Source organism: Triticum urartu, chromosome 1A, assembly GCF_056163025.1.
Source record: "Triticum urartu cultivar PI428250 chromosome 1A, HENAU_Tu73, whole genome shotgun sequence".
Taxonomy (NCBI): Eukaryota; Viridiplantae; Streptophyta; class Magnoliopsida; order Poales; family Poaceae; genus Triticum; species Triticum urartu.
Genome location: NC_141873.1, coordinates 445,817,853 through 445,962,031, shown reverse-complemented (window position 1 = coordinate 445,962,031; position 144,179 = coordinate 445,817,853). Strand labels below are relative to the sequence as shown.

The 144,179-nt window shown below is 46.2% G+C and overlaps 1 pseudogene; it reads right to left on the bottom strand.

The window, feature by feature from the left end:
• Positions 1-51,862: 51,862 nt before the first annotated feature.
• On the bottom strand, positions 51,863-113,854 carry LOC147991634 (flotillin-like protein 2; annotated as a pseudogene).
• Between the last annotated feature and the right edge of the window lie 30,325 nt (positions 113,855-144,179).

Here is a 144,179-nt window from a genome sequence, read left to right as displayed (position 1 = left end):
TAATTACTACCATGGTGTGCAAGATGGAGGAGACCACCATCCAGTGCGAATTCCTTGAGAAGGATAACAAGGCCAAAGTAGCCGATCTCGACAAGGCCTTACAGGAGGCGAAAGAAGCATGGTCTGAGTCTAGAGCGGCTCGGGAAGAGATCCGGCAAGCTGGGAAGATAGCGGCTGGTAAGCCTTTCTTATTACAGACGAAATTCGGCAATCCGAAGTATTCCCCGCTTAACCAAATGTGGAGTTCACCGGACACCTTTTTGGACCTGCCGAAGAGTGCCTCCAATGCGTCGCAATTTTACTAAGTGCAGGAAGGGTGTGCCACAGAGAAGCTTTTTTGTCACAGTTCAGCGCGCCAAAGCGCCAGTTGTTACTAAATGAACAGATGGCCCAGTGGGCCGAGCTCCACAGGATATCTGGTTTCGCCATGAAGGACGTCATAGTCCGACGGTGGCCTATTGAGCCCATTCGGAATAGTTACTTCGGTTTGGTGCAGTAGCTTATTGATGCGGTGTCGCGTGTCGACGCCGTTAAGCGTTTAACGTGCATTGAAGGTGCATGGATGGCCTTTGCCCGTGTCAAAACATACTGGGCCAGGATGAAGGCCACTGACGTTGTAGCGAGGAGTCCCCTCAAGGGTAAGGACCATCACGCACCCGAACATTATTTCGAGGACGTCTTAGAGGGTGCCCACTTGATAGAGGGTCAGTGCTCGAAAGATATGATATTTGAATGAAATGTATTAAATTTTAAGAGCCAATATGGTGATAATATTATGATTTTTGCTTAAAAGCTTTTGGTTCCTCTTGTGCGGCCGTTTTCGCATAATCTGAAAGTTTTCCATTCGTCAGCTTCAGCCCCCACGTGGGAAATACGGGGGTGTTTGGAAAAGCACATGATCACTCTTAACCCAACGTCTTGGTCCATGAAGGAGGTGTTAATGCGGTGAACGAGGCAATCGGACTATAGGGCGTTAACACTTTCACTTAGCCATAGGAGTTTTATGGTGGGTCTATGATATAAACCCTGGTATGTATGATGTTAAACCAATGTGGTGCGTTTACATGTATGACCTAAAGAAAGGTCCTTTGTGTAATACGGAGGGAATCACGAAAGATTCCGATAAGTCGTCGAGTGGTTGACCAGCTCTCGCCCCATCATGACAGCCATTTTTCGGCTTTCTCTACTGAGGTGCTCGCCTGGGTAAACCAGGGCACAATCACAGTAGTTCTCCCTTTACTACCTTAGCCGATAGAGCGGAACATAAGGTAGCAAGCACAGGAGCCGGGCAAGCCAACTATTGACCCAAGACATGATTCGGAGCTGATGCATATAAGGCCAAACTCGTGACGCCGAAGTATGCTATAAAGCTATTCGAACTTATTGGCAATTTAATTTGTTCCCATATCGAGCCCCTCGCGGGGCGTGTGAAATAACACAAGGAGCAAAATACATTTTTTTAGAGAAAAGTGAATACGGGGTATAGATTATATTCACTAGAACTTGAGTGACATGCCAATCATTATTTTGTATATAATAATGCCATGACCCTGGCTATTTGACATGCCAAGGGTCGACGGCCGAGGTAGAAGGCACTTTACAGGCTCGCAAAATAGAGAGTATGGTCTAAAAAAGTTGTTTTGGACCTCCTGCTGCACGTCAGCGCCGCCTTTCCTCGATGAAGGGGCTCCTTAAAGGGAGTAACTTTTGGATGAATGTACAAACCGGAACTCCGATGGAGTCGGTGCAATGACCAACCTACGCGTCACCTATGATAAAGGATAATGAAAAAAGAAGAAGTGGTCAGAAAAGAATTGGAAAGAGGAGGGTTATAGAAGTACTTGCAGGTCCGTCTGTATTATACCTCCGCCGATGCCCGTGGTATTTTAAGTGCATAGTTATGTATGCGCGGTATAGATTTCGCAGGTGTATGAGGTGGACGGCGGAGGCCGAACTGCTAGTCCAGCTCCATAATAGGTCGGTCCTGCGGAATGGAGACTGGCGGCTTAATGCCTGTCGGTGTCAAAACCGGTAGATCTCGGGTAGGGGGTCCCGAACTGTGCGTCTAAGGCGGATGGTAACAGGAGGCATGGGACACGATGTTTACCCAAGTTCGGCCCTCTTGATGGAGGTAATACCCTACGTCCTGCTTGATTGTTCTTGATGATATGAGTATTGCAAGAGTTGATCTACCACGAGATCGTAGAGGCTAAACCCTAGAAGCTAGCCTATGGTATGATTGTATGTTGTCCTACGGACTAAACCCTCCGGTTTATATAGACATCGGAGGGGGCTAGGGTTACACAAGGTCGGTTACAAGGGAGGAGATCTACATATCCGTATTGCCTAGCTTGCCTTCCACGCCAAGGAGAGTCCCATCCGGACACGGGACGAAGTCTTCAATCTTGTATCTTCATAGTCCAACAATCCGACCAAAGGATATAGTCCGGCTGTCCGGAGACCCCTAATCCAGGACTCCCTTAGTAGCCCCCGAACCAGGCTTCAATGACGATGAGTCTGGTGCACAGATTGTTTTCGGCATTGCAAGGTGGGTTCTCCTCCAAATTCTGAATATCTGCTGAGTAGTGTCCAACTCCCCATAAATGCTGCACTTCTTGGCTTCTGCGCCCAATAAGGGCTATCTTCCACGTGTCGAGCGAAGGCGAGGAGCCAGGGCATTTTTACATTCGCCACCCTAGCCATGTAAATTAACGGTGTATTAAAGGGACGGGGATTCTTTAGATCCAAACCACACCATCCTCCCAAGGCGAGTTTCCATCGGAACGCGCTCGGAAAAATCCATTCCAACATGGCCAGCCATGGCAACTCCTCCTCCCGCTCCCGTAGCCCTAAGCCCGGTGATTGGGAGAAGTGTTCCATCCCGCACAGCCAATTAGTAGAGTTGCAGACCCAGGGATTTCTCCCTCCAGCGTATATGGTCCCCGTTCGAGCCGGGCTCGCCACCTATAATGGTGGGGAGCAAGCGGAGAGCTTCCCCAATCCCTCCAAGGGGGAGCGAGTATGCCTTGTCCCTTACTTACTAAGGGGACTTGGATTTCCAATCCATCCATTCCTCCACGGGCTCCTGGAGTTTTACGGCCTCCAGTTGCATAATTTCACCCCTGCTTCCATATTACACATCGCCGGTTATGTTGCCCTTTGTGAGCTATTTCTAGGCTGCGAGGCTCATTTCGAGATGTGGAAGAGGCTATTCTGCCTTGTGCCCCGTACACAGGAGGGGTCACTTTATCAAGTGGGCGGAGCCGAAATATGGCGCATCGCCGAGACCGGATACCTATCCGGTACCCCGAAGAAGATGTCCGAAGACTGGCCTTCAGAGTGGTTTTACATGGAGGATGTCCCCCTTCCAGACCCTGTTCGGAGGGGTCTTGCCAAGTTCAACAACGCTCCTCTGAAGAACGCCGAAGTTGGCGCCCACGGAGCCCCCAGGAGGAAGACAACGGAGAAGTCCTTTACCTGATGGACCGGATTAAAGTGCTGGCTCAATCAGGATTGACAATAAATCAAGGTTATATCAATATGCATAATGCGGGGGGTGCAGCCGCTTCAATATCGAGGGCACCCCCTGTGTTGTTTTAACGGGGAAGATGATGCCACCCGCTGCGAGCGTAAGGGACCGGACTCCGCTGCTGCTCTAGCAAAAATTCTGTCCGAGTTGTTCAAGGGAGAGGAAGAGGAGTTCATCCGTATTAAGCCACGGGATGGATTCTCCAGGTACAACCCTCCAAGCTGGTTGAGCTGTCACTCTTTACTCCCAACCTTCCTGCATTCTTCGTCGTAAATACTCACCTTGCCATTTCACGGCAGGAACTGCGAAAAGCTGTAAGGGAGGTCAACAGCCCACCTCCACAATCGGAGGACCTTGACTGGGCCCTCGATCCCGGACTCGAAGAGGATCCAGACATATTTGTGGAGCTGATAGACAGGAAATTCTATCAATTGAGTTGCGATGACGCCATGGTGGCCATAACGGCCGACTATCCTGGACTACTCCCTGCATCGCATGTAAGAAAAAACCGGAGTCCCAACTTCCAATAAGGATCCCCTTTTATGCACTTCACCTACCGTACACATATGTTGTTTTACAGGGAAGGCCTTCGGGACATCGTACCGAACCCACAGCGACTCGCCAACAAGGGTCACCGAAGCCGAGTAGGCCAAAAAGGAAGGCGGTCAGGACGGAGACGCCGGCGCAGAGGTATGACACAAAACCTCGCTCCATGGTTGTCTCTTTCTTAAAATATAATGACGTCCATGTTTCCTAGTAGAAAATATGCTCACCGGACTATATCCGGAGAGGCTGCCGATCACGCCTCCACCAGTCGGGCTCCAGGGCTGGACATAGAGGCGGAAGCTAACACGGGGCGGACGTCGGATGCTTCTCCTACAGAGGACGCGGACAGACTATCCTCTACTAATTCTGAAGTGGAGAGCGCCATGAATCACAGGCGTCGCTGGGCCGTACTCCGTGACGCTTGTTTCTCCCAAGAGGCATTCAATGCATTCAACTCAGGAGACGTGTACATCCGTGCTGCTCAAAATGGTCTTGCCAGAGCCACGGACCGGTATGTAAAGGATATACGGGTAGGAAAATCTGATGATTATATATATCAGTAGCCCCTGAGACTTGAAACAGTTGACACAACTGATTTAAGGATCATTATTTGTGCAGGTTCTTACAGAGAAGAATACCCAATTGTCTCAAGAGCTGGGAGAGTGCAAAGCCCAGCTACAGGCCGCGGTGGCCGCGTTGAAGGAGTCCAAGAAGGCCCCCTATGGTAACACCTGCTTCTATTGCAAAGAATTACACGTACCATATAGTATGCGGCATGCATGCAAATATAACAGTAGATGTTGCAGATGACCGTGGAGTGAATCCGGAGGCCGTGCCGGAGGATGCTCAATGTGCTAATCGACAGCTAAATGCTGGAGAGCGCGTGCTTACATGGGTCAGGCAGGAGAAAAATAATCTCCAGGACGCCAATATCCGGCTGGACGTGGAACTGAAAGACGTCCGAGCCCAGCTTGCGGACTCCGTGAAGGAGAATAAGCGGCTTCGACATGGCATTTTTAGTAAGTGCTCGAACGAAGTTTTGAAGGAGTTCGGCGAAGAAGCCGGCTAACAGAGTTATGTCTGCAGGTATGCTGACGGGTCGTCTCGTGGAGGAGATGCCCGGGTCTGCGGGTGATCTTCTACCAGAGCTCTCACAACTGCACGAGCAAGTTTGGCAGGTGATGCAGGGTATTGCCCAAGCCTTGTGGCCATCCACGTCCCCGCTAGGAGGCATGGGGGAGCTTATAGGGAAGCTCAAGGGAGCGCGGCGGCGCTTTCGATTATGGAAGATATCAGCCTGCCGACAAGGTGCAAGGGAAGCCTGGGCTATGGTGAAGACACGATATACCAAAGCTGACCCAAATCACATGGCCGAGGTAGGACCTGTGGGGCCCGATGGGAAAGAGATCCCCGTCAGTTTAGTGTATGACCAAGTAGAATTAGCCGCAAAATATTCCCAACAGGATTGTAGGCTAGACAACCTGTTGGATGGTATAGAAGAAGAATTTAATCAGTCTTAGTGACTGTGTACTTCAAGTGACATATATAATGTCCCTAGCCGGATTGTAAATCATTTGTCATGGCAGACCTTTTCACTTCGACCTCTGGACCCGATAGTCCGGAGTGTATCCGAATACCCGCTCGGTTATGTAAAAGTCGGGCTATGCATGGAAACCAGGCGTAGGGGTCATAAGTGCTTGAACAGACAAGTACCCAACTAGCTATGTTATATTACATGGGTAGTAAGAAACATCTTCCAGGGAGAATAGTTCCGTTAAGGGTTCCTTTCCCTGGGTACGCATGCCCTAATGTGCATGTCCGAACTACGAAAAGAGACGCAGGCTATAAACATCTGGGGGCATGTGTCAAATTAAATAAAAATCATCTTTTATTCACCGACCGAATATTCCCTTAAGAATGCTAGCTTTCGGCTTCACCCAGTCTGAGGTACACATCTGGCTGACCCGGCAGTAACAATCGCAGAGGTGCTCCCCTTATGCCCTAGCCGAATTAACGGGAATGTAGGGCATAAATACAAGAGCCAGGCTACCCAGCTTGGCCAAAACTTAAGTCACATCGATGCATATAATGGCGAAAAAGGTACATGCGGAAGAATAACACATGTGTGGGACATAAAGCCCAGAAAAATAGTTAGATTAAGCTTCTGTATAAGAAGCCCCCAGGTATAATGAGCACGGTTAGCGTGTCAAGATTGTGTAACCAAGACACAAGTTTAGCCTTTTAGGGCCTTGAGGAGAAAAAAAGAGAGAGAAAAGACAGATATGCAAAAAATTGACGGAGGTAAGGAGATGAACATAGAGTCCGGCACTAGGCGTAGAATGTTCGGAGTCTGGCTGCATTCCATGGGTTTGGCTCGAGTCAATTGTCCGATGCATCCCACAGACGGTACGCTCCACCGGTCAGAACCTGGTCAATAATGAAGGGACCTTCCCATTTGGGCTTGAGCTTGTTCTTTATCTTCTCTGGCAGGCATAGAACTAGTTCACCAGCGTTATAGGTTTTGGCCCGTACTTCTCTGCTTTGATACCTTCGAGCCTGTTGCTGATAGAATGCGGAACGGGCTTTTGCCACGTCGCGCTCCTCCTCTAGGGCATCCAAACTGTACTTGCTCGGCCTCTTTTTCTTCGTACATGCGCACTCGAGGTGAGTCATGAATTATGTCACAAGGCAAAACCGCCTCTGTGCCATACACCATAAAAAACGGTGTGTATCCGGTAGTGCGATTCGGCGTGGTTCGCAGCCCCCATAGTACAGAGTCGAGCTCCTCTACCCAGTGTGTGTTTGATTCCTTGAAGGACCACGCTAATCTAGGTTTAATGCCGCTCATGATAAGACCATTTGCTCGCTCGATTTGACTATTAGTTTGCGGGTGATAGACAGAAGCATAATTGAGCTTGATGCCCATGTTGCTACACCAAAGTTTCACCTCGTCGGCTGTAAAGTTCGTGCTGTTGTCAGTGATGATGTTGTGGGGGATTCCATAATGGTGTACAACCCCGGATATGAAGTCTATCACCAGTCCGGATTCAGCCGTTTTCACAGGTTTGGCTTCTATCCATTTGGTGAATTTATCCACCATGACCAGTAAGTATTTTTTCTTATGGGTTCCCCCTTTAAGGGGTCCGACCATATCCAGCCCCCAGACCACAAAGGGCCAAGTAATGGGGATTATTTGGAGAGCGGTAGGCGGCATATGGCTTTTGTTTGCAAAAGGCTGGCAACCAACGCAATGTTGGAGAAGATGCTGTGCATCTGCTTGGGCCGTCGGCCAATAGAAACCTGTACGGAAGGCCTTGCTTACAATGGCCTGGGCTGCGGCGTGATGGCAGCCGTCCAGCATGGATTTCTGCCAAAAGCTTTCGCCCTTCCTCTTTGGAGATGCACCATTGAAGGACTCCGGTAGTGCTTTTCTTATAAAGCTCTCCCTCGTGGACCTTGTAGGCTTTAGATCGCCGCACTATGCAGCGTGCCTCATTTTGGTCCTCGGGTAGTTCCTACCTGGTTAGGTAGGCCAGGAATGGTTCTGTCCACGGGGCGATGACGGCCATTATCACGTGGGCTGAAGGTGTTATTTCGATGGCAGAGCCTCCGATTGTGCCAGAGTGTTCGCTATCTGAAGTTGTGGCCGGGTCCGGATTATTGTTACCGGTGTCCCCCTCCCATACCACAGATGGCTTAAATAGTTTTTCCAGGAAGATGTTGGGTGGGATAGGGTCGCGTTTAGCGCCAATACGGGCGAGGATATCCGCCGCCTGATTGTTTTCCCGAGCCACATGGTGGAATTCAAGCCCCTCGAACCGAGCTGACATTTTGAGGATAGCATTGCGATATGCCGCCATTTTCGGATCCTTGGCATCGAAGTCTCTATTTATTTGAGATATTGCGAGGTTTGAGTCCCCACGCACTTCCAGGCGTTGAATGCCCATGGAAACTGTCATCCGGAGACCGTGCAATAGGGCCTCGTATTCGGCTGCGTTATTGGAGTCTGTGTATAGTATTTGGAGTATGTATTGCACTGTATCTCTGGTGGGGGACGTCAGGACGACGCCAGCCCCCAGACCAGCCAGCATTTTAGAGCCGTCGAAGTGCATGATCCAATTGGAGTACGCGCCGTACTCTTTAGGGAGTTCGGCTTCTGTCCATTCGACGATGAAATCAGCCAGTACTTGCGACTTAATGACTCACCATGGTCTATATGTTATGTCGAACAGGAGGAGCTCGATAGCCCATTTGGCAATCCGGCCCGTGGCATCGCGGTTGTTTATTATGTCGTTGAGTGGTACTTCGGAGGCCATCGTAATTGAACACTCTTGAAAGTAGTGTCGTAATTTCCGGGATGCCATGAATACCGTGTATGCTATCTTTTGATAATGTGGGTACCGTGATTTGCATGGAGTGAGGATAGTGGATACATAATATACCGGCTTTTGAAGTGGGAATTTATGTCCGTCCGTCTCTCGTTCGACGACGAGCGCTGCGCTTACAACTTGGTGAGTTACCGCTATATATAACAACATTGGTTTGCTGACATTTGGCGCGGCCAAGATTGTGTTGGTGGTCAGGATGGCTTTTATTTCTTCCAATCCGTCCGTGGCTGCGTTCGTCCACTCGAAGTGTTCGGTGCACCGAAGAAGGCGATAAAGGGGGGGTGCCTTTTCTCCTAATTGGGAGATAAAGTGGCTTAAGGCCGCCACACATCCAGTTAACTTCTGGATTTGCTTGAGGTCTATTGGGATAGCCAACTGCAACAGAGCCCGGATCTTAGCCGGATTTGCTTCAATTCCTCTGCTGGAGACGATAAAGCCCAGGAGCTTCCCGGCGGGTACCCCAAAAAAGCATTTTTCCGGATTGAGCTTAATGCCATATGTTCGGAGATTGTCGAACATGAACCTCAAGTCATCTATTAAGGAGTCGATGTGTCTGGTTTTAACGACCACATCGTCGACATATGCCTCCACTGTTTTGTCGATCTGCTTTTCCAGACATGTCTGAATCATGCGCTGATATGTTGCGCCGATGTTTTTGAGCCCGAAGGGCATTGTGTTAAAATAGAAGGGGCCGTATGGAGTGATAAATGCCGTTGCGGCTTGATCGGACTCCGCCATCTTAATTTGCTGGTAACCGGAGTATGCGTCGAGGAAGCACAATGAGTCGTGTCCTGCGGTAGCGTGGATAATTTGATCGATGCAAGGGAGGGGGAAGGTATCCTTTGGGCAAGCCTTATTAAGGTCCTTGAAGTCGACGCATAGGCGCCAGGATTTGTCCTTCTTTGGCACCATCACCAGGTTTGCTAGCCAGTCCGGAAGCTTTATTTCTCTAATGAATACGGCCTCCAGTAACTTGGCTAGCTCCTCTCCCATGGCTTGTCGCTTAGGTTCGGAGAAACGCCGAAGAGTCTGCTTGACCGGCTTGAATCCTTTTAGAATGTTAAGGCTATGCTCGGCTAGCCTGCGTGGGATTCCTGGCATGTCTAAAGGATGCCAGGCGAATATGTACCAATTCTCGCGCAGGAACTCCCGTAGTGCGGCGTCTACGGCGGGGTTTAACTGTGCCCCGATGGATGTTGTTTTTGTGTGGTTCGTTGGATGGACTCGGAATTTGACTATTTCATCCGCTGGTTTAAAAGAGGTGGACTTGTATCTTTTGTCTAGTATCACGTCGTCCCTGTCCACTGTGGAACGCAGCGTGGTTAACTCTTCCGCCACAAGGGCTTCGGATAATGCCTCGAGGGCCAGTGCGACTGTTTTGTTCTCGGTGCGGAGTGCTATGTCCGGATCACTAGCTAGAGTGATGATTCCATTGGGCCCGGGCATTTTGAGCTTCATGTACCCGTAATGGGGTATGGCTTGAAAAATCATGAATGCCTCCCACCCTAGAAGGGCGTGATACGTCTCTGTCGTATCTATAATTTTTTTTGTTCCATGCCAATATTCTACAACTTTCATATACTTTTGGCAACTTTTTATACTATTTTTCGGACTAACATATTGATCCAGTGCCAGTTCCTGTCTATTGCATGTTTTATGTTTCACAGAATATCCATATCAAACAGAATCCAAACGGGATAAAAATGGACGGAGCTTATTTTTGGAATATTTGGAAAATTCCGGAAGAAAAATCCACGCGAGACGGTGCCCGAGGTGGCCACGAGGAAGGGGGCGCGCCTGATCCCCTGGGCGCGCCCCTGACCCTCGTGGGCCACCAGTAAGGCGGTTGATGCCCTTCTTCGGCCGCAAGAAAGCTAATTTTCGGGAAAAAAATCACGGTGAAGGTTTCGATCCAATCCGAGTTACGGATCTGCATATATACCCGAAACGGTGAAAGGGCAGCAGGACAGAACGCGGAAACAGAGAGAGACAGAGAGATAGATCCAATCTTGGAGGGGGTCTCGCCCCTCCCATGCCATGGAGGCCAAGGACCAGAGGGGAAACCCTTCTCCCATCTAGGGAGGAGGTCAAGGAAGAAGAAGACGAAGGGGCCCCCTCTCCCCTTCTCTTCCGGTGGTGCTCGAACGCTGTCGTGGCCATCATCATCATCACCGCGATCTACACCAACACCTCCGCCATCTTCACCAACATCTCCATCACCTTCACCCCTCTATCTACAGCGGTCCACTCTCCCGCAACCCGATGTACCCTCTACTTGAACATGGTGCTTTATGCTTCATATTATTATCCAATGATGTGTTGCCATCCTATGATGTCTGAGTACATTTACGTTGTCCTATCGGTGGTTGATGAATTGCTATGATTGATTTAATTTTCTTGTGGTTATGTTGTTGTCCTTTGGTGCCCATCATATGATTGCGCGCGTGGATCACACCCTAGTGTTAGTTGTATGTTGATAGGACTATGTATTGGAGGGCAAGAGTGACAGAAGCTTCAACCTAGCATAGAAATTGATGCATACGGAATTGAAGGGGGACCAATATACCTTAATGCTATGGTTGGGTTTTACCTTAATGAACATTAGTAGTTGCGGCGCTTGCTAATAGTTCCAATCATAAGTGCATAGAATTCCAAGTCAGGGATGACATGCTAGCAGTGGCCTCTCCCACATAATACTTGCTATCGGTCTAGTAAAGTAGTCAATTGCTTAAGGACAATTTTGCAACTCCTATCGCCACTTTTCCACACTCGCTATATTTACTTTATTGTGTCTTTAATTAAACAGCCCCTACTTTTTATTTACGTAATATTATTATGTTGCAAACCTATCCCACAACACCTACAAAGTACTTCTAGCTTCATACTTGTTCTAGGTAAAGCAAACGTCAAGCGTGCGTAGAGTTGTATCGGTGGTCGATAGAACTTGAGGGAATATTTGTTCTACCTTTAGCTCCTCGTTGGGTTCGACACTCTTACTTATCGAAAACTGTTGCGATCCCTTATACTTGTCGGTTATCAAGACCTTTTTCTGGCGCCGTTGCCGGGGAGCAATAGCATGGGGTGAATATTCTCATGTGTGCTTGTTTGCTTTATCACTATGTAATTTTTATTTGCTGTTCTTAGTTGTTTTCTATCTTTAGTTATGGGTAGGAAACGCAAAATACAAAAAAATTAGTTGTACCTACTAAACCAATGGTTGAAGAACCACTCAAAATCTATCACACTGTTGAAGCTTATTACTTGGATCATCTTCGATCCCTATGTGCTCGTGCTGAAACCCCAACTAGCTTAGTTGAGGGCAAATCTTTGGATGAGCATGCTTGTTATGTGCGACACCGAATATCTGCAAAAGGGAAAATTTTACTGGGTCAAATTCATCGTTTGCAATGCTATGCTTGGAATTTATGCAAAATGTATGATATCACTTGTTGTTTTGAAAACCCTAAGAAACACCTTCCCTATCATTGTGAGTTTAGTGATAATGGAATCGTATCTTCGTATGCTAAGGGTGTTTATAGTTACTATGATGTTCAACAAATTGAAGAATTTGTTGCTTTTAAGGGTTCTTATGAAATTGCTTCTTTGATTGAAACGTATGATGCTACTCTTTACAAATCTGAAAATTTTGACATACTTAAATATTGCTATGATAATTATGCTTCTAATGCCTATGTTGAACCATATATTGAGGACTACCCCGCTGTCCAAGAAGAGACTAATATTTTGCAGGAGTCCATGGAAGAAGAAATTGATGAAACTGTGAGCTCATTGGATGAAAAAGATGAGGAGGAGAGCGAAGAACAAAAGGAGGAAGAGCAGATTAGCTACCCGTGCCCACCTTCTAATGAGAGTAACTCTTCAACTCATACATTGTTTAATTTCCCTTCGTGCTTACTGAAGGATGATTGCTATGATGATTGTTATGATCCCGTTGATTCTTTTGAAATACCCCTTTTTGATGATGCTTGCTATGCTTGTGGCCAAGATGCCAATATGAATTATTCTTATGGAGATGAACTTGCTATAGTTCCTTATGTTAAATATGAAATTGTTGCTATTGCACCCCCATATGATAGTCCTATTATCTTTTTGAATTCTCCCGACTACACTATATCAGAGAAGTTTTCCCTTATTAAGGATTATATTGATGGGTTGCCTTTTACCGTTGCACATGATGATTTTGATGAATATAATATGCATGTGCTTGCTGCTCCTACTTGCAATTATTATGAGAGAGGAAATATATCTCCACATCTCTATGTTTCCAATATGATAAAATTGCAAGAAACTGTTTTTACTATGCATTGGCCTTTACTTTGTGTGCATGAATTGTTCTTTTATGACATGCCGATGCATAGGAAGAGAGTTAGACTTTGTCATTACATGATATCTGTTACCTTGTGCTCACCACTAAATTACAAATCATTGTTAATTAAAATTGGCTTTGATATACCTTGGGATCCGGGTGGATCCATTACTTGAGCACTATATGCCCAGCTTAATGGCTTTAAAGAAAGCGCTGCCAGGGAGACAACCCGGAAGTTTTAGAGAGTCATCTATTTCTGTTGAGTTCTTTTATATAGTTTAAAAACAACAAAAATAAAGAGGGGAACCCAAAACTTTTTCAAAAAGGAAAGCGAAAGTGAGAAAGACAAGCATTGTTGAAGTGGGAGCTAGCCTTAAACTTTGTTCATGCTCATGGAAACTTTGTGAATCTTGATTACAGAAACTTTTCAATAAAAATAATTATCCCCTGGTACAATTCCATTGTATTATAAAAATAATGTGCCAAGGTTTGCCTTTAGGATGTTTACATTTGCTTGATGGTTTGTATGGTGCAGAACAGAAACTTTGGCTGTAGTGCGCGATTTTACATTTTTAGCTGGAACGTCAAATGGTTCTGATTCTTTTTGAACTGTCTTTATATACAAATTTTTTATTTTTCCTAAATTTTTTTAGAATTTTTCAAGTTTCAGAAGTATGGTGAATGTTCATATTATTACAGACTGTTCTGTTTTAGACAGATTCTGTTTTTGATGCATAGTTTACTTGTTTTGATGAAACTATCGATTTGTATTAGTGGATTAAGCCATGTAAAAGCTATATTACAGTAGAAACAATGCAAAAACAAAATATGAATTCGTTTGCAACAGTACTAAGAGTAGTGATTTTCTTTATTATACTAACGGATCTTACCGAGTTTTCTGTTGAAGTTTTGTGTGGATGAAGTGTTCGATGATCGAGAAGGTCTCGATGTGAGAAGAAGGAAGAGAGGCAAGAGATAAAGCTTGGGGATGCCCGAGGCACCCCAAGTAAATATTCAAGGAGACTCAAGCGTCTAAGCTTGGGGATGCCCCGGAAGGCATCCCTCTTTCTTCAACAAGTATCGGTATGTTTTCAGATTCCTTTCGTTCATGCGATATGTGCAATCTTGGAGCGTCTTTTGGATTTAGTTTTCATTTTTCTTTTATGCACCATGCTGGTATGAGATAGTCCTTGGTTGATTTATAGAATGCTCTATGCACTTCACTTATATCTTTTGAGTATGGCTTTATAGAATGCTTCATGTGCTTCACTTATATCATTTGAAGTTTGGATTGCATGTTTCTCTTCACTTAGACAACCGCCATTTGAAGAATGCTCTTTTGCGTCACTTATATTTGTTAGAGAGTGGGCATATCTTTTGTAGAAAGAATTAAACTCTCTTGCTTCACTTATATCTATTTAGAGAGATGACAGGAATTGGTCATTCACATGGTTAGTCAAAATCCTACATAAAACTTGTATATCACTGAATATGATATGTTTGATTCCTTGCAATAGTTTTGTGATATAAAGATGGTGCATTAGAGTCATGCTAGTGGGTAGTTGTGGATTAGTATAAATACTTTTGTTGAGGTTTGTGATTCCCGTAGCATGCACGTATGGTGAACCGTTATGTGATGAAGTCGGAGCATGATTTATTTATTGATTGTCTTCCTTATGAGTGGCGGTCGGGGACGAGCGATGGTCTTTTCCTACCAATCTATCCCCCTAGGGGCATGCGTAGTAGTACTTTTCTTCGAGGGCTAATAAACTTTTGCAATAATTATGTGAGTTCTTTATGACTAATAATGTTGAGTCCATGGATTATACGGACTCTCACCCTTCCATCATTGCTAGCCTCTCTCTAGTACCGTGCAACTTTCGCCGGTACCATAAACCCACCATATACCTTCCTCAAAATAGCCACCATAACTACCTATCATGGCATTTCCATAGCCATTTCGAGATATATTGCCATGCAACTTCCATCATCATCATATACATGACTTGAGCATTCATTGTCGTATTGCTTTGCATGATCGTAAGATAGCTAGCATGATGTTTTCATGGCTTGTCCGTTTTTTGATGTCATTGCTACGCTAGATCATTGCACATCCCGGTACAACGCCGGAGGCATCCATATTGAGTCATACTTTGTTCAAGACATTGAGTTTTAATATTGAGTTGTAAGTAAATAAAAGTGTGATGATCATCATTATTAGAGCATTGCCCCAGTGAGGAAAGGATGATGGAGACTATGATTCCCCCACAAGTCGGGATGAGACTCCAGACTTTAAAAATAAATAAAAGAGGCCAAAGAAGCCCAAATAAAAAAACAGGCCAAAGAAGCCCACCAAAAAATAAAAAGTGAGAGAAAAAGAGAGAAGGGGCAATGTTACTATCCTTTTTCCACACTTGTGCTTCAAAGTAGCACCATGTTCTTCATATAGAGAGTCTCTTGAGCTATCACTTTCATATACTAGTGGGGATTTTCATTATAAAACTTGGCTTGTATATTCCAACGATGGGCTTCCTCAAATGCCCTAGGTCTTCATGAGCAAGCAAGTTGGATGCACACCCACTTAGTTTCAGTTTGACCTTTCATATACTTATAGCTCTAGTGCATCCGTTGCATGGAAATCCCTACTCACTCACATTGATATCTATTGATGGGCATCTCCATAGCCCGTTTATACGCCTAGTTGATGTGAGACTATCTTCTCCTTTTTTGTCTTCTCCACAAACCACCATTCTATTCCACCAATAGTGCTATATCCATGGCTCACGCTCATGTATTGCGTGAGGGTTGAAAATGCTGAAGCGCGTTAAAAAGTATGAACCAATTGCTCGGCTTGTCATCGGGGTTGAGCATGATGTGAGTATTTTGTGGGTGAAGATGGAGCATAGCCAGACTATATGATTTTGTAGGGATAACTTTCTTTGGCCTTGTTATTTTGAAAAGACATGATTGCTTTATTAGTGGGCTTGAAGTATTATTGTTTTTATGTCAAATGATAGACTATTGCTTTGAATCACTCGTATCTTAATATTCATGCCATGATTAGATATGTGATCAAGATTATGCTAGGTAGCATTCCACATCAAAAATTATCTTTTTTTATCATTTACCTACTCGAGGACGATCAGGAATTAAGCTTGGGGATGCTGATACGGCTCCATCGTATCTATAACTTTTGATTGTTCCATGCCAATATTCTACAACTTTCATATACTTTTGGCAAATTTTTATACTATTTTTGGGACTAACATATTGATCCAGTGCCCAGTGCCAGTTCCTGTCTGTTGCATGTTTTATGTTTCACAGAATATCCATATTAAATGGAATCCAAATGGGATAAAAACGGATGGAGCTTATTTTTGGAATATTTGGAAAATTCCGGAAGAAAAATCCACGCGAGACGGTGCCCGAGGTGGCCACGAGGCAGGGGGCCGCGCCCCTGACCCTCGTGGGTCACCCGTAAGGCAGTTGATGCCCTTCTTCGGCCGCAAGAAAGCTAATTTTCGGAAGAAAAATACACGGCGAAGGTTTCGACCCAATCAGAGTTACAGATCTCCATATATACCCGAAATGGCGAAAGGGCAGCAGGACAAAACGCAGAAACAGAGAGAGACAGAGAGACAGATCCAATCTCGAAGGGGCTCTCGCCCCTCCCATGCCATGGAGGCCAATGACCAGAGGGTAAACCCTTCTCCCATCTAGGGAAGAGGTCAAGGAAGAAGAAGACGAAGGGGCCCCCTCTCGCCTTCTCTTCCGGTGGTGCCCGAATGCTGCCGTGGCCATCATCATCATCACCGCGATATACACCAACACCTCCGCCATCTTCACCAACATCTCCATCACCTTCCCCCCTCTATATGCAGCGGTCCACTCTCCCGCAACCCATTGTACCCTCTACTTGAACATGGTGCTTTATGCTTCATATTATTATCCAATGATGTGTTGCCATCCTATGATGTCTGAGTAGATTTTCGTTGTCCTATCGGTGGTTGATGAATTGGTATGATTGATTTAATTTGCTTGTGGTTATGTTTCTGTCCTTTGGTGCCCATCATATGATTGCGCGCGTGGATTACACCCTAGGGTTAGTTGTATGTTGATAGGACTATGTATTGGAGGGCAAGAGTGACAGAAGCTTCAACCTAGCATAGAAATTGATGCATACGGGATTGAAGGGGGACCAATATACCTTAATGCTATGGTTGGGTTTTACCTTAATAAACATTAGTAGCTGCAGACGCTTGCTAATAGTTCCAATCATAAGTGCATAGAATTCCAAGTTAGGGATGACATGCTAGCAGTGGCCTCTCCCACATAATACTTGCTATTGGTCTAGTAAAGTAGTCAATTGCTTAAGGACAATTTCGCAACTCCTACCACCACTTTTCCACACTCACTATATTTACTTTATTGTGTCTTTACTTAAACAGGCCCTACTTTTTATTTACATAATCTTTATTATCTTGCAAACCTATCCCACAACACCTACAAAGTACTTCTAGCTTCATACTTGTTCTAGGTAAAGCGAACGTCAAGCGTGCGTAGAGTTGTATGGGTGGTCTATAGAACTTGAGGGAATATTTGTTCTAGCTTTAGGTCCTCATTGGGTTCGACACTCTTACTTATCGAAAACAGTTGCGATCCCCTATACTTGTGGGTTATCAGGGCGTGGTATCCGCTACTGAACGGGGCCACTTGGAATGTGATTTCTTTGAACCTGTAATTCTCCAGAGTGCCGAAGACCACATCTAGTGTGATTTTCCTAGTGCAACGTGCCTCCCGACAAGGGATGATTCCTCGGAAGGTCGTGTTGCTTTGCTTAATACAGTTTCTGTCTATTTCCATTTTTGAAGAGTCTCCTCATAAATGAGGTTCAATCCGCTGCCGCCGTCCATGAGCACATTAGTGAGCCGAAAGCCGTCCACAATTGGACTGATGACCAAGCCGGCTGGTGCCCAGGCTGTTCGGAATTTAGTTTTGTCACTGGCATTGAAGGTGATGGTCGTGTCGCTCCATGGATTTATTGTTGCCATGTGGCATACTTTGGCAAGACTGCGGAGTGCTCGCTTATGCCTATTATTTGTGGCGAAGGTCTCGAAGACTGTCAATACTGTATTGTTGTCCATAGGATGGTGCTCTGAGGTGTTTTGGGTGAGGAGATCCTCGCCGCTCTTGGCCACCTGCCGGAGTACCCAACATGCTCTAAGGTTGTGTGTTGGTATGGTATCCGATGTACTATGAATTTTGCAGGGCCCGTTAAGCCATCCCTCCAATACGGTTCCATCCCCTGTAGTGGGCTTTTGCTTCTTTGTAATTGAGTCAGGCGACTTATGAGAGTGCGGCCTTTTAGTTTGGACTGGGGGTTTTGTCAGAGCCGGATTATCCCAAAATTTTGTTTGGGTTTTCTAGGCGCTTTCCATCGCACAGTACTTCCGTACTATGGCCGCCAAGTCAGCGAAGGGTACTATGTCACGGCGACTTATGGCGTTGAGGATTCCCTTGTCCGTGCAATTTTTGCAAAAGAATGAAATTGCGTCTTTCTTGCGACAGTCCTTGACCTCGTTCATTACAAGGAGGAATCTGGCCCAATAGTGATGTACTGTCTCTTGGGGCTATTGCCTAATGTGGGAAAGATCGTTTGTATCTGGGTGGGTGGGTGGATTTAAGTCCAGACCTTGACCCAATCTGAGACCCCCGGGGCGAGGGAGTTGCCGATTTTGGAAGTTAGGGCTCCGGGATGTTGCCCCGCAGGTTTGGCATGCATCCTGATTCTAGGTTCAGGGTTAGGGCGATGTCCTCCCGTGGGCGGGTATCCGGCTCGGAGAGCTTGGGAATCCGGACATAGTTCATCCTCAGGATAGAGGGAGAACCGGCGCATTGCTCCTCCACCACCGCTATCTGATGGGTGACCGGCGGAGAGTTAATCTCCCTTTGGTCGGGTTTAAGCCCGATCCGATCGTAGTCCGTAGCGACTCCCAGAGCGGCGATGCGATCCAAGAGCTTGTTCAAAGAGGAGCAGTCCATTGGATCCAACTGCTCGGTGAATTTCGAGCCGATGTGGAGGCTATTTTCGAATACCCGAGAAGTCATCGTCGGCGCAGCGGCCGAGCGGGCGGTCATGACGAAGCCGCCTAGTCGGAGAGTTTGGCCTACAGCCAGGGCTCCACCAGAGGTGATGTTGTCCTTGACAACGAGACGAGCCATCCCTCCTTATGATGAAGACACTGTGGAACTCTCAATGAGAGCACCAATGTCGGTGTCAAAACCGGCAGATCTCGGGTAGGGGGTCCCGAACTGTGCGTCTAAGGCAGATGGTAACAGGAGGCAGGGGACACGATGTTTACCCAGGTTCGGGCCCTCTTGATGGAGGTAATACCCTACGTCCTGCTTGATTGTTCTTGATGAAATGAGTATGACAAGAGTTGATCTACCACGAGATCGTAGAGGCTAAACCCTAGAAGCTAGCCTATGGTATGATTGTATGTTGTCCTACGGACTAAACCCTCCAGTTTATATAGACACCGGAGGGGGCTAGGGTTACACAAGGTCGGTTACAAGGGAGGAGATCTACATATCCGTATTGCCTTGCTTGCCTTCCACGCCAAGGAGAGTCCCATCCGGACACGGGACGAAGTCTTCAATCTTGTATCTTCATAGTCCAACAATCCGGCCAAAGGATATAGTCTGGCTGTCCGGAGACCCCCTAATCCAGGACTCCCTCAATGGCCGACAAGGTATGCCATTTAATAAGGCTGACTTGTACTCCAGCTAGAGGGAATGTATTATGATCCTCAGTCCGGAGGGAGTACGTCTCATGCTCCTCTGTCGGGGCGTGTGTCATGTATACCATGTTCACCATTTTTACCTCGAGGGGAAATTGCTTCTAACCCTCGGTATTTGGTTGGTGAATCTCTTCGTCATCGCTATCACTGGGTGGTCTTTTCCCCTTATGTTCGATGTTGAGCTTACCGGCCTGTTTGAAGACCCAACAGCTTCTGTTGGTGTGATTGGCTGGCTTATCAGGGTTTCCATGAATCTGGCAGGGTCGATCCAATATCTTGTCTAAGGTGGATGGCTCATCTTTGTTTGCCTTGAATGGCTTTTTCCGTTGACCGAGTTTGGGGCCGCTGAATCCGGCGTTGACCGTTGTGTCGCGCGTTCTTTCGTTATCATTGCGACGTTTGTGTTTGCTGCGTTGAGGTTTTCCATTGCCATTTCGGACTTCGAAAGTGCCCAGATCATTGGCACTGTTGCTTCTACGAGCGAGCCAGATGTCTTCTCCCGCGCGAAAGCAGGTCATCAGAGCAGTAAGGGCTGGCATGGATTTTGGTTTTTCTGACCGATGTGGCAGGCAAGCCACTTGTCCCATACGCTGTGTTTGAAGGCTGCTAGGGCTTCCACGTCCGAACAGTCGATGATTTGGTTCTTATTAACTAAGAACCTAGTCCAGAGCTTCCTGGATGATTCTCCAGGCTGTTGAACTATATGGCTTAAGTCATCAGCGTCTGGCGGCCGGACATATGTGCCTTGGAAGTTGTCGCGGAAGGCGTCTTCCAAATCCTCCCAGCTGCCAATAGAATTTTCGGGCAGACTGTTTAACCAGTGCCGAGCTGGACCTTTGAGTTTTAATGGGAGGTATTTGATGGCATGAACGTCATCGCCGTGGGCCATATGGATATGGAGAAGGAAATCTTCAATCCATACCACGGGATCAGTTGTCCCATCATATGATTCTATATTTATGGGTTTAAACCCTTCTGGGAATTCGTGCTCCATTACTTCGTCTGTGAAGCAAAGGGGGTGTGCGGCGCCTCTATGTTGGGCCACATTGCGACGTAACTCCGATGGAGTTAGTCTGCGGTTTTCGGCCCGGGAGTGACTAGGCTTGTTACGTCCGACTAGATAGCCGTCGACGCGTGTCGAGGCACGTCCTTGTGATCCGTAGATCGATCTGGTATGTCCTGTTCTGTTGTCCAGGTCTTGTCGAAGGTCATATGGATTACCTCGAGCTGTTTTGCCTCTGCCTTTATGATGAGGCGGGGCTGGCTGGTGTTCGGCTTGAGTTGCCGCTTTATCCTAACCACATGGTGGTCGGTCAGCCGCATTGCGTGATGATGGTATGTGCTCCTGCGCCTCGTCGTCGAACTGAGGCAGTAGTGTGCGCTTCGGGTAGCTTTTGGCTGGGCGATTGAGGCCATGTTCTTCGGCTGCCAGGACATCAGTCCATCTGTCGTTGAGCAGATCTTGGTCAACTTGAAGCTGATGCTGCTTCTTTTTCAGGCTCCTTGCCGTGGCTATTAGCCGGCGTTTAAAGCGCTCCTGCTCCTGAGGTTCCTCAGGCACGATGAAATCCTCGCTACCGAGGCTCACCTCATCCTCGTAAAGCGGAAGATAATTAATGTCCTCTGAGTCTTCGTGCGCGGCCTATCCATCAGGGCTAACTTGCCCATCTTCCCATTCGTTTTGTACAGCAGCTGCATCGACGGGGTCTTTGTTGTCTTCGGCACCTTCCGAAGTGTTATTTTCCCCATGTGCTCGTATCACCGTCGATTCCATGACGCGACTTAGAGCGGCGCCACTGACGCCAGCATTTTTGTTGTATCATAGGAGGTTTGTCCTCAACTGGATCTTCTTTCTCGTCGTCGTTAGTTCTCTTAGGTGTATCCACCATGTATACATCATAGGAAGAGGTGGTTGTCTAGCGTTCGGTAAACGACGGGTCATGGCCCGGTTCCTCATCGACATCGTCATCCATACCGTCGATGTCTTCGGAGCCGTAGTCGAGCGTGTCGGTTAAGTCTTCGACAGTTTGTATGAAGTGGGCGGTGGGTGGGAAGCAAAATTCTTTGTTATCATTCTCCAGTTCAAACCGGATATAGTTCGGCTATGAGCCCCCCGCTAAGGATAGTGCTCTTAATGAGTTTAGCACATCGCCCAGAGGCGAATGCCGGAAGATGTCCACGACACTAAATTCGGCGATCGATGACCGATCGTGCTCGATATGCGTGGACGCGCATAGTTCAGAACCTGTAGCCTGAGACGGGCCCATAGTTCCGGTGACATAGATGTCACTTGAAGTTAAGTCTATGTGCGGCTCCAACGCCACTGAGTCCGCGGCTTCCGTGGCGGGGTTGAGCTTCCCGTCTTCGGATGGCGCGATCTGCTCTGGATCTATGGCTAGAGCAGCTAAAGGTACTATCTCCTACGTACAGACTGATGACAGATTTAGGTAATGTTCATCGTGGTGGCAGGGAGTGGCTGCCGTGGTCTCGAATCCATCGAAGATCAAGTCTCCATGGATATCTGCGACGTAGTTCAAGCTTCCGAATCTGACCTCGTGGCCAGGGCGTAGCTTTCGATATGCTCCAGATGGCCAAGCGAGTTGGCCCGCAGTGCGAAACTACAGAACACGAAGATCTGTCCGGAGAGGAAGACTTCCCCTTGGACAACATCGTTGTAAATGAATGAAGGAGCCATCGAACCTTTTGGGGACGGCACAGTGGAACTCTCAATGAAAGCACAAATGTCGGTGTCAAAACCGACGGATCTCGGGTAGGGGGTCCGAACTGTGCGTATAGGATCGATGGTAACAAGAGACAGGGGACACAATGTGTACCCAGGTTCGGGCCCTCTCTATGGAGGCAATACCCTACTTCCTGCTTGATTGATTTGATGAATACGAGTATTGATACGTCTCCAACGTATCTATAATTTTTTATTGTTCCATGCTATTATATTATCTATTTTGGATGTTTATGGGCTTTATTATACACTTTTATATTATTTTTGGGACTAAACTATTAACCGGAGGCCCAGCCCAAAATGTTGTTTTATTGCCTATTTCAGTGTTTCGAAGAAAAGGAATATCAAACGGAGTCCAAACGGAATGAAACCTTCGGTAGAGTTATTTTTGGAACGAAAGCAATCCAGGAGACTTGGACTAGACGTCAGGGAAGCTTCGAGGTGGCCACGAGGCAGGGAGGCGCACCTACCCCCTGGGCGCGCCCCCACCCTCTTGGGCCCCTCGTGGCTCCCCTGACCGACTTCTTTCGCCTATATATGTCCATATACCCTAAAAACATCGGAGAGCACAATAGATCGAGAGTTCCGCTGCCAGAAGCCTCCGTGGCCACCGAAAACCAATCTAGACCCGTTCCGGCACCCTGCCGGAGGGGGAAACCCCTCTCCGGTGGCCATCTTCATCATCCCGGTGCTCGCCATGACGAGGAGGGAGTAGTTCTTCCTCGGGGCTGAGGGTATGTACCAGTAGCTATGTGTTTGATCTCTCTCTCTCTCTCTCTCGTGTTCTTGAGGTGGCACGATCTTGATGTATCGCGAGCTTTGCTATTATAGTTGGATCTTATGATGTTTCTCCCCCTCTACTCTCTTGAGATGAATTGAGTTTTCCCTTTGAAGTTATCTTATCCGATTGAGTCTTTAAGGATTTGAGAACACTTGATGTATGTCTTGCACGCGCTTATCTGTGGTGACAATGGGATATCATGTGATCCACTTGATGTATGTTTTGGTGATCAACTTGCGAGTTCCGTGAACTTATGCATAGGGGTTGGCACACGTTTTCGTCTTGACTCTCCCATAGAAACTTTGGGGCATGAGGGAGTCTTGGATTAGGGGTCTCTGGACAGCCGGACTGTTGGACTATGAAGATACGAGATTGAAGACCTCGTCCCGTGTCTGGATGGGACTCTCCTTGGCGTGGAAGGCAAGCTAGGCAATACGGATGTGTATATCTCATCCCTTGTAACCGACCTTGTGTAACCCTAGCCCCCTCCAGTGTCTATATATACCGAAGGGTTTAGTCCGTAGGATAACAGACAATCATACCATAGGCTAGCTTCTAGGGTTTAGCCTCTATGATCTCGTGGTAGATCAACTCCTGTAATACTCATATCATCAAGAACAATCAAGCAGGACGTAGGGTATTACCTCCATTAAGAGGGCCCGAACCTGGGTAAACATCGTGTCCCCTAGCTCCTGTTACCATCCCCCTTAGATGCACAGTTCGGGACCCCCTACCCGAGATCCGCCGGTTTTGACACCGACATTGGTGCTTTCATTGAGAGTTCCACTGTGTCATCACCATAAGGCTTGATGGCTCCTTCGATCATCGGTAGCGATGCGGTCCAGGGTGAGGTTTTCCTCCCCGGACAGATCTTTGTATTCGGCCGCTTCGCACCGCAGGCCAATTCGCTTGGCCATCTGGAGCAGATCGAGAGCTACTCCCCTGGTCATCAGGTCAGATTCGGAAACTTGAACTACACAGCCGACATCTGCGGAGACTTGATCTTCGACAGATTTTGAGCCCATGTCAGGTGTGCCGCATAGTCGCGACGAGAATGACGTAACTCTGCCATCGGACAATGTTCGGGAGATCGCATCTGCAACTACTCCGGCTATCAATCCGAAGCAAATCCCGCCATCCGAGAGAGGAGGGATAGACCCCGCCATGGAGGTCGCAGTCTCAGTGGCGATAGAGCCGGATACTGACTTCACCCCTTACGAGAGCCGTGTTGCCGAACCACTGGATTGTTCTCCGGCCACGGACTCCGAGCCGCCTGCATCCGCACCCATCGAATCCGATTGGGCGCCAATCTTGGAGTTCACCTCCGCGGATATCTTTCAGCACTCACCTTTTGGCGATGTGCTAAATTCATTAAGGTCTCTCTCCCTGTCAGGAGAACCTTGGCCGAACTATGTCCAGCTAGAATGGGATGCGGACGACGAAGAAATTCGCTGCCCATCCACCACCCACTTAGTAGCCACTGTCGACGATTTAACCGACATGCTCGACTTTGACTCCAAAGACTTCGACGGTATGGACGACGATGCAGGAGATGAACAGGAACCACCGCCCACAGGGCGCTGGACCGCCACCTCAGCATATGATATATACATGGTGGACACCCCCAAAGAAGGCAATGGCGATGAGACAGCGGAGGATGACCCCTCCAAGAAGCAACCCAAGCGCCAACGTCAGCGGTGCCGCTCTAAGTCCCGCCACAGCAAAAGTAGTGATACCGACACAGGAGATAATAACACTCCGGATAGTGCCGAAGACAACAACAATCCCCTCCAGCACGATGTAGAGCCGGAGGACAAACAAGCTAGCCCTCCAGAGCGGGCAGCAGATGGAGAACCGGAGGAGGACAATTACATGCCTCTCTCCGAAGACGAGGCGAGCCTCGGCGACGAAGAATTTATCGTGCCTGAGGACCCCGTCGAGCAAGAGCGCTTCAAGCGCCGGCTTGGCCACGGCAAATAGCCTGAAGAAAAAGCAGCAACAGCTTCAAGCTGATCAATACTTGCTAGCAGACAGATGGACCAAAGTCCTTGCGGCCGAGGAATACGAACTCGAGCGCCCCTCCAAGAGTTACCCAAAACGCAGGTTGCTACCTCACCTCGAGGAGGAAGCATTGAAACCTCATTCACCAGTGTACGATGTGGCTGACCGGCCACTACGTAGTCGAGCCAGAGAGGTGTTTCAGCCTGAAGTTCAGCCTGCACCCCGCCGCCACTCAATCAAAAATACTAAGGCCGGGCCAACACAGGGGACTTGCGAGACGTATTGGACAGTAAGGCAAAAATCGCAAGGTCAATATACGGGTCATGGGCACGCGCGCCAACACGAGACGATGATCGTCGTGTCGGATACACCAAGAGTAAATCCGGCCGGGCCGAATATAGCACACAAGACTCATACGAACTGCGTCGGGATATAGCCCGGCAGAGAGGCGCTACACACCCCCTATGCTTCACTGATGAAGTTATGAATCATGAATTCCCGGAGGGTTTCAAACTCGTAAATATCGAATCATACGATGGCACAACATATCCCGCTATATGGATTGAGGATTTCCTCCTTCACATCCACATGGCTCACGGTGATGATCTACATGACATCAAGTACCTCCCACTAAAACTCAAAGGACCAGCTCGGCATTGGCTGAACAGCTTGCCAGCAGACTCTGTAGGCAGTTGGGAGGATCTGGAAGACGCATTCCTAGACAACTTCCAGGGCACTTACGTGCGGCCACCAGATGCTGACGACTTGAGCCATATAACCCAGCAGCCAGGGGAATCGGCCAGACAATTCTGGACACGGTTCCTGACTAAGAAAAACCAAACCGTCGACTGTCCGGATGCAGAGGCCCTAGCGGCATTCAAGCATAACATCTGTGACGAATGGCTGGCTCGCCACCTTGGCCAGGAGAAGCCGAAATCTACGGCATCCCTCACAACACTCATGACACGCTTTTGCGCGGGTGAGGATAGCTGGCTGGCTCGCAGCAACAACACATCGACGAATCCGGGCACTTCGGATACCAAAGATGCCAACGGTAGGCAACGTCGTAACAGACCAAAGCGCCGCAATAACGGCGATAAAACAGAAGATATGACAGTCAATGCCGGATTCAGAGGCTCTAGATCCGGTCAGCAGAAAAAGCCATTTAAAAGGAGTACTCGGGCTCCGTCCAGTTTGGATCGCATACTGGATCGCTCGTGTCAAATCCACGGCACCCCCGACAAGCCAGCCAATCACACCAACAGAGAATGCTGGGTGTTCAAGCAGGCCGGCAAGTTAAGAAGGACAAGGGGCTGCATAGTGATGACGAGGAGGAGCCCTGTCGGTGTCAAAACCGGTGGATCTCGGGTAGGGGGTCCCGAACTGTGCGTCTAGGATCGATGGTAACAGGAGGCAGGAGACATTAAGTTTTACCCAGGTTCGGGCCCTCTTGAGGGAGGTAAAACCCTACGTCCTGCTTGATTAATATTGATGATATGGGTAGTACAAGAGTTAATCTACCACAAGATCGTAGAGGCTAAATCCTAGAAGCTAGCCTATGGTATGATTGTATGTATATATTGTATATATCTATCGACTAGCCTGGCCTCGGTTTATATAATGCACCAGAGGCCTAGGATAACAAGAGTCCTAGCCGAATACACCGGTGGGGAGAAGTCCTTGTCTTGATCGCCAATTCTTGTGGAATCTTCCTTGTATGCGGCAGCTGTCCGAACTGGCCCATGAGTATACGGCCACGGGGGTCCTCGGCCCAATCTATTAGATTGGGAGATGACGTGTTGAGTACCCCCTAGTCCAGGACACCGTCAGTAGCCCCCTGAACCGGTCTTCAAGTTAGGGACGCTCCTCGATTCTTTCGAACTGTTCTTCATCTTCGGTTAACGGTCTTGAAAACTGGTTCAACAAATCTTCTCATCTTCGATCTTGAGGATCGCCGAAATGCATTCGGCGAGTTTACACGTTGGGTATCCGAGGAGCCCCTTTAAGTTTCCATCCTTTATTAATGCCTTGTTGTTTTTATGCCACACCTCGGGTTTGAAGTTGTTCCCGGGAGGCAGTGTCCTCTTGCATCCGAGCTCTAACGCCGGACTGCATTCGAGGTATCTTTTGCGGCCGAGCACCAATGTCGGACCGCTTCCGAGCTCCAACGCCGGAATGTATCCGAGCTTCAACGCCGAACTATGTCCAAGCTCCAGCGCCGGACTGTATCCGAGCTCCAACGCCGGACTATATTCGAGGTGTCATATCACCTTGGTTCAAAAAAGTTGAAGGAGTTTAGCCGAGCTTAATGCCGGAAATGCCCTCTATGGAGCCAGCCACTAGCGCCCGAACTTTATGCCGGACTGCTTCCGAGGTGATGCACCACCCCGACTGTGGGCCAATTTTTCGTCAATATTTTTTATTGGTGCAATTTATTCTCTACCGAGATATATCCAGTAGCCCTCAAGGTGTGTATCGGTCTAAAACCCGAGATGCACCTGAAGGATGACGTAAGACCGCTAATCCCAGTAGCCGCTGAGACTCAGGTTGATTTGCAAAATCGGCCTGAGGATCAAGTCCTAGCTCGGGAGAATACTTCGGGACATGAAAAGCGGCGTGCTCAATCCTCGATACTCAGGTTGGGTGCGGCCGACCAACCTGAGGATCAAAATCTCCTCAGAAACTGTATTGCACTTAAAATTTTCTGCATTGAACAGGCAATGCAGTAGCCCCCGAGACACTGGTCGGGTGGCAACACCAGATCAGGGGATCGATGTACCCCTTTAATATTTGTAAATAATAAGGCCAAAGCCCAGTAGCCCCCGAGCCTTAATGTGGGCACGGGTGGCCGAATTAAGGATCGATATCCATAGTAAAATCGCAAATTATGTGTAATGACTCTATGTATGCAAGTACTTTATGTCATTAATGCTTGGATCCGCATTGTACAAAACTTTGTTGACCGACCATCGGCTTCCACCTCCTCGGCTAGTAGCCGAGGAGTGTTTGTCCTACTTTATAAAGCCTTTATGAGGGCCAAGATTTACGACAAACAAGGCAATCTGGCCATACGGTTTTATGAACAAAGGTACGCAGAGAGATATGTTATATTACTGTTTAACAGAAGAAATGTCTTCCAAAGAAAATAGTCCCGCTATCGGTTCCTTTCTTTGGGTTGTCATGCTAAGCATGACCATGAAACCTCGGCTCGAATGTAAGAGAAAAATATCGAGGATTTAGGTTGGGAGGCCAGCTAATAGCCCCCGGTAGTGTTCGGCGACAGTCGAGGTCAAGCCATAAACACTTCGGCCAATGTTATGAACGGCCCATCATTTAACATAGTTATCGGATCGCTGACCAGTTTACGCTTATTGTGACAGTCAGTTTTCGGCTTTCTCCACTGAGGTGCTTGACCATGCGAGCTGGAAGCACAATCGCAGTGGTTCTCCCTTTGCACACCTAGCCGAACAAAGCGGAACGTAGGAGGAAAGCACAAGAGCCGGGCAACCCAACTATTGACCGAAGACACAATTCGAAACCGATGCATATATAGCAATATCCGAGAATGTTTTTGCCGAATCCCTAAAGGTGTCCGGCGTTGCACTTCGAGACTAATGCTGGAAAAGCACAAATAGTTTAAAAGTGCCAAAAAGCTTGGAAAACCAAGAAACGTCAGTAAAAACATGATGTCCGAACAAGATCAAGTGTTCGGTGCCAATCCAAAAGTTGGTCTTAGAAAAAAGAAGTGCTTCTGTCGTGCTTTAATATGACACATCCTATCTCAAGACTTCAAGCGGGTCAGCCTACGGCTTCAACCTCCTATCCCGAAGGCGGAGTACTTCTCATTAGGCCAGTTTAGCAAACTAAAATCTAGCGGCCTTGAGAGAGAAATTAGGCTCCCCGGCTAGTGACCGCACACTCGCGTCGAAAAAAGGAGTGATAAATAATAATAAAACTTTGCAACGACTAAGAAGAAGAACACTTATTATAAAATGGCTCAAATAAACTTAAGAGCCCCCAAGTAACTTGGGTAGAAGAATGATTGCATGTACCGAAGTACTTATATCATATCTATGTTCAACCGAACTTTAAACGCATCTTAACCGACCGTCAGCTTCTCCCTCTTCGGTCAAGGACCAAAAAGTGTTATGTACTCCATCGGTCGAGAATATCGACGGTGTTTCCAATAACCAGGCAATCAGGCCATAAGGCTGTAACAGACAAAGCGCGCTCAGGGAACTTATGCTATATTACCGTGAAGTGTAAGAAGCATCTTCGAAGAAAATAGTACCCCCACCGATACCTTTCTTCGGTGCTCATTGTTAATATGAGACTTGTGCAATAGATTTTTTGTACTCATGAGTTCGGTTGTGTGCCGACCATCATTGAATAACTATAAGAGCGCTAGCTTTCGGCTTCACCCAGTCTGAGGTCCGGCTCGGGTGACCCGATCGTGACAATCGCAGAGGTGCTCCCTTTACTCCCTAGCCGAACAATCGGGAACATAGGGGTAAACACAGGAGCGAGGCAACCCAGCTTGCAAATCGCTTAAGTCAATATGGTGCATATTGTGGCGTAATACACGAACAAGGAACGAAGCCGTACAAGTATAATCATATGCAAGTGGAAAAGCTTCATAAAGGAAGCCCCCAAGTGAATTGGGTCCTTGAATTTGTGTGTCACAAACAAAGTTTGGACAAGGAAAAATTTTTACAAGCAACTTTTTTTCCAAAAAGTATAATGCTTGGTCGAACCGAACACAAGTTAGAAATTAAAGCTTTGGGCATGAAAGCGACTTAGCTGGTTAATGTGTTCGATATTGATGACGCGGTCCGAGCTTGATGCGGGGCAATGTTCCATCCCCCAAGCGGGTCCCGAGGTGGCGGAGCAGAGAGCTCGACACGACGAAGTGGTGACATAGCACGGTCAATGCAGGCCGACAGAGTGATGCCGAAGTCCCCGGCATGGGGTAATGAAGTGTTGACGAAGCCCCCCGTCCAGCCGAGGTGACGCCAAAGGGTATAGTCTGGCTGGATCATTTTCCTGTGCCACATAAAATAGTGCAAACCGGAGATAATAGTAATAATAATAAAAAAATCGTTGCATAATCAATAATTTATGCAAAGTGAGTAGTAAAAGAAATATGGCCTGGCGCCGAAGTCAATATCGATGTAGGGCATCGGCGTGATGCGGTAAGGGCGTGGCAAAGCCTGAATTCACAGGTCGGTCCGAGTTCCGGATGCGGCATTCGCCGGACTATGTACAGAGACTGACCGGACCACCATGCGACCATCGTTAATGCGGCCACCATTTGATAGGCCTGTGTACATATGATGGACAAACCAGAGTAATAATTCCTTGGGAAAAATTGAACCCAAACAAGCAAAAAATACTAGGATTAATAGCACCTGATTTATTTGTTGTAGCAATCCGAAGGAGGGTGATTCCTAAAATTGGGACTCGATCCGCACACCCGTTACCGGGGTAGGTTGATGAAGAGATGTCGAAGTAGGTCGGCGTGATGGACACCGGCTCGGAGGAGCAATAGTGCGGCCCTGCCGATGCAGGTCGTGACGTGGTCAATGCCGGCTTGATGAAGTGACCGTGCGGCGATGCCGGTGTGCCCGCTTCGTGTAACCCGTGGGGCGGCGATGTTGGTGATGATTTATTCTTTTTTATGCCGAACTGTTGTTCATCTTGCTGAGGTGATGATCCGAAGAAGTTGAGCTCGGCTCAATAAAGTGATGACGTGTCTAGCGCAGGTCGGCAGCCGTGGAGTAATATTGTCGGACTGGTTTGACACCAGCACGATATGGAAGATCATCTTCAAAAGATTTTAAAGTTAGTGGGATGTGTTCGGAAACAAAACACAATACCCCATACAAAACTTCCTTCAAAAGGGATGTCCGAAATCCCATTCATAAAAAAGATGAACTCGGGTCGGATTCGTTTTCGCGAATAAAATAGATCCGAAAAGTGATACACTAATAGGAAGGTTCCCGGAGTTTGGACGGTCGGATCGAGCCGAAATTTTGAGAGGTGGTAGATATAGGAATTCCACAGCCGATCAACGGTTGGATCTCCCAAAGGACATCCGAGCTAGAAGCTGGACACCACGCCCTAAACTCATCCAAATTCCCGTCCAGATTTGACAGGGCTCCGGTATATCGTGGATTGCCAGAGATTCCTCCATCGGAACTCGACGAAATTTTCCAGGGTTGTTGTAGACTCAATTCCGCACAATTCCACCAAAGCGATCGTCAAAGCGATACTTGAGGAGGTGGTGGTGGCAGATACGAGTTCGCTGTCCAGAAAACAGCATGGTCGCTTGAGGGCAATGTTGACGTTGAGCCCCCGAGCTCCATAGATGATTCTTCCGTGATCTTGATAGAGATTGGAGTTCATGTTTGATGAAGGCCCTCGTCCGGACATGGTGATCCGAACACGGGGCGCAATTCTTGGTCGAACCAAGGTGACCAGTCGAGCTGGTGACGAAGATGCCGAATTCGCAGTTGATCTGCAGGCGAGCCATCGATCCTTTTGTCGATCACACAGCGAAACTCTCAATGAAAGCACCAATGTCGGTGTCAAAACCGGCGGATCTCGGGTAGGGGGTCCCGAACTGTGTGTCTAGGATCGATGGTAACAGGAGGCAGGGGACACGAAGTTTACCCAGGTTCGGGCCCTCTTGAGGGAGGTAAAACCCTACGTCCTGCTTGATTAATATTGATGATATGGGTAGTACAAGAGTTGATCTACCACGAGATCGTAGAGGCTAAACCCTAGAAGCTAGCCTATGGTATGATTGTATGTATATATTGTATATATCTATCGACTAGCCTGGCCTCGGTTTATATAATGCACCAGAGGCCTAGGATAACAAGAGTCCTAGCCGAATACGCCGGTGGGGAGAAGTCCTTGTCTTGATCGCCAAGTCTTGTGGAATCTTCCTTGTATGCGGCAGCTGTCCGAACTGGCCCATGAGTATACGGCCACGGGGGTCCTCGGCCCAATCTATCAGATCGGGAGATGACGTGTTGAGTACCCCCTAGTCCAGGACACCGTCAAGCCCCGACCGCCGAACACAGGAGGACAGAAGGGGTTCCCCCCACAAGTGAAGACGGTGAACATGATATACGCAACCCACATTCCCAAGAGGGATGGAAGCATGCACTAAGGGACATCTATGCGATGGAGCCCATCGCCCCAAAGTTCAACCCATGGTCTGCTTGCCTGATCACCTTTGATCGCACGGACTACCCAACTAGTATCCGTCATGGCGGATCCGCCGCACTGGTCCTAGACCCCATCATCAACGGATTTCACCTCACTCGAGTCCTTATGGACGACGGCAGCAGCCTAAACCTACAGTGCGAAAAATGGGTATCGATCCCTCGAGGATCAAACCCAGCAAAACCACCTTTAAAGGCGTCATCCCAGGTGTAGAGGCCCATTGCACAGACTCAATCAAACTGGAAGTGGTCTTTGGATCACCGGACTACTTCCGAAGCGAGGAGTTAATCTTCGATATCGTCCCGTTTCGCAATGGCTATCATGCACTGCTCGGACGAACAACATTCGCAAAATTTAATGCAGTGCCGCATTACGCATACCTCAAGCTCAAGATGCCAGGACCTAGTGGGTGGTACGTCTTGAGCTTGCGTTGGTTTTCCCCAAAGAGGAAGGGATGATGTAGTAGAGTAGCGTAAGTATTTCCCTCAGTTTTTGAGAACCAAGGTATCAATCCAGTAGGAGCCCACGCTCAAGTCCCTCGCACCTACACAAAGCGATAGCTACTCGCAACCAACGCGATTAGGGGTTGTCAATCCCTTCACGGTCACTTACGAGAGTGAGATCTGATAGATACAATATTTTTGGTATTTTTGGTATAAAGATGCAAATTAAAAAGTAAAAGCAAAGTAAAAAAGCAAAGCAAGATTAAAGTGATGGAGATTGATATGATGAGAATAGACCCGGAGGCCATAGGTTTCACTAGTGGCTTCTCTCAAGAGCATAAGTATTCTACGGTGGGTAAACAAATTACTGTTGAGCAATTGATAGAATTGAGCATATTTATGAGAATATCTAGGCATGATCATGTATATAGGCATCACGTCCGTGACAAGTAGATCGAAACGATTCTGCATCTACTACTATTACTCCACTCATCGACCGCTATCCAGCATGCATCTAGAGTATTAAGTTAAAAACAGAGTAACTCCTTAAGCAAGATGACATGATGTAAAGAGATAAATTCATGCAATATGAAATAAACACCCATCTTGTTATCCTTGATGGCAATGATACAATACGTGCCTTGCTGCCCCTTCTATCACTGGGTAAGGACACCGCAAGATCGAACCCAAAGCTAAGCACTTCTCCCATGGCAAGAACTACCAATCTAGTTGACCAAACCAAACGGATAATTCGAAGAGACTTGCAAAGATAACCAATCATACATAAAAGAATTCAGAGAAGATTCAAATATTATTCATAGATAGACTTGATCATAAACCCACAATTCATCGGTCTCAACAAACACACCGCAAAAAGAAGATTACATCGAATAGATCTCCACAAGAGAGGGGGAGAACTTTGTATTGAGATTCAAAGAGAGAGAAGAAGCCATCTAGCTACTAACTATGGACCCGAAGGTCTGAGGTAAACTACTCACACTTCATCGGAGGGGCTAGGATGATGTAGAAGCCCTCCGTGATGACGGCCCTCTTCCGGCGGAGCTCCGGAATAGGCCCCAAGATGGGATCTCATGGATACAGAAAGTTGCGGCAATGGAATTAGGTTTTTGGCTCCTGTTCTGATCGTTTGGGGGTATGTGTGTGTATATATAGGAGGAAGAAGTACGCTGGAGGAGCAACGAGGGGCCCATGAGACAGGGGGGCGCGCCCTAGGGGGGGCGCCCCCTACCCTCGTGACCGCCTCTTTTGTTCCTTGGAGCAGGGTCCAAGTCTCCTGGATCACGTTCGGTGAGAAAATCACGTTCCCGAAGATTTTACTCCGTTTCTTCGAAACACTGAAATAGGCAAAAAAATAGCAATTATCGGCTGGGCCTCCGGTTAATAGGTTAGTCCCAAAAATAATATAAAAGTGGAAAATAAAGCTCAATATAGTCCAAAATAGTAGATAATATAGCATGGAGCAATCATAAATTATAGATACGTTGGAGACGTATTAGGCATCCCCAAGCTTAATTCCTGCTCGTCCTCGAGTAGGTAAATGATAAAAAGAGAATTTTTGATGCGGAGTGCTACTTGCCATAATTTCCATGCAAATCTTCTTAATTGTGGTATGAATATTCAGATTAGAAATATTCAAGACAAAAGTTTATATTGACATAAAAATAATAATACTTCAAGCATACTAACAAAGCAATTATGTCTTCTCAAAATAACATAGCCAGAGAAAGTTATCCCTACAAAATCATATAGTCTGGCTATGCTCCATCTTCACCACACAAAGTATTTAAATCATGCACAACCCCGATGACAAGCTAAGCAATTGATTCATACTCTAACTTTTTCAAAACTTTTTCAATCTTCACGCAATACATGAGTGTGAGCCATGGATATAGCACTATAGGTGTAATAGAATGGTGGTTGTGGAGAAGACAAAAAGAAGGGGAAGATAGTCTCACATCAACTAGGCGTATCAACGGGCTATGGAGATGCCCATCAATAGATATCAATGTGAGCGAGTAGGGATTGCCATGCAACGGATGCACTAGAGCTATAAATGTATGAAAGCTCAACAAAAGAAACTAGTGGGTGTACATCCAACTTGATTGCTCACGAAGACCTAGGGAAATTTGAGGAAGCCCATTATTGGAATATACAAGCCGAGTTCTATAATGAAAAATACCCACTAGTATATGAAAGTGACAACATATGAGACTCTCTATATGAAGAACATGGTGCAACTTTGAAGCACAATATATGAGACTCGCTATATCATGGTGCTACTTTGAAGCACAAGTGTGGAAAAAAGGATAGTAGCATTGCCCCTTTTTATTTTTTATTTTTTTGGGCCTTCTTTTTTTCTTTGGCCTTTCTCTTTTTTTATTTGGGACAATGCTCTATTGAATGATGATCATCACACTTTTATTTATTTACAACTCGATTCTAAAACAAGGTATGACTCTATATGGATGCCTCTGGCGGTGTACCGGGATATGCAATGAATCAAGAGTGACAAGTATGAAGAAATTATGAACGGTGGCTTTGCCACAAATACTATGTCAACTACATGATCATGCTAAGCAATATGACAATGATGAATGTGTCATGATGAACTAGATGGTGGAAAGTTGCATGGCAATATATCTCGGAATGGCTATGGAAATGCCATAATAGGTAGGTATGGTGGCTGTTTTGAGGAAGGTATATGGTAGGTGTATGATACCGGCGAAAGGTGCACGGTATTAGAGAGGCTAGCAAAGGTGGAAGGGTGAGAGTGTGTATAATCCATGGACTCAACATTAGTCATAAAGAACTCATATACTTATTGCAAAAATCTAGAAGTTATCAAAGCAAAGTATTACGCGCATGCTCCTAGGGGGATAGATTGGTAGGAAAAGACCATCGCTCGTCCCCGACTGCCACTCATAAGGAAGACAATCAACAAATAAATCATGCTCCGACTTTGTTACATAACGGTTCACCATACGTGCATGCTATGGGAATCACAAACCTTAACATAAGTATTCTTTAAATTCACAACTACTCAACTTAGCATGAATTTAATATTATCACCTCCATATCTCAAAACAATTATCATGCTTCAATCTTTTCTTAGTATTCAACACACTCAAAAGAAAGTTTCACAAATCTTGAATACCAAGCATATTATTATTAAGCAAATTACCATGCTATTAAGAGACTCTCAAAATAATTTAAGTGAAGCATGAGAGATCAATAGTTTCTTTAAAACAAATCCACCACCGTGCTCTAAAATATCTAAGTGAAGCACATAGAGCAAAATTATAACACTCAAAAGATATAAGTGAAGCACATAGAGCAAAATTATCTAGCTCAAAAGATATAAGTGAAGCACATAGAGTATTCTATCAAATTTTAATACATGTATGGCTCTATTAAAATGTGTGTACAACAAGGATGATTGTGGCATACTAAGACACAAAGACACAAATAATACAAGATGCTCCAAGCAAAACACATATCATGTTGGTGAATAAAAATATAGCTCCAAGTAAATCCGATGGAAGTGGACGAAAGAGGGGATGCCTTCCGGGGCATCCCCAAGCTTTTACTTTTTGGTGTCCTTGGATTATCTTGGGGGTGCCATGGGCATCCCCAAGCTTAGGCTCTTGCCACTCCTTGTTCCATGATCCATCAAAAGAATTCACCCAAAACTTGAAAACTTCACAACACAAAACTCAAAATAGAAAACTCGTGAGCTCCGTTAGCGAAAGAAAACAAAAGACCACTTCAAGGTACTGTAATTAAATCGTTATTTATTTATATTGGTGTTAAAACTACTGTATTCTAACTTCTCTATGGATTATAAACTATTTTACTAGCCATAGATTCATCAAAATAAGCAAACAACACACGAAAAACAGAATCTGTCAAAAACAGAACAGTCTGTAGTAATCTGTAGCTAGCGCAAGATCTGGAACCCCAAAAATTCTAAAATAAATTGCTGGACGTGATGAATTTATCTATTAATCATATTCAAAAATAATTAACTAAATATCACTCTTAAAATAAAAATGACAGCAGTTTTCGTGAGCACTAAAGTTTCTGTTTTTTACAGCAAGTTCAACAAGACTTTCCCCATGTCTTCCCAACGGTTCTACTTGGCACAAACACTAATTAAACACAAAAAACACAACCAAAACAGAGGCTAAATAATTTATTTATTACTAAGAAGGAGAAAAAAGCAAGGAATAAAAATAAAGTTGGGTTGCCTCCCAACAAGCGCTATCGTTTAACGCCCCTAGCTAGGCATAAAAGCGAGGATAGATCTAGGATTGCCATCTTTGGTAGGCAATCCATAAGTGGCTCTCATGATAGGTTCATATGGTAATTTTATTTTCTTTCTAGGAAAGTGTTCCATGCCCTTTTTTAATGGAAATTGAAATCTAATATTCCCTTCCTTCATATCAATAATCGCACCAACCGTTCTAAGGAATGGTCTACCAAGAATAATAGGGCAAGAAGGATTGCAATCTATATCAAGAACAATGAAATCTACGGGCACATAATTCCTATTTGCAACAATAAGAACATCATTAATCCTTCCCATAGGTTTCTTAATAGTTGAATCCGCAAGATGCAAGTTTAGAGAGCAATCATCAAACTTACGGAAATCTAGCAAATCACACAAAGTCTTGGGAATAGTAGAGACACTAGCACCCAAATCACATAAAGCATAAAACTCATGATCTTTAATTTTAATTTTAGTAGTTGGTTCCCACTCATCATAGAGTTTTCTAGGGATATAAACTTTCAACTCAAGTTTTTGTTCATAAGATTGCATCAAGGCATCAACAATATGTTCGGTGAAGGCTTTATTTTGACTATAAGCATGTGGAGAATTTAGCAAGGATTGCAACAAGGAAATACAATCAATCAAAGAGCAACTTTCATAATTAAATTCCTTGAAATCCAATATAGTGGGTTTAGCAACATCTAGATTTTTATTTATTTCAATCCCACTTTCATCAATTTCATCATTAAGATCTAAATACTCCGAATTTTTAGAATGCCTTCTAGGTAAAGGAAGATCATATTCAGTTTCATCAAGATTCATATTGCAAAATAAAGATTTAATAGGGGACACATCAATAACTTTTAGATCTTCATCTTGATTTTCATAGGTATTGGAAGAACATGCTTTAATAAAGGCATCTTTGGAAGCACGCATCCTAGCGGTTCTTTCCTTGCACTCATCAATGGAAATTCTCATGGCTTTGAGAGACTCGTTGATATCATGCTTAGGAGGAATAGATCTAAGCTTTAAAGAATCAACCTCAAGAGAAATTCTATCAACATTTCTAGTCAAATCATCAACTTTAAGCAATTTCTCCTCAAGCAAAGCATTAAAATTCTTTTGTGAATTCATAAACTCTTTAACACTATTCTCAAATTCAGAGGGCATCTTATTATAATTTCCATAAGAGTTGTTGTAGGAATTTCCATAATTATTAGAAGGATTACTAGGATATGGCCTAGGATTAAAATTCCCTCTATAAGCGCTGTTACCAAAATTATTCCTACCAACAAAATTCACATCCATAAATTCATTGTTATTCTCAATCAAAGTAGACAAAGGCATATCATTAGGATCAGAAGAAACACTCTTAGTAGCAAATAATTTCATAAGTTCATCCATCTTTCCACTCAACACATTAATTTCTTCTATGGCATGCACTTTTTTATTAGAAGATCTTTCAATATGCCATTGAGAATAATTAACCATAATATTATCTAGGAGTTTAGTAGCATCTCCTAAAGTGATTTCCATAAAAGTGCCTCCCGCGGCCGAATCTAAAAGATTTCTAGAAGAAAAATTCAATCCGACATAATTTTTTTGTATAATCATCCAGAAATTCAAACCATGAGTAGGGAAATTACGTATCATTAATTTCATTCTCTCCCAAGCTTGTGCAACATGTTCATGATCAAGTTAAAATTCATAATATCGTTTATAAGAGAGATGATCTTAGCGGGGGGAAAATACTTAGAGATAAAAGCATCTTTGCACTTGTTCCATGAATCAATACTATTCTTAGGCAAAGACGAAAACCAAGATTTAGCACGATCTCTAAGCGAAAAAGGAAATAGCTTCAATTTAACGACATCATTATTGACATCTTTTTTCTTTTGCATATCACATAAATCAACGAAGCTATTCAGATGAGTAGCGGCATCTTCACTAGGAAGGCCGGCGAAATTATCTTTCATAAAAAGATTCAACAAAGCAGTATTAATTTCACAAGATTCAGCATCCATAAGAGGAGCAATCGGAGTGCTAAGCAAATCATTATTATTGGTATTGGTGAAGTCACACAATTTGGTAGTATCTTGAGCCATCGCGACAAACAAGCAATCTAACACACGAGCAAACAAAAAAGGCAAGAGGGCAAAAAGAGGCAAATAGAGAGGGAGGATAGAGAGAGAGAGAGAGGGCAAATAAAACGGCAAGGGTGAATTGGGGGAGAGGAAAACGAGAGGCAAATGGCAAATAATGTAATGCGAGAGATAGGGATTGTGATGGGTACTTGCTATGTTGACTTTTTGCGTAGACTCCCCGACAACGGCGCCAGAAATCCTTCTTGCTACGTCTTGAGCTTGCGTTGGTTTTCCCCGAAGAGGAAGGGATGATGCAGAAAAGTAGCGTAAGTATTTCCCTCAGTTTTTGAGAACCAAGGTATCAATCCAGTAGGAGCCCACGCTCAAGTCCCTCGCACCTGCACAAAGCGATAGCTACTCGCAACCAACGCGATTAGGGGTTGTCAATCCCTTCACGGTCACTTACGAGAGTGAGATCTGATAGATATAATGTTTTTGGTATTTTTGGTATAAAGATGCAAAGTAAAAAGTAAAAGCAAAGTAAAAAAGAAAAGCAAGATTAAAGTGATGGAGATTGATATGATGAGAATAGACCCGTGGGCCATAGGTTTCACTAGTGGCTTCTCTCAAGAGCATAAGTATTCTATGGTGGGTGAACAAATTACTGTTGAGAAATTGACAAAATTGTGCATAGTTATGAGAATATCTAGGCATGATCATGTATATAGGCATCACGTCCGTGACAAGTAGATCGAAACGATTCTGCATCTACTACTATTACTCCACTCATCGACCGCTATCCAGCATGCATCTAGAGTATTAAGTTAAAAATAGAGTAACGCCTTAAGCAAGATGACATGATGTAGAGAGATAAATTCATGCAATATGAAATAAACCCCATCTTGTTATCCTCGATGGCAACGATACAATACGTGCCTTGCTGCCCCTTCTATCACTGGGTAAGGACACCGCAAGATCGAACCCAAAGCTAAGCACTTCTCCCATGGCAAGAACTACCAATCTAGTTGGCCAAACCAAACGGATAATTCGAAGAGACTTGCAAAGATAACCAATCATACATAAAAGAATTCAGAGAAGATTCAAATATTATTCATAGATAGACTTGAGCATAAACCCACAATTCATCGGTCTCAACAAACACACCGCAAAAAGAAGATTACATCGAATAGATCTCCACAAGAGAGGGGGAGAACTTTGTATTGAGATTCAAAGAGAGAGAAGAAGCCATCTAGCTACTAACTATGATCCCGAAGGTCTGAGGTAAACTACTCACACTTCATCGGAGGGGCTAGGATGATGTAGAAACCCTCCGTGATGACGGCCCTCTTCCGGCGGAGCTCCGGAACATGCCCCAAGATGGGATCTCATGGATACAGAAAGTTGCGGCGGTGGAATTAGGTTTTTGGCTCCTGTTCTGATCGTTTGGGGGTACGTGTGTATATATAGGAGGAAGAAGTACGCCGGAGGAGCAACGAGGGGCCCACGAGGCAGGGGGCGTGCCCTAGGGGGGCGCGCCCCCACCCTCGTGACTGCCTCTTTTGTTCCTTGGAGCAGGGTCCAAGTCTCCCGGATCACGTTCGGTGAGAAAATCACATTCCCGAAGATTTTATTCCGTTTGATATTCCGTTTCTTCGAAACACTGAAATAGGCAAAAAACAGCAATTCTGGGCTGGGCCTCCGATTAATAGGTCAGTCCCAAAAATAATATAAAAGTGGAAAATAAAGCCCAATATAGTCCAAAATAGTAGATAATATAGCATGGAGCAATCAAAAATTATAGATACGTTGGAGACGTATCAGGGGGTCATAACGGTAAATGAAAACACAGAACGCTCGCTCCGCACGGAAGAGCACACTGCGGCCCTTGCAGCAGAAGCACAAACCAGCCTTTTAAGGCAGACCACTAATTCGGCATCACAGCCCCCGGACACCTTCAAGCGAGTCCGGAACAAGCTGCAATAGGATCGCCTGGCACGTTCAGAGCTCGCCTAGCAATTTGGCCCCTGTCCCAGTCCCAGTCAAGCAACGAAATCCGTGCCGCACTTACATAACTACGCACTGAAAATACCATGGACATAGGCGGGGGCACGATAAGGCACGTCCCGCAATGCGTCTTAACCGCCCTAGGGGTTGTATACCTTTATCATTTCTTTCCTCTTTCAGGGCCTAACTCTCTGGAAGCCCTTTCCGGCAGTACGATTGCCGGACACGTTCTGGAAGCAACAACCAAGGCGGCAAGAAGCTAAGATGAACACGGGAACCCCCAGGTGGTCTCTAATAATAATTGATATACCCATTTTTCACTATCTATGCGCAGCTTGCCCTGGGATAGGGCATTTCGAATTGTCCTACTTTCTGCTTATTGCACTACTTGTACCAGTACGCTTTGATGTATTATTTAAATAACAATGCATATCATTAGTCTATCATTGCATTATTTAAGCTTTTTTCTCTCTCTCTCTTATATGTCCATTTACGACAATCCGCACCCGCACGTTTGGGTACGGTCAGTACGCCAGGGGCTTTCGTTTACCCCAAAATACGGCGCAAGAAGTCCGAACACTTTCGACAGTGCGGCACCCCGAACTTATAGCATTATATGCATCATCTCCGAATCATGTCTTTGGTCAAATGTTGGGTTTGCCCGGCTCCCATGCTTTGGTACCTTATGTTCCGCTATATCGGCTAAGGTAGCGGTGGGAGAACTACTGCGATTGTGTCCCGGTTCTTCCGGACGAGCACCTCAGTAGAGAAAGCCGAAAACTAACTGTCATGATAAGGTGAGAGACTGGTCGCTGTTCGAGAGGTCTCAAGTCCTTAAAGACTTTTTCCGCTTCGGGCAAGGAGTCGACCTTGTCCGGCTTAGGCGTGTATAGCGCCCCAAATTTGGCCTTCCGAATACCAGGGGCTTCGCCAAAATTTAAAATTATAGACTTCTATGGCTAAGTGAGAGTGATAAAGCATTATAGTCAGATTGCCTGGTTCGTTGCGTTGAACACCTCCCTTGAAGGACCCAAAATTGGGGTAAAGAGTGCTCAGGTTTATCCCGAACACCCTAGTACTAGTTACATGGGGGCAGAAGCTGACGACTGGCCAACTCTCAGATTTTATAAACGGCCACATAGAAGGTAATATTTTAATTTAAAAAAGCGTCGCATGGCGCAAATGAACTTGTTTCATATTACAGGATCACATGAGCATGTTCATTCAAGAATTACATCCTTGGCACACTCATCCGCCACAAGGCGGGAACCCTTCAGGACACTCTCATAGTACATCTCGGGGCAGCGATGCTCCTTGCCCTCCGGCGGCCCCTCCTTCACCAGCTTCACGGCGTCCAGCTTCGCCCAGTGCACCTTCGCCTGGGCAAAAGCCCTGCGCGCACCCTCGATGCAGATGGATCGATTTATGACTTCAAGCCATGGGTAGGCGTCGACGAGCCGCCTTACCAAACCGAAGTAGCTACCGGAAAGGGGCTCGCCAGGCCACATCCGGACTATAAGGCCCCTCATGGCTTGTTCAGCCGCCTTGTGAAGCTCGACCAACTGCTTCAGCTGGTCGCTCATGGTCACGGGGTGTTCGGTCCCAGTATACTGAGACCAGAACAGCTTCTCCGTCGAGCTCCCCTCCTCAGCTCGGTAAAACTCCGCGGCATCCAGTACACTACGAGGAAGATCTGCAAACGCTCCTGGAGAGCTCCGAACTCGAGTAAGAAAAAGGAAAGTCTCCTTCACGTGCTTGCTTTGCATAATGAATGCCTTACCTGCTGCTATTTTCTTCACCGCATCAATCAACTGGAGGGCCTTTTGTGCTTCGGCCTTGGCGCTCCGGACGCTTTCAAGCGCCTGCGCGAGCTCGGACTCTCGCGTCTTAGAGTCAAGCTCCAAGGACTCGTGCTTTTTGGCGAGAGCCTCGAGCTCTTGCTACACCTTGCCTACTCGGGCTTCTTGCTTCTCCCGTTCAATGCACTCCTTGGCCGCTTTGTCTTCGGCCACGGACAGCGCCTTCCTCAGGGTTGCCACTTCGGTCATGGCCACTGGCAAATCCATGATGATCCTATTACTTTACACCCGAATTTATTTTTAAGTATATAGACAAGGTATTGCTTACCTTTGCTCTCCTCGAGCTGCCTCTTGGTTAGGCCAAGCTCATTCTCGGACCGCTCCAGGTCCTGCCTCAGTGTAGAAACCTCCGTCGTACGTACGGCAGCGGCCAGCAAGGAAGCCTGCACTTACACATAGACATATTCTTATTAGGCTCCTGAGTTATCATTTGATCCTCTATCCGGCCTTTCTTTCCGAACGCCAAACAAAGCATCAGGGGCTAGTATCCATGCGGGCATATTTTCCTATATCTTCATTGCTTACCTCAAAGCCTGTTAGGAGGCTGGCACAAGCTTCAGTCAGTCCGTTCTTGGCGGACTGAACTTTCTCGATCACCGCATTCATGATAGTGTGGTGCTCTTCATCGATGGAAGCACCGCGAAGTGCTTCCATCAAGTTGTCCGGTGCCTCTGGATAGACAGAGGACACCGGCACGGGCGGCTTGCCCCCCTTAACGGGGGGTCGCCCGGTGGAGTCCGGAACCACCGAAGATTCCAGTGCAGTGTTTGGCTGGGGCGCGAACCTGGAGCCCATGGGAGTCCGACTCCCTTTGCGCCCAAGGTCCGGAAGGTCGCCTAGAGGCGCCCCCAGGACTGCCTCCCCTTGACCCGGTGCCTGTTGAGACAACACCTCGATGTTGTCCGCAGGGCAAGGAGTGGAGGCGGTCGGAAGAGAACCGCTGTTCATATCCGACAAGTCCAACGAACCGCTCGACGAAGTTACGTCGAGATGAGCTCGCGACAGACTGCATAATCATGTTCGACATGAGAACAAGTAGTGCAGTACAACATACCAGGAATTACTATGGTGTCCGGATACTTACGACTTCGCCAGGGGCTTGACCCTGGGTAGCCACTCATCGCCGTTGTAGGCGGCCGTCGTGGAGTAGTCCGGAGGGAGGGTCTTGCCCTTCTTGGAACCTTCGGTGTCCCAGGTTGGGTCGGCCTTCCTTTTCTTGTCTCCCCCGCCTAGGGGAGGGGAGAACTTTCCTCTTCCTCCTCCTCGTCTTCGTGGGAGGAGTGCGCGTCGGAGTCATCAGACTATGAGTCCGATACAACCTTGCGCCGGAGACCCTTTCGGGTCCCCGCGGCCTTCTTCTTGGTCATCTTCACCGGCACCTCGTAAGGTGCCGGAGTCAGCATCTCCATTAGGAGAGCGCCCGTAGGATCTTCGGGCAGGGGAGCTGGGCAATCAAGTTGCTCCGCTGTCTTTATCCAGTACTATTAATGGCATAGAAGCTTCGATCTTGCATATGACTAAACCGGGGCAAATAAATACCCTGAGAGATACAAAAACTTACCGGATTGGCGCGGCGCTTTGCGCTGAGTCCACGGTCCTCGCTGAGGGAAGGAGGAATCTAGGCACCCTTGAACAACACCCTCCAGACGTCTTCGTGTGTCATGTCATAGAGCTCTCGCAGCGTCTGGTGCTCGGCCGAGTCAAACTCCCACAAATCGAATGCCCGTCGTCGACACGTGGGGATCCGGCGGAAGAGCATGACCTGGACCACGTTGACGAGCTTGATTTTCTTGCTCGTCATGTTCCGGATGCAGGTTTGGAGTCCGGTCAACTCTACTGAAGAACCCCGGGACAGGCCCTTCTCTTTCCAGGAGGTGAGCCACGTGGGGATTTGAAATTTGGGGGCCGCCACTCAGTTGGAGTCGCGTGGCTCGTTGATGTAGAACCACCCTGATTGCCACCCCTTTATGGTATCCACATAGGTGCCCTCGAGCCAGGTGACGTTAGGCATATTGCCCACCATGGCGCCTCCGCACTCTGCTTGCTGGCCACCCACCACCTTCGGTTTAACATTGAAGGTTTTCAGCCATAGGCCGAAGTGGGGCCTGATGCAGAGGAAGGCCTCGCACACGACGATAAACGCCGAGATGTTGAGGATGAAATTGGGGGCCAGATCATGAAAATCCAGCCCATAGTAGAACATGAGCCCACGAACAAATGGGTGGAGGGTGTGGACCTGGCCGCTTGTGTTCAAGAGGACCTGGCCGGTTTATCCAGAATTTTAAAGATACTTGTAAGCAGCCTATGTCGATTGTGGACCTGGCCGCTTGTGTTCAAGAGGATGGGGAGTCTACTACCCATTGGGTGAAGCGGGTCTCAGCTATCCTGCATTCGTCGGATCGCATCAACGCGGATACAACAGTGTTAACGTTGGAGGGCAATTGCCGGTTTCTACCGATAAAACTGAAGTTAGGAAGGCTCAAACATCACTGCAATGACATGTCAACACTTATGGCCGCTTTAGTTAAATATGTCGATTCAGATAGTACCAAAGACCCTGACTCAGAGGAGGACAAACCGGGGAAAGGGAAGAAAAACGGCAACACCAAGGGACAGCAGCATAACCCAGCAGGTCATGGGAACAATGGTAAGCGCAAAGCAGACAATAGTTTGGACTTTGTGGCTAACACCAATGCTCAGGATAACGGTCAGCATCGTAAGGGCAAACAGCCCCAGAGGGGCGGAGGGTCAGGCCCCAATCTGGAGCGCCTGTTAAATCAACCTTTTCCAAAGCATGGATCGAAGGAGAGGCTAGCTTCACATCTTTGGAAGGATTGTTACATCATGCGAGAGTTCAAGAACTCGAATATGTTCCAATACGACAATGGCCCGCCCGGCGGTTCAGGAGGTGGTTTTCATGGGCCGGGTTATGGAGGCAGCAGCTCCGGTTCAGGATTTCAAGGCAGTCAAACCATACATAGCAATCAAGGGCAGTAGGGCAATCAGGGAGGTTATAACCATCACGGGAATCACCAGCAGCAGTAATCGGGTTATCAGAGCAATCCGAAGCAATTGAATAGTGGGCAGTATCATGTCTTCACCACTAGCTTGTGCAAGCGTGATCAGAAGCTTCACAAGAGGGCCGTGAACTCTGTTGAACCGGCAGTGCCTCAGTATTTACGCTGGTCTGAGCAACCAATTTTATGGAGTCGAGAGGATCACCCACCCCGGGTTGATAATCAGGGTCATCTGGCCTTAGTGGTGGCACCTCAAGTTGGGGGGTATAAGTTCACCAAGGTGCTCATGGATGGTGTAAGTAGTATCAACATCCTTTACTATGATACCTTCCGTCGATGGGATTGACAGATAAGAATCTTAAACCATGAAACACCGTTTTTCATGGTGTAGTGCCTGGTAAGTCTGCATATCCAGTGGGCAAAATAGCCCTAGAGGTGGCTTTTGGAGATGATCATGACTCAAGGTCAGAAAATTGACTTTTGAGGTGGTGAAAATCAAGAGTCCGTATCACGCCCTGTTTGGACGACCGGCTTATGCCAAGTTCATGGTGAGGCCTTGTTATGTTTATCTGCAGCTTAGGATGCCATGTCATAAGGGGACCATCACAGTACATGGGAGCAGGAAGATTGCTTTGGAATGTGAGGAAGGTGATGCGGCTTACGCTGAGTCGGTTTGTGCCACAGAAGAGCTGAAGTTTTATAAAGACAAGGTTGATCCGGCAGACATGACTTCTTTGAAAAATCCAACTACGGAGCACGATCCGGTGTTGAAGTTTAAATCGCCCATAGACACTAAGATGGTTGATTTTGTTCCTAGCGATTCATCCAAGTAGTTCAGCATCAGCACTAACCTGGATCCCAAATAGGAAAGTGCGCTCATCGAGTTCATCCGTGAGAACTGGGACATCTTTGCATGGAAGCCTTCTGACATGCCAGGTGTACCGAGGGAACTCACTGAGCACACACTTAATATAGATCCTAAGTTTAAACCGGTCAGGCAATTTCTCCGCCGCGTCAACGAAGAAAGGCGTATGGCTATCGGTGAGGAGGTAGCTCGGCTGTTGGCCGCAGGGTTTATCATGGAGGTTTTTCACCCTGAGTGGTTAGCTAATCCGGTGTTGGTTCTTAAGAAAAACGGCACTTGGCGTATGTGTGTGGACTACACAGATTTGAACAAAGCTTGTCCAGCAGATCCCTTTGCCCTCCCTCGTATTGATCAGATTATTGATGCTACGGTGGGTTGTGACCATTTGTGTTTTCTGGATGCTTACTCTAGTTATCATCAGATCAAAATGGCAGTTAAGGACCAGGAGAACACAGCTTTTATAACTCCTTTTGGAGCCTTCTGCTATGTCTCCATGCCCTTTGGGCTCAAGAGTGCCCAGACGACTTATCAACGCTATGTTCAGAATTGTCTTCATAAGCAGATTGGGCGCAATGTTCATGCATATGTGGATGATATTGTGGTGAAGTCCAGGAAGGAGGAAACATTGATAGAAGACTTGAGGGAGACTTTTGACAACCTCCGAGTTTATAAGATGATGCTTAATCCAGACAAATGTGTCTTTGGTGTTCCGGCAGGCAAGCTCTTGGGTTTTTTGGTGTCTAACAGGGGCATTGAGGCTAATTCGGAAAAAAATTCAGCAATCACGTCCCTGGCTAAACCGGCGTGTATCAATGACGTTCAACATTTAGCCAGCCGGATTGTGGCTTTAAGCCGGTTTATCAGTCGTCTTGGGGAGAAAGCTATCCCTTTATATTAGATGTTAAAAAAATGGATGACTTTGTCTGGAGCGACGCGGCTGATAAAGTGTTTGAGGATTTGAAGAGACAGTTAGCTGAACCGCCTGTCCTTGCAGCTCCGGTCAAGAAAGAGCCTTTACTGCTATATGTGGCTGCTAATGCCCGGGCCATTAGTGTGTCTATTGTTGTGGAGCGCAAGGAGGCTGGAAAGGAGTATCCGGTTCAACAGCCGGTTTATTATATCAGTGAGGTGCTCATTGAATCAAAGCAGAGGTATCCGCATTGGCAGAAGCTGGTATATGGAGTTTTTACGGCAAGCTGGAAGCTCAAGCATTATTTTCAGGGTCATCCTATCACAGTGGTTAGTTTAGCCCCTTTGGGAGATATCATCCAAAACAGAGAAGCGACTGGCTGGATTGCCATGTGGGCTATTAAGCTTGGGCCTCACGGGCTCAGGTATACACCTCGCACAGTGATCAAATCTCAAGCACTCGTGGACTTCATCAATGATTGGACAGAGTTGCAGGCACCAGAGGAAAAGCCAGACAACACTTATTGGACTATTCACTTTGATGGGTCCAGGAAATTGGAGGGCTCGGGGGCTGGAGTCATATTAACTTCCCCACGAGGTGACACGTTTTGTTATGTTCTTCGCTTAATGTTCCCTTGCACTAACAATGCGGCTGAGTACGAGGCCTTACTCCACGGTCTTCGGATGGCTAAGCAGATGAACTTAAGCCGGATAAAGTGCTTCGGTGACTCAGACCTGGTGGCTCAACAGGTATCTGGCACTTGGGATTCTAAGGACCCACTCATGGTTGCGTATCGATGAGAGGTGGACATAGTGGCTGGTCATTTCAAGGGCTATCAAGTTGACCATATAGACCGGCGAAGGAATGAAGCGACGGACGCTTTAAGTCGTCTAGGCTCTCAACGTAAACCGGTGCCACCTAATGTCTTCCTCGACGTACTTCATAATCCGTCGATCAAGATACCCACAGAGGAGGAGTTGGCTATTCCTGACCCGGAGGCCCAATTGGTGGCAGCTTTGCATGTTATACCGGATTGGACAGGCCTGTACTTGGCTTACATGAACCGGGGCGAGTTACCGGAGCATGAAACCTTGGCCCGGCAGATAATCCGGCGATCCAAGTCAATGACCATAATCAATGGGGAGTTACATCGTTACAACGTCATAGGAGAAATTCAGCGTTGTGTGTCTCCTCAAGAGGGTTGTGAGATTTTGCGAGAAATCCACGAAGGAGATTGTGGTCACCACGCCGGTTCAAAATCCTTGGTGGCTAAGGCTTTTCGTCATGGCTTCTATTGGTTGACGGCTCATGCTGATGCTGAGGATTTAGTCAAAAGGTGTGACGGTTGTCAGAAATTTGCACGCCGCGCTCATGTTCCGGCTCAGGAGTTGAGAATGATTCCAATTACTTGGCCGTTTGCAACTTGGGGGCTCGATATGGTTGGACCCTTTAAGAGATCCAAGGAAAAAAAGACCCACCTGTTAGTGGCGGTTGACAAGTTTACCAAGTGGGTAGAGGCAGAGCCAGTCAGTAAGTGTGATGCAGCCACGTCGATTCAATTCATTAAAAAGGTGATATTCCGGTTTGGTTTTCCACATAGCATTATACTGATTATTGTACTAATCTGTCTAAAGGAGATATGGAGGAATTTTGTCAACATGAGCACATCCGGCTTGGTGTAGCATCAGTGGCTCACCCCCAGTCTAAGTGTCAAGCAGAGAGGGCAAATCAAGAAATTTTGAGAGGTATCAAACCCCGGCTTATGGTTCCTTTAAAGCGGACACCGGGTTGTTGGGTGGAGGAGTTACCTTCTGTATTATGGAGTATCAACACCACACCAAATAGATCTACGGGTTACACGCCTTTCATCGTGGTTTACGGAGCAGAGGCGGTTCTCCCTAGTGATATCCGTCATGACTCACCGCGTGTGACGGCTTATGTTGAAGCTGAGAATGAGAAAGCACGTCAGGACTCACTAGACCTGTTAGATGAGGAGCGTGATTTAGTAGCAGCGCGTTCGGCGATTTATCAACAAGATCTCTGACGTTATCAAAGCCGCCGGGTTAAGACCAGAACTTTTCAAGAAGGCGATCTGGTGCTCCGGCTCATCCAGGATCAGACTGATATGCACAAGTTATCCCCACCTTGGGAAGGACCTTTTATGGTCAGCAAAAATCTACACAACGGGTCATACTACGTCATTGATATTCGAGAGCACAAAGACTCATGCAAATCGGAGGAGGAGACTCAGCGGCCGTGGAATATAGCTCTTCTTCGGCCTTACTATACTTGATCCACAGGCTCTTTTTATGTACATACTTATGACAATGTATATATAATAAACCGGAGCCTCAGTTAAAGCGGGGTCTCTGTTCTTTTTTACATCATGTGTGGTTCCATGGGGGCTTCTACTTACAAAGCGGAGTTTTAATAACCCGGCTCATAAGGCCACACAGATAAAAAGGGAATCACTAGGGGGCTTGGTCGTATTCGAACCATAGCTACACCTCTTAATCGGTTTAACACCATAAAGGGAAATCACTAGGGGGCTTGGTTGTGCTTACACCATAGCTACACCTTTTGATAGGCTTAAAAGCCAAAAGGAAATTATGTGGAACCAAAGAGAGGTTGTTGCATAAAGCACAACTCAAACATAGGTCACCACTGAGCATTGCTCAAATATTACTTGGGGGCTCCTTGCTTCTCAAAGAACAACGAGCTTGCACCCTTGTAGTAGGCTATCAAGCCAGGCTTGGAAGCCAGGTGTATTCACCTAAAACCCCGGGTTATCCTGCCTCTTTAAGTAAGCCACTCCGTCTAGGTAAACCTGGTATGACCCATCGAACGTTTGACAAGTTAATCTCATAGACCCTGAACTTGTCAAAGTTAAAATGATGATTGGTTAAAGATTGAGGTCCATCTTAAAAGGCTTTGCTAAATGGTTCAACTCAGCAGCCTGGCAGCCCATGAAAAGCCTCGATTGAGGGCCTGGCAGCCCATGAAAAGCCTTGCAGATTTCTTTTGTCTTTGCTGTTTTTATAATCTTTTAATAAGGGATTTATGAATATTTTCTGATAAACCGGTGTTTAGTACAACCTGGCGTAACTTTCAACTCTTAGTTGTCAGTACATGATCAGTTTTAAACCGGCAGTACGTTGCTCCGGTCTGGTTTTGACTAGATGTCACCAGCATTATACAAATAAATCAGCAACTATTATAGCCCGGCTTGGTTTTTATATGAACCGGCAAGAGGGCAAGGAGTCATCAACACTCTGGATTGGCGTTTTTCACCCTTACTATACAAACAGTTGGTCAACCAACGAGGTATGTAACAGGTATCATCTATTTTTACAAATCTTGGTTGTCCATCCAAGTTATGTATATATTTTTGGGCATCATGACCCATCCAGTGGTAAACCACTAGGACACTTTCAAGTTCTTATATGCAGGAACACAAATCATAATGGACTATGCATACATAGATCCCAAAGGCAGAACAAGTTTTCAGGTCTCAAGCAAAACAAACATGCTCGATGGCATGGCAGATAAAGGTGTTCATGCTATCCTATTACAAGGCGCTTTAAATAGCCCAAATTGAATAATTGTTTTCAAAGAGTGGAAGACTGCAACTGGTAAACCGACCACCGGTTTAGGATTCCTCATCGGGGCGGCTTGAAGATTGAGGGTCATCTTGCGCGGTCACATTCTCTTCATCCCTCCCAGACGCTGGAAATCAACCGTTAACCAATCGATTCCGGTTAAGGTTTGAAAAACGGCCTCTTCATGGATAAGATTGGAGGGGTCAGTGTCAGGAGCGTAAGTATGCTTACGGATTGGTGGCACAAGATCTTCAACATTATGGATCAACGCGGCTTGTCTTTTTCCCTCGGCATCATAAATCGGTTGAAAATGAGATAGATCTATGTCCTCCGCTAGTTTGCTTGCTATCGGTCGCATCTCCTCTGTCAGCCTTCGGAGATCATCGTTATTGAAGTCTGAGCCATCTTCTTTCACACCAGGATACCCTTTGATGATATCTGCCGGTTAAAGATCTGGAATCCACGCCTTGGCCCGGATTAGCGCGGTCAGCGCTCCTGATCTTGCGGCTGATCTCTTCAGTTCGTTGATCCGGGCAGGTAGCATGTCCATCTTTTCAATAGTTTCTTTTATCAGCGATGGCGGAGGCTTGTTATAAGCTGCGGTGCAAATGGCTCGCTGGGATCCAGAGAACAGCTGTTCTATTAAGGTGTAGGCCGCTTTAAGCTTCATCCGCATGTTAGAGCCCAGATGAGCAATGCGGGTCCCTGTCATGGTTAAGCATCAGTAAACCGGTCATTGATAAGATCTTATGAATTAGACAAACTACACGAGAGGGTACTTACCAAACACATCAGAAGTCATGGTGTTAATATGCCGCTTTGAGCCGATCAGTTCTTCAACCACCGGCTTAAGGGCTGCCTCTGCGTCCTCGGACTTCTTTGTTAAACCAGCCTTTTCTGTCTCCCAGTCTGCACGCTCTTTGTCAAAGGTTTCTTTCAGCTTCTCCATAGCTGCTAAGGCATTGGTCAGCTCTTCTTTGGCTTTGAAAGCCTCTGCTTGTTGAGATTTAACATTCTCTTGAAGGTCCGCGGTTTGAGCATCCTTCTTATTCAGCTCAGCCTACAAAGGTGAGATATATCATAAAGACAGGTTATGAAGTACCAAGCGTATAACAAGTTATGCACTTTGTACTTGGGGGCTAATGCCTATTTACTCTATCATCAATATATATTTCACAAGTCTCAAGTACAATGCAAGCATTATCCTTAACACTTGGGGGCTAATGTACATCTGTTCAAAGCTGACGCATTGATTCAAGACCCGGTTTACCTTGCAAAGATAAACCGGACCTTGGGGGCTACACCGATGAAAATTACAGGAATATAATGATAAAGTACCGGTTTATTTCCAAAGATCAATTGACATATGGAGGATCAGCATGCAAGGATTAAGCTATTACAAAGTCCCGGTTTATGATTGCCATCATCAACCGACCCTTGGGGGCTACTTGGGATGATACTTGTACTTTGGATTTAAGAAAGGAAAAGTGATGAAAATACCTCATAGCGTTCCTTCATCAGGTTCACCAAACCGGCTTCATAATCACAGTTTGAGTGCAGACGGTTTAGAAAACCGGAGTGGAGTTCTTGAGCGCTGAGATGGGTGTAACTTGACAAGTCGGTGCTCCATTTGCCTTTTTCCATGGCAGCACGCTCTTCCTTAGCACTATGTTTCGTCAATATAACAGGATGGCCAGGAGAGTTGTGGCTCATACCGGTAATGATAACATCGCCTTCTTTGTCTCCAGTAGTCTTTTCTGGAGTTGATGGGGTGTCAGTAGCTTTCACCGGACTAGAAGGTCTATCGTCAGCCCCGATAGGATTTGTCGGTTCATCATCAGGTACAGCAGTGTCAACTTCTGGTTGTTCATTAGTATTGTGATCTTGAGGGGGTGGTTCATCAAAGGTAGCTTCAAGATTTGGATTTGGACCCTCCGGTCCAGCCGTTTGCTCCGGTTCAAGAACCATCTGGTCTTCGGGTGGATTGGTCACCCGAGCCTTTTTGCAGGGTCTGGCTTTGGCTCTAAAACAGAAAAAGATGCGGAAATTAAGCATAGTATATAATGTATGAAAACATCAAAAGAAGGGATTGAAGTACTTACCCAGCTAGAGTTTTGAGAGGAGGAAGTTGGGTCGATGTTGACTCACCAGAGGATGAAGGAGGTGTCACCTGATAATTTGAATTGGACGGATTAATAGGTTGTCAGAAATAGCCTGCCTTGGGATAAGAATTGTCAGAAGTGGGTGAGACCTCAGATCGGCGCTTTCGAACCGGGGTATCAGGTAAACCGGCCGAAGTGACCTTTTGGCCGCTGTGCCGGGTTGTGCGGCGAGCCTCGTGCTGCTGCGTCTTCAAAATAAATGTTGGATCCAAGTGAGCAAGAGGATGAGAAAAGCTTACTTTTCGGGCCTCTTGACAGATTTTTTGTGTTGGCATAGAGTCTGAACCGGAGGAAAGGACAATTACCTCTACATCGTCAGCTTGGCTGCCCTCCACGTCCTCCTGATAAGTATCATTGTCAATGAGATGCATGAAAATGGAACCAAGTGAATCAAGTTCTACCTCAACTTCCGGTTCATCCGGGTCGTCGTCCAGTTCCATGCTGATGCGTTCAGGTGCTTTCCGCTTTGTGGTTTTCTTGACGGCTTTGGTTTTAGGGCGGGCAGTTTTTGCCGCTTTCTCTTGAGGTTTCTTCTTCCAAAACGGACCATCACCCTGTTTAAAAATAAAAAAGAAGGGTATTCAAGGATTGTACAGTCTAAAGATATCAAGGGTAAAGCGGAGGAACAATACTCACAGCAAGCGGTTTGTTCTGCGTGTAAAAGGGGTCTAGTCCGGCTTGGCGATAGACAGCTTCCGATTCGTTCAATATCTTCTTGACGGCCTCAGTGACCTCTTCATCGGTTAGCTGAATGTTGGTATGACGTTGGGAGTCCTCTACTTCACCAGTATACTCGCACATTAAGCCGGAGCGGCGACTTAACGGCAAGATGCTCCAAGATATCCAGCAACGGACAAAGTCTACACCTGTTAAACTATTGGCCAAGAAGGCTCTCAGCTTGGCTAGTTGAGGTGCGTACGGGGCCTGTTCCTGGGCACTTAGGCATTGTGGAAGTGGATGAGTATTGGAAAGCCGGTGGGCCCGGTAACCCGGCAAAGGATTTTCGTCTTCAGGGGAGGTGTCTTTACAGTAGAACCAAGTTTGATTCCACTCTTTTGGGGTGATTGTGCAGCTTGGCGTGAGGAAATTCAACCTCTTTTCTTTTTTGAATGAAGACACCACCGAGTTCAGTATTGGGTCCGTCTACAAATTTGGTGCGCCGGTTTAGATTGAAGAAATCCCGGAACAGCTCCACAGTTGGCTCTTCTTGGAGGTACGCTTCACAGAAAACTTGAAAGTTGCATATATTGGATACCGAGTTGGGTCCAATATCTTGAGGGTGGAGTTGAAAGCTGGCAAGCACATCCTGGAAAAACTTTGACCCGGGCGGTTTGAAACCATGGCCTATGTGATCAACAAACACAACTACCTCACCCTGCTTAGGGGTGGGAGGATTTTCCGGCCCATGAACTCGCCACCGGATCTCATTCTTCTTTGGTAAGGTTCCGATCTTGACCATTCCATTCGGTTGCTCCTTGATAACCCGGGAGGGAGCCCAGTTGCAGGACTAAAACTGCTTGGCCATTGCAAATGAAAAGCTGGAAAGAAATGTCGGTTTACAATTTATTCATAGTGATGCATAAGGTACAGTAGGACAAAGGAATCCAAGTATGTGAAATTGGTAAACCGGAGGCTGATACAATTATGAATGACAAAGCAATAAGCAGAAGCAGAGGTATATACATACTATTAAACCGGAGTATGACAATGGAGATAAAGGGACTGTCGGTTTACAAGGGGACTAATGGTATATAATAAATTACTTTTTACAAGGGTAAACCGTCTATGTGATGCGGAAGGTACAGATCTAAGGCAAGAATGACTAAGTAAGGTAAAACAGGTTTCACAAGACTGCGTTGAAATTTTGGATCTACCATAAGCCAGGAAAAGGAAAAATATTGAGACTCAAGAACTTGGTCCCAAAGCAGTTCATGAAAGGTCCAGACAACGTCTACAAGAAGAAGGTTGTGTAGTAGACATCAAGCTCTTTTCTAGCGCCGTTGCCGGGGAGGTTAGCGCTTGAAGGTATATCTTTAGATATTGCAATCGAATCTTTTTGTTTCTTGTTTTATCACTAGTTTAGTTTATAAAAGAAAACTAAAAATGGAATTGAGGGTACCTCATATGCTTCATCTTTTTAATATCTTTCATGAAAATAAGGATTCCGATAATTGTGCTCAAGTGCTAGAAGAAGAATGCATTAGAATGTTTGGCACTAAATATTTGAATGATGAGCATGATTGCAATGTTGTTAGTATGAACTCCTTGAATATCCATAGTAGTAATGATGATTGCACTAGTCATGATGAAAATGTCTCTTATAAGCATGTCAACTTTTGTGGAGTGCATAGAGTTTGCAAGTACACACCAAATAGGGAAGATAGATTTTGCAAGAGGCATAAGTATTTGGAAACTAAATGGTTGCAAGAATGGCTAGATGTTTGTGCTGAAAATTTAAAATTTCTTCACCATACTTGTGAACTTTGCAATGAACATGGTCATTTAAATCTCAAATGCAAATTGTTTCATGATCGTATCGTGTCCAAAAATTGTGATGATTTGATTTCCCTTGCACATCATAATGAACTTAGTTTTCTTTTGTGTTATGAAGAAATGAAACATATAACTAAGCATATTCCAGAATATAACCTTGAGAAGTTCCTCGATATTGATCTAGAAGAAATTTTTATGTATTGTGCGGTGAATTCCATAGAAAATCCTTATATTACCAATTACATAAAGAAAAGAAAACAAATAGAAGATGAAGAGAATACTAACAAAAGGGAATATACTTCCCAATATTCTCCTATTATTTCTTATGATGAATCAGGTAATGAGGAGGAGCCTTCTAATCAACCAATCTCATCAATAAGGAGCTCCAAAAAGAGTATTGAACCCACACATAATGTAAAGAAGAAAAAGAAAAGATGAAGGAGCAAAGGTGAAAAGGTATCTCTCCCAAATGATGTTGCCCCTATTACTCATTGTGATGATGATAATTTCTATACTATTGGTGCTATCCATACTATTAATGATGAGAGTGATTATGCTTATGATATGAAAAGGCCCAAGCTTGGGGATGCTATGTTTGATGAGAATGACATGTTTGAGAATACATTTTCTGGAATTAATGTTTGTCCCAAGCTTGGCGATGCTATGTTTAATGAAGATGATATTTCTAGCCTCCCAAGCTTTGATATGCAAATTTGTTATGATGATAGCATGCCTCCTACTTATGATGATTATATTGATGAAAGTGGGTTTGGAAGAGTGTCAACTTTATGAAGTAGTGATCCCACTATTTTGGAGGATGTTGAATCTTATTGTGATAATTATGAAAGTGGATTTGGGGAGGTCATGACTTTATTTAGTAATGATTCCACTATCTTGGAAGAGGTTTCAATCGATTATGATGAGAACAAAGTTGCTACTTATGATGATTATTGTGATGATACTTATGCTATAAAAAGTAGTGATGATTATATTTATAAACATTTTCATGATTATGATTACCCTTTTTCTGAACATTACTCCTTTAATGTGGAAACAATTTATAGTATTTGAGTTTCTTATGATACTCCCACTATTCCGAACGAGAAGAATTTTGCTTATGTGGAGAGTAATAAAATTTCTATGCTTGTAGATCATAAAAAGAATGCTTTATGTGATAGTTATATTGTTGAATTCATTCATGATGATACTGAAAATTATTATGAGGGAGGAATATAGGCTCGTAATAGTTGCAATAATATCAAGTTTCCTCTCTATGTGTTGAAAATCTTGAAGTTATGCTTGTTTTACCTTCTTATGCAAGTTGATTCTTGTTCCCATAAGTTGTTTGCTCACAAAATCCCTATGCATAGGAAGTGGGTTAGACTTAAATGTGCTAGTCATATTCTTCATGATGCTCTCTTTATGTTACAATTCTTATCTTTTATGTGAGCATCATTGAAATTATCATGCCTAGCTAGGCGCGTTAAACGATAGCGCTTGTTGGGAGGCAACCCAACTTCATTTTTATTCCTTGGTTTTTGCTCCTGTTTAGTACTAAATAATCTATCTAGCCTCTATTTTTGTTGTGTTTTTGTGTTTAATTAGTGTTTGTGCCAAGTAGAACCGTTGGGAAGACTTGGGGAAAGTCTTTTTGATCTTGCTGTAAAAAACAGAAACTTTAGCGCTCACGAGATTTGCTGCCATTTTTTATTGGAGAGTGATATTTAGTTAATTATTTTTGAAGATGATTAATAGATAAATTACTCACGTCCAGAAATTTCTTTTAGAATTTTTGGGGTTCCATAAGTATACGTTTGATCCAGATTACTACAGACTGTTCTGTTTTTGACAGATTCTGTTTTCTATGTGTTGTTGCTTATTTTGATGAATCTATGAGTAGTATCGGAGGGAATGAACCATAAATGAGTTGGAATACAGTATATATTACACCAATATGAACTTAGAATGAGTTCACAACAGTACCTAAGTAGTGATTTATTTTCTTATATTAACGGAGCTTACAAGTTTTCTGTTAAGTTTTGTGTTGTGAAGTTTTCAAGTTTTGGGTAAAGATTCGATGGACTATGGAATAAGGAGTGGAAAGAGCCTAAGCTTGGGGATGCCCAAGGAACCCCAAGGTAATATTCAAGGACAACCAAGAGCCTAAGCTTGGGGATGCCCCGGATGGCATCCCCTCTTTCGTCTTCGTCTATCGGTAACTTTACTTGGAGCTATATTTTTATTCACCACATGATATGTGTTTTGCTTGGAGCATAATTTATTTTCTTTTGTTTTGCTTGCTGTTTGAATAAAAAAACCAAGATCTGAAATTATTAAATGCTAGAGAGTCTTCACATAGTTGCATAATTATTCGACTACTCATTGATCTTCACTAATATATTTCGGAGTAGTTTGTCATTTGCTCTAGTGCTTCACTTATATCCTTTTAGAGCACGGCGGTGGTTTTATTTTGAAGAAATAGATGAACTCTTGTGCTTCACTTATATTATCTTGAGAGTCTTTTATAACAGCAAGGTAATTTGCTTTTAGGCATAATAAAAACTTTCATATAAAGTGCATTGAATACTATGAGAAGTTTGATACTTGATGATTGTTTTGAGATATGAAGATGGTGATATTAGAGTCATGCTAGTTGAGTAGTTGTGAATTTGAGAAATACTTGTGTTGAAGTTTGTGATTCCCATAGCATGCATGTATGGTGAACCGTTATGTGATGAAGTCGGAGCATGATTTATTTATTGATTGCCTTCCTTATGAGTGGCGGTCGGGGACGAGCGATGGTCTTTTCCTACCAATCTATCCCCCTAGGAGCATGCGTGTAGTACTTTGTTTCGATAACTAATGGATTTTTGCAATAAGTATGTGAGTTCTTTATGACTAATGTTGAGTCCATGGATTATACGCACCCTCACCCTTCCACAATTGCTAGCCTCTCTAGTACTGCACAACTTTCACCAAAACCCACCATATACCTTCCTCAAAACAACCACCATACCTACCTATTATGGCATTTCCATAGCCATTCCGAGATATATTTCCATGCAACTTTCCACCGTTCCGTTGGTCTGACATGCTTCATCATTGTCATATTACTTTGCATGATCATGTAGATGACATCGTATTTGTGGCAAAGCCACCATTCATAATTCTTTCATACATGTCACTCTTGATTCATTGCATATCCCGGTACACTGCCGGAGGCATTCACATAGAGTCATATTTTCTTCTAAGTATTGAGTTGTAATTCTTGAGTTGTAAGTAAAAAGAAGTGTGATGATCATCATTATTAGAGCATTGTCCCAGTGAGGAAAGGATGATGGGGACTATGATTCCCCCACAAGTCGGGATGAGACTCCGGACGAAAAATAAAAAAAATGAAAAAAATGAAAAGAGGCCAAAAGAAAAAAGAAAGAAAGAAGGCCTAAATAAAAAAAGAGAAAAAGAGAGAAGGGTCAATGCTACTATCCTTTTACCACACTTGTGCTTCAAAGTAGCACCATGATCTTCATGATAGAGAGTCTTCTATGTTGTCACTTTCATATACTAGTGGGAATTTTTCATTATAGAACTTGGCTTGTATATTCCAATGACGGGCTTCCTCAAAATGCCCTAGGTCTTCATGAGCAAGCGAGTTGGATGCACCCTAACTTAGTTTCTTTTTGAGCTTTCATACACTTATAGCTCTAGTGCATCCGTTGCATGGCAATCCCTACTCACTCACATTGATATCTATTGATGGGCATCTCCATAGCCCGTTGACACGCCTAGTTGATGTGATACTATGTTCTCCTTTTTGTCTTCTCCACAACCACCATTCTATTCCACCTATAGTGAAGATTGAAAAAGTTTGAGAACATCAAAAGTATGAAACAATTGCTTGTCTTGTCATCGGGGTTGTGCATGATTTAAATATTTTGTGCGATGAAGATAGAGCATAGCCAGACTATATTATTTTGTAGGGATAGCTTCCTTTGGCCATGTTATTTTGAGAAGACATGATTACTTTGTTAGTATGCTTGAACAATTATTATTTTTATGTCAATATTAAACTTTTGTCTTGAATCTTTCAGATCTGAATATTCTTGCCACAATAAAGAGAATCACAAGGATAAATATGTTACGTAGTATTCCACATCAAAAATTCTGTTTTTATCATTTACCTACTTGAGGACGAGCAGGAATTAAGCTTGGGGATGCTGATACGTCTCCAACATATCTATAATTTTTGATTGTTCCATGCTATTATATTATCGGTTTTGGATGTTTATGGGCTTTATTTTACACTTTTATATTATTTTTGGGACTAACCTATTGACCGGAGGCCCTGCCCAAATTGTTGTTTTCTTTCCTATTTCATTGTTTCGAAGAAAAGGAATATCAAACGGAGTCCAAACGGAATGAAACCTTCGGGAGAGTTATTTTTGGAATGGAAGCAATCCATAAGACTTGGAGTAGACGTCAGGGAAGTTTCGAGGTGGCCACGAGGCAAGGAGGTGCGCGCCCACCCTCGTGGGCCCCTAGTGGCTCCCCTGGCCGACTTCTTTCGCCTATATATGTCCATATACCCTAAAAAAATCGAGGAGCAGAATAGATCGGGAGTTCCGCCACCAGAAGCCTCCGTAGCCACCGAAAACCAATCTAGACCCGTTTCAGCACCCTGCTGGAGGGGGGAATCCCTCTCCGGTGGCCATCTTCATCATCCCGGCGCTCTTCATGACGAGGAGGGAGTAGTTCACCCTCGGGGCTGAGGGTATGTACCAGTAGCTATGTGTTTGATCTCTCTCTCTCTCGTGTTATCGAGTCGGCACGATCTTGATGTATCGCGAGCTTTGCTATTATATTTGGATCTTATGATGTTTCTCCCCCTCTACTCTCTTGTGATAAATTGAGTTTTCCCTTTGAAGTTATCTTATCGGATTGAGTCTTTAAGGATTTGAGAACACTTGATGTATGTCTTGCATGTGCTTATCTATGGTGACAATGGGATATCACATGATCCACTAGATGTATGTTTTGGTGATCAACTTGCGAGTTACATGACCTCGTGAACTTATGCATAGGGGTTGGCACAAGTTTTCGTCTTGTCTCTCTGGTAGAAACTTTGGGGCACTCTTTGAAGTGCTTTGTGTTGGTTGAATAGATGAATATGAGATTGTGTGATGCATATTGTATAATCATACCCATGGATACTTGAGGTGACATTGGAGTATCTAGGTGACATGAGGGTTTTGGTTGATTTGTGTCCTAAGGTGTTATTCTAGTACGAACTCTTGAATAGATCGATCTGAAAGAATAAATTTGTGGTGGTTTCGTACCCTACAATAATCTCTTCGTTTGTTCTCCGCTATTTGTGACTTTGGAGTGACTCTTTGTTGCATGTTGAGGGATAGTTATATGATCCAATTATGTTATTTTTGTTGAGAGGACTTGCACTAGTGAAAGTATGAACCCTAGGCCTTGTTTCAACGCATTGCAATACCGTTTGTGCTCACTTTTATCATTAGTTACCTTCCTATTTTTATATTTTCAGATTACAAAAACCTTTATCTACCATCCATATTGCACTTGTATCACCATCTCTTCGCTCAACTAGTGCACCTATACAATTTACCATTGTATTGGGTGTGTTGGGGACACAAGAGACTCTTTGTTATTTGGTTGCAGGGTTGTTTGAGAGAGACTGTCGGTGTCAAAACCGGTGGATCTCGGGTAGGGGGTCCCGAACTGTGCGTCTAGGCGGATGGTATCAGGAGGCAGGGGACACAATGTTTACCCAGGTTCGGGCCCTCTTGATGGAGATAAAACCCTACGTCCTGCTTGATTGTTCCTGATTATATGAGTAGTACAAGAGTTGATCTACCACGAGATCAGAGAGGCTAAACCCTAGAAGCTAGCCTATGGTATGATTGTTGTTGGTCCTACGGACTAAACCCTTCGGTTTATATAGACACTGGAGGGGGCTAGGGTTACACAGAGTCGGTTACAAGGAAGGAGATCTACATATCCGTATTGCCAAGCTTGCCTTCCACGCTAAGGAGAGTCCCATACGGACATGGGACGAAGTCTTCAATCTTGTATCTTCATAGTCCAACAGTCCGGCCAAAGGATATAATCTGGCTGTCCCGATACCCCCTAATCCAGAACTCCCTCAGTAGCCCCTGAGCCAGGCTTCAATGACGATGAGTCCGGCACGCAGATTGTCTTCGGCATTGCAAGGCGGGTTCCTCCTCCGAATACTTCATAGAAGATTTTGAACACGAGGATCGTGTCTGGCCCTGCGAAACAAGTTCCACATACCACCATAGAGAGAATAATATTTCCACAAATCTAATCTGCTGACGTACCCCGTAGCGTGGCATCACACCACAGCCAGGTCTTTATTCGAATCGTTTTTCATAACCTATCTCAGCATGTTTCGCGAGGTGGTTTCCTTGGCACGTCTTATCGAAGCAGAGATTGTGTCCCCTTATTATGGGATTCCCATCAATACAGACGTGGGTAACCCAACCGCGCCATCAATTATGGCGCTTGGGGGATAAGCGAGTTTTACCAGGCTAGTGGGGGCGCATAGTTTTGTCCGCCCTTATAAAGGGATAAGGTTTCACCTTTTTCTACCCACGCCTCCTTCCTCCTTGCTCATCCATTATCGCACACTCGAGCTCCAGCGCCCAAGTCCACATCCTTCTCCTCAACTCTCTCAAAACATGTCCGGAGCGGGAGGCAAGTGGATGGTCTCCTCCGTCATGGAGGGGCACATCAAAAAACTACGTGGGGCCGGATACTTAGCCGTGGATATCGCGCACCGGCTGCCAGCCGCGGGGCAGATCGTCCCTACCCCGGAACCTTACGAAAGGGTGGTTTTCCTCCCCCACTTCGTCCGCGGACTGGGGTTTCCCCTCCATCCATTCGTCCATGGCCTTATGTTCTATTATGGGTTGGACATTCATGATCTGGCCCCGAATTTCATCCTCAACATCTTGGCGTTCATCGTCGTGTGCGAGGCTTTCCTCCGCATCCAGCCCCACTTCGGCTTGTGGTTGAAGACCTTCAGTATCAAGCCGAAGGTAGTAGGCGGCCAACAAGCGGAATGTGGCGGAGCCATGGTGGGCAAAATGCCCAACGTTACATGGCTCGAGGGCTCCTTTGTGGAGACCATAAAGGGGTCGCAATCGGGGTGGTTCTACATCACCGAGCCGCGTGACACCAACTGGGTGGCGGCCCCCGAGTTTCGATCCGAAATCCCCAAGCGGCTCACATCTTGGAAGGAGAAGGGCCTGTCCTGGGGCTCATCGGTGGAGCTGGACGGACTCCAAAAGTGTATCCGGAACATGATAAGCAAGAAACTTAAGCTTGTCAACATAGTCCAGGTCATGATCTTCCGCCGGATCCTCCCGTGTCAACAACGGGCTTTCAACTTATGGGAGTTCGACCCGGCCCAGCACCAGACTCTACGCGAGCTCTTCGACACGACGCATAAGGACGTCTGGAAGGTGCTGTTCAAGGGTGACGAGGTCCCCCCTTGTACTACCGAGGACCGCGGGCTAAGCGCGAAGCGCCCTGCGAATCCGGTAAGTTCTGTACATCTGGTAGGGTATTTATTTCCCATAGCTTAACCGTGTGCGGGGTCTGAGCTCACATGCCTTTGACAGGACTGGGTGGAGACATCGGAGCAGATTAACTGTCTGGCCCCTCTGTCCGAAGACCCTGCAGACGCTCTCGTGACGGAGATGCGGCCTCCGGCTCCTTATGAGGTGCCGGAGAGGACCAAGAAGAAGGCCAGGGAACCCGAAAGAGTTCCCAGCGCCAGGTGGTATCGGACTCATCATCCGACAACTCCAAGACGCACATCCTCCTGTGAAAACGAGGAGGGGGAAGATGAAAATTCTCCCCCTCCAGCCGGGGGAGACAAGAAAAGGAAGGCCGCCCCAACCGGGGAGGCCGAAGGGTCCAAGAAGGGAAGGACTCTCCTTCCGGACTGTTCCACCACCGCCGCTAGGCCAAGCCCCTGGCGAAGTCGTAAGTATTCGGATACCAATGTAACTCATAGCTTACTTTTTTTGCACTGCTTCTCCTAGCGTCGAATATGATTATGCAATCCGCCCCGAGCCCATATCGACGTATCCTCGTCGGACGGTTCCTTGGACTCATCGGATATGAATAGTGATACACTTCCAACCGCCTCCTCTCCTCGCCGTACGGACGATGTCAAGGTACTGTCTCAAGGGGCACCGAGCCGGGGGGAGATAGTCCCGGCGGCGCCTCAAGGCGAACTTCCAGACTCCAGGCGCGAAGGGAGCAAGACTCCCAAGGGCTCCAAGTTCGGCCCCCAGCCGAACGCCGCGCCGGAACCTCCAATGGTTCCGGACTCCGGCAGGCGTCCCCCTTCCAAGAGGGGCAAGCCGCCCATGCCGGTGACCTCTGTCCATCCAAAGGCACCGGACAACCTGCTGGGAGCGCTTCGTGGCGCTTCCATCAACGAAGAGCACCACACTATTATGAGTGCGGTGATCAAGAAGGTTCAGTCTGCCAAGAGCAGACTGACTGAAGCCTGTGCCAGCCTTCTAACAGGGTTTGAGCTAAGTATTTAAAATATAGGAAAGTATTACCGCATAGACAGTAGCCCCTGATGCTCTGTTTGGTGTTCACAAAGAAAAGTGGAATAGAGGATCAAATAATATCTGCAGGAGTCTAATATAAGTATGTCTATATGCGTATGCAGGCTTCGCTGCTGACCTCTGCCGCACTGACTGCGGAGGTCGCTGCCCTGAAGCAGAACCTCGAGCGGTCCGAGAAAGAGCTCGGTCTTGCCAAGAGGCAGCTCGAGGAGAACAAAGGTAAGTAATGCCTTGTCTATATATATATATATATAAGATGCGGTTGCAAAATGATAGGATCATCATGGATGTGCCAGGGGCCACGACCGAAGTGGCGACCCTGAAGCAAGCGTTGTCCGAGGCCGAAAACAAAGCGGCCAAGGAGCGCACCGAGCGGGAAAAACAAGAGGCACGGGTGGGCGAGGTGCAACAAGAGCTCCAGGATCTCGTGAAGAAGCACGAGGCTTTGGAGCTTGACTCGAAGACGCGAGAGTCCGAGCTTGCCGCGGCCCTCGGGAGCACAAAGCATGCCAAGGCTGAAGCCCAAAAGGCCCTCCAGGAAATTGAGGCGATGAGGAAGATAGCGGCGGGTAAGGCATTCAATATGCAAAGCAAGCATGTGCGAGTCCGGAGCTCTCTAGGAGCATTCGCAGATTTGCCCCGCAGCGTGTCGGATGCTGCGAAGTATTACCAGGCCGAGGAGGGAAGCTCGACGGAGAAGTTATTTTGGTCTTAGTATACTGGGACCGAACACCCGATGCCTGTGAGCGACCAGCTGAAGCAACTAGTCGAGCTGCACAAGGCGGCCGAACAGGCCATGAGGGGCCTTATAGTCCGGATGTGGCATGGCCACTCCCTTCCCAACAGCTACTTAGGCCTAGTGAGGCGGCTTGTGGATGCCTGCCCACGGCTGGAAGTCATAAAGCGGTCCGTCTGCATCGAAGGTGCACGCCGGGCTTTCGCCCGTGCGAAGGTGCACTGGGCCAAGATGGACGCCGAGAAGCTGGTGAAGGAGGGGCCGCCGCAGGGCAAGGAGCATCGCCACCCCGAAATGTATTATGAGGGTGTCATGAAGGGTGCCCGTCTTGTGGCGGACGAGTGTGCGAAGGATGTAACTTTTGAATGAACTTGCTCGTGTGATCCTGTATTATGAAAACTTGTTCATATGCGCTATGCAACGCTTGTTTCAATTTAAAATATTACCTTCTGTGCGGCTGTTTATTAAATCTGACAGATGGCAGTTGTCTGCTTCTGCCCCCATGCCACGAGTGCTGGGGTGTTCAGGATAAATCTGAGCACTCTTTTTCCCATTGTTGGGTCCTTCGAGGGAGGTGCTCAGCACAACGAACAAGGCAATCAGACTATAATGCTTCATCATTCTCACTTAGCCATAGAAGTCTACAATTTTAAATTTTGGCGAAGCCCCTAGTATTCGGAAAGCTGAATTTGGGGCGCTATACACGCCTTAAGCCGGACAAAGCCGACTCCTCGCTCTAAGTGGCATAAGTCTTTAGGGACTCGAGACCTCTCGAACAGCGACCAGCTCTCGCCTTATCATGACAGTCAGTTTTAGCTTTATCTACTGAGGTGCTTGCCCAGAAGAACCCGAGCACAATAGCAGTAGTTCTCCCCGTGCTACCTTAGCCGATATAGCGGAACGTAAGGTACCAAAACATGGGAGCCGGGCAAACCCAACTATTGACCCAAGACATGATTCGGAGCTGATGCATATAATGCTATAAGTTCGGGGTGCCGCACTGTCGAAAGTGTTCGGACTTCTCACGCCGTATTATGGGGTACGCTTAAGCCCCTGGCGTATTGGCCGTACCAGAGTGTACGGGTGCTGAATGTCATGAATGAACATATATATAAAAAATAATAGAGAATGCGGTAATAGTCTAGTGCTATGAATTGTTTATTCAAAAAGGTGCGTCGAAGCAGAATGATACAAGTAGTGCGATAAGCAAAAAGTAGGACTATTTGACATGTCCCCTCCAAGGGCAAGCTGAGGAATGGTATTTAAAGCAAGTATTTCACTCGTTATCAGAGACCACCTGGGAGTTCCATGGTGCGACGTAGCTTTCCGCCTCCTTGGTTGTTGCATCGTGTGTCTGGCAATCATACTGCCGGACGGGGTTTCCAAAGAGTAAAGTCCTGAAAGAGAGAAAAATAACAAAGCAGGAAGCCCCTAGTGCGATTGAGCCACGTCTTGGGGCGTGCCATAGTCGTGGCCCCCTCCCCACCTATGCCCATGGTATTTTCAATGCGTAATTATGTATGCGTGGCACGGATTTCGCCGTTTGGCTGGGACTGGGGTGGGGGCCGCATTGCTATGCGAGCTCGGAACATGCCAGGCGGTCTTGTTGCCGATTACTCCGGGCGCGCTTGAAGGTGTCTGGGTCTTTAATCGCCGAACTGGTGGATTGCCTTAAGAGGCTGCTTTGCGCTTCTGCTGCGAGGGCCGCAGTGTGCTCCTCCGTGCGGAGAGAGTGCTCTGTGTTTCCATTAACTGTGATGACCCCCCGAGGTCCTGGCATCTTGAGCTTGAGGTATGCATAATGCGGTACCGCATTGAATCTCGCAAATGTGGTTCGCCCGAGAAGTGCATGATAGCCACTACGGAACGGGACTATATCGAAGATTAACTCCTCGCTTCGGAAGTTATCCGGGGATCCGAAGACCACTTCCAGTGTGACTGAGCTTGTGCAATGGCCTCTACACCTGGTATGACGCCTTTGAAGGTCGTTTTTGTGGGTTTGATCCTTGAGGGGTCTATACCCATTTTGCGCACTGTGTCCTGATAAAGCAGGTTCAGGCTGCTACTGCCGTCCATAAGGACTCGAGTGAGGTGAAATCCGTCGATGATTGGGACCAGTGCGGCAAATCCACCATGACGGATACTAGTGGGGTGGTCCCTGCGATCGAAGGTGATCGTACAGGAGGACCATGGGTTAAACTTTGGGGCGCCTGGCTCCAACGCATATACGTCCCTTAGCGTACGCTTCCGCTCCCTCTTGGGGATGTGGGTTGCGTATATCATGTTCACCGTCCGCACTTGTGGGGGGAACCTCTTCTGTCCTCCGGTGTTCGGCGGTCGGGGCTCCTCCTCGTCATCGCTATGTAGCCCCTTATCTTTGTTTTCGGCATTTAACTTGCCGGCCTACTTGAACACCCAACATTCCCTGTTGGTGTGGTTGGCTGGCTTGTCGGGGGTGCCGTGTATTTGGCACGAGCGATCGAGTATACGGTCCAAACTGGACGGGCCCGGAGTGCTTCTTTTGAATGGCTTTTTCCGCTGACCGGGTTTAGAGCCTCTGAATCCGGCATTGACTGCCGTATCCTCAGTATTGTCGTTGTTGATGCGGCGCTTGTGTTTGTTGCGACGTGACCTGCCATTGCTATCCTTGGTATCCGAAGTACCATGATTCTTTGATATGTTATTGCTTCGAGCCAGCCAGCTGTCCTCTCCCGCGCAAAAGCAGGTCATGAGTGTCGTGAGGGCTGCCATAGATTTCGGCTTTTCCTGGCCAAGGTGTCGGGCGAGCCACTCATCGCGAATGTTGTGCTTAAAAGCTGCTAGGGCCTCGGCATCCGGACAGTCGACGATTTGATTTTTCTTTGTTAGGAACCATGTCCAGAATTGCCTGGCCGATTCCTCTGGCTGCTGAATTATGTCGCTCAGGTCATCGGCATCTGGTGGTCACACATAAGTGCCCTGGAAGTTGTCGAGGAATGGGGCTTCCAGATCCTCCCAACAGCCAATGGATTCTGCTGGCAGGCTATTGAGCCAATGTCGAGCTGGTCCTTTGAGTTTGAGTGGGAGGTATTTGATGGCGTGTAGATCGTCACCACGGGCCATGTGGATGTGCAGGAGGAAGTCCTCGATCCATACCGCAGGATCTGTTGTGCTGTCGTATGATTCGATATTTACGTGTTTGAAACCCTCTGGGATTTGGTGATCCATTACTTCGTCTGTGAAGCATAGGGGGTGTGCGGCGCCTCTGTACTGGGCTATATCGCAACGCAGCTCAAATGAGTCTTGTCCGCTGTGTTCGGCCCGGCCGGATTTACTTTTACTATATCTGGTGTGACGGTTATCGTCTCACGTAGTGGCGCGCCCTCATGATCCGTAGATCGATCTTGCATTTTTTGCTTTGTCCTTCAATACGTCTCGCAGGTCTAGCATGTTTCCCCGTGCCTTGACATTTTTATTTGAGTGGCGTCGGGGTGCGGGCTGAGCTTTTGGCTGAAATGCCTCTCTATCGTGGCCATGAGGTGGCCGATCAGCCGCGTCATACGCTGGAGATGTAGGTTTTAATGCTTCCTCCTCCAGTCGGGGTAGCAACCTACGCTTTGGGTGAGTCTTGGAGGGGTGTTCGAGTTCATATTCCTCGGCCACAAGGACTTCAGTCCATCTGTCAGCTAGTAAATCTTGATCAGCTTGAAGCTGCTGTTGCTTTTTCTTAAGGCTATTTGCCATGGCTATAAGCCGGCGCTTGAAGCGCTCTTGCTCGACGGGATCCTCAGGCACGACAAATTCATCATCATCGAGGCTTGCCTCGTCTTTGGAGGGAGGCATGTAATTATCATCCTCCACCTCTCCATTTGCCGCTCTCTCGGGAGGGCTGGCTTCTCTGTCCTCTTGCTCTAAATCTTGCTGAAGGGGATTGTCGTTATCTTTGGCACTGTCCGAAGTGCTATTATCTCCTGTGCCGGTATCACCGCTTTTGCTTTGGCGAGAATTAGATCGGCGCCGCTGACGTCGGCGCTTCGGTTGCTTCTTGGAGGGGTCATCCTCCGCTGTCCCGACGCCATTGCCTTCTTTGGGTGTGTCCACCATATATATATATATATATATATATATATATCATATGATGAGGTGGGTGTCCAGTGCCCTGTGGGCAGTGGTTCTTATTCGTCTCCTGCATCGTCGTCCATACCGTTGATGTCTTTGGAGTCGAAGTCGAGCATGTCGGTCAAATTGTCGACAGTGGCTACTAAGTGGGTGGTGGGTGGGCGGCGAATTTCTTCGTCATCCGCATCCCAGTCCTGTCGGACATAGTTCGGCCAGGACTCTCCTGACAAGGAGAGAGACCTTAATGAGTTCAGTATGTCGCCAAAGGGCGAGTGCTGAAAGATATCCGCGGAGGTGAACTCCATGATCGGCTCCTAGTCGGATTCGATAGGCACGGGCGTAGGCGGTTCGGAGTCCGTAGCCGGGGAAGAATCCGGCAGTTCGGCATCACGGCTCCCGTGAAGGGTAAGGTCAATACTCGGCTCGATCTCCACTGAGGATGCGGCCTCCATGGCGGGGGTCTATCCACCCGTCGATGGATGGCGCAATTGGCTCCGAATTGAGGGTCGGAGCGGTTGCCGGTGCGATCTCCCGAACACTGTCCGATGGTAGAACAAAATCATGCTCATCGTGACCGTGTGGCGCACTCGGCAGGGGCTCGAATCGGAAGATCAAGTCTCCGCGGATATCGGCCGTGTAGTTTAAGCTTCCAAATCTGACTTGGTGGCCAGGGGCGTAACTCTCGATCTGCTCCAGATGGCCAAGCAAGTTGGCCCGCAGTGCGAAGCCGCCGAATACAAAGATCTGTCCGAGGAGAAAAGTCTCACCCTGGACTGCATCACTATCGATGATTGAAGGATCCATCAAGCCTAATGATGATGTCACAGAGGAACTCTCAATGAAAGCACCAATGTCGGTGTCAAAACCGGCGGATCTTGGGTAGGGGGTCCCGAACTGTGCGTCTAGGCGGATGGTAACAGGAGGCAGGGGACACGATGTTTACCCGGGTTCGGGCCCTCTTGATGGAGGTAAAACCCTACGTCCTGCTTGATTGTTCTTGATGATATGAGTAGTACAAGAGTTGATCTACCACGAGATCAGATAGGCTAAACCCTAGAAGCTAGCCTATGGTATAATTGTTGTTGGTCCTACGGGCTAAACCCTCCGGTTTATATAGACACCGGAGGGGGCTAGGGTTACACAGAGTCGGTTACAAGGAAGGAGATCTACATATCCGTATTGCCAAGCTTTCCTTCCATGCCAAGGAGAGTCCCATCCGGACACGGGACGAAGTCTTCAATATTGTATCTTCATAGTCCAATAGTCCGGCCAAAGGCTATAATCCGGCTGTCTGGATACCCCCTAATCCAGAACTCCCTCAGAGACCATCTTCATCCTACGCCTCCCACGGATTGATAAACCTTAGGTCATCCACTTGAGGGAAATTTGCTACTGTCCTACAAACCTCTGCACTTGGAGGCCCAACAACGTCTACAAGAATAAGGTTGTGTAGTCGACATCAACCCCCCTATCGCCCACACTCACTTGGCGACGGTTCCAGATGTCGTCATGGAAAGGGGTTTTAAACCTTTTGTTTAGGAGCTCGCTGTAGTAGTGAAAGATCAATATGTGAAAATCTCGTAGGCAATGGATCAATGATGGATAATTACGTCGGATGCGATTCCTCATGCAACAGTTATAACATAGGGTGACACGGAACTAGCTCCAGTTCATCAATGTAATGTAGGCATGTATTCCGAATATAGTCATACGTGCTTATGGAAAAGAACTTGCATGACATCTTTTGTCCTACCCTCCCGCGGCAGCGGGGTCCTATTGGAAACTAAGGGATATTAAGGCCTCCTTTTAATAGAGTACCAGACCAAATCATTAACACTTAGTGAGTACATGAACTCCTCAAACTACGGTCATCACCGGGAGTGGTCCCGATTATTGTCACTTCGGGGTTGCCGAATCATAACACATAGTAGGTGACTATTGACTTGCAAGATAGGATCAAGAACTCACATATATTCATGAAAACATAATAGGTTCAGATTTGAAATCATGGCACTCAGGCCCTAGTGAGAAGCATTAAGCATAGCAAAGTTATAGCAACATCAATCTTAGAGCATAATGGATACTAGAGATCAAACCCTAACAAAACTAACGTGATTACATGGTAAATCTCATCCAACCCATCACTGTCCAGCAAGCCTACGATGGGATTACTCACACACGGCGGTGAGCATCATGAAATTGGTGATGGAGGATGGTTGATGATGACGATGGCGACGGATTCCCCTCTCCGGAGCCCCGAACGGACTCCAGACCAGCCCTCCCGAGGAAGATTAGGGCTTGGCGGCGGCTCTATATCGTAAAACACGATGAATCCTTCTCTCTAATTTTTTCCTCCCGAAAGTGAATATATGGAGTTGGGGTTGAGGTCGATGGAGTCCTAGGGGGCCCATGAGGCAGGGGGCGCACCCCGGGGGGCGCCCTGCACCCTCGTGGATAGGGTGTGGGCCCCTTGATGTGATTCTTTTGCCAGTATTTTTCATTAATTCCAGAACGTGTCTCCGTGGATTTTCAGGTCATCCCGAGAACTTTTATTTCTGCACAAAAATAACACCATGACAGTTCTACTGAAAACATCGTCAGTTCGGGTTAGTTCCATTCAAATCATGTAAGTTAGTGTCCAAAACAAGGGCAAAAGTGTTTGGAAAAGTAGATACGTTGGAGATGTATCACACCCGTTGTTTCAGACAAGCCATGGATTGATGTTTGTTGGTGGTGGGGGAGTACAAACTTTACCATTCTGTTTGGGAACCGCCTATAATGGGTGTAGCATGGAAGATATCGAGATCTCTTGGTTGTTATGTTGACAATGAAAGTATGCCACTCAAAAAATTATTTATCTCTGTTTAAAAACTCGAGCTCTGGCACCTCTGCAAATCCCTGCTTCCCTCTGCGAAGGGCCTATCTATTTACTTTTATGCTGAGTCATCATCCTCTTATTAAAAACACCATTTGGAGAGCACCGCTGTCATTCGCATGCATTGCTATTAATTTACATTGAGTATTTTTTTTGCGGGGGAAATTTACATTGAGTATGGCTGTGAATGGATCTCTTTTACCATGAATTACAATGTCTAGTTAGTCCTTGATCTTCAGGGGTGCTCTGCATTTATGCTTTGCGGTCTCAGAAAGGGCTAACGAGATACCATCTTGTTATAACATATTATGATTGTTTTGAGAAAGTGCTGTCATCCGAGATTTATTATTAGTGCTCACTAGTTGATTATGCCATTGATATGAGTAAACATGAGACCTAAATGTTATTGAGAATATGGTTAGTTCATAATCTTTGCTGAAAACTTGAATGTTGTATTTGCAACAACAAGATCAAACAGAGTTTGTAAAAGTTTTTCTTTATCACTTTCAGTTTGTCAACTGAATTTCTTGAGGACAAGCAAAGCTTTAAGCTTGGGGGAGTTGATACGTATCCAACGTATCTACTTTTCCAAACACTTTTGCCCTTGTCTTGGACTCTAACTTACATGATTTGAATGGAATTAACCCAGACTGACGCTGTTTTCAGCAGAACTGCAAGGTGTTATTTTTGTGCAGACATAAAACTCCTCGGAATGACCTGAAAATCCATGGCGACACGTTTTGGAATTAATGAAAAATATTGGAAAAAGAATCAACATCAAGGGGCCCACACCCTGTCCACGAGGGTGCAGCCCCCCCCCCCCCGGGGGGCGTGCCACCTGCCTCGTGGGCCCCCTAGGACTCCACCGACCTCAACCCCAACTCCATATATTCACTTTTGGGGAGGAAAAAATCATAGAGAAGGATTCATCGCGTGTTACTATACGGAGCTGCCACCAAGCCCTAATTTCCTCAGGAGGGCTGGTCTGGAGTCCGTTCGGGGCTTCGGAGAGGGGAATTCGTCGCCATCGTCATCATTAACCATCATCCATGACCAATTTCATGATGCTCACTGCTTTGCGTGAGTAAACCCATCATAGGCTTGCTGGACGGTGATGGGTTGGATGAGATTTACCATGTAATCGAGTTAGTTTTGTTAGGGTTTGATCCCTATTATCCATTATGTTCTAAGATTGATGTTGCTATGACTTTGCTATGCTTAATGCTTGTCACTAGGGCCCGAGTGCCATGATTTCAGATCTGAACCTATTATGTTTTCATGAATCTATGTGAGTTCTTGATCCTATCTTGCAAGTTAATAGTCACCCACTATGTGTTTTGATCCGGCAACCCCGAAGTGAAAATAATCGGGACCACTCCCGGTGATGACCATAGTTTGAGGAGTTCATGTATTCACTAAGTTTTAATGCTTTGGTCCGGTACTCTATTAAAAGGAGGCCTTAATATCCCTTAGTTTCCAATAGGACCCCGCTGCCACGGGAGGGTAGGAAAAAAGATGTCATGCAAGTTCTTTTCCATAAGCACGTATGACTATTCGGAATACATGCCTACATTACATTGATGAACTGGAGCTAGTTCTGTGTCACCCTATGTTATAACTATTGCATGAGGAATCGCATCCGACATAATTATCCATCATTGATCCATTGCCTATGAGCTTTTCACATATTGATCTTTGCTTAGTTACTTTTCCGTTGCCACTGTTACGATTGCTACAAAAACGGCTACTGTTACTTTTGCCACCGTTACCGTTACTTCCATACTACTTTGCTACTAAATACTTTGTTGTAGATATTAAGTCTTTCAGGTGTTGTTGAATTGACAACTCAACTGCTAATACTTGAGAATATTCTTTGGCTCCCCTTGTGTTGAATCAATAAATTTGGGTTGAATACTCTACCCTCAAAAACAGCTGCGATCCCCTATACTTGTGGGTTATCACCTATCACAACCCTAGTTGACGAAACTTGGAACCGATTCTGCCATACCTTGTAGACAGAGCCAGCGTCACCAGGGCACTGGTTGAATTGAGCAAGCCATGGTCTAAGAAGATGCAAATACATCTGGCGACAATGCAAAGAAGTCTCAAAGCCATGGTTGCGGGAAAGTGGACACACTTAAGAATAAGTGGGAAGTCAACGTGGGAGCCAAGTATGTTAAGGGTCACCACAGAGTACTAAAAAGCAAGTTGTCACCCTCGGCCCAATGTCGTGTAAGTACACCTGCAAAAACCCCAAGCTTCTGGACTACCTTTGTAGTCATGTCCTCTGGGCAGCTGCAGATCAAAAAATCAATGGCAATCCATACATATTGTCGTAATCCAACACGTATAATCTATACAACTCCTGGAACAGGGAGTTGTAGGCCTGAGGCATTGATATGCACTACAAAATGGTATGGCCAGATGGGCCCAAACAGGTTCTGAACGCGGGGTTGAGGAGAACCCCTAAGGGACGACGTCAGTCTAAGCGTCATCACAATGACATGGACCGTAGCCAGTTGGGAGAACCAAGGCAATGTTGCATTTCTAGGTGCCCTAGGCACTCACGTAGGGAATGCCCGTATCGAGGCAACAACACCGCGTGATGTTGTTATATTTGTACTCATTATGTTACATTTCATTTGTAATCGTGATGTTAACTTCAAATATTTAATTTGAATTGAACTCACTCTATTTATTTGTATTTGTATTTGTGGTGTTAATTTTTATTTTTATTTGTGGTGTTAAGTGTTATTTTTATGACTATCTGTGTATAGGTTATGGCCGAACTATGAGTCCTTTTGTAGGGGCACCACGACAAGGGCCACCGTTGCCACCTTTTCTTAAACCCAAATCATGAAAATCCTCCTCAGACTTTCAGGCTTCAACCCGTAAAGAATAAATGGATAATAGATGATTCTTTCATTACACACCTTAAGGCTTATGGACTACTTGGTTTTGCTATGCTCACATCTGGAAAACCCCAATTCACTTTGGACCCATTTCCTTTGGCCTCCCTTGTTGACCGGTGGAGACCTGAAACCCACACCTTTCACATTCGTTGTGGAGATCTTGCACCTATCCTAAAAGATGTGTCTATGATCACAAATCTACCAATTAGAGGTGAGCCATTGGCCCCTCCATGAGTCTCATCATCTTGTCCATATGATGTCTTAGTCTATCTTAGGGTGATAATGGGACAATCACAGTGTCTTGGTCCGCCTCGAGGTGTTCCACTCGGATGGCTTCCTGAGAAATTTGAGGATATACCTCGCGGCGCTAATCCTAAGACGAGGAAGAGACATATGTTTGCGTATTTGTTGTGGCTCTTTTGGTATGATGTTTCCAAATTCACACGGTGACGTATTTCTCCCTGGTCTCATCTACTTTGCCGAGAAGATAGTAGATGAATCTTTACCTTAGAATCCAAAATACAGCTTCAGTTCTGCTATGCTTTCTCATAAATATAGAGGGTTGTGTGATGCCACACAAAAATCTTCGTTTCCCGTCAAAAGCTCCATTACTTTGTGTCTTTTACGAGTTTCTATTGTTGTGGTCCTGGGAATACCTCCCTGGTGGACGACCCCGTATCATAGATTCCATACCCCCATACAACTATGGTGCACACAATGTAACTATGGCTAGCTGGTGGATGTTTAATGGGCTTTAATATGCAATTTTATATTATTTTTGGGACTAACCTATTAACCGAAGGCCTAGTGCAAATTGTTTTTTTTTGCCTATTTCAGTGTTTCGCAAAAAGGAATATCAAACGGAATGAAACCTTCGCGGGGATCTTTTTTGGAACAAACACAATCCAGGAGACTTGGAGTGGAGGTCAAGGAAGCAACGAGGCGGCCACGAGGTAGGGCGGCGCGCCTAGGGGGGAAGGCGCGCCCCCCACCCTCGTGGGCCCCTCGTAGCTCCACCGACCTACTTCTTTCCCCTATATATACACTTATACCCTGAAAGCATCCAGGGGAGCCGCGAAACGACTTTTCCACCGCCACAACCTTCTGTACCCGTGAGATCCCATCTGGGGACCTTTTTCGGTGATCTGTCGGAGGGGGATTCGATCACAGAGGGCTTCTACATCAACACCATAGCCTCTCTGATGATGTGTGAGTAGTTTACCACAGACCTTTGGGTCCATAGTTACTAGCTAGATGGCTTCTTCTCTCTCTTTGGATCTCAATACAAAGTTCTCCTCGATTCTCTTGGAGATCTATTTGATGTAATTCTTTTTGCGGTGTTTTTGTCGAGATCCGATGAATTGTGGGTTTATGATCAAGATTATCTATGAATAATATTTGATTCTTCCCTGAAATCTTTTATGCATGATTTAAATATCTTTGCAAGTCTCTTCAAATTATCAGTTTGGTTTGGCCTACTAGATTGATCGTTCTTGCAATGGGAGAAGTGCTTAGCTTTGGGTTCAATCTTGCGGTGTCCTTTCCCAGTGACAGCAGGGGCAGAAAGGCACGTATTGTATTGTTGACATCGAGGATAAAAAGATGGGGTTTATATCATATTGCTTGAGTTTATCCCTCTACATCATGTCATCTTGCCTAATGTGTTACTATGTTCTTATGAACTGAATACTCTAGATGCATGTTGGATAGCGGTCGATGTGTGGAGTAATAGTAGTAGATGCAGAATCGTTTCGGTCTACTTTACACGGATGTGATGCCTATGTTTATTATCATGCCTAGATATTCTCATAACTATGTGCTTTTCTATCAATTGCTCGGCAGTAATTTGTTCACCCACCGTAATATATGCTATCTAGAGAGAAGCCACTTGTGAAACCTATGGCCCCTGGGTCTACTTTACATCATATTAATTTCCCGTCAACTAGCCATTTCTGTCGCCATTTATTTTGCAATCTTTACTTTCCAATCTATAAAACAAAAATACCAAAAATATTTATCTTATCATGTTTATCAGATATCACTTTTGCAAGTGGCCATGAAGGGATTGACAACCCCTTTAATGCGTTGGTTGCAAGGTTCTTATTTGTTTGTGCAGGTACTAGGAGATTTGTGTGTAGTCTCCTACTGGATTGATACCTTGGTTCTCAAAAACTGAGGGAAATACTTACACTACTTTGCTGCATCACCCTTTCCTCTTCAAGGGAAAACCAAGGATTTCTAGCGCCGTTGCCGGGGAGATCTACGCCAAGTCAAGACATATGATGTACCCATCACAAACTCTTATCCCTCGCATTACATTATTTGCCAATTTGCCTCTTGTTTTCCTCTCCCCCACTTCACCTTTGCTGTTTTATTTGCCCTTATTCCGTTTGCTTCTTTTTGCTTGCCTATTGTTTTCTTGTGTTTTGGATTGATTGTTTGTCACGATGGCTCAAGATAACACCAAATTGTGTGACTTTTCCAATACCAACAATAATGATTTTATTAGAACTCCGATTGCTGCTACTACCGATGCTGAATCTTGTGAAATCAATACCGCTTTGTTGAATCTTGTTATGAAAGATCAATTTTCTGGCCTTCCTAGTGAAGATGTCGCTACCCATCTAAACAGCTTCGTTGATTTGTGTGATATGCAAATGAAGAAAGATGTGGATAATAATATTGTTAAATTGAAGCTATTTCGGTTTTTGCTTAGAGATCGTGCTAAAATTTGGTTCTCTTCTTTGCCTAAAAATAGTATTAATTCATGGAATAAGTGCAAAGATGCTTTTATCTCTAAGTATTTTCCTCCCGCTAAGATCATCTCTCTTAGAAATGATATTATGAATTTTAAGCAACTTGATCATGAGCATGTTGCACAAGCTTGGGCAAGGATGAAATTAATGATACGTAATTGCCCTACACATGGTTTGAATTTATGGATGATTATACAAAAATTTTATGCTGGATTGAATTTTGCTTCTAGAAATCTTTTAAATTCGACCTCGGGAGGCACTTTTATGGAAATCACTTTAGGAGAAGCTACTAAACTCCTAGATAATATTATGGTTAATTATTCTCAATGGAACACCGCAAGGTCCACTAGTAAAAAAGTTCAAGCTATTGAAGAGATTAATGTTTTGAGAGGAAAGATGGATGAACTTATGAAATTGTTTGCTGAAAAGAGTGCTTCTTCTGATCCTAATGATATGCCTTTGTCCACTTTGATTGAGAATAATAATGAATCTATGGATGTGAATTTTGTTGGTAGGAACAATTTTGGTAACAACGCGTATAGAGGAAATTTTCATTCTAGGCCATTCCCTAGTAATTTATCTAATAATTATGGTAATTCCTACAACAACTCTTACGGAAATTTTAATAATATGTCCTCTGATTTTGAGACTAGTGTTAAAGAATTTATGAATTCGCAAAAGAATTTCTATGCTTTGCTTGAAGCAAAAATGCTTAAGATTGATGAGTTGGCTAGGAACGTGGATAGAATTTCTCTTGATGTTGATTATTTGAAACTTAGATCTATTCCACCTAAGCATGATATCAATGAGTCTCTCGAAACCATGAGAATTTCCATTGATGAGTGCAAAGAAAGAACCGCTAGGATGCGTGCTAAAAAAGATTGCTTTGTGAAAGTGTGTTCTTCTAGTTTTCATGATAATAATGATGAAGATCTAAAAGTGATTGGTGTGTCTCCTATTAAGTCTTTGTTTTCCAATATGAATCTTTATAAAGATGGGACTGGAGATGATTCAACTTTAGTTAGAAGGTGTCCCAATGATTCGGAGTTTTTAGATCTTGATGCAAAAATTTGTAAAAGTGGGATTGAGGAGGTCAAAACTTTACATAGCAATGAACCCACTATTTTGGATTTCAAGGAATTTAATTATGATAATTTCTCTTTAATACATTGTATTTCCTTTTTGCAATCTGTGTTAAATAATCCTCATGCTTATGATCAAAACAAAGCTTTCACCAAACATATCGTTGATGCTTTAATGCAATCCCATGAAGAAAAGCTTGAATTAGAAGTTTCTAGCCCTAGAAAACTTTATGATGAGTGGGAACCTACTATTAAAATTAAGATTAAAGATCATGAATGCTATGCTTTATGTGATTCGGGTGCTAGTGTTTCCACGATTCCAAAAACTTTGTGTGATGTGTTAGGTTTCCGTGAATTTGATGATTGCTCTTTAAATTTGCATCCTGTGGATTCCACCATTAAGAAACCTATGGGAAGAATTAATGATGATCTTATTGTTGCAAATAGGAATTATGTGCCCGTAGATTTCATTGTTCTTGACATAGATTGCAATCCTACATGTCCTATTATTCTTTGTAGACCTTTCCTTAGAACGATTGGTGCAATTATTGACATGAAAGAAGGAAATATTAGATTCCAATTTCCGTTAAGGAAAGGCATGGAACACTTTCCTAGGAGGAAAATTAAATCACCTTATGAATCTATTATGAGAGCCACATATGGATTGCATACCAAAGATGACAATACCTAGATCTATTCTTGTCTTTATGCCTAGCTAGGGGCGTTAAACGATAGCGCTTATTGGGAGGCAACCCAATTTTATTTTTGTTCCTTGATTTTTGTTCCTGTTTAGTAATAAATAAATCATATATTCTTTGTTATGATTTTGTTTTTTATGTTTTAACTAGTAGACTGCCCGTGCGTTGCTACGGGCTTTTGAAATATTTTCCTTGAGTTATGTGAACATCATTGAACTTACTCATCAGAATACCAGTTGGAAATAAATGTTGCCATAAACATTTATCATAATTCCAGTCGGTATGCTTTATTTTGAGTGTGTCGTTGTTGTGGGATATCATCACTTGCACATGTTTTTGTTGTATAAAACATGGTGAATTTTTGTCCCCTTCCAATGATGTCGCCCCAAAAACCCTCTGAATGGGTTTCTTTTTGAACCCTGACATAATCCATCTCCATCTCTCTCATATTCTACAAAATTAAACATATATATAGAAATATACCTTTTGAGTATTATATCATGTGCAACATACATACAAAGAGGAACAATCATTTGCATGCACCTCTTTTGGTTGTGTAAAACTCGTTGAATTCTTAGCCCCCTCCATCATCGTTACATCAGGGTCTTTGTTAGTCGACATCTTTGAAGCACAATCAAATCCATCAATTTTTATGACCTACAAAGGTATTCTAATATAAACGAAGATTAGAATAATTTTTTTATGATGGTGGTATGGAAAATATATATTCATTAGACAAATCCAAGAAATGAGCAGTTTCTATTAGATTGAGTGGTATCCCAATTTTAATAATTTTAGGCTCACCTCTAAATCACATGTTGATGGTTATTCTCACGAATATCTACTATTTAGGGTATGTGGTATATTGCCCATAAAAAACTATGTTTCATATCTCCACAAGCAAAGAACGGATTCCCCCTTTATATAATGATAGTCGGTCATCCGTAATTTCTTGGATATTTTTAAGTAATTTATTGAGAAAATATTTTATGTTATTCTAAATATATATAGTGTATAGGTATAAATAAAGCTTTATTTTTATGATATTCCCATTATACCCCTCCTATACAACTTGCTATCCTCTCCCGAACGACCGCACTCTATCCACTCCCTCTCCACACCACTCACTCTCTTGTTCCCCTCCCTCTCTAGATCCATAGACTTCTCTGGCGTCGCTCACACTCCTCTCTTCGCCCTTGCCCCCACAACCAACAGAATCGGCGACCTCATCTCCCACCCCTCCACCCTTTCATCCCTCCCCTCTTCTCACCAGAATTAGTGAAGGGGGGATCGAGACACCAGACGGTTGCCTGATCCGCCCACAAACCGGCGAACAACATCACGCCAAGGTCACCAACGCCGTCATGAAATGACAGGCTTCTTCCACCTTGACAGACTTGCTCGTGCACCAAGATATGAGAGGGGGCCTTCTACTTCTCCCTCGCTCATCACCCCTTTGGCCAAACCATGGATCAACCTTCCTCTACTCTGACCCATGCCATGGACCAAGCTCACTTCCCTCCTCAAGGTCATCTCTTCACCCCTTTCCTCGTGTGGCATGTTGCACCGCTAACCCTCACCTTATCTCCCTCCCTTTCCTCCCATATCGAGATATGCATGTGTTTCTGCTCAGCCGCTTCACCTCACCGCCGCCTTCATCTCCTTATACAATGTCGTATCTGCCGCCTTCTGCCAGCTATACAAGAGCATGTTCGATTCTTGAACCTACAAAATATAAAATGATGACGTCAATAAGTATGAATTTCTCTTGTCCCTAGTACTATATTTTATACATGCTTATTGCATAACCAACCTGTGTGTCCTAGTGTACTGTGGACTTGCTGAGCTGCTCGACCTTGAGCTTGTCAGTTTGGCACAGCACGTTCTTCATCTTAACCTCCATCTGCAGCTCGGCATCGCGGATGGCGACAGCCTTGGCGGCCTCAACCTCGATGACCTTGGCATGCCAGTCCTAGCCTTCCACTTCATGGCGAGGTCGGTCATTGAGGCGGCATTGTCGGCCTTCCTAGTGTTCTCAAACACCCGCACCTCCGCCTTGACCTTGGCCTTCTCCTTGAGCGCTTCGCCCTCACTACAAAAAAAATACACTTCCGTGATGATATGTGTGTCACAGTAGGTCGCGTTTTCTGTCATGCATGTACATCCATGACGATTTTATGACAGAATCAAGATAGTCATACATGTGCTGCTGTAGAAGTGTTCCATGACATTAGCAAAATTATCATCACAGAAGTGTCCACTTCCATGACGATAAATCGCGCGTCACAGAAGTGCTTTCGTCAAGGGTGACCGACACGTGGCATCCACCATAACGGAACGTCGTTAAGCTATCGGGTCAGGTTTTGGATCCGATAACCCGTTAACAGCCCCGGCCAATGGGGATTTTCCACGTGTAAAATCATCATTGGCTGGAGGAAACACGTGTCAGCTCATCGCTGGGACAGATGTCATCCACTCATTGGATAGAAGGCGCCTATGATACGTCGACACGTGGCACGGCCCAACAAAGGTCCATTCCTATGAAAAGGCCAGCCCGTTTGACTTGGTCAAAAGGTGGCGGGCCGGCCCATGGAAAGCCTGTTAACGGCCTGTTCGCATATAGCACATTTACAGCCCGCTAACCCAAGGCCCGTTACGCCCTATTCGAATTAGGCCCAGTAGCGTCATCTGGGCCATCCAATATGATTCCAGCCTGTTTTCACTTCTGGCCCATGTATGGCCCATGACGTCTTTCGGCCCATATGAGGCCCTATGTAACTCTTGGCCTATTAACGGCCCATGGTGAAACTGGCCCGTAATGAATAGTGTATCACTTTACACCCATTAATGGCCCGTGGTGAAACTGGCCCGTAAAGAACAGTGTATCACTTTATACCCATTAACGGCCCATTATTCCGTTGGGCCGTTTCCAGCCATGTTATCTTTCAGCCTTCTCAGAGCCCATTTATTCTTGGGCTATTTTCCAGCATTCTTTTACTTACGGCCCGTTACTGTCATTTTCTGCTTGTGGGACAAATTCAGCCCGTGGTTACAGTCGGCCCGTTTGTGGTCCGTTAATACATTGGGCCGTTTTCATAGCGTCATCAAATACGGCCTATTAACGATGGCCCATTATGGTCAGCCCATGAACGGACGATTCCAACTCTAGCATGTTTACGGCCAGAATGCGGTCTGTTTGGCCCATGTTTGGCCAATCGATCATACGGCCCGTATAAGGCCCATTGATGATACGGCCCGTAGAAGGCCCATTGTTTCTACGGCCCGTAGAAGGCCCACTATTTATATGGCCCGTAGAAGGCCCACTGTTTCTACAGCCCGTAGGAGACCCAGTGTCACTACAGTAAATATTAGCCCATGGTTATTGTGGCCTAGTTTTAAAAAATAGGTTATTGCAGCCACTAGCAAACCGCAGAAAAAGAACTGCACTGACTACAAGCAAACAAATAAACAAGACAACAAGGAAATAAATAAGCAAGCAACTTACACTAGGCTATCACGGCTATTACACATATTACATCCACTGGGCATCAAAGTTCGCCACCAGTGCAAATATAGGGAACACAACAGCATATAAACGCCGCAGCAAAACAAGTCCAGGACTGAAACCACTTCAGAAGAGCTCAAGAAACAATATCCTGGGTACCCATAATGCTGGCAAGATGCTTAGCAAGCTTATTAACTTTCTCTTGTTTGGCACTTAAGTCCTCCAGCGCTTGTTGTTGCACCAGAAAGTATGCATCTGAATTCTGCAGGGACTTCTCAGTCCTTCAGCTTCCTGTCACATAAGATCTGATCGATGTCTTTCAACTTGAAGTTGAGACTCAAGAAGCCAAACTGATTCAGGCAATGAGTTCGAAGAGCTGGTGCCAGCAGTGGTAGCCAGTAATGCGAACACTACATCAAGACAGGACTTTGGGGTTGTCTCACTGTCTTCAGTATAGTTTTTATCAGCTTTCTTGGAGACCAACAGGGATGTCTCACTATCTTGAACCTTATCTGCATTACTTCCTTTACCATTGCATAACAGGGTACTCTTCTCCAATATTTTATCCGCGTTATAAAAGAGAAACAAACAAACACATCTCAGGTTTACAATGTAGTATATGAAACTCATTTTGGTAAACCAGTTCAGTAGTAAGGTGGACAGGATAACAACATGAAACAAACATATATCTATGTAGTATGGTCACTGTATGGTCTATATCATTCTAGTTTATGTTGCCAAATCAAGATAGATACAGTTCGAATCATATCTATTTAAGACAAAGCAGCATAGACAGAATATAAGTGTGGGAAACTACACAACAATAACAACACTTGTAGTGTGCATGGCATGAGAACACAACTGTTTATTCAATTGAAACTGAAATCAACATAGAGCAAGTTACAACAGCAAATAGCCAAACACGTTGAAGAAATAGGTTTAAAACATACCTGTTGCGCCATTGGAGTTTCAATTGCATCCTTCAAATTTGAAATTAGTTGGTATCAGTAAATACAGTGATGCAAGAGCAAAGTAGTATGAACCATAGCTACGGAACCTGACCTGAGAACGATTCTTCTTCTGCTTTAAGCGTTGACTTCGGGTTCGGAGTGGTGGTCCTCGTGATTTGGGCACTGCAGTTGCCTTACTAACTGCTCGTGTTTGGGTGCTCTGTGGTGGAGACGGTGCTGTGTCAACGGGAACTGGGTGTCTATCTGCTGGGGTTGGGGTTAGAAGGTGTGTAGCTGGTTCTCTGTCCAACTGGGTAGGGGTACAATCAGCATGAGTGTGGGTTATGTGTGGTGGGGCTAGTTCTTGGGAAAGTACAACCGTGGTTCTATCTGCATTAACAAGTAGCACGATCTTTTCTGAAGACCGTGTTTTTACTCCCACAGATACTGCCATCACTCCCTCCAATTGAAATGGCTGATAAACAAGAAAAGTAATTGAATATACAGACATTGTAAGATAGACATGTGCAATGGATAGTAGGGAAGAAAACAGGGCGTGAAATAATTCACATTTATGTTGTCTAAGCAAACAGAATAGCAGGACATAATTTCACATATATGATGGCTAATTAAACAGGATAGCATGACACAATTTCACATGTATGATGGCTAACTAAACAGGATAGAATGACATACTTCAAAATATGATGACTATGTAAACAGGATGACATGATATAACTATACGATGTGTCTATTAAATTGGTTGGCATGCCATAAATCACAAACATGCCGTCGATGGAAACATGATGGCATGATATAATTCACGGATAGAATGACATAATTTAAAATATGATGACTATGTAAACAGGATGAGATGATATAACTATATTATGTCTTTAGAAAATGGGTTGGCATGCCATAATTCAAATACATGTTGTCTATGTAAACATCATGGCATGACATAATTCAAATATATGATTTATATACTAAGGAAGTGAGCAGAGGGCAATCGCATATATGATGTGTGAACTAAGGAGATGGCATTCAATATTGTGTATATGATGTAAAAACTAAGCATTGCAATACAACATATGCATTATATGAGTAATATAACCCTGCCAAGTTTGAGCATACACCTCAGGGGGATAATAGGACTGGTCATTTGCCTCTGAATCCTCCTCTGAAGAGCTATCTGTAACCAGCAAGATATCTGCATCAGCAGGTACCATTGTCTGCTCTGAAGACCTTGTTTTCACTCCAGATTTCTCCATCACCAATTCAAATGGCTGATGCACAGGAAGAGCAGTTGAATATACAAACATTGTCGACAAAAGCAATGAGAAATACAAAAAAAGGACGACATGATATAATTCACATATATGACGCTTGCCTAAATAGCATGGTGTCGGTGTCAAAACCGGCGGATCTCGGGTAGGGGGTCCCGAACTGTGCATCTAGGCGGATGGTAACAGGAGGCAGGGGACACGAAGTTTTACCCAGGTTCAGGCCCTCTTGACGGAGGTAAAACCCTACGTCCTGCTTGATTAATATTGATGATATGGGTAGTACAAGAGTAGATCTACCACGAGATCAGAGAGGCTAAACCCTAGAAGCTAGCCTATGGTATGATTGTATGTTATTGTTGTTGTCCTACGGACTAAAACCCTCCGGTTTATATAGACACCGGTGAGGGTTAGGGTAACACAAGGTCGGTTACAAAGGAGGAGATATCCATATCCGTACTACCTAGCTTGCCTTCCACGCCAAGTAGAGTCCCATCCAGACACGAGTGGAAGTCTTCAATCTTGTATCTTCATAGTCCAACAGTCCGGCCAAAGAATATAGTCCGGCTTTCCGGAGACCCCCTAATCCAGGACTCCCTCAGTAGCCCTTGAACCAGGCTACAATGACGATGAGTCTGGCGCGCAGTATTGTCTTCGGCATTGCAAGGCGGGTTCCTCCTCCGAATACATCACGGAAGGATTTGAATACAAGGATAGTGTCCGACCCTGCAAAATAAGTTCCACATACCACCGTAGAGAAAATAATATTTCCACAAATCTAATCTGCTGACATGTTTCGGCAACACGACATTATGCCACGGCCCGGTAATTATTTGAACCATTTTTCTTCAACCAACCTCACACATAACGCGAGGCGGTTTCTTGACATGTCTTGTCAAAGCAGATATCGTGCTCCCCTAATTACAGGATTCTCATCAATACAGTCATGGGTAACCCAACCGTATCTAGGACTCCTAGATTATAGGCAAGTTCCAAACAGCTATGGGGAGGACGCTTGATATTTACCCTCTTTATAAAGGGACAAGGCTTTTACTTTTTTCCCTCCCGTGCTCAATCGAATCATTCCCTCGCCTCGAGTTCTAACACCCAAAGCCCAGGTCAGGTGCTCCGGATCTTCAATCATGTCCGTATCTAGCCTTCAAGGCCGGTGGATGCCCTCCTCCATTACGGAAGAAGACATCAAGAAGTTGAGGGAGGCCAGATACCTGACCGCCGAGGTTTCGCATCGGCTGCCTGCTCGAGGGCAGGTCGTCCCTACTCCTGAGCCCAACGAAGATGTCGTGTTCATCTCCCACTTCCTCCGAGGTCTAGGCCTCACTCTGGATCCCTTCGTTAGGGGGCTGATGTTTTATTACGGGCTAGATTTCCACAATCTGGCCCCAGACTCCTTTCTCCACATCTCATCATTTATTGTTGTATGTGAGGCCTTCCTTCGCATTACCCCTCACTTCGGCCTATGGCTCAAGACCTTTGACGTGAAGCCGAAGATGGTCGAGGGGCAGCATGTAGCGTGCGGAGGTGCATTAATAAGCAGGATTGCTGGAGCTCCATGGCCAAAGCGTTCTATTCCAGAGGTGTCCAGATTATGGCAACGGGAGTGGTTTTACATCACAGCTCCCAGAAGTGCCAAGTGGGTGGCTGCCCCTGCTTTCCGCTCAGGCCCTCCACCACAACTGATGTCATGGATTAGCAGAGGGCTGAGCTAGGGTCCCGCCAAGGACGTGCCTGTATTGCAAAGCCACATTCAAAATCTCTTAGAAGGAGATTTCAGTTTGATTATGGTAATGCAAGTCATGCTGGTCTGACGAATCCAGCCATGCAAACGTCGGCCTCTTCGCATGTGGGAGTTCAACCCAGAAGGACCACGCGCTATTCAGGATTTCCTCGGCCTGCCGCACGAGGAGATGTATAGATCATTCTTCGGACCCCAAATAGAGTGTCCGGATACTACCGAGGATGTGGGCCTAAGCAACAACCGCACCGCCGACCAAGTAAGTTATCCTCTAGCCGAACACATCGTCTTTCATTTATCATGACGTTATTCTGAGAAATCGCTCTTTGACCAGGACTGGATAACAAAGGCGAAGATAATTCGGTGTTCGTCCCCCCTCCCTGAGGGTTTGGAAAATCCGGTACTGGAAAAGATGCTCGAGCTAGCACCTTGCCCGGAGCCCTCAAAGGAAGACAAAGGGGGGAATAATGAGGGCGAAAGCGGGCCTCCACCGCTACCTATTCTGACCGAGGGAACGAGCGCCTCCGTGAGGGAGGATAACCGAGGGGAGGAATCGGACATTCTCTCACCCCGGGGAAGGAAGAGGACTACCTCTGAAGATCCGGAAACCAAGGTTTCCAAGCGGGAGAAGAAATCTCCACCAGAGGGTCCTGCCTTGGAGGGTGCTCTTGCCGCACAAAGTACGCACGGGGATCAGCCCTCTAACGAGTTGTAAGTAATTAAAAAGTACTTTAATAGTGAAGATATATTACCTTACCTCTGAGGAAAATAACCGAAGTATTTATCTTGCAGTTCGGATCTTTGCCCTTCTCAGCAGAGCTCGTCTTCGGGGGATCTTCTTCCGGAGATGATGGAGAGCGAAACGCCTCCCCCGGACTCCTCTGCTCAAGAAGCGGGCAACCTTAAAGTGTCGTCACGGAGGGCCTCTCCGGATCCAGTGAGGCCAGAAGATAATCCTATAGTCACCCGAAGTCCCTAGCGTCCGGCTCTCGAAGAGAGCAAACAGAAGAGTCCGGCACCGTCTGGTATGCGGTCGAACGTACTGAGAGAGCTGTTGGAGCGAGCAGCCATCTCAGAAGAACACCGTACATTGATGGGTACGGTGATGGAAAGGATCTCATCCGCCGAAAAGCGAGTTGCATGATGCCTTTATGAGTCTACTGACGGGCTTTGAGGCACGTAAAATGATGTACATTTGTGATGGTACCGCACATTTTTAGGTGTGCCCTATGTAGATAGTAGCCCCTGAGACTCTGGTTGTCACCGAGAATGGCGGCAAATAGAGGATCGTAGTCCCAGGCAATAACCATACCGCTTTAATGTGCAGGTAGTGGGAGCTCCGGTGGCTACCCGGACTCATGAGTTTGCTGAACTGAAGCGGCAACTGGATGCGGCGGATGCCGACATCGAGCTTGTTAACAAGAGGCTTGACGAGGCACAGGGTAAGTGTTATTTTCTGGTGAATGCCACATAGTAAGAGCAGCATGATGCCAGTATCTTTAATATGTTGTGACTGCAGATGGAGCTGCCACTGTGGAAACCCTGCGGGCGGAACTTGCCCGAGCCAAAGAACAAGCAAGGATTAGTAATGCGGCTGCTTTGAAGGCGGCCAAAGAGTTGAAAGCCGAGAAGGCCGCGCATTGCGAGAGCAAAGAGAAGATGGCCAAGATGGCCGTAAAGTTAAAAGACACTGCCGACCGTTGCCAGTTCCTTGAAAAAGAAAACCGAGTGAAGGCAACGGACCTTGAAAAGGCCACGATGGCGAACAAAGACACCCGCTCTGCTATGAGAGCGAATGAGGAGCTGCGTCAAGCCGGGGATATTGCGGCTGGGAAGCCCTTCATGCTGCGGAGGAAGTTTGGAGATCCACGGTATGCCCCTCTAGATCGGCTGTGGAGTTCGGCAGACGCATATATGGACTTGGAGGCGAGCGCTGTCGATGCGGCCAAATACTTCCAAGGTCAAACAGATCGTGAAGTGGACAAGCTGTTCTGGTCGCAATTCAACGTTCCAGAGCGTCCGCTTCCATTGACTGATCAGCTAGCCGAATGGGCCGAACTAAATAGGTTGTCCGGACTCTCCATGAGGTCTGTCGTGGATCAGCTGTGGCCGGAAAAGCCGAAGTCGAACAGCTATTTCAGCTTAGTGCAGCAGTTCCTTGGTGCGGTGCCGCGCATCAATGCGATGAAGAGGTCGGCGTGCATAGAAGGCTCGCGGATGGCCCTTGCCCGTGTTAAAGCATACTGGGCGGAGATGGATGCTACCACTGTTGCGGTGCAGGGTTCGGCCATAGGCCGAGTGGCTGCCGAGCACTATTTCAAAGAGGTTCTCGAGGGTGCTTGTTTGATAGGGGCCCAGTGCTTGAAGAATATTATGTTTGAGTGACATGTATTCCCATTGTAAACACAATGTTTTTATGAAATTTATTAAGGTTGTGTTTATATTTTTGCCTGAAAGTAATATGATGCCTCCTATGCGGCCGTTTATGTATACATGTGTATAACCTGAAAGATTGCAGTCGTCGGCTTCAGCCCCCACGCATATAATGTGGAGGTGTTCGCAGAAGACATGTGTTCACACTTAACCCAACATCTTGGTCCTATTAAGGAGGTGATAGCGCAGAGAACGAGGCAACTGGACTATAATGCTTTAACACTTTCACTTAGCCATAGGAGTTTGATGGTGGGGCTACTATATAGCCCATGTTGGCTCCGCACTCTCCCGAATTCGGGGTGCGTACATGCCTGGCCGGGAAACGGCCCTTCGTTAAGGAGGAGAAATTCTAACATTCCGATAGGTCATCGAGTGGTTGACCAGTCTCACGCTATATCATGACAGTCAGTTTTCGGCTTTCTCTACTGAGGTGCTCATCCGGATGACCCGGGGCACAATCGCAGTAGTTCTCCTAGTGCTACCTTAGCCGATAGAGCTGAACGTAAGGTACCAAAACATAGGAGCCAGGCAAACCCGACATTTTACCAAAGACATGATTCGGAGCTGATGCATATAAGGCCAAACTCGCGACGCCGAACACTCCCTAAGGTATTCGGTCTTTATGGTATAAACCGGGCCTAAATAGTGCCCTTTGTAAGAAGCCCCTGGTGTCCAGGTACGTGCATTATTCTGATGTGGCCACATGCCAAGACGCCATCATCCTTCTCAATTGTATTGAGAATCCGAGGGATGTGTATCAACAAGAGACAGTAAAAAAGGTTGACACAGGGTCTTAATCTAAAAAGAATCCTTGGGACGGGTCCCTACTGCACGTCTGCGCCTGTGTATCTGTTGTGCCGTATCCTAGACGGGTGTAGCACTGTGGTCATCTGTAAAAGAGAGGAACTTAGGTGAAAAGTTGTCATGCAAAAAGGTAGGTTTTAAAGAAACCATGTAAATTTCAAGATGAATAAAAATTGCCACTTGTCTGCGCACGTTGAGCCCCTTGTGTTTATGAGAGGGGTGTGGCCATCAAACCTGTACGAATTTCATATAGCTGCGCTGGACTCATCTAACCATCTCCGTGGTCTTGACGACCTATCGAGTACTTTAGTTGGTGAGGCCGTTTTAGTGTGCGGCTGCCGCGGCAGCCGCATCCTCCTCGGCACACAGGGATCGCTCAATATTTCCATTTACTATAATGATGCCACATGGACCGGGCATCTTAAGCGTGAGGGAAGTGTAATGCGGTATTGCATTAAAGCGAGCGAAAGCTTCGCGTCCAAGTAGTGCTTGATAGCCACTTTGGAACGGAGCAATGTGGAAGGTTAAATTTTCGCTACGGAAGTTATCGGGGAAGCCGAATATAACTTCTAGTAGCAGGGAGCCTGTGCAATGAGCCCCTGGGCCTGGCGTTACTCCTTTAACGGTAGTATTGCTGAGGCAAATTTTCGTTGGGTCTATCCCCATTTTGTGGATTGTGTCCTGATATATCAAGTTTAGACTGCTGCCACCGTCCATCAGGACTCGTGTGAAGTGGTATCCGTCAATTATTGGGTCTAATACCAAGGCAGCCCATCCTGCACGCTGGATACTTGCTGAGTAATCCCGATGGTCAAAATTGATCGGTTGAAACGACCAGTGGCAGGGCTCCGCGGTGATAGGCCCTTGGGCATATTTATCTGGGAGTGCCGCTTTGTTTCTCCCCTTGATCACGTGTAACACGTTGACTGTTTTGACTTCTGGTGGAAATTTCTTTTGTTCCCCAGTGTCTTGCTTGAGAGGCTCATCCTCGTCTTCGCTTGGTGTATCCTCCCCCTTGTGTACGGCATTGAGCTTGCCAGACTTCTTGAAGACCCAACATTCTCTGTGGGTGTGATTAGCGGGTTTACTCGGGGTGCTATGGATCTGACATATTTGGTCCAGAATTTTGTTGAGGCTGGACAGTTCATCTCTGGCGCCTTTAGAGGGCGGCTTTTGCTGACCTGGCCGAGAGCTTCTGAATCCGGCATTTACCGCCATGCTCTTCGGGCTGTCTTCTTTATTTTGATGCTTATTATTTTTGCTGCGTCGTGATTTCCCATTTTCATCTCTAACTTCGGATGTACTTGGGTAGCTGGTGCTGCATCTGGCTAGCCAGCTGTCCTCACCTACGCAAAAGCGGGTCATGAGGCTTGTTAATGCTGCCATTGTTCTCGGCTTTTCTTGGCCGAGGTGTCTGGCAAGCCATTCGTCGCGGACGCTATGCTTAAAAGTTGCCAAGGCTTCAGCGTCCGGACAGTCAACTATTTGGTTCTTTTTAGTAAGAAACCTGTTCCAAAGCTTTCGGGCTGACTCTCCGGGCTGTTGAGTTATATGACTCAAATCGTCCGCATCCGGAGGTCGGACATAAGTCCCTTGAAAATTTGCCCAAAAAGCGTCTTCGAGCTCTTCCCAGCTTCCAATGGAGTTTTCGGGGAGGCTTTTAAGCCAGTGCCGAGCTGGCCCTTTGAGCTTGAGGGGTAAGTACTTGATGGCGTGCAGATCATCTCCTCGAGCCATATGTATATGGAGGATATAGTCCTCAATCCAGACCCCAGGGTCTGTTGTTCCATCGTATGCCTCTATGTTTACGGGTTTGAATCCCTCTGGAAATTCATGGTCCAGCACCTCATCGGTGAAACATAGGGGGTGTGCGGCACCCCTGTATCTGGGTGTACCGCGTTGTTCGGATGTTTGTTGTGTTGCATCGTATGCTGGAGCGCGCTTGCGTGGTCCATAGATGGATCTGGTTGCGCCGTCCTTTTGATGCGAGCCTTCGCGTGGATCGCGTATTGGCTTATGTGTGGCATTGTTTGCCGCTCTATGTTGGCCGTGAGGACGTCTATCCGGCCAGATGGCCATTTCAATTTTTGGTTGCGGGGGATCCAAGGCCTCATCATCGAATTCGGGTAGCAACTTCCGCTTTGGGTAGCTCTTGGTGGGGCGATTACCGCCATACTTTGCTGCTGTGTTGAGTAATTTGCTCCATCTGATTCTGAGTGTGTCTTGTGCAGCCTTGAGTCTTTGCTTCTGCTTTTTTAGACTCCTCGCTGTGGCAACAAGCCTTTGACGGGCATTCTGTTGCTTCGGTGTCTGTCCGGTGTGAGGTCGTCTGGACTATTATCTTTGACATAGTCAGGTTGTTCGGTTTGATTCTCCGTATTGCCGTGATCCGGCGATGCTTCACCCTGCTCTAACGCTAGGTCTATATGATCGTTGTTTCTGTCGAGACGGGATTTGGAGCGCCGCTTACGCCGCCGCTTTGACTGCTTCTCGAGGGGACAACCCTTCGTTGCGTCCTTCCGTTCCTCGTCGTCGTTTTGTTTTGGTGTGTTCACCATGTATACGTCGTGTGATGAAGTGGGCTTCCAATGCCCTGTGGGCAGTGGTTCCTGTTCGTCTCCTGCATCGTCGTCCATACCGTTGATGTCTTCAGAGTCAAGGTCGAGCATGTCGGTTAAGTCATCGACAGTGGCTACTAAGTGGGTGGTGGGTGGGAGGCGAATTTCTTCATCATCCGCATCCCAATCCTGCCGGTCATAGTTCGGCCAGGATCCTCCTGACAAGGAGAGGGACCTTAGTGTGTTCAGTATGTCGCCAAGGGGCGAGTGCTAAAAAATATCCGTGGAGGTAAACTCCATGATCGGCGCCCAATCGGATTCAATAGGATCGGGTGCAGGCGGTTCGGAGTCCGTGGCCGAAGAAAGATCCGACAGTTTAACAATACGGCTCTCGTGCAAGGTAAGGTCGATGTTCGGCTCGATTGCCGCTGAGGGTAAGGCCTCCGTGGTAGGATCCATCCACCCGTCCACGGAAGGCACAACTGGCTCCGAATTGAGGGTCCGAGTGGCTGTCGGTGCGATTTCCTGAACACTGTCTGATGGTAGAGCTAAATCGTACTCATCGTGACCGCGTGACGCACAAGGCAGAGGCTCGAATCCGTCGAAGATCAAGTCTCCGCAGATATCGGTCGTGTAGTTCAAGCTTCCAAACCTGACCTGATGGCCAGGGGCGTAGCTTTCAATCTGCTCTAGATGGCCAAGTGAATTGGCCCGCAGTGCAAAGCCGCCGAACACAAAGATCTGTCCGGGGAGGAAAGTCTCACCCTGGACTGCATCGCTATCGATTATAGTAGGAGCCATCAAGCCTAACGGCGACAACACAGAGGAACTCTCAATGAAAGCACCAATGTCGGTGTCAAAACCGGCGGATCTCGGGTAGGAGGGTCCCGAACTGTGCGTCTAGGCGGATGGTAACAGGAGGCAGGGGACACAAAGTTTTACCCAGGTTTGGGCCCTCTTGACGGAGGTAAAACCCTACGTCCTGCTTGATTAATATTGATGATATGGGTAGTACAAGAGTAGACCTACCATGAGATCAGAGAGGCTAAACCCTAGAAGCTAGCCTATGGTATGATTGTATGTTATTGTTGTTGTCCTACGGACTAAAACCCTCCGGTTTATATAGACACCGGAGAGGGTTAGGGTTACACAAGGTCGGTTACAAAGGAGGAGATATCCATATCCGTACTACCTAGCTTGCCTTCCACGCCAAGTAGAGTCCCATCCGGACACGAGACGAAGTCTTCAATCTTGTATCTTCATAGTCCAACAGTCCGGCTGTCCGCAGACTCCCTAATCCAGGACTCCCTCACATGGCATTGCATAATTCACATACATAATGCCTTGCAACAAGATAACATTGCATAATTCACATATATAATGTCTTGCAACAAGATGGCATTACATAATTCACATATATGGTAATTAGACACTAAACAGGTGGCATTCAAACAAAGCATGTCTAAACTAAGCAAATGACATAGCAATGCAAGATACCATACGCACGATATGAGCAACATAACCCTGCCGAGTTAGGGCATGCACCTCGGGGGGAAATATGACTGGTCATCTGTCTCTGAATCCTCCTCTGAGGACCTATCGGTAACCAGCAAGACATGCGCTTCATCAGATAGCATTGTCTGCTCTGAAGACCTTGTTTCCACTCCAGATTTTTCCATGACCGCGCCAAATGGCTGATGCACAGGAAGAGTAATTGAATGTACTAAAATTGTTGACAAATTTAAAACGTAATAAAAAATGATGGCATGATATAATTCACATATAAGATGACTGGCTAACCAGGGTGGCATTGCAAAATTCACATATATGATGTCTGGCTAGACAAGATGGCATTGCATGATTTACATATACGATAAAGAAACTAAACAGATGGCATTGACACAAAGCATGTCTAAACTAAGCAGATGACATCTTTAATGTATACAATAAGCAATGCAAGGCACCATATGCATGATATTACCAACATCAGCATGCCAAGTTAGAGCGAAGACCTCATGGGGTATATAGGAGTAGTCTTCTCCTTCTGAATCCCCCTCAGAACAGTTATCTTCCTCTTGATTACGATCCGAAATGGGTGGAGGGGGGCTGCCTTTGCGCCCACCATGGAACGACGTCTGCATGAAATTTTATTGCCACGCAAGGCTCGTCTCTTTTGCTCTACATGATCAGTTCCATTGTGTACAATAACTGACATGCATAGGAATAAAACATAGTGAGATTATGTAAGGAGTGCATGCACAAATCCAGAGTGATGGTAGCAAACTGTGGATAGACCCAAAACCAATGATAGCAGGTAGATAATAGCTTTAGTTAAAAAATACAGATAATGGCTCCTTTAATGTTTGTTTGCACCCAACATGAAACTCATAGTAGACACCGGAGATTAACCAGATAGTAGACAGATAGTACTGATTGCTGCCCCAATATGTACCCCACAACCATTTAAAAACTCAAGTTTCAGCATTAGTTTGGTCCTGACTTGGAGTCTAATAGGTGAACACGACGATAATGTAGCATGTCATCATATTATGCGACGCATAACGTAAGCAGACACGGAAGAGTGTGACCTCTCTTGCGGACCCGTGTAGTCCTCAAGGTCATATGCTCAGTTGATGATGGTAATGCAGTTGCCATGGCTGCCGGCGGCGGGGAAGAAGATCTGAGGCGGCGAAAGACAGTCTGGAGAGCGGATCCCTGCTGTGGTGAACCCTTCCGTCATTGGAGCAGCTGAGCTGGGGTGGAACATAGCGCCGCAGGAGCAGAACAAACCACACAAGGTTTTCTTTAACACATATCTGTAACAGAAGTAATTGAGTAAGGGATTGTTTGAATTTGAGGATTGTAACAATGTAGGGATAGGAAATAGACAGGAATAGGATAGGAATGCACGTTCAAAATAGAGAATTTAAAAACATAGGATTTCTGCCTATCTGGGTGTCTGATTCACAACAATTGGAAGATCACAGGACGCAAAAAAGCATGGTGAGATTAAGTTAAACCACAAGAAAATGTACGGTTATAATGCTATTATGGTACTATCTCTTAGTCTTGTGCTAGATGAATAGGAATATGAAAAGGAGGAGAAGTGGAAATTAGAATTCCTACGGTTTTTCTTTCAAGGAGACACTAAAGGAACAAATCCTACAGTTTTCCTTTGCTACATTCCTTTGCACCAAATTCATGAAAAGTAGTACCATAGGAAACTTTCCAATTCCGATGTTTTTCATTCACTTTTCCTTTCAAGCACTGGCGATTCTAGTAGGCAGGCTTGAGCAAGGAAAATCCTACACTAAAAAAATGTTTTGTGCTACTTCTATTACTTTGGATCCAGGCCACTGCCATACTAGCTCAACTCCCAGGCCCATTGACAAATGCAGAGCTCAAACGCGCAGAGATAAATAATGATGGCGTTCAAGAGAGTCCATCATGGATAGCTAAGTTGCCTGGTACCTCACTGCTTGTCATATAGTAGGATAAAATAGTCGTATTTCCCGTTACTACGAGTGCTCAGTGGACAATATATATAACATGTAGAGTAAAAAAATAGATGCAACAAGTGTACAACCTCTTTGGCGAAGCCATGTCGATCTCAACATGTCGACCTCTTTGGATAGCTAAGTGTACAAAGTGCTAGATGTAAAATACATCAGCCGCTCATCTCTGAACTTAACTGTCAAAACTAAATTTAACTGTTGAAACTAAACTTAACTGTCGAAACTGAACTTAACTGTCGAAACTCAATTTTGCTGTCGAAACTGAATTTTGCTGTCGAAACTGAACGCACTAGCAAGGTGAGGCTACATGCCGGTCGACTGACTTTTTCATCTCTGGTCAGTCGATTTTGCAGCCGTTGGATACGAAATCAAGGGCCTATGGTTCATCTTCAACCTCCACCCCCTTGAGCCCCCAGCCACCACCGGCCAAACAGCAGCCCCCCGCTGCCCGCGGCCGGCGGTGCACCGCCCCGCCCGCCCCAAAAACACTCCCCACCGCCGGTCCGCCGCCGCCCCGGCCATCCCTCTAGGCCCCCCCGTGCCGAGCTTTTTCTCCGGCGATTCCCACGCCACCGCCCCGCCAACACCCTGCCACCGCCGGCGACCACCGCCCCCATCCTAAACCCTAAGATAGATAGTGGGGTACCTCTCTGGCGAGCCCCCCTCCCCGCTGCGGCTGGTTCTTCCTTCACCCCGGCGAGCCCCCCCCCCCCCACCCCCTGAAAATCGACTGCCCAAAAGTTGATTCAGTCGACTAAAGTGTAGCTAAATCGGAGCAGCATCGCAAGCAAGAGCAAGAGCGAGAGCAGCAGCGCGAGCAAGAGCAGACCAGGTAGGGGATCGAGAGCAAGAGCAGAGCAGCAGCGCGAGCGAGGGCTAAAGCAGCAGCAGCTCCTACTGATGTGGACGTCGCCGCCGAGGGAGTGACGTCGTGGAGGATGTGGCCGGTGACGCCGCCGTGGATGGAGCCGCGTCGTGTCGCCTCGGGACTGAGCGCCGGCAGCACCATGAGATCGAATCAAGAAGAAAATGAGGCGATTAGTGTACAACCTCTTTGGTGGCGCCGATTAGGCCGCAGCTTCATCCAAGGAAACGGTGATGATGATGCTCTTCCGGTGGTGCAGGTGAAGACGGCGGTATGGGAATGGAGGTGGCGCGAAAGATGAGGGGAACGTCGGGGCAGCTACTTGGAGGTGGAGGACGGGGTGGCTGAACCGGCGGGACGATGAGATCGACGACGGATCCTCATCCGGTACGATGGATGAGGGACGTCGAGGTGTTGCTGTGGACGACGTCGTCGGGGAAGAGGCTCCGGCTGGGTGGCGGACGGAGCAGGGTGTGGGGTTTCATCGCAGGTTTTCGCGGCCTCGGTGTACGAATGGGTGGGCGGATGGGATGGCAGTAGGGAACCATGTCTTAGAGACACGCTTGTCCGAAATGTGGGGTAAGTTACGAAAGTACCCCCACCGATTTGAGGCGGTTCTTTCGGTTCAGGGGTACCACGGGCATTTCGTGTGTCGGGATTTCACAGGAGGTGGGAGTTTTCGCGCGCGTTGTAATTTTGGAATAGCAAGGCGCGGGTTGAGATGGAGGGAGTTGTCAGAGCACAACGAGACAAAGATATATCTTAAATATTTCGGGCTAACAAGGCACGGGTTGAAGAGGCGGGAGTTTCGCAGCATGATAGACAGAGACGCTAGCTTGAATTTTCAGCATAACAAGGCGCGGCTTGAAATTTCGGAAGAACAAGCTTAACGTGTACCCAAAAAAAACAATTTGCACCTCAACACGCACAACACACACACAAACACCATTTAGACTAGAGTAAGGTACACGTGCATTGCACGCATGAGATTTGGCAACCAAATTATGAATAAATACCACATTATAGCATGCAAGCTTTGAGTCATATATGCATGATGTATATGTTCGTTTAATTCTTATAGTTCATTTCATTCAAAATCATCTAGTTTTTATAAGAAAGCTAATCTATTTTAAGATTCATGGAATTGTGTGTCGTAAGACGTAAAGTAAAAACAAATAATGGCAAATCATGTAGAAAAACATTTGGGAAATTCTGATACGGAAGATTCTAGAACAAATAAGAAGTGCTTGTGTTTTGATGTTTGTGCATTATGCTTAAGTTCAACCATGGAGTCTTCTAGATTATACATGTGGCGAAATCTGGTGGAATCTAGATGATATCCAACGGCCAGTAGTGCTCAAATTTGCCATCTTTGGACCATCGGATTCGCCTCATCCAACGACCATCTTTCAAAGTTAAAGTTACCCACACACAATATAATATAATATATATAGGGGTATAGATATAAATATGTGATGCGAAAGCCGCCCATCATCTCCAATTAGAATAGTGTGTCCATGCACAGATGCGGCGTGGCCAAATGATGTCTTCCATCGGTATCTCGAATTCAAATCAGTCTGACCTTGTTCAATGTGTATACATTACAACATGCTCGTTTCCAAACCACACCGCGCAGATCTCCGTTATATTCATGCATGCATGGGTTTCAAACATCAGGATCTCTTATTCAAATATTTGAATTCAACTTTACATTGATTACGACCTCACCTATTCTTTTACACCCACACAGTAGTCTTCTCTTTATAATTGTACCACTAACTTTCTCTCGTGCATGCATGCACACACACTACCAGTCGACATTATCCATCGCACGCATGCAATCTTTTTCTTCAGGTCGGTCTCCCATGAAGGCACACACCCACACACATCTCCCTCTCCATCATATCGGGCATTCTTTATCTCTCACGCGTGCATGCGCAACGATCGATGTTCCTCTATGTATGTGTGTATATAGCTAGGTCTTTCATAGTTTTCCACACAAACCAATCAATCGATATATCCAGTGAGGTCTCACCCTCTTTCCCACGTCCACATCGATCAATCTATACCTCTCTATATAGGATTAAAATATATAGCTAATACACCCACATTAATTATATATCCAACGTCCCCCTCTCATCATCCATGCCTTCTGCTTCATCTCTCAGACGCGTGCACAATGGCGAAGACAGGGGGCAGTAAGGGCCCTGCCCCCCTCCCCCCTAACATCACTATATATCGAGGCTAATATGAATGTGATCATTAGACAATTGCTGCTAAAATGGTTTAAGTTCATGAATTGACCCTCCTCGTAAAGGATTAGCAATGCTTGGCCCCCTAGCTCATTTATTTTTCATGGTTCCGCCACTACGCGCAATAGCGCACGTGTTCGCCCCCTCTCTCTAAATATCGATCTCGCACCTGTGCATTCCTTCATAGTCTCCCTCCACTCGGCCCCTCGCACCATCTTCTAGCCCCCCACCGGATTTTGCCACATGTACAATCTAGCAGACTCCATGGTTGAACTTAAGCATAATGCACAAACCTCAAAACAACAGTGGTTCTCTTTTGTTCTAGAATCTTCCGTATCATAACTGCCCAAAAAAAATTCTAGTTGAATTGCCATTATTTGTTTTTACTTTATGCTTTACAATGCACAATTCCATGAATCATAAAATAGATTAAGGGCTTCTTTGATTCAAAGGATTCTCAAAGGAATTTTGGAGGATTCTAATCATTAGGAATTTTTCCTGTCTTGGTTGTTTGATTCGTAGGATTGTAAACCATAGGAATTTTTCCATATGATTCATTTGCACTAGATTTCATAGGAAACATCCCATCCACTCAAACCTCTTTGAAAGAATTTTGCGTTTTTTCTATGCACAATCAAACACTCGTACAATCCTGTAGGATTCAAGACGACATTCCACTATAATCCCATGTTTTTCCTATTCTCGCGTTCTTAGCTTTTTTATAAAAACTAATTGATTTTGAATGAGATGAACTATAATAATTAAACGAAGGGCTACATCAGGCATATATGACTCAGAGCTTACATGCTATAGTGTGGTATTTATTCATAATTTGGTTGCAAAATCTGATGCGTGCAATGCACGTGTACCTTACTAGTACTTCGAGTATGTGCAAATCACGTAAATTAGAATACCAATGGCACGCTACACAGTGTCTCTCTTACAGTTCATGAAGCCACGTGGCACATGTGGAGGCGTTGTCACGACCTCCTTGCGTGGATTGATCACAGTGACGTGCTGCTGGTTCCAAAAGAATGTACTCATCCTCCCTGAGCCATACTGGCGGTACATGCACAAAGCGAAGATGTGCACGCACGCCACGCACGCACTCATTCCCTCGCACGCACACGCGGGTACACGGACAGACACAATTTTGTACCAAGATCCACCCCATGTGATAATTTGACGCATGTAAAGTCGTTCACTTCATCGATGGTCAATTAATACAGCGCATGCAAATTGAGTGGACATGAGGGCGGAAGAAAGACATTATTACTCCACTGCGTGCGTGCGAGTAGTTAAATCATGGGTTGCTAGTAGTACTTCCATTGGTCTCCTTTGTATTTTGTACCAATTTTTGACAGTAACATAATATTTATGCATTTGAGTAGTGTAGTACTTGAAATTTATGTTCCACTAAACTCATTGGGAGCCGTTTCGGGCCTCGAAACCAAAACCATCAATTAATCTTTACCTTGTTCCCATCACATTTGAAAGCCTGCTCACACCTACTAGTACGTACCAAACCTGAACGTGTTCCCACTATGCAGGTATTAGTACTAGTGCTAGTACTTAGGTTATAAAAAGGGGAACTACCTAACCGAAAATTACTCTACCTTTCCTCCTCATAAGTGCTTCTTCTTCGTCCGTCGTTGCCATGGCCGGTGAGCAGAGCTCTAGGTCGAGAACTACTCGTAACAAGGGAGCGGCAACCAAGGCTGCGGAAAAAAAGAGAGGGCTCGCCACCACGCAGAGACCTCGAAAGATCTCTCACGGGCAGGCGATGGCTCCCAGGAGCGCCCTAGCCGCGGAGGCGAACATGCTGAGCCGGCGGAGCTGGAGTCGTTATCCCTCGGCGGCATGCCCGATCAGCTCAATAAGCACCTCAATAAGAAGAAGGAGTTCATCCAAGGCTTCATGGAGTTGCTGAAGGAGAGCCTCGACGACGTGCCCGCTGAGCTCAATCAGCAGGGGGAGTTGACCGCCGGCTTGGTGATGCTGCTGAAGAAGAGCATTGCCTCGGAGAAGAAGGCGACCGGCGAAATCCTACGACTTCAGGAGGACAAGGCGAAGCTCTACCATGAGATCGATCTGTTGAAGGAGAAGAACGCCGACTGGAGGAAGCTGCATGAGAATAGTAGTTCCTCGATGAAGATGTTGCAGGCCCTCGTCATGGAACAGAAGGAGGAGTTGGCAAAGCTCCGCATCGAGCACCCGGCTGCTGTCAAGGTAGGAAATGCGGCCGTGGAACAGATGATGAAGGCTCGCATCGAGAAATCTCGCGTCATGGACAGAATGAAGAAGATGGCGGAGGAGACGCGCAAGGAGATGGAGGTCGTGGAGGCGATGAAGAAGCAGTTACGACTCCGCGGCGAATTAGATCATTTGGGGTGATAATCTTCCTTCTTCTTTTGCTCCTGTGTTTCTTCTTTTGCTTCGGGTGTTTCGCCGCACGTGTCACGTTCTCTGCGAGGCATGAATAGAACAATGGTTTTATTAGGGAATGAATAGAACAATGCTAACAATGAGATGACTAGAAAACTAGATCATTTTTTATCGCCATATGGCACTGGGTTGCCGTGTTTCATGCTCCTCCGTCGCAGTACTACTCCAGTGGAAAACTTGAGTATACCCCACGGTTCTTTGCTCCTCCTCGATCAGGTCGTCGGCGCATTTATATGAGCAGTCAAATCACAAGGCCCCGCCTTCCAGCAGTAATGAGCCGTCAAATCACAAAGGCCCTCGCCTCTCATGAAACCGACCAAGCTAGACTGCCCCGCCCTCTAGCCTTTTAAAAATGTATACTTTTGTACACTAGTAGTATCGATGGATTGCGCCATGGAGCAAAACTTGAAATTAAAAAAAGGTGGTACATATAGAGAGCGCTCGTCGCCAAATTATGCATATAGTACTATTAAAAAGGCTAGTCACAATAATGGTGTCCAGCACAACCCACCCCTCAAATAAAACTAAGAGGGTGCATGGATACGTTTTAGTCCCATGACTAAAAGTAGTGGGACTAAAACATGCTAGCCTCACCCATGCTTGGATCCAAATACTAAAAAGGCTAAAATCAACTTAATGAGCATTTATTATCCTCCAAACCCTCCAATCCAGAACTCGCCTGTGTTAAAGGACAGGAGTTAAATGAGTAGAGAGAGGAGTAATCCACATTTTAGTAGGGGTACCCCTGACTAAAAAAATTTAGCCCCTCTTTAGTCAGTGGTGCTTGGAACTTTAGCCTCTTAAAGAGACTATTTTTAGTCAGACTAAAATAAGTCCCTTGGATCCAAGCACCCTCTAAGCATCCTGGAATTCTTTGACAAAACTAAGCACCCTGAAATTCTTTGACAACTAAACTGCTGGCTATATGATGTTGGCCATATATATATTGTACGTATATAATGTGAAGAAACAAGTGTTAGTACTATACCAACTAAAAGATGAAATGTAAGAAATACTAGTATGTACGTACTAAAGAGTTAAAGTAACGAGAATAAACATAACATAGTTCTGCTGGGGGCTCAGCACAACACACCCCTCAAATTAAATTAAGAACACCTGAAATTAAACTTTACAACTATTCCGGTAGACACTGCATTAGAACCACCATGAGCAATGACACTGCCACCTTACTCGGAGTCCTCGTCCACGTCCTCGACTTCGTCCTTGTCCCTCTTCCTCTTGGACGATACTTCTTTGCTTGAACCGCACACTTGGCTGTTTCTCTTCATCCAACCCTTGTAGATATTGAAGCAAAGGTAGCCATCCATTGCAGCATAGTGGATGTGGTCTATATCTGGTACATTCCGCTGCCATGCATGACGATGAAATGTGTATGGAGGTTTCTCCAGTTTACCGTACGAAGGATGAACCATGGCTCCTGCCAGGGTCAGCATTGAAGGCTGACGAGAGGACACCACCCGATTCTTCTGGAGGTCGAAGGGGTTGCCTACAACGAGACCTATCCGACGTAGGACATCCCTGTCGTTCTTAAAGTCTACAGTAATGAATTTCACTGTTTTGTCCTTGAGGAAGTTCTTAAAATCCTGGCACTCAACGTCGGCATGGCATATGTGGTAGACCAAGCAAACGTTATGTACGCAAACTTGGATCACAGCGGGCTTCTTCCTCTCTTCGTCCTTTAGATCCTTCTCTGGTCCCAGGACTATGGTGTACTCAACATCTAGCCCAGGTGACCCACTCATCATCTGAGTTTTCGAACATGCGTCTGAAGCGAGAAAGGCATCCTTTCACCATCGCAGAAGAACGGGTGTAGATGACGTCGAACTCATCGCCGGTGATGGTTCTAACCTTGTACTCACCGCCGATCGTGGAGATTTGGGATGCCATGGATTTGGGAGGAGGGTTAGGATTAGTTGAACTGCCGTAATGTGAATGGACGGGACGACTAGGAGCGAACCGACGTAGTATTGAAGGACGTGCGGGGACGAGTAGGAGCGAACTGCCAGCGTGCGAACGGCAGGGTAGTGGCTTTCCATTCTCCCATGATACGGGCTTCCGAGAGCCCTTGGATCTGAGATCGAACGGTTGCATGGCGTGATTCTAGACCTATGGGTGAATATCCTATCCTGGAGGGTTATTCTGCAAATTTTCAGCAACTTAGCATGCGACCGTTTGATCTCAGATCCAAGGGCTGCCAGCAGCCCGTATCATGGTCGCGCCTACCACGACCGTCGCGTCGCTCGCGCGGTTGCACCCTTGGAGATTTAACATGGTGCGTTAGGCTATCTGATGTTGGCATGTCATACATAGTCATCACTTAGTCACTCATACTACAACAAGGTTGGCTATAAGTGTATTTTTTACTCCTCTCTATCTCTTTCTTTGTAATGGAGGTGGTCAGGAATCGGGAGACTCACGCCGGTCGTAGCGCTGAAGTTAAAATGATAATGGCAAGTCAAATCACGGGGCCCCACCTGTCCAGCAGTAACTCGCTGTCAAATCACACAGCCCTACGTTTGCAGCAGCCTACTCCCTCGTCTTCTCGCGTCTCTGTCGAACCGACTAGGCGGAACTGCCCCGCTACCTACCGCGTAGGAAAAGCCCTTCCTCGACTTTTAAGTAGTATACACTATACTACTTTTGTATTCATGGATTGCGCCCGCGCCATGGAGCAAAGCGTCTAGAAAATGGCGATACACATGTACGGACTATATAGCACACCCGTCGCGTTCATGTCGCACCCCAGACGGTCGGTCGGTCTGGCACGCTGCTCTCCGAATGCAACGCGCATCATATTGTGTTTGCACACACATGTGGGACGGCAATTGAGAACCGACCATAGGCACACTCCCCGGCCCCGCAAGTCAGGTGACTTAATAGAAGAGGGAGACGAGCAATAGTACTAGAGAAGTGTTGTACTACGTTGGTGCCTGGACGATCCCTGCAAGACACGGAAGATCAGTTCGTCCATGCATGTGACCAGACTCCAGCAGACACGCCTGGATTGGCTATCGTCTACATATCATGCAGGCTATGTTGTACATGGCTGTAGTTGTGGTGAGAAATCTAAAAAAGGTTTCTTGTCATCTCGCAAAATTAGGTGTCATGTGCTTCGGATCACTACAAGGGTTAAACAGCGACAACTGAGTTGGGCTAGTCATTGGGGGCACATGCACGAACAGTGACTACTCGGCTGCCATCTAGGTGAAGCCGGCTATGTTAATTAGGACATCTATCGACGGATCCCTTTTCTACGAGCTTATCTTTAATTTGAGCTTTGTTCCTCGTCTAGTTTGTCCGTCGGGATTCATGTTGTCTCCTTTGGGCAGTGAGGTTATGATTTCTTGTCATGTGGCATTTTTTGTGTTATATGTTATAATCCAGCGCTTCAGATCAAAATGACGACAACTGCGCCTCCGGGCCACGTGCATGAGGAGGTGGTTTTGCAATGGAGAAGATCAGAAGAGGGAGGGGCGAGACGGTAGTTTTGGAATGTAGATGATGGAGAGGAGAGGTGGTGGTTTTGCAATGGAGAAGATCAGAAGAGGGAGAGGCGAGACGGTGGTTTTGGAATGGAGATGATGGAGAGGAGAGAAGGTGGTTTTGCAATGGAGAAGAGGGAGAGGAGCGTGCGGAAGCGATTTAGGATTGGACGAGAGGGCCGGCGCGCTGTGAGTGGATCAAAATCAAAATCAATTTACCCTTCAATTAAGAAAGCGACCCCACATTAACTAGTCTCCCTTTTATTCTGGGTCATAATTGACCATGATTTTCGCACATAAAATATATGTTATACGTTGCAAAAATAATATAATTTGAAAGTACATTCAGATACGAACCAAACGATACAATTGTTGGTGACATGCATTCACATTTTGCTTGTCAAATACAGTACGTGGTCAAACTTTGATCCAAAATACGCAAAACAACAAAAAGATACTTCCAAGACCAGCGCCGATCTTCCGCTCTTCTCCTCTTAAACCACCGCCGCTCCTCTCCTATTCCAATCTAAATGCAGCGCCGCTCCTCTCTTCCATTTCAAAACCACCGCCCCTCCTCTCCTGTTCCAGTCTAAAACCAGCGTCGCTCCTCTCCTGTTCTAATCCAAAACCAGCGCTACTCCTCTCCTCTTCCATTCAAAAACCACCGCCGGCGAGTGAAGGTGCTGTGGAGAAGTAGAACGATGGAGGAGTACAACCGATACGTGAGGATCGCAGACCGCGACCCTGTGAAGCTAGCTAGGATGTTGGAGATACAGTCTTGGTTTGACAACAAGGACCAACTAGCAGCGACGGTGACATCCATGGCCAAATATCTGCAACAGAGCGAAAAGGCGGCAATACTCCCGGAGGGAGTCGCGCCGGAGTACATAGAGTTGCTCCTCTGGGCCATGGAGCAAACAGATTCACTGAATCCGATCGTGAGGGAGCGGTGGTGGGAGTATCGATCCCAGATGGAGCATCCACCAGAGATTGAAGGATCGAGCATCTACAGGGTGTCGTTTGTGAGAGTGTCCTGCCAGAGCGAGCCAGTGGAGTCTTCGTCGATCGAACCCAACTGCAAGAGGAGAAAAGCAGTTGGCCGACGACACTTCCCCGCCATCGTCTCCCTCGCCATTCACATCGTCTCACGGGGCGGCTGTCTGTCGCCGAGGAATAGGAGGGGCTGCCCCCCCAGCCCAATAGGCGGACATGTTGTGAATTGTTAGGAGGAGCTTAGGGTTGTCAGTATTTGCAGGTTGCGAATTGTGTTTTGTGTTGTGTAGTTTGAGAGTACTTTCAGATACGAATGTCTTTTGAATTTCAGATTTGCAGTATTGAGCATATGAAGTATTTTATGAATTCTAGAGATCTATTTTTAGCACTTAAAAATGTAGTTTCATAGGAGTATAAAAGTGCAGACAATGTGATTCTCAGAGAAGAAACTGCAAGTTTCAATTTCAGATAAGAAACCGCAAGTTTAGTTTCAGATAAGAAACTGCAACTTTCAGAGGCAGAGCATTTATATTAACACGGCCTTTTCAAACAGGGTTTACATCATGTTGGAAGTTTTATTCATGGTCGAAAATGGAACTACCAGCCAGTTAACATCATGCTGATCAACATTCATGCATAGCACATCTTCATACGATGCACAGTCAAAATGCCCACACAATGTCGAGTGTGTGAAACACACAGAAAACGAGGGACGAAGTTTTGGCAAGTGTTGGATGTGGTTTTGGGCTGCCCCGTCTAGGCTTTCATTTTTAACATGCGCAGCCCACGACCTCGGATGGGAGGTCCATAGGCCTGTTTGTATTTTCTTAGGGCCGTCATGTATCGACCGGCCTATGGACCTCCCATCCGAGGTTTTATTTTTGGCAGCCCAATTTATGTATTTTTTTGAAGAAAACACAGAGGTCTGTTCTATTTTTCTATATAAGAATAGGAACGCCAGGTCCAACTTATGTTTCCCTTCTAACTATATTATATATATTTAAATTATTTTATATGTTATTATATATTATTTTTATTGTCATCATATATTTAACAGATACTTACATATGTAAGAAAACAATATCCCACATCTTATTAACTCATCAAAATAATTTCTTAACAAATAAAATCTTGGATTATTTTGGCACGAAAATCCTAGTGATTGTGTACAAAAGCTTGGTAAGATTTAAGGACGAATGTAATAATATCACTTATTATTTAAATATATTTATAACAAAATGCTCAGCCCCTTTTTATTTTTTGATAACATTGCTGGCCCAACCCAACATTATAATTAGAATCAACCCAGCAAAATCGTGTATTTCGAGAAAGTGCAAATGGCCTGTAATTTTTTAGGAAATAAAATAAATGGGCCACATGGACGCTACATTATTTGTTCACCCAGCCCAGCTAATGGCTGTAATTCCAAAAAAAGATCAAATTGACTGTAAATTCTATCGCGCAAAAAAAGACTGTAATTTTTGAAAAAAAATGGGTTGAATACGTACCACATTTTTGGAGGCTGAAATGTGGGCCAATAGGTCGAAGCCAACGCAAGTCATTGTCAATTTAGTCAACAAATGATTCTGACATGTTAGCCGTTGGATTTACATCCAACGACCGGCATCCATCTTCAATCTCTCGTCTTCTTCCTCCAGCGCCGCCGGGACCACCTCCCGCCTCCTGCTGCTAGTAGCTCTACTTAGCACGCTTCGCTATGAAGCGCTACTCCACCATTGGCCAAGCCATCCCTCCACCCCTCGACACCTCCTGTTCTTCTCCACCGACTGCCGAACCACACCGCACTAGAACCAGTTAACCCTCGTACACCTCTCCGTCTGCGACTCTACTCCCGCGTCTTCCCATCTCCGGCTCGTTGCTGTCCGGGGCCTCACCGTCATCCACCACCTTGGATGCGCTCGGCACGGCATGGTCAACGTGGTCAACGAACGACACCATCGGAAGTAGACTGTGCGTGGAGAGGCTGACAGCTGGGTCCATCACCGCACACAAGGAAATGCCTCCTTATTATGCGCAAAATAATAATTCCTCCACCTGACATCTGGAACCCACCAGAAGGGCCTCTATATTTCGTGAAAATAACGTGCCCCCCGCTGACATGTCGGACCCACCAACTATCTTCGCACGCAAGGAAGTGCCTCCTTATTACGCACAAAAAAATGAATATTCCCCCTGCCAGCTAGAACCCAGCATAGTGGGAGGCTGACTTGTGGGCCTACCAAGTTGACAGGGACGGAGGGCTTTGTCAACTTAGTCAATATGAACGATTCTAGCTCCTGTTACCGTACGATGTTCATCCAACGACCGTAGTGCTTCTTCAACCTCTGGTCTTCTTGATCCAGCCGCCCAAACCAGCGCCGGTCGTGCCGCGTGCTCCTGCCTCCCGTGGCCGGCTGTGATGCCGCGGAGGCCTCATCGCCCCCTACTACTCCCACCGCTGGCCAGGCCATCCCTCTACTCACCCACACCCCCTGTTATTCTACGGCCACAGCAGCCTCACACCGTAGCCGAACCACTGAACCCTCGTACTCCTTTTCGCGTGGGCATCCACTGCTGCGTCTTCCCCAGCTCCGAGTCATCCCCTTCCTAGTCCTCACCGTCATCCACCGCCGTGGTGCTCTCGGCGTGGCGTGGTCAAGGAACGACTTCCATCAGACGTGGACTGTACGTGGAGAGGCTAACAGCTGGGTCCATGGCCGCAGCAAGGAAGTGCCTCCTTATTACGCGCAAAATAATGATTCCTCCACCTGACAGCGGGGACCCACCGGACGGGCCACCGTATTTCACAAAAAAAACGTTTCCCCTGACTATTGGGACCCACCAGCCACATCTTCGCACGAAGGAAGTGCGTCCGGGCAAAAAAAAAACGATTCGCCCCCTTGACTGCTGGGACCCACCAGCTACATCTTCGCGTGCAAGGAAGTGCGTCCGGGCAAAAAAACGATTCGCCCCCCTGACTGTTGGGACCCACCAGCAACATCTTCACATGCAAGGAAGTGCCTGACAGTCAGGACCCACCTGGTTGAAGCGTATGTAGCGTTGTCATTCTGGTCGTGAACGTGTACGTACATATATACTGGTGGATGTAGAGGCGCACACGTGTCAGTAGTAGAGGCGCGTACGTGTCTTAGTAGAGGCGTGCACGTAGCATGTACACGTACGTACAGCGGTCAGGGTGCAAGAAAGAAAATATGGCCACGTATGTGTACATACGGGCGGGGTCTCGAACGCCTACTCGCGCATACGTACGGCCAGGGCTCGTGTGCATGGCTGGGTCGGAACGGAGAAACAACGTCGTCGTCGTGTTCATGGGGAGGCAACGAAATGCGTCGTGTTCATGGGGAGGCAACGGAATGCGTCATGTTCATCGGGAGGCAACGGAACGCGTGGGAGCCAACCGGCTGGGTCGGAACGGAATGTGTGGTCGTGTTCATCAGGAGGGCTTGGACGGAACAGGCGATGGAAACGAGGCCTGGCGTACCGCACAACGGAGGAAACGGACCTCCTATGTTCGGAACGGGGTCCTGTTGATCGGGAGGGGTCTGGCGTACCACAAAACAGAGGAAACTGACCTCCTACGATCGAAACGGGGGTCCTATTGATCGGGAAGGGTGTGGCGTACCGCAAAACGGACGAAGCGGACCTCCTACGGTCGAAACGGGGGTCCTGTTGATCGGGAGGGGTGTGGCATACCGCAAAACGGAGGAAACGTACTTGTGTTGGAGCGCTACAGTCGAAACGGGGTCATGTTCATCGGGACGGGTGTGGCGTACCGCAAAACGGGACTCCATGGGATACTGTTCATCTCCACCGTCGACCTCCTCCAGCCTCCACGGGCTACCGTCGACCTCCTCCAGCCTCCACGGGCTCCTGTTCATCCAGCCTCCAACGCGCGCTACTCCACCGGCTACTATTCAACCACCCCTCCACGGGCACCCCTCCACCGTCTACTGTTCATCCAGCCCTCCACACCACGGGGTCCTGTTCAACCACCCCTCCACGGGCACCCCTCCACCGTCTACTGTTCATCCAGCCCTCCAGCACACCATGGGGTCCTGTTCATCCAGAGGCAACGCCACCGCTCACTATTCATCCAACCCCCCCCCCCCCCCGCAACGCTCATTGTTCATCCCGGAGGCGGCATCGATCGGCTTCAGTTAGCAACAGTAGGGAAGGAATCGCTCGATCGGGTTCAGTTAACAGCCATCAATCGATCGCTCGGGTTCAGTAATGCGTAGCCTACAGTGCAATCCTTCGGGTTCAGTTAGAGCCCAACGCCTCGCTCGGGTTCAGTTAGAGCCAACGCCTCGCACACACGTGCGTACGTGTATGAGAGAAACGCGCATCGCTCAGCCCCCGACCTCCCACCGTAACCGGGAACTCCCCGAAATTTTCCTCCCCCTCGCTTCTACCATGGTTTTTTCCATCATGGACGGCCCAAAGAATGTCATGCAGCTACGTCTCCGGCCCGCCCAGGATGAAAAGCCCATTTTCTATCATGATTTTTTGTCATAGAAGTAGGAGCCCACCACATCTATGATGATATCGGGTTTTGTCACAATTATCATCATAGAAGTGTCATATGTATGACAGAAAAAAATTTCGTTCGGCCCAAAATGTCACGGATGTGTCTTTTTTGTAGTGCCTACTGCCGCACAGAGAGCACCTTGTTCTCGGCGTCCACCTTGGCGGCGTTCTGGCACGTGAGGCCATCCCGCTCCACAAACATCCACCTTGGCCCTGCTCGCTGCCTCCTGTTGTGTCTTCTCGCCGAGGTAGGAGAAGTACTCATGCCCCGGCACATCCACCAGCTGCTTCACGGTGGCATTGTAGATGAAGAGGACGAATTGGTCCAGCTTCTTCTGCATGCTGCTGAACACCTCCTGCTTGAACTTTTTGGTGTAGGTGAAGATCTTGTCCATGGTCAGCTGCGCCACCAGCATCCGGGTCTCACCCTCGATCAGAACTTTAGCCCTTCACCATGTTGTGCCCGTGGCTCCTACCGTACGAGTGCAACAGCGCAATCAACTCCACGTGGAGTAGGAGCTTCGCTTCGACGGTGGGCAGGGCTGGACGTACCGCTCGTGGCTCAATCGGTGTTTGACACGCTCGGTCCTGGCTTGTTAGAGAAAATGGAGGATTTGGTCTGCTAAAATTGGCCTGGAAAATTGTCGGTCCGATACGGTCTGGTCTTCAACCGGTCCGACCAAGAGGGCTGAGAAAAAATGTCACTGCCGCCGCCATTCGTTCTCAGCATGCCGACCGGCAACCCCCGGGTAAACTACCATGTCCCCAAGCTTCCCCTCCTTCTTTTCTCTCCTCCCCATGCACCATAGCCTCTCGCCACCGCTGTCGTGCATGCACCACTGATGATCTCGAGTTCTCAACTTGGCGCTGGCAGCGTTCTAGCTGTAGGTTTCGCTGCCATGGCAGCGACCATTTTAGCACAGCACACATGCAGGCCATCAACTGGGGAAAACGGTCGATTGGGTGTGAACTTCGGATCGTGCAAGAATCGCTCAGCCATGATTTCTGCGTGATATTTAATAGCCTCCGCCTATAATCACACACCATGATCCTACGCTGATGTTTTCTTTGCTGAAGCATATGTTCAGGTCCACATGCCGCCACGTGATTCTCTCTCTCCCATTGCTCTCTCCGTAACAACCTTTCCATATCGTCTACGTCTTTATCGCGAGTAAAGGATTAGCAAGGTCAGCTCAGGAGTTAGTTGGGTTACTGGCCGCACATGCCTGTGTATATCTTGTATAAATCTATACCTCTATAACTGAATATGACTGCTTTCAGTCGTGTTGGTGTCTTCACTTTCTGCACTTCTATTCAGTCGAACAGGAAATAGGAAGTACATGAGAAACATGGCTTGATCCGAAAATCACGGCACCATTTGACAACAAACTGAACGTCATGTTTTTTTCGTGGTTAATCCTCTAATTATGGCAAGGACCGAACACAAAAAAAACATGGGCTCATGAAAAAACTGCTACGAAAGGTTCATGGCTAACAACCGCGCACTTGCCGCGGCACATCACCGACCACATCGCTGGCGCTCCCGCATGTCCACCACCTCGCCACAGCACCCGCACACGCAGCCCACCTCGCCACTGCCCCAGCACGTTGACATCGGTGGTGGTTGGCCGGTCCAAATGGTGGCTCGATGAGGGACCGAACCAACCCAGACTGTGTCGCCTTGGTAGCGTCGCCGAGTTCCAGGGTGGTCACCCGGGGACGATGGTGAAGACGGCGGGCAGGACGAAGGGCAGCTTCTTGGAGCTCTACCAATACCCACGCCTTCTTCACCAGCGTTAAGTCCTCAATGCCCCAGCCGGTGATGGCCAGGTACTATGACACGTACGCGGCAATGAAGCTCGCCGTTGACTGTTTTGCCAGTTGTACCATTAGGTTTTCTTTCCTTCTTACCTAGATAGGACATATGAGTGTTGACCGATCAAAGGAAATAAATAGAACCTGTTAGTACATATAGCAAAAATGCCCGTGCGATGCAACGGACCTATCAAACTTGTTTTACGTGATCTCGATTTATGTAATCAATTAATTATGTGATCTCTGTTGTATGTTCTTTCTCTATTCCAAAATTCCACTCACGCGAGTAAGAAGTATTTCACTGTCTTATGCAAGTAGTTCAGTGCATACATATGCTACTCGTTTGTAATTGCAACCTGAACAGAGTAAAAAAATTGGTTCAGTGCATGGATGGATTGATGGGAACACACTGTCTAATGAAAAGGATAAGAATCACATTGGCATGCATAGGTGATTTGAAATTTTAAAAATATAGCATCTACATCTGCGCATCATGAGGAACAATTCCAGAGAAAAAATTGATCAAGTCAAGTGTATCTTTGGATATTTCATTATCCACTTAGGCCATATTAGTATTACTTCCCACGTGGTGCACATCATCCTGATGCATGGGTGTGCCTCGGCCCTTACATTGCAAATGTTATTATTGCAGGAAGAGCACACATTCATAAGCTAACAGTTTCACAATGCGTTCTTGCTGATAGTAATTGAACCAAATGAAACGATGGAAAAGCAGATTGATTAAGGAACTCTAGGTAATACTTCATGCCGTAAGCATTGGCTCAAAAAGTTAATTTGTAAGTAACAAAAAAAGGCCTAGAAGAATAGTTCTACCTAAATAAAGTTTACTGCTGCACATGAGCAGATCCACACGAAGTAGAGGGGAGGTGGAGTAGGCCGGTAACCAGGGGAAGGAGCAGTGAAAGTGCGTTATCTCGACTAGAGGGGGGGTGTATAGGCGATTTTTATGAAAGTCTTCAAAACGTGGAAGTTATGAAGACAAACAGTAGAGATAATCCTATCACTATGCAGCGGAAGTTAGATTACACTAGGCAAGCCATGGTCAAGTATTCAATAGAGTGAAAGCACAATGACAAGTAGCTGCAGTGTAATAAGGATGAGGTAGGAAGAAGTTATGAAGCCAAACAAATCATACAGTTACATTGTGAGGACAAAAGGTATAGCAAGCATGCACTGGCTTCACAATGAGTAACAGTAAGTAAAAGGAAGTGAATATGAAACCAGTGACTCGTTGAAGACAATGATGTGTTGGACCAGTTCCAGTTGCTGTGACAACTGTACGTCTGGTTGGAGCGGCTAGGTATTTAAACCTTAGGACACACAGTCCCGGACACCCAGTCCTGAACACGCAGCTCAGGACACCAAGTCCTCACCGTATTCTCCTTGAGCTAAGGTCACTTAGTCCTTGCCCAATCACTCTGGTAAGTCTTCAAGGTAGACTCCCAAACCTTCACAAACTTTGTTCACTGGCAATCCACAATGTCTCTTGGATGCTCTGAACGCGACGCCTAACCGTCTGGGGATGCACAGTCCTCAAGTGTAATAAGTCTTCAGATCACACAGACAACAAGACTTAAGTGATGCCCAATGTTCTCTGGCTCTGGGTGGTTAGGGCTTTTCTCCTTGCTAGGAATTTTCTCTCAAAGGCTTCGAGGTGGGTTGCTCTCAAACGACAAAAGCCGTGCACTGAAATCTGAGCAGCCAACCGTTTATGGTTGTAGGGGGTGGGCTATTTATAGCCACTTGGCAACCCGACCTGATTTGTCCGAAATGACCCTGGGTCACTAAGGAACTGACACGTGTCTCAACGGTCAGATTTCAAACTCTCATGGCAACTTTACTTGGGCTACAAGCAAAGCTGACTTGTCCGGCTCTGGACAAGATTCGCTCTCATTGTCTTCACTCGAAGACATAGGTTTTTGGTTTAGGCATCACTTCAGTCATTCTGACTGGTTCTCCTGGACCCCACTTAACAGTACGGTGGTTCCTATGACTCAACACAAAAGAAAAAGAACTACGAAAGATCTAAGTCTTCGAGCTCCATAGGCTTCATAACGTGTCTTCTTTTGTCATAGTCTTCAATGTGAATATCTTCATATACCACCTTTGGCTTCAATGTCTTCATACATTTTTAGGGGTCATCTCTGGTAGTAACACCGAATCAATGAGGGACTTCTACCTGTGTTATCCTGCAATTCTCACAAACACATTAGTCCCTCAACTAGGTTTGTCGTCAATACTCCAAAACCAACTAGGGGTGGCACTAGATGCACTTACAATCTCCCCCTTTTTGGTGATTGATGACAAACTAGTTGAAGTTTTCAACGGGGAATATAGTCTGTGAAATTGTAAAGGATAAGGAATTGTCTTCATAAGTTTCAAGGGCTCCCCCTGAAGATGTGCATATAAGTTAATTTGCTTTTGGAATGCAAATGCACATGGCAGGTTGTACTTGTGGAGATCCAATTCAGCTTATGATGACAATCCACTATGCATGTGAAAGTATATGAAGATAATGACATGCATAATGGAAAATGGACGTCTGCAGAATGAGATAAGTCGCACATGCGGAATTTATCTTCGCAAACAGGGTGGCAAACAAGTAGCAGACGACCATCGAGTTTTAGTGTTACAACTCAAAGAACCAAATGAAGCAAAAACGAGAGTTGTAAGCACGAAGCAAAATATAGCAAAACATAAAGCACCCGCCCATATGGACCCGCTTGAAGACTATCAACCCATATGCTTCTCCCCCTTTTGTCAGCAAGGACCAAAAAGGTTTGAAGACATAGAGTGTCTACTCGTTCCCAGGAGCAGCAGGGTCGTTGGAGGTGTTTGGTGGTGTAGAGGAGTTTGGAGGTGCTGAAGCAGGTGGCGGTGATGTAGCATCATCTTCTTCATCAATGATTCTGGCAGTGACTGTGGCAGCAGATGAAGAAAACTCAGAGTCTTCAAGTGATGGTGTGTTGCGCATCACAGCCCTTCTAGGAGGTGTGGTGTCAAACTTGAATCGCTCAGTGAAGCCATCCTCTTCTAGTTCAGCTTCAGTACACATCATTGATAGCCCTTTCCATGTACGACGACAGGTTTCATAAGTAACGAAAGCATTCTTGGTGGCAAGATTTCGAAGACGATTAACATCCACCAAGAGGCTTTTCATCTGACGCTTTAGCCAGTCATGATGCCTATCTTGTTTTTGATGAAGGGCCACAAGAAGCTCTCGGTTATTGAGAACACGAGCGCGCTTCTTGGGTCTTGAAGCAGTTGCACTGTCAGTGGCTTCAGTTGAAGCAGGGTGTGGTGCACGTGTAGTGCCAGCCAAAGGATACGCCCTAGAGATGGCTTCAACACCTTCATCGTTCTGAGTGAAGCTCTGGTGTTCTGCATTCTGAAGACTCAAAGGGAACGCATACGACAGTGCAATTCTGAAGACTCAAAGAGATGGCTTCAACACCTTTGCGAAGCTCTGGTGTTTTGCATTCTGAAGACTCAAAGAGATGGCTTCAACACCTTTGCGAAGACTGCGGAATGCAGACGACGCCTGTGGGGTTGGAGTGGGCTGGGCCTCATTGTCTTCTTCCTCTTGAGGGCGATCCGCCCATGACGCATCTTGTGCAATTGTCGTCAGAGGACGACCAATGCTGATGAGTTCGCTGTGTTCATACTGAGGAAGGGCTGCATCATCTTGTACATTGTCCTGATGACCAATGTCTTCAGCAGCAATGGGGTCGTCTGCTGGTATGTCTTCAGCTTCAGGAGCCTCTGTGGAAGTAGGCTCATGAACTGTCAGTTGTCGTTCTGCGTTGGGGTGAACCATACAAATTGGTTCAACTATCAAGGGCTCTGTGGGAGCAGCCCGAGATTTCTTGATCTCTCACTTCTTCTTGCTAGGGGCAGTAGGAGAGGCTTCAGAGCTTTTCCTTTTCCTGGCTTCAGCCTCAGCAGTTCTTGTCTTCTTGAGCTCTGAAGCTGTTGACCGGCTCTTTGGCTTCGAGCCAGTCGTTGCAGTTGGGAAGACAATCGGAACTGCTTCTTGCCTAGGTGCCTCTGGTTCAGCCATAGCAGGCTTCTTCTTCTTCTTCGCGGCCATCTTGGGATCGATGCCAGGACGCCCAAGTGCCTTGCGCTTCTCAGCCTCATTGTAGGCTTGTACACATCTTTCAGCCAGAGACTTCATCCGCTCACGTGAGCCCTGAGCTTCTGCACGCTTCTTCAGAAAATTTTCCTTGAGCTCATGCAACATGGTCTTGAAGCTCTTCACTTCTTGCACGCTGAGCTTGGCCATATTCTTCTTGAACTGAGCCTTTTCATGATCAATTTTCTGCTTCAGTTCAACAATGCGCTGGGCAATGGCAAGTTCTGAAGCAATTGCGCCTTGGAAGGCGACGCTGAGGCCAACAGGCAGCTGCAGATCGTCGAAGCTGATGTTTGGTGTGGCAAACCATTCGTCGATGAAGTTGTGGATGATGGTGACATCAAAGAGAGGCAAATTGTTGAAGATTTCAGCTTCTTCTTTGCTCTTGATGAGCTGCTCTAGAGCGTCATCTCCAAGATCTTCATCACTTGACAGATCAATGGCTTCGCTGGGCAGAATGGCAGCAGCTGTGAGCTCTTTGCCGGTGTGTGGCTGAGGCATCTTGGCCTTCTGGGGCTTGGAGACGCGGGATACGTCTTCAGACTGCACACTGTCTTCAGGAGGTGCAGTTGCCAATGGCTTCGCCCTTGAGATTTTTGATGAAGGGGCTGGCTTTGAAGCTTTTGGCTTCTTCGACTGCTTTGGCTTCGGTACAGCAGGAGCTTCATCAGACTCAGAGTCAGCTGGAGGGTCATTCACGGCAGTCCCTTGGACTAAGATGCGGGTGATGAGGCCCTCAAGATTGGCATACGGACCGATGATATTGGGTTCTGCGTAGCGTGTGCCATCTGCCCTTGGTGCTGAGGGACCAGGGTTGAAGTCTAACCCCAACTTCTTCTTGTTCTGCTTCGCTGATTGTTGGGCAAACTGGAAGTTGCGCTTGAATAGATTGTCGTCACGACACCAGAGTAGTGACGACGGATGTGCATCATCAGGCTGTGGCCCACGAACCATGCGTGGATAGAAGCTTTGGGCAATAGCTTCATCTCTGGACCTGGGTACAAGGTTTTTGTATAAGATGTCTCCCCACGGTCTTTTGATGGCACTTTTCTCAGCATACTCTTGGGTTGTGAAGCGGTATTTGAACCATTGTTCAGCCCAATAGCGTCGAATCCATTGGATTCGGGTCTTGCGCTGCCCATAATTCTCTTCAGGATCTGTTTTATACATTTCTGCTAGGTCTTCAGGCAGATCTTTGGAAGTTCCTTCACGTCGCTGTCTGCCCCCCTTCCTTGCTGCTGTTTCTGAAGCCACAAACTTTAACTTGAAAGGCTTCAAAACTTTCAAATGCTTCAAAGGCTTTCTTTTGCTGGACCAACAGGAACTGGCTTCAGGAGAATTTATGTGATGCTGTAGGAATTCTGCAAATGAATGCAGACTATGAGAACCGAAGGATTCTCCCACGGACATGTACCTGTGACAGCATTAAGGTGCGAGGGAAGGGGAAGAGGTCATATGCATTCTCAGAAGGTTTTGAAGATTAATCAGTTTAGAAGACATTGACCTCATCGTGCGAAGACATTCACTCATAGATAAGAAGTTGGTTCCAGATTTGTACGAACCCACAGATCAGTACAAGTGAGGAATCTAACTACTTCATGAAGCACAAGTGAATATACTAGGCATGTTATGTGATGCAGATTGAGAGATCTAACTTGTGTGAAGATAAACTTCTTATGGTAGAAAGTGACAGAACCATGAGATCAAAAGGGGCTGTAAAAAGAAGTTTTATTTACCACACTTGGAACTGCTAGACGGAAGTGGGAGATGATGCCGAGCAGTTTAGTCCTCCGTGCCCTAACTTGGCGACGGAAGACACCTACGGCGATGGCGGAGAGAACGATGTCCGCGGTCGGCGTGAGGACGGCGTCGGAGAGGTTGCGGCAGTGAAGCGCTTCGTCGCCGGCGTCGTCGAGAGCTAGCGGTGGCGCTAGGGTTCGTGCGAGGGTGGAAGGAGATAATGACCACGGTAAGTGTGAATTTATAGGCACAGGGGCGGCACTGTGCTATTACACAGGTGCCCCTGGCGATTCGCATCTGAGGAACGCGTGGCCTGTTTGCGGAAGTTTGGGGTTTGTTCCACGTCCCACGCACGCCTGGATTGTCGGGCGGTCATTCCTGCTTCTCCGGATTTTATGTGGAGGAATGAGCACTGAAAACGGACTTTATGGTTGTCTCTATATCTTCTGCTGACAAGGACGCAGTGAAGACATTCGACAGTTTCAATAGAATGCATATGACTTGGAGAGATAGAATTTGAGATAGAAAGCATAGAGAGATTAGGGTCCGATCACATTCACTTAGTTCAAAAGATTCAACCAAGAAGACATAGCTATAAGTGAATGCTGTAGAGGACAGAACACTAGTATGTATACATCTATATAATCAACGTAGTGAAGATAATCATGAAGACATGTTGAGTTCGAAGCCAAACCAAATGTGAAGATATTGCAAGGTAACGCCATGAGTGAAACACTTCAAAATAGAACGTTTGGTGGTGGCGTTACCCACCGTATAGGAAGTATTAGACCCAGACACGGCGCACAATTATCGTGGCGCTCCAAGTCAAATTCCACATTAATGTATTCACACTTAGAATGTATGTCTTCATTGATTGAAGATATACTTTACTTTATGCGTTGCACATCTAAGTCATCATATGCATAAGTGTTAGGATGTGTGCCTGATCACAGGACGTTTGAGGATTCCAGGATAATTAGCTCACACCGTAACTTGCAAAATCTCTTCTCATCCAAGGGCTTGGTGAAGATATCTGCCAATTGTTCTTCAGTGTTGACGTGTATGATATCAATGTCTTCCTTCACAACATGATCTCTGAGAAAGTGATGACGAATTTCAATGTGCTTTGTCTTCGAGTGCTGAAGTGGGTTGTTGGCAATCTTGATGGCACTTTCGTTGTCGCAGTAAAGTGGTACTTGCTTCAGATGAATGCCATAATCCTTGAGTGTTTGCTTCATCCACAGAAGCTGAGCGCAGCAAGATCCAGCAGCAATGTATTCAGATTCAGCAGTGGAGAGAGATACACAGTTCTGCTTCTTTGAAGACCAACATACAAGTGATCGTCCCAGAAAGTGACATGTGCCTGATATAGACTTGCGATCAACTTTGTCACAAGCATAATCAGCATCCAAAAATCCAACCAAATCAAACTCTGAGCCCTTTGGATACCATAATCCTAGAGTTGGGGTGTGAGCCAAATATCGAAGAATTCGCTTCACCGCTAAGTGATGCGACTCCTTTGGTGCCGCTTGAAATCGAGCACACATGCAAACACTAAGCATAATATCTGGCCTAGATGCACATAAATAAAGCAAAGAACCAATCATGGAGCAGTATACCTTTTGATCGAACTCTTTACCATTGTCGTCAGGACCTAGATGATGTTTGGCTGGCATTGGTGTTGTGAAGCCTTTGCAGTCTTGCATACCGAACTTCTTCAGGCAATCTTTGAGATACTTCTCTTGAGATATGAAGATGCCATTGCGTTGTTGTCGTATTTGAAGACCAAGGAAGAACTTCAGCTCCCCCATCATGGACATCTGATATTGCTCTTGCATCATATATCCAAACTCTTCACTGTACTTCTGATTGGTGCAGCCGAAGATAATGTCATCCACATATATTTGGCACACAAACAGTTCACCATCATATGTCTTCGTGAAAAGAGTGGGATCCAGGGAACCAGGTATGAAGCCTTTGCTCTTCAGGAAGTATTTGAGTGTGTCATACCAGGCCCTAGGGGCTTGTTTGAGGCCATACAGTGCCTTGTTGAGCTTGTATACCATGTCAGGATGTTTTGGATTTTCAAAGCCAGGCGGTTGTGCAACATACACTTCTTCTTCAATCTTGCCATTGAGAAAGGCACTTTTCACATCCATTTGATATAGAAGTATGTTATGATGATTTGCATAGGCCAGCAGAATGTGTATGGCTTCAAGCCTAGCCACGGGAGCAAATGTTTCATCGAAGTCAATGCCTTCCACTTGAGTATATCCTTGAGCAACGAGACAAGCTTTGTTTCTGACAACTTTACCATGCTCATCTTGTTTGTTGCGGTATATCCATTTGGTGCCTATTATGTTGTGCTTCCGTGGATCAGGACGCTTAACCAGTTCCCATACATTATTCAGCTCAAACTGTTGAAGCTCTTCTTGCATAGCTTGAATCCATTCAGGTTCCATGAAGGCTTCTTCAACTTTCTTGGGTTCTGATATTGAGACGAATGCGAAGTGCCCACAGAAATTTGCTAGCTGAGTTGCCCTTGAACGAGTGAGTGGACCAGGTGCATTGATGCTGTCAATTATTCTGTCAATCTGCACTTCATTGGCAACACGAGGATGTACAGGGCGAAGACTTTGCTCTTGCTGATCTGTGTTGTTGTTGGGAGGAATGTCTTCAGGCTGAGCATTGTCTTCATGTTGATCAGGTGCTGAGATGATAAGTTCTTCTTTAGGATGAGCTTCAGAAGGTATAATCTCTCCAGTTCCCATTAGCTTGATTGATTCACTAGCTGGAATCTCATCTAGCACATTTGGCAGTTGCTCTCTTTGTGAACCATTTGTCTCATCGAACCGCACATCCACTGTTTCAACCACTTTGTAATGAAAGAGATTGAAGACTCTGTAGGAGTGCGAATCCTTTCCATATCCAAGCATAAAGCCCTCACATGCTTTTGGTGCAAACTTTGAGGTGTGGTGTGGGTCCTTGATCCAGCACCTTGCGCCAAATACTCTGAAGTAACTGACATTTGGCTTCTTGCCAGTTAGGAGTTCATAAGATGTCTTGTTCAGAAGCTTGTGAAGATAAACACGATTGATTGTATGGCATGTAGTGTCAATGGCTTCAGTCCAGAATTTTCTTGGAGTCTTGTATTCATCTAGCATTGTTCTGGCCATCTCAATGAGTGTTATGTTCTTGCGTTCGACGACGCCATTCTGCTGTGGCGTGTACGGAGCTGAGAATTCATGTGTGATGCCCAAGGTATCAAGATATGTATCAAGGCCAGTGTTCTTGAATTCAGTGCCATTGTCACTTCTGATGTGTTTTATCTTGGCGCCAAAATTGTTCATAGCACGATTCGTGAAGCGTCTGAAGACATCCTGCACTTCAGTCTTGTAAAGGATTATGTGCACCCAAGTATATCTAGAGTAATCATCAACAATGACGAAGCCATAGAGGCAAGCAGTAGTAGTAAAAGTTGAGTAGTGAGTGGGGCCGAAAAGACCCATGTGGAGCAGTTCGAAGGGTTGAGTAGTAGTCATGATTGTCTTCGAAGGATGTTTTTCCCTTGTCATCTTCCCTGCTTCACAGGCACCGCATAAGTGATCTTTCTTGAACTTGACGCCCTCGATGCCTATGACATGCTTCTTCTTCGCAAGGGTGTGGAGGTTCCTCATGCCAGCATGCCCAAGCCTCCGATGCCAAAGCCAGCATTCTAAAGCTTTTGCAAGAAGACATACTGTGAGTTGTGGCCCTGCTGAGAAATCTACCACGTACAGATCATCTTTTCAATACCCTTCAAACACTAGAGACTTGTCATATTCCATTAGTACTAGGCAACGATATTTTCCAAACATTACGATCATGTTCAAATCGCAAAGCATTGAGACAGACATTAAGTTGAAGCCAAGGGATTCAACAAGCATGACTTTATCCATGTGTTGATCCTTTGAGATTGCAACTCTACCTAGACCCAATACCTTACTTTTACCAGTGTCAGCAAATGTGATGTGGCTCTTTTCGGATGGACGTAAGGTTGAGTCCATAAGAAGGCTTCTTTTGCCAGTCATGTGATTTGTACACCCACTGTCAATAATCCATTCTGAAGACTTTGAAGACGCTGGTGTCGTACCCTACAGTGCAGTTAGGGGGATAGGCTTCAGGAAGAGAATTGTGAAGCAAAAACATTTGACGAACCAGTGGGTTATGAAAACTTAGATCCAGATAAGGACTAATAGGGAGAGTAGCATGCGATTCAGGAACGAAGTACATAATGATGCCATTCGGGCATTTTATCTTGCGCCCTACAAGATTTGTAAGGTCCCCAGCAATAGCGTCAGAAGATTTTGTTTTTCTGCTGGAGACCTTTCCCTGCAAAAGAGAGTTAAGCTTTCTTAACCACCCACATATTCAAGGGTGGCTTAGAAGCAATAAGTCTAAGTGCAGCATCTGAGAATTTTGGCTTTGAAGCCTTAGCAAACAGTCTTGCAAGTGGACAATAATACTCATAGGAATAAGCAGAATAATTTTTGGTCATATGAACATGACGGTTCGATGAACCGCTCTCATATTCATATGCCTGAGTATGGTTTCCCTGAAAAACATTTGCGTTAGTGTGACTCAGGTGAGTCCTCTGTTTGTATGAAGCCTTTGGACCGTATGAAGCCTTTGGTCTGAGGTTTGTCTTCTTCAAGTGAGGTGTCATGAAGACATTCACAGGAAGATTTTCCAGACACTTTTTCGGAACCCAGATCTTCTTCATAGGCGGTCCATTCCTGCAGTTAGTACCAATGTACCTGGCAAACACATCACCGTTCTGATTCTTAAACAGTTTATAGTTTGCATCAAAGGATTCATCAATAATAATGGGGTTAGCACATGTGAAGCCATATAAATTGGATGGATCTGCTGAAGGTTCCTTTGCAGCAACCCATGTGGTTTTGGGGTACTGCTCAGGTTTCCAGTAAGAGCCATCTGCATTTATTTTCCTTACGAACCCAACACCCTCTTTCCTAGGGTTTCGGTTCAGAATCTGCTTCTTGAGGACATCACATAATGTCTGATGTCCTTTAAGACTTTTGTACATCCCTGTTTCAAGCAATGTCTTCAACCTAGCATTCTCATCAGCAATAGCAGTGGTATCCTCAGCAGAGGGGTTAGTTACCACATCAACAGTTGAAGATATTGCAACAGCAGTAGCAGTGGAACATTCAGCAACAAAAGTAGCATTATCACGCTCAATGCATTTAAGACATGGTGGTTCAAATCCTTCCTGAGAGGAACTGATCTGTTCGGCGCGAAGTGATTCGTTTTCCTTTTGAAGATCTTCATGAGCCGCTCTCAATTTCTCAAGTTCTTGCTTCCTTTGAAGATAATCATAGGAAAGCTTTTCATGAGTTGTTGAGAGAGTATCAAGACGATCTTCAAGTTCCTGATACTTAACGTGAAGATTTTTTATGTCTTCAATTAAGGATTCAGATCGAGTCATTTCAGGACCCAACAGATCATCGCTTCTGTCTAACAGTTTTTGAATATGTTCCATAGCTTTCTGTTGTTCAGTTGCAATTTTAGCAAGTGTTTTGTAGCTGGGTTTTGAATCACAATCAGAGTCATCGTCACTAGATGTTTGATAGCGAGTAGTGCGTGTGTTTACCTTGGCACCGCGTGCCATGAAGCAGTAGGTAGGAGTGGAGTCGTTCTTGTCATTTGCATCAGTGTCGGTGATGAAGCCATTGTCTTCAGTGTTGAAGATGGACTTTGCGACGTATGCTGTAGCCAGACTCGCAATGCCAGAATCAGACTCCTCCTCAGATTCCACCTCTACCTCCTCAGAAGCAGACTCCTCCTCTGAATCCATTTCCTTGCCAACAAACGCACATGCCTTGCCAGATGAGCTCTTCTTGTGTGATGAAGACTTTGAGGAAGACTTGGAAGAAGACTTTGAGTATTTCTTCTTCTTCTTGTCGTCAGAATCATATTCCTTGCTCTTCTTCTTCCTTCTGTTCTCATTGTCCCACTGTGGACACTCAGAGATGAAGTGTCCAGTTTTCTTGCACTTGTGACATGTTTTCTTCTTGTAGTCATGAGCAGAAGCTTCATCATTCCTTGAGCTTGATCGTGAAGATTTTCTGAAGCCTTTCTTCTTGGTGAATTTTTGGAACTTCTTCACTAGCATTGCAAGTTCCCTTCCAATGTCTTCAGGATCATCAGAACTGTTGTCAGATTCTTCTTCAGATGAGGAAACAGCTTTTGCCTTCAAGGCACGAGTTCGCCCATAGTTTGGACCATAGATATCTCTTTTCTCAGAAAGCTGGAACTCATGTGTGTTGAGCCTCTCAAGTATGTCAGACGGATCGAGTGTCTTGAAATCAGGACATTCTTGAATCATCAGGGCTAGGATGTCAAACGAACTATCAAGTGATCTCAGCAGCGTCTTGACGATTTCATGTTTGGTGATCTCAGTTGCGCCGAGGGCTTGAAGCTCATTTGTCATGTCAGTGAGTCTGTCAAATGTGTGCTAGACATTCTCATTGTCATTTCGCTTGAAGCGGTTAGAGAGATTGCGAAGGACACTGATTCTTTGATCTCTCTGGGTTGAGATGCCTTCATTGACCTTGGAGAGCCAGTCCCAGACCAGCTTGGATGTCTTCAAGGCACTCACACGGCCATACTGTCCTTTGGTCAGATGACCGCAGATGATATTCTTGGCAGTAGAGTCCAGTTGAGTGAACTTCTTGACATCAGCAGCAGTGACACCTTCTCCAGCCTTGGGAACGTCGTTCTCGACGACATACCATAGGTCGACGTCAATGGCTTCAAGATGCATGTGCATCTTATTCTTCCAGTAGGGATATTCAGTTCCATCGAAGACGGGGCACGCAGCGGAGACTTTGATTATCCCTGCAGTCGACATAGCTAAAACTCCAGGTGGTTAAACCGAATCACACAGAACAAGGGAGCACCTCGCTCTGATACCAATTGAAAGTGCGTTATCTCGACTAGAGGGGGGGTGAATAGGCGATTTTTATGAAAGTCTTCAAAATGTGGAAGTTATGAAGACAAACAGTAGAGATAAGCCTATCACTATGCAGCGGAAGTTAGATTACACTAGGCAAGCCATGGTCAAGTATTCAATAGAGTGAAAGCACAATGACAAGTAGCTACAGTGTAATAAGGATCAGGTAGGAAGAAGTTATGAAGCCAAACAAATCATACAGTTACGTTGTGAAGACAAAAGGTATAGCAAGCATGCACTGGCTTCACAATGAGTAACAGTAAGTAGAAGGAAGTGAATATGAAACCAGTGACTCGTTGAAGACAATGATGTGTTGGACCAGTTCCAGTTGCTGTGACAACTGTACGTCTGGTTGGAGCGGCTAGGTATTTAAACCTTAGGACACACAGTCCCGGACACCCAGTCCTGAACACGCAGCTCAGGACACCAAGTCCTCACCGTATTCTCCTTGAGCTAAGGTCACTTAGTCCTTGCCCAATCACTCTGGTAAGTCTTCAAGGTAGACTCCCAAACCTTCACAAACTTCGTTCACTGGCAATCCACAATGTCTCTTGGATGCTCTGAACGCGACGCCTAACCGTCTGGGGATGCACAGTCCTCAAGTGTAATAAGTCTTCAGATCACACAGACAAGAAGACTTAAGTGATGCCCAATGTTCTCTGGCTCTGGGTGGTTAGGGCTTTTCTCCTCGCTAGGAATTTTCTCTCAAAGGCTTCGAGGTGGGTTGCTCTCAAACGACAAAAGCCGTGCACTGAAATCTGAGCAGCCAACCGTTTATGGTTGTAGGGGGTGGGCTATTTATAGCCACTTGGCAACCCGACCTGATTTGTCCGAAATGACCCTGGGTCACTAAGGAACTGACACGTGTCTCAATGGTCAGATTTCAAACTCTCATGGCAACTTTACTTGGGCTACAAGCAAAGCTGACTTGTCCGGCTCTGGACAAGATTCGCTCTCATTGTCTTCACTCGAAGACATAGGTTTTTGGTTTAGGCATCACTTCAGTCATTCTGACTGGTTCTCCTGGACCCCACTTAACAGTACGGTGGTTCCTATGACTCAACACAAAAGAAAAAGAACTACGAAAGATCTAAGTCTTCGAGCTCCATAGGCTTCATAACGTGTCTTCTTTTGTCATAGTCTTCAATGTGAATATCTTCATATACCACCTTTGGCTTCAATGTCTTCATACATTTTTAGGGGTCATCTCTGGTAGTAACACCGAATCAATGAGGGACTTCTACCTGTGTTATCCTGCAATTCTCACAAACACATTAGTCCCTCAACTAGGTTTGTCGTCAATACTCCAAAACCAACTAGGGGTGGCACTAGATGCACTTACAATCTCCCCCTTTTTGGTGATTGATGACAAACTAGTTGAAGTTTTCAACGGGGAATATAGTCTGTGAAATTGTAAAGGATAAGGAATTGTCTTCATAAGTTTCAAGGGCTCCCCCTGAAGATGTGCATATAAGTTAATTTGCTTTTGGAATGCAAATGCACATGGCAGGTTGTACTTGTGGAGATCCAATTCAGCTTATGATGACAATCCACTATGCATGTGAAAGTATATGAAGATAATGACATGCATAATGGAAAATGGACGTCTGCAGAATGAGATAAGTCGCACATGCGGAATTTATCTTCGCAAACAGGGTGGCAAACAAGTAGCAGACGACCATCGAGTTTTAGTGTTACAACTCAAAGAACCAAATGAAGCAAAAACGAGAGTTGTAAGCACGAAGCAAAATATAGCAAAACATAAAGCACCCGCCCATATGGACCCGCTTGAAGACTATCAACCCATATGCTTCTCCCCCTTTTGTCAGCAAGGACCAAAAAGGTTTGAAGACATAGAGTGTCTACTCGTTCCCAGGAGCAGCAGGGTCGTTGGAGGTGTTTGGTGGTGTAGAGGAGTTTGGAGGTGCTGAAGCAGGTGGCGGTGATGTAGCATCATCTTCTTCATCAATGATTCTGGCAGTGACTGTGGCAGCAGATGAAGAAAACTCAGAGTCTTCAAGTGATGGTGTGTTGCGCATCACAGCCCTTCTAGGAGGTGTGGTGTCAAACTTGAATCGCTCAGTGAAGCCATCCTCTTCTAGTTCAGCTTCAGTACACATCATTGATAGCCCTTTCCATGTACGACGACAGGTTTCATAAGTAACGAAAGCATTCTTGGTGGCAAGATTTCGAAGACGATTAACATCCACCAAGAGGCTTTTCATCTGACGCTTTAGCCAGTCATGATGCCTATCTTGTTTTTGATGAAGGGCCACAAGAAGCTCTCGGTTATTGAGAACACGAGCGCGCTTCTTGGGTCTTGAAGCAGTTGCACTATCAGTGGCTTCAGTTGAAGCAGGGTGTGGTGCACGTGTAGTGCCAGCCAAAGGATACACCCTAGAGATGGCTTCAACACCTTCATCGTTCTGAGTGAAGCTCTGGTGTTCTGCATTCTGAAGACTCAAAGGGAACGCAGACGACAGTGCAATTCTGAAGACTCAAAGAGATGGCTTCAACACCTTTGCGAAGCTCTGGTGTTCTGCATTCTGAAGACTCAAAGAGATGGCTTCAACACCTTTGCGAAGCCTGCGGAATGCAGACGACGCCTGTGGGGTTGGAGTGGGCTGGGCCTCATTGTCTTCTTCCTCTTGAGGGCGATCCGCCCATGACGCATCTTGTGCAATTGGCGTCAGAGGACGACCAATGCTGATGAGTTCGCTGTGTTCATATTGAGGAAGGGCTGCATCATCTTGTACATTGTCCTGATGACCAATGTCTTCAGCAGCAATGGGCTCGTCTGCTGGTATGTCTTCAGCTTCAGGAGCCTCTGTGGAAGTAGGCTCATGAACTGTCAGTTGTCGTTCTGCGTTGGGGTGAACCATAGAAATTGGTTCAACTATCAAGGGCTCTGTGGGAGCAGCCCGAGATTTCTTGATTTTTCGCTTCTTCTTGCTAGGGGCAGTAGGAGAGGCTTCAGAGCTTTTCCTTTTCCTGGCTTTAGCCTCAGCAGTTCTTGTCTTCTTGAGCTCTGAAGCTGTTGACCGGCTCTTTGGCTTCGAGCCAGTCGTTGCAGTTGGGAAGACAATCGGAACTGCTTCTTGCCTAGGTGCCTCTGGTTCAGCCATAGCAGGCTTCTTCTTCTTTGCGGCCATCTTGGGGTCGATGCCAGGACGCCCAAGTGCCTTGCGCTTCTCAGCCTCATTGTTGTTTGAACTTGCTGGAAAAAAACAGAAAGTATGCGCTCACGAGAATAATTTTCATTTTTTTACCAGAGAGCGATAAAATAAAGATTCCAACTGCAGTAGATCAATATACAAATTATTTAGGATGTCCTAATTTCTCAGGATTTTTGGTGTTACATAAGTATTCCAAACTTACAGATTACTACAGACTGTTCTGTTTTTGACAGATTCTGTTTTTCGTGTGTTGTTCGCTTATTTTGACGAATCTATGGCTAGTATCGGGGGGTATGAACCATAGAGAAGTTGGAATACAGTAGGTTTAACACCAATAAAAATAAAGAATGAGTTCATTACAGTACCCTTAAATGATGATCGTATCTATAATTTTTGATTGTTCCATACTATTATATTATCTATTTTGAATGTTTAATGGGCTTTCATTTACCTTTTATATTAATTTTGGGACTAACCTACTAACCAAAGCCCCAGTGCAACTTGTTGTTTTTTTGCCTATTTAAGTGTTTCGCAGAAAAGGAATATCAAACGGAATCCAAATGGAATGAAACATTCGGGAGAGTTATTTTTGGAACAAACGTGATCGAGAAGACTTGGATTGGACGTCAAGAAAGAAGCGAGGAGGACACGAGGCAGGGAGGCCCGCCCAGGGGGTAGGCACACCCCCACCCTTGTGGGCCCCTCGCAGCTCCATCGACGTACTTCTTCCTCCTATATATACCCATATACCCCGAAAACATCCAGGAGCACCACGAAACCCTATTTACACCGCCGCAACCTTCTGTACCCGTGAGATCCCATCTTGGGGCCTTTTCCGGCGCTCTGCCGGAGGGGGGATCGATCAGGGAGGGCTTCTACATCAACGCCCTAGCCTCTCCGATGATGTGTGAGTAGTTTACCATAGACCTTCGGGTACATACTTATTAGCTAGATGGCTTCTTCTCTCTCTTTGGATCTCAATACAAAGTTCTCCTCGATTCTCTTGGAGATCTATTCGATGTAATTATTTTTGCGGTGTGTTTGTCGAGATCCGATGAATTGTGGGTTTATGATCAAGATTATCTATGAAAAATATTTGATTCTTCTCTGAAATCTTTTATGCATGATTTAAATATCTTTGCAAGTCTCTTCGAATTATCAGTTTGGTTTGGCCTACTAGATTGATCGTTCTTGCAATGGGAGAAGTGCTTAGCTTTGGGTTCAATCTTGCGGTGTCCTTTCCCAGTGACAGCAGGGGCAGCAAGGCATGTATTGTATTGTTGCCATCGAGGATAAAAAGATGGGGTTTATATCATATTTCTTGGGTTTATCCCTCTACATCATGCCATCTTTCCTAATGTGTTACTCTGTTCTTATGAACTTAATACTCTAGATGCATGCTGGATAGCGGTCGATGTGTGGAGTAATAGTAGTAGATGCAGAATCGTTTCAGTCTACTTGTCGCGGACGTGATGCCTATATACATGATCATGCCTAGATATTCTCATAAGTATTCACTTTTTTATCAATTTCTTGACAGTAATTTGTTTACCCACCATAGAATTTGCTATCTTGAGAGAAGCCACTAGTGAAACCTATGGCCCCTGGGTCTATCTTCCATCATATTATTTCCATATCAATTTGCTATTTCTATTACCATTTATTTTGCAATCTTTATTTTCCAATCTATATCATAAAAATACCAAAAAATATTTACCTTATTATCTTTATCAGATCTCACTTTCGTAAGTGACAGTGAAGGGATTGACAACCCCTTTATCGCGTTGGTTGCGAGGTTCTTGTTTGTTTGTGCTGGTACTAGGTGACTTGTGTGTTACCTCCTACTGGATTGATACCTTGGTTCTCAAAAACTGAGGGAAATACTTACGCTACTGTGCTGCATCACCCTTTTCTCTTCAAGGGAAAACCAACGCATGCTCAAGAGGTAGCAAGAAGGATTTCTGGCGCCGTTACTTTGGTTAAGAAATTAGTCCTAATATGATAGGCATCCAAGAAGGGTATAATAAAAACTTTCATATAGAGTGCATTGAATACTATGAGAAGTTTGATTCTTGATGATTGTTTTGAGATATGAAGATGGTGATATTAGAGTCATGCTAGTTGAGTAGTTGTGAATTTGAGAGATACTTGTGTTAAAGTTTGTGATTCCCGTAGCATGCACGTATGGTGAACCGTTATGTGATGAAGTCGGAGCATGATTTATTTTTTGATTGTCTTCCTTATGAGTGGCGGTCGGGGATGAGTGATGGTCTTTTCCTACCAATCTATCCCCCTAGGAGCATGCGCATAATGCTTTGTTTCGATAACTAATAGATTTTTGCAATAAGTATGTGAGTTCTTTATGACTAATGTTGAGTCCATGTATTATACGCACTCTCACCCTTCCACCATTGCTAGCCTCTCTAGTACCACGCAACTTTAGCCAGTACCATAAACCCACCATACCTTCCTCAAAAAAGCCACCATACCTACCTATTATGGCGTTTCCATAGCCATTCCGAAATATATTGCCATGCAACTTTCCACCATTTTGTTTATCATGACATGCTCCATCATTTTTATATTGCTTTGCATGATCATGCAGTTTACATCGTATTTGTGGCAAAGCCACCATTCATAATTTTTCATACATGTCACTCTTGATTCATTGCACACCCTAGTACACCACCGGAGGCATTCACATAGAGTCATATTTTGTTCTAAGTATCGAGTTGTAATTCTTGAGTTGTAAGTAAATAAAAGTGTGATGATCATCATTATTAGAGCATTGTGCCACTGAGGAAAGGATGATGAAGACTATGACTCCCCCACAAGTCGGGATGAGACTTCGGACGAAAAATAAAAAAGAAGAAAAAAAGAGGCCATATAAAAAAAGAAAAGAGAAAAGGACCAAATAAAAAAATAAAAAATGGGAGAAAAAGATAGAAGGGGCAATGTTACTATCCTTTTACCACACTTGTGCTTCAAAGTAGCACCATGGTCTTCATGATAGAGAGTCTCCTATGTTGTCACTTTCATATACTAGTGGGAATTTTACATTGTAGAACTTGGCTTGTATATTCCAATGATGGGCTTCCTCAAAATGCCCTAGGTCTTCTTGAGCAAGCGAGTTGGATGCACACCCACTTAGTTTCTTTTTGAGCTTTCATACACTTATAGCTCTAGTGCATCCATTGCATGGCAATCCCTACTCACTCACATTGATATCTATTGATGGGTGTCGGTGTCAAAACCGGCGGATCTCAGGTAGGGGGTCCCGAACTGTGCGTCTAAGGCGGATGGTAACATGAGGCAGGAGACATGATGTTTTACCCAGGTTCGGGCCCTCTTGATGGAGGTAAAACCCTACGTCCTGCTTGATTATTCTTGATAATATGAGTAGTACAAGAGTTGATCTACCACGAGATCGGAGAGGCTAAACCCTAGAAGCTAGCCTATGGTATGATTGTCTGTTGTCCTATGGACTAAAACCCTCTGGTTTATATAGACACCGGAGGAGGCTAGGGTTACACAAGGTCGGTTACAAAGGAGGAGATATGCATATCCGTATTGCCTAGCTTGCCTTCCACGCCAAGTAGAGTCCCATCCGGACACGGGACGAAGTCTTCAATCTCGTATCTTCATAGTCCAACAGTCCGGCCAAAGGATATAGTCCGGCTGTCCGGAGACCCCCAAATCTAGGACTCCCTCAGTAGCCCCTGAACCAGGCTTCAATGATGATGAGTCCGGCGCGCAGTGTTGTCTTCGGCATTGCAAGGCGGGTTCCTCCTCCGAATACACCACAGAAGAGTTTGAATACAAGGATAGTGTCCGAACCTGCAAAATAAGTTCCACATACCACCGTAGAGAGAATAATATTTCCACAAATCTAATCTGCTGACACGTTTTGGCAGCATGACATCATGCCATGGCCCGGTAATTATTCGAACCGTTTTTCTTTAACCAGCCCCGCACATAACGCGATGCGGTTTCTTGACATGTCTTGTCAAAGTAGAGATCGTGTTCCCCTTATTACGGGATTCTCATCATTACAAACGTGAGTAAACCAACCGCGCCATCGATTACAGCGCTTGGGGGATAAGCGAGTTTTACCAGGCTAGTGGGGGCGCATAGTTTAGTCTGCCCTTATAAAGGGATAAGATCTCACCTTTTTTCTTCCCACCCCTTCTTCCTCCTTGCTCATCCATTCTCGTGCACTCGAGCTCCAACGCCCAAGTCCACATCCTTCTCCTCAACTCTCTCCAAACATGTCTGGAGCGGGAGGCAAGTGGATGGCCTCCTCCGTCATGGAGGGACTCATCAAAAAGCTACGTGGAGCCGGATACTTAGCCGCGGATATCGCGCACCGGCTGCCAGCCGCAGGGCAGGTCATCCCTACCCCAGAACCTCATGAAAGGGTGGTTTTCCTCCCCCACTTCATCCGCGAACTAGGGTTTCCCCTCCATCCATTTTGTCCACGGCCTCATGTTCTATTATGGGCTGGACTTTCATGATCTGGCCCCGAACTTCATCCTCAACATCTCGGTGTTCATCGTCGTGTGCGAGGCCTTCCTCCGCATCCGGCCCCACTTCAGCCTGTGGCTGAAGACCTTCAATATCAAGCCGAAGGTGGTGGGCGGCCAACAAGTGGAATGCGGCGGAGCCATGGTGGGCAAGATGCCCAACGTTATATGGCTCGAGGGCTCCTTCGTGGAGACCATAAAGGGATGGCAATCAGGGTGGTTCTACATCACCGAGCCACGCGACACCAACTAGGTGGAGGCCCCCGAGTTTCGATCCGGAATCCCCACGCGGCTCACTTCCTGGAAGGAGAAGGGCCTGTCCTGGGGTTCATCGGTGGAGCTGGACGGACCCTAGAAGTGTATCCGAAACATGACAAGCAAGAAACTTAAGCTTGTCAACATAGTCCAGGTCATGCTCTTCCGCCGGATCCTCCCGTGTCAACAACGGGACTTCAACTTATGGGAGTTCGACCCAGCCCAGCACCAGACTCTTAGCGATCTCTTCGACACGATGCATAAAGACGTCTGGAGGGTGCTGTTCAAGGGCGCCGAGGTCCCTCCTTCTGTTACCGAGGACCGCGGGCTAAGCGTGAAGCGCCATGTGAATCTGGTAAGTTCTATACATCTGGCAGGGTATTTATTTCCCATAGCTTAACCATGTGCGGGGTCTGAGCTCCCATGCCTTTGACAGGACTGGGTGGAGACATCGGAGCAGATCAACTGTCCGGCCCCTCTGCCCGAAGACCCTGCGGACACTCTCCTGACAGAGATGCAGACTCCGGCTCCTTATGAGGTGTCGGACAAGACCAAGAAGAAGGCCAAGGGAACCCGAAAGTGTTCCCGACGCCAGGTGGTATCGGACTCATCGTCTGATAACACCGAGACACCCTCCTCCCGTGAAAACGAGGAGAAAGATGATGAAGATTCTCCCCCTCCAGCCGGGGGAGACAAGAAAAGGAAGGTCTCCCCAACCGGGGAGGCCGAAGGGTCCAAGAAGGGAAGGACTCTCCTTCCGGACTGCTCCACCACCGCCGCCGACAGCGAAGACGAGTGGCTGCTTAGGGCCAAGCCCTTGGCGAAGTCGTAAGTATTCGGATACTAGAGTAACTCATAGTATACCTTTGTCGCACTGCTTCTCCTAACGTCGAATATGATTATGCAGTCCGCCCCAAGACCGTATCGATGTATCATCGTCGGACGGTTCCTTGGACTCGTCGGACATGAATAGTGATACACTTCCAACCGCCTCCTTCCCTTGCCCTACGGACAATGCCGAGGTATTGTCTCAAGGGGCACCGAGCAGGGGGGAGACAGTCCTGGAGGCGCCTCAAGGCGACCTTCCGGACTCCAGGAGCAAAGGGAGCAAGCCTCCCGGGGGCTCCAAGTTCAGCTCTCAGCCAAACACCGTGCCGGAACCTCCAGTGGTTCTGGACTCGAGCAGGCGGCCCCCTTCCAAAAGGGGCAAGACGCCCGTGCCGGTGACCTCTATCCATCCAAAGGCACCGGACAACCTGTTGGGAGCGCTTCATGGTACTTCCATCAACGAAGAGCACCGCACTATTATGAGTGCGGTGATCAAGAAGGTTCAGTCCGCCAAGAGCGGACTGACTGAAGCATGTGCCAGCCTTCTAACAGGCTTTGAGGTAAGTATTTAAAATATAGGAAAATATTACCACATAGACAGTAGCCCCTGATGCTCTGTTTGGTGTTCACAAAGAAAAGCCGAATAGAGGATCAATAATATCTGTAGGAGTCTAATATAAGTATGTCTGTATGCGTACGCAGGCTTCGCTGCTGACCTCTGCCGCACTGACTGTGGAGGTCGCCGCACTAAAGCAGGACCTTGAGGGGTCCGGGAAAGAGCTCGGCCTTGCCAAGAGGCAGCTCGAGGAGAACAAAGGTAAGTAATACCTTGTCTATATATAAAAGAAAATGTGGTTGCGAAATGACAGGATCATCATGAATGTGCCAGGGGCCATGACCGAAGTGGTGACCCTGAAGCAAGCGCTGTCCGAGGCCGAAGACAAATTAAGCGGCCAAGGAGCGCACCGAGCGGGAAAGGCAAGAGGCACGGGTGGGCGAGGTGCAGCAAGAGCTCCAGGCTCTCGTGAAGAAGCACGAGGCTTTGGAGCTTGACTCGAAGACGCGAGAGTCCGAGCTTGCCGCGGCCCTTGGGAGCACAAAGCATGCCAAGGCCGAAGCCCAAAAGGCCCTCTAGGAAATTGAGGCGATGAGGAAGATAGCGGAGGGTAAGGCATTCAATATGCAAAGCAAGCATGTGAAAGTGAATTACTTGTTACTTACCCGAGTCTGGAGCTCTCCAGGAGCATTCGCAGATTTGCCCCGCAGCGTGTCGGATGCCGCGAAGTATTACCAGGCCGAGGAGGGAAGCTCGACGGAGAAGTTGTTCTGGTCTTAGTATACTGGGACCGAACACCCGATGCCTATGAGCGACCAGCTGAAGCAACTGGTCGAGCTGCACAAGGCGGCCGAACAGGCCATGAAGGGCTTTATAGTCTGGATGTGGCCTAGCGACTCCCTTCCCAACAGCTACTTCAGCCTGGTGAGGCGGCTTGTGGATGCCTGCCCACGGCTGTAAGTCATCAAGCGATCCGTCTGTATCGAAGGTGCCCGCTGGGCTTTTGCCCGTGCAAAGGTGCACTGGGCCAAGATGGATGCCGAGAAGCTGGTGAAGGAGGGGCCGCCGCAGGGCAAGGAGCATCGCCACCCCGAGATGTATTATGAGGGTGTCCTGAAGGGTGCCCGTCTTGTGGCGGACGAGTGTGCGAAAGATGTAATATTTGAATGAACTTGCTCGTGTGATCCTGTATTATGAAAACTTGTTCATATGCGCTATGCAACGCTTATTTGAATTTAAAATATTACCTTCTGTTCAGTTGTTTATCAAATCTAAGAGATGGCTAGTCGTCATCTTCTGCCCCCATGCCACGAGTGCTGGGGTGTTCGGGATAAACCTGAGCACTTTTTTTCCCATTTTTGGGTCCTTCGAGGGAGGTGCTCAGCACAACGAACAAGGCAACTGGACTATAATGCTTTATCACTCTCACTTAGCCATAGAATTCTATAATTTTAAATTTTGGCGAAGCCCCTAGTATTCGGAAGGCCGAATTCGGGGCGCTATACACGCCTTAAGACGGACAAAGCCGACTCCTCGCTCTAAGCGGCATAAGTCTTTAGGGACTCGAAACCTCTCGAACAGCGACCAGCTCTCGCCTTATCATGACAGTCAGTTTTAGCTTTCTCTACTGAGGTGCTTAGCCCAGCTGAACCGGGGCACAATCGCAGTAGTTCTCCCAGTGCTACCTTAGCTGATATAGCGGAACGTAAGGTACCAAAACATGGGAGCCGGGCAAACCCAACTATTGAACCAAGACATGATTCGGAGCTGATGCATATAATGCTATAAGTTTGGGGTGCCGCACTGTCGAAAGTGTTCGGACTTCTCACGCCGTATTATGGGGTATGCTTAAGCCCCTAGCGTACTGGCCATACCAGAGTGTACGGGTGCTAGATGTTATGAATGAACATATATATATATATATAAAGAAGAATAGAGAATGCGATAATAGTCTAGTGCTATGCATTGTTTATTCAAAAAGGTGCGTTAAAGCAGAATGATACAAGTAGCACGATAAGCAGAAAGTAGGACTATTTGACATGTCCCCTCCAAGGGCAAGCTGAGGAATGGTATTTAAAGAAAGTATTTCACTCGTTATCAGAATCCACCTGGGAGTTCAGTGGTGCGACGTAGCTTTCTGCCTCCTTGGTTGGTGCATCATGTGTCCGGCAATCATACTGCCGGACAGGGTTTCCAGAGATTAAAGTCCTGAAAGAGAGAAAAATAACAAAGCGGGAAGCCCCTAGTGCGGTTGAGCCGCGTCTTGGGGCGTGCCGTAGTCGTGCCCCCCTCCCCACCTGTGCCCATGGTATTTTCAATGCGTAATTGTGTACGCGTGGCACGAATTTCGCCGTTTGGCTGGGGCTGGGGCGGGGGCCGCATTGCTATGCGAGCTCGGAACATGCCAGGCGGTCTTGTTGCCGATTACTCCGGGCGCGCTTGAAGGTGTCTGGGTCTTTAATCGCCGAACTGGTGGATTGCCTTAAGAGGCTGCTTTGCGCTTCTGCTGCGAGGGCCGCAGTGTGCTCCTCCGTGCGGAGAGAGTGCTCTGTGTTTCCATTAACTGTGATGACCCCCCGAGGTCCTGGCATCTTGAGCTTGAGGTATGCATAATGCGGTACTGCATTGAATCTCGCAAATGTGGTTCGCCCGAGAAGTGCATGATAGCCACTGCGGAACGGGACTATATCGAAGATTAACTCCTCGCTTCGGAATTTATCCGGGGATCCGAAGACCACTTCCAGTGTGACTGAGCTTGTGCAATGGGCCTCTACACCTGGTATGACGCCTTTGAAGGTCGTTTTTGTGGGTTTGATCCTTGAGGGGTCTATACCCATTTTGCGCACTGTGTCCTGATAAAGCAGGTTCAGGCTGCTTCTGCCATCCATAAAGACTCGAGTGAGGTGAAATCCGTCAATGATTGGGTCTAGGACCAGTGCGGCGAATCCGCCATGACGGATACTAGTGGGGTGGTCCCTGCAATCGAAGGTGATCGGACAAGAGGACCATGGGTTGAACTTTGGGGCGACTGGCTCCAACGCATATACGCCCCTTAGCGCATGCTTCCGCTTCCTCTTGGGGATGTGGGTTGCGTATATCATGTTCACCGTCCGCACTTGTGGGGGGGGACCTCTTCTGTCCTCCGATGTTCGGCTGCCGGGGCTCCTCCTCGTCATCGCTATGTGACCCCTTATCTTTGATTTCGGCATTTAACTTGCCGGCCTGCTTGAACACCCAACAATCCTTGTTGGTGTGGTTAGCTGGCTTGTCGGGGGTGCCGTGTATTTGACACGAGCGGTCGAGTATACGGTCCAAACTGGACGGGGCGGTGTCAAAACCGGCGGATCTCGGGTAGGGGGTCCCAAACTATGCATCTAAGGCGGATGGTAACAGGAGGCAGGAGACACGATGTTTTACCCAGGTTCGGGCCCTCTTGATGGAGGTAAAACCCTATGTCCTGCTTGATTATTCTTGATAATATGAGTGGTACAAGAGTTGATCTACCACGAGATCGAAGAGGCTAAACCCTAGAAGCTAGCCTATGGTATGATTGTCTGTTGTCCTACGGACTAAAACCCTCCGGTTTATATAGACACCGGAGGAGGCTAGGGTTACACAAGGTCGGTTACAAAGGAGGAGATATGCATATCCGTATTGCCTAGCTTGCCTTCCACGCCAAGTAGAGTCCCATCCGAACACGGGACGAAGTCTTCAGTCTCGTATCTTCATAGTCTAACAGTCCGGCCAAAGGATATAGTTCGGCTGTCCGGAGACCCCCTAATCTAGGACTCCCTCAATGGGCATCTCCATAGCCCGTTGATACACCTAGTTGATGTGAGACTATCTTCTCCTTTTGTCTTCTCCACAACCACCATTCTATTCCACCTATAGTGCTATGTCCATGGCTCACGCTCATATATTGCGTGAAGATTGAAAAAGTTTGAGAACATCAAAAGTATGAAACAATTGCTTGGCTTGCCATCGGGGTTGTGCATGATTTAAATACTTTGTGTGGTGAAGATAAAGCATAGCGAGACTATATGATTTTGTAGGGATAACTTCCTTTTGCCATGATATTTTGAGAAGACACAATTACTTAGTATGCTTGAAGTATTATTATTTTTATGTCAATATTAAACTTTTGTCTTGAATCTTTCAGATCTGAGCATTCATGCCACAATAAAGAAAATTACATTGAGAATTATGCTAGGTAGCATTCCACATCAAAAAATTTGTTTTTATCAATTACCTACCCGAGGACGAGCAGGAATTAAGCTTGGGGATGCTTGATAAGTCTCCAATGTATTTATAATTTTTGATTGTTCCATGCTATTATATTATCTGTTTTGGATGTTTAATGGGCTTTAATTTACCTTTTATATTATTTTTGGGACCAACCTACTAACCAAAGGCCTAGTGCAAATTGTTTTTTGCCTATTTCAGTGTTTCGTGTAAAAGGAATATCAAACGGAATCCAAACAGAATGAAACCTTCGGGAGAGTTATTTTTGTAACAAACGTGATCCAGGAGACTTGGAGTGGACGTCAAGAAACAAGCGAGGAGGCCACGAGGCAGGGAGGCGCGCCCAGGGGGGTAGGCGCGCCCCCCACCCTCGTGGGCCCCTCGCAGCTCCACCGTTGTACTTCTTCCTCCTATATATACCCATATACCCCGAAAACATCCAGGAGCACCACGAAACCCTATTTCCACCGTCGCAACCTTCTGTACCCGTGAGATCCCATCTTGGGGCCTTTTCCGGCGCTCTGCCGGAGGGGGAATCGATCACGGAGGGCTTCTACATAAACACCCTAGCCTCTCCGATGATGTGTGAGTAGTTTACCACAGATCTTCGGGTCCATAGTTATTAGCTAGATGGCTTCTTCTCTCTCTCTCTCTCTCTCTTTGGATCTCAATACAAAGTTCTCGATTCTCTTGGAGATCTATTCGATGTAATTCTTTTTGCGGTGTGTTTGTCGAGATCCGATGAATTGTGGGTTTATGATCAAGATTATCTATGAACAATATTTGATTCTTCCCTGCAATCTTTTATGCATGATTTAAATCTCTTTGCAAGTCTCTTCGAATTATCAGTTTGGTTTGGCCTACTAGATTGATCGTTCTTGCAATGGGAGAAGTGCTTAGCTTTGGGTTCAATCTTGCGGTGTCCTTTCCCAGTGACAGCAGGGGCAGCAAGGCACGTATTGTATTGTTGACATCGAGGATAAAAAGATGGGGTTTATATCATATTGCTTGAGTTTATCCCTCTACATCATGTCATCTTGCCTAATGCGTTACTCTGTTCTTATGAACTTAATACTCTAGATGCATGCTGGATAGAGGTCGATGTGTGGAGTAACAGTAGTAGATGCAGAATCGTTTCGGTCTACTTGTCGCGGACGTGATGCCTATATACAAGATCATGCCTAGATATTATCATAAGTATTCGCTTTTTTATCAATTGCTCGACAGTAATTTGTTCGCCCATCGTAGAATTTGCTATCTTGAGAGAAGCCACTAGTGAAACCTATGGCCCCCGGGTCTATCTTCCATCATATTATTTCCATATCAATTTGCTATTTCTATTACCATTTATTTTGCAATCTTTATTTTCCAATCTATATCATAAAAATACCAAAAATATTTATCTTATTATCTTTATCAGATCTCACTTTCGTAACTGACCGTGAAGGGATTGACAACCCCTTTATCGCGTTGGTTGCGAGGTTCTTGTTTGTTTGTGCTGGTACTAGGTGACTTGTGTGTTACCTCCTACTGGATTGGTACCTTGGTTCTCAAAAACTGAGGGAAATACTTACGCTACTATGTTGCATCACCCTTTCCTCTTCAAGGAAAACCAACGCATGCTCAATAGGTAGCACATACCGATGACAAAGTTAACAACATATGTTGTTATGCGGTTTACTGATAAAGATCTTCGTAGAATATGTAGGAACCAATAGGAGCATCCAGGTTCCGCTATTGGTTATTGACCGGAGATAAGTCTCGGTCATGTTTACATAGTTCTCGAACCCGTAGGGTCCGCACGCTTAACGTTCGGTGACGATCGGTATTATGAGTTTATGTGTTTTGATGTACCGAAGGTTGTTCCAGTCCCGGATGTGATCACGGGCATGACGAGGAGTCTCGAAATGGTCGAGACATAAGATTGATATATTGGAAACCTATGTTTGGACATTGAAATGGTTCCGGGTGAGTTCGGGAATATACCGGAGTACCGGGAGGTTACTGGGACTCCCCCGGGAAGTATATGGGCCTTAGTGGGAGAGAGGAGAAGGAAGCCTAGGAGCCCCCCCCCCCAAGCCCAATCCGAATTGAGTGGGGGCGGCCCCCCTTTCCTTCCTCCTTCCTTCCCCTTCCTTTCTCTCCTAGTCAAACTAGGGAAGGGGGGAATCCTACTCTTGGTGGGAGTAGGACTCCTCCATGGCGTGCCATAGAGGGTCGGCCCTCCCCCTCCTCCACTCCTTTATATACGGGGGAGGGGGCACCCCATAGACACACAAGTTGACTATTGTCTTAGCCGTGTGTGGTGTCCCCCTCCACCATAATACACCTCGGTCATATCGTTGCAGTGCTTAGGCGAAGCCCTATTCCGGTAGCTTCATCATCATCGTCATCACGCCGTCATGCTGACGAAGCTCTCCCTCGACACTCTGCTGGATCAAGAGTTTGTGAGACGTCACCGAGCCGAACGTGTGCAGGTCGCGGAGGTGCCGTACTTTTGGTGCTAGGATAGGTCGGATCGTGAAGACGTTCAACTACATCAACCGCATTGTCATAACACTTCTACTTACGGTCTACGAGGGTACGTGGACAACACTCTTCCCCTCTCATTGCTATGCATCACCATGATAGATCTTGCGTGTGCATAGGATTTTTTTTGAAATTACTGCGTTCCCCAATAGTGGCATCCGAGCCAGGTCTATGAGTAGATGTTATATGCACGAGTAGAACACAAAGGAGTTGTGGGCGTGGGTATATACATATTGCTTGCCGTCACTAGTTGATTCTTGAATCAACGGTATTGTTGGATGAAGTGGCTCAGACCGACATTACGTGTACGCTTATGCGAGACTGGTTCTACCAACGTGCTTCGCACACAGGTGGCCGGTGGGTGTCACTTTCTCCAACTTTAGTTGAATCAGATTCAATGAACAAGGTTCTTTCTGAAGATCAAAAATCAATCACTATACCGCGTTGTGGTTTTTGATGCGTAGGTAAGAACAGTTATTGCTTAGCCCGTAGCAGCCACGCAAAACTTGCAACAACAAAGTAGAGGATGTCTAACTTGTTTTTGCAGGCAAGTTGTGATGTGATATGGTCAAGACATGATGCTAAATTTTATTGTATGAGATGATCATGTTTTGTAACAGAGTTATCGGCAACTGGCATGAGCCATATGGTTGTCGCTTTATTTTATGAAATGCAATCGCCATGTAATTGCTTTACTTTATCACTAAGCGGTAGTGATAGTCGTAGAAGCAATAGTTGGAGAGACGACAACGATGCCTCGATGGAGATCAATGTGTCAAGCCGGTGACGATGGTGATCATGACGGTGCATTGGAGATGGAGATCAAAGGCACAAGATGATGATGGCCATATCATATCACTTATATTGATTGCATGTGATATTTATCCTTTATGCACCTTATTTTGCTTAGTTCTATGGTACCATTATAAGATGATCTCTCACTAAATTTCAAGGTATAAGTGTTCTCCCTGAGTATGCACCATTGCTACAGTTCGTTGTGCCGAGACACCACGTGATGATCGGGTGTGATAAGCTCTACGTTCACATACAACAGGTGCAAGCCAGTTTTGCATACGCAGAATACTCAGGTTAAACTTGACGAGCCTAGCATAAGCAGATATGGCCTCGGAACACTGAGACCGAAAGGTCGAGCGTGAATCATATAGTAGATATGATCAACATAGTGATGTTCACCATTGAAAACTACTCCATCTCACGTGATAATCAGACATGGTTTAGTTGATATGGATCACGTGATCACTTAGATGATTAGAGGGATGTCTATCTAAGTGAGAGTTCTTAAGTAATATGATTAATTGAACTTAAATTTATCATGAACTTAGTCCTGATAGTATTTGCATACCTATGTTGTAGATCAATTGCTCGCGTATAGCTTCCCCGCTTTATTTATGATATGTTCCTAGAGAAAACTATGTTGAAAGATGTTAGTAGCAATGATGTGGACTAGCTCCCTGATCTGAGGATTATCCTCATTGCTCCACAGAAGAATTATGTCCTTGATGCACCGCTAGGTGACGGACCTATTGCAGGAGCAGATGCAGACGTTATGAACGTTTGGCAAAGCTCGGTATGATGACTACTTGATAGTTTAGTGCACCATGCTTTATAGCTGAGAACCAGGAATTCAAAAACATTTTGAACGCCACGGAGCATATAAGATGTTCCAAGAGCTAAAATTGGTATTTCATACTCATGCCTGAGTCGAGAGGTATGAGACCTCTGGCAAGTACTTTGCCTACAAGATGGAGGAGAATAGCTCAACCAGTGAGCATGTGCTCAGAATGTCTGAGTACTACAATCGCTTGAATCGAGTGGGAGTTAATCTTCCAGATAAGATAGTGATTGACAGAGTTCTCTAGTCACTATCACCAAGTTACTAGAACATCGTGATGAGCTATAATATGTAAGGGATGACGAAAACAATCCCCGAGCTCTTTGCGGTGCTGAAATCAGCAAAGGTAGAAATCAAGAAAAACATCAAGTGGTGATGGTTGACAAGACCATTAGTTTCAAGTAAAAGGGCAAGGGAAAGAAAGGGAACTACAAGAAGA